At 40.9% G+C, this 144,179-nt stretch overlaps 2 protein-coding genes and 1 pseudogene across 9 annotated transcripts in view; 1 reads left to right on the forward strand and 2 right to left on the reverse strand.

Moving 5' to 3' along the window:
• Positions 1 to 56,547: 56,547 nt before the first annotated feature.
• On the reverse strand, positions 56,548 to 96,698 carry LOC123945779 (antigen WC1.1-like). 2 transcript variants are annotated; one of them, XM_046010652.1, is made up of 16 exons: positions 96,589 to 96,698; positions 81,881 to 82,201; positions 73,793 to 74,095; positions 73,380 to 73,697; positions 67,850 to 67,942; positions 67,455 to 67,769; positions 66,036 to 66,356; positions 61,060 to 61,101; positions 60,652 to 60,966; positions 60,382 to 60,414; positions 59,959 to 60,120; positions 59,719 to 59,856; positions 59,260 to 59,352; positions 58,868 to 58,951; positions 58,234 to 58,371; positions 56,548 to 56,863 (listed from the first exon to the last, which is right to left on the reverse strand). In XM_046010652.1, exons 1-16 carry the CDS (start codon positions 96,662 to 96,664, stop codon positions 56,718 to 56,720), a joined length of 2,898 nt encoding a protein of 965 aa, XP_045866608.1. In that variant the 5' UTR covers positions 96,665 to 96,698; the 3' UTR covers positions 56,548 to 56,717. The 2 variants fall into 2 exon arrangements, with proteins under 2 accessions (XP_045866608.1, XP_045866610.1); XM_046010654.1 differs by lacking the exon at positions 59,959 to 60,120 and having other exon boundaries at positions 56,553 to 56,863.
• Positions 83,479 to 84,358, forward strand: LOC123945905 (annotated as a pseudogene).
• A 37,413-nt stretch (positions 96,699 to 134,111) lies between the features above and the next one.
• The window catches only part of PEX5 (peroxisomal biogenesis factor 5), a 17,065-nt gene continuing 6,997 nt past the window's right edge, over positions 134,112 to 144,179 (reverse strand). For 3 of the 7 annotated variants that reach the window (XM_046012343.1, XM_046012344.1, XM_046012342.1), the window contains exons 6-16: positions 143,562 to 143,667; positions 142,944 to 143,034; positions 142,436 to 142,546; positions 142,108 to 142,200; positions 141,650 to 141,769; positions 137,535 to 137,678; positions 137,273 to 137,343; positions 136,667 to 136,879; positions 136,157 to 136,322; positions 135,736 to 135,893; positions 134,112 to 135,559 (exon numbers count right to left, since the gene is read on the reverse strand). In XM_046012343.1, the coding sequence (XP_045868299.1) occupies positions 135,358 to 135,559; positions 135,736 to 135,893; positions 136,157 to 136,322; positions 136,667 to 136,879; positions 137,273 to 137,343; positions 137,535 to 137,678; positions 141,650 to 141,769; positions 142,108 to 142,200; positions 142,436 to 142,546; positions 142,944 to 143,034; positions 143,562 to 143,667 (1,475 nt within the window). In that variant the 3' untranslated portion in view covers positions 134,112 to 135,357. The remainder of the gene's footprint in view (positions 135,560 to 135,735; positions 135,894 to 136,156; positions 136,323 to 136,666; positions 136,880 to 137,272; positions 137,344 to 137,534; positions 137,679 to 141,649; positions 141,770 to 142,107; positions 142,201 to 142,435; positions 142,547 to 142,943; positions 143,035 to 143,561; positions 143,668 to 144,179) is intronic. The other 4 variants (XM_046012345.1, XM_046012347.1, XM_046012346.1 and 1 more) reach the window with 4 other exon arrangements.

Below are 144,179 nucleotides of genomic sequence, written 5' to 3' on the forward strand. Positions count from 1 at the left end.
CCTTTCTCACTGTCTCTCTTTCTGTCAAATAAATAAATAAAATCTTTAAAAATAATAATATTCTAATTTTAAAAGCAGCAAGAGAATAGGAAGCAGTTATATACAAGGGAAACCCTATAAATCTATCAGCTGATTTTTCAGCACAAACTTTGTAGGACAGAGGAGAGTGGCATGATATATCCAAAGTGCTGAAAGGAAAAAAGTCTACAGCCCAAAGTACTCTATCCAGTAAAGGTATCATTCAGAATAGAAGGAGAGATCAAGAGTTTCCCAAACAAAAGCTAAAGAAATTCATCACCACTAATCTAGCCCTATGAGAAACGTTAAAAGGGACTCTTTAAGTGGAAAAGAAAGATCACAAGTAAGAAAAGCAGGAAGTGAAAAAGTAGTAAAATTAAGTATACCTATAAAAATCAGTCAAGGGATTCTCAAAATAAAATGATGTAAATTATGATGCCTTACACGTAAAACATGGTGGGTAGAGCAGTAAATAATGGGTTCAAACTTGGGGCGCCTGGGTGGCTCAGTTGGTTAAGCGACTGCCTTCAGCTCAGGTCATGATCCCAGAGTCCTGGGATCGAGTCCCACATCGGGCTCCCTGCTCCTTGGAGAGTCTGCTTCTCACTCTGCCTTTCTCCCCTCTCATGCTCTCTCTCTCAAATAAATAAATAAATAATCTTTAAAAAAAAAAAAAGAATGGGTTCAAACTTAAGTGGCCATCAATTTAATATCGACTGCTATATACATAAGATGTTATATGCAAACTGAGCAGTAACCACAAATCAAAAACCAGTAATAGATATGCAAAAATCAAAGAGAAAGGAATCCAAGTCTATCATTGAAGAAAACTAGCAAACCATGAGAGAAGAGAGCAAGAGAATGAAGAAACAGAGGACTACAAAAACAACCACAAAACAAGTAACAAATGACAATAAGAACATATCTATCAATAGTTAGTTGGAACATAAATGGGCTAAATGTTCCAATCAAAAGACATAGGGTGATGAAATGGATAAAAGAAAAAAAGACATATCTATATCCTGCCTACAAGAGACTCATTTCAGACCTAAAGACAAAGGCAGATTGAAAGTGAAAGAATGGAAAAGCATTTATCATGCAAGTGGAAGTGAAAAGAACGCTGGGGTGGCAATATGTATATTGGACAAAATAGACTTTAAAACAGACTGGAACATATAAATTTTAGGATTATTTGTTCCATTTCTTTGAAAAAAATGAATGGTATTTTGATAGGGATTGCATTAAATGTGTAGATTGCTTTAGGTAGCATAGACATTTTCACAATATTTATTCTTCCAATCCAGGAGCATGGAACATTTTTCCATTTCTTTGTGTCTTCCTCAATTTCTTTCATGAGTACTTTATAGTTTTCTGCATATAGATTCTTAGCCTGTTTGGTTAGGTTTATTCCTAGGTATCTTACAGTTTTGGCTGCAATTGTAAATGGGATTGACTCCTTAATTTCTCTTTCTCCTGTCTTCTTGTTGGTGTACAGAAATGCAACTGATTTCTGTGCATTGGTTTTATATCCTGACACTTTACTGAATTCCTGTACAAGTTCTAGCAGTTTTGGAGTGGAGTCTTTTGGGTTTTCCACATATACTATCATATCATCTGCGAAGAGTGATAGTTTGACTTCTTCTTTGCCAATTTGGATGCCTTTAATTTCTTTTTGCTGTCTGATTGCTGAGGCTAGGACTTCTAGTACTATGTTGAATACCAGTGGTGATAATGGACTTCCCTGCCGTGTTCCTGACCTTAACGGAAAAGCTTTCTGTTTTTCTCCATTGAGAATGATATTTGCGGTGGGTTTTTCATAGATGGCTTTGATAATATTGAGGTATGTGCCCTCTATCCCTACACTTTGAAGAGTTTTGATCAGGAAGGGATGCTGTACTTTGTCAAATGCTTTTTCAGCATCCATTGAGAGTATCATATGGTTCTTGTTCTTTCTTTTATTAATGTGTTCTATCACATTGATTGATTTGCGGATGTTGAACCAACCCTGCAGCCCTGGAATAAATCCCACTTGATCGTGGTGAATAATCCTTTTCATGTACTGTTGAATCCTATTGGCTAGTATTTTGGTGAGAATTTTTGCGTCTGTGTTCATCAAGGATATTGGTCTGTAGTTCTCTTTTTTGGTGGGATCCTTGTCTGGTTTTGGGATCAAGGTGATGCTGGCCTCAAAAATGAGTTTGGAAGTTTTCCTTCCATTTCTATTTTTTGGAACAGTTTCAGGAGAATAGGAATGAGTTCTTCTTTAAATGTTTGGTAGAATTCCCCTGGGAAGCCGTCTGGCCCTGGGCTTTTGTTTGTTTGGAGATTTTTGATGACTATTTCAATCTCCTTACTGGTTATGGGCCTGTTCAGGTTTTCTATTTCTTCCTGGTTCAGTTGTGGTAGTTTATATGTCTCTGGAATGCATCCATTTCTTCCAGATTGTGAAATTTGTTGGTGTAGAGTTGATCATAGTATGTTCTTATAATTGTCTGTATTTCTTTGGTGTTAGTTGTGATCTCTCCTCTTTCATTCATGATTTTATTTATTTGGGTCCTTTCTCTTTTCTTTTTGATGAGTCTGGCCAGGGGTTTATCAATCTTATTGATTCTTTCAAAGAACCAGCTCCTAGTTTCATTGATTTTTTTCTATTGTTTTTTTGGTAATCCTAAAATTTATATGGAACCAGAAAAGACCTCGAATAGCCAAAGGAATATTGAAAAAGAAAGCCAAAGTTGGTGGCATCACAATTCCGGACTTCAAGCTCTATTACAAAGCTGTCATCATCAAGACAGCATGGTACTGGCACAAAAACAGACACATAGATCAATGGAACAGAATAGAGAGCCCAGAAATAGAACCTCAACTCTATGGTCAACTAATCTTCGACAAAGCAGGAAAGAATGTCTAATGGAAAAAAGACAGCCTCTTCAATAAATGGTGCTGGGAAAATTGGACAGCCACATGCAGAAAAATGAAATTGGACCCCTTCCTTATGCCACACACGAAAATAGACTCCAAATGGATGAAGGACCTCAATGTGAGAAAGGAATCCATCAAAATCCTTGAGGAGAACACAGGCAGCAACCTCTTTGACCTCAGCCCCAGCAACATCTTCCTAGGAACATCGGCAAAGGCAAGGGTAACAAGGGCAAAAATGAACTATTGGGATTTCATCAAGATCAAAAGCTTTTGCACAGCAAAGGAAACAGTTAACAAAACCAAAAGACAACTGACAGAATGGGAGAAGATATTTGCAAACGACATATCAGATAAAGGGCTAGTGTCCAAAATCTATAAGGAACTTAGCAAACTCAACACCCAAAGAACAAACAATCCAATCAAGAAATGGGCAGAGGACATGAACAGACATTTCTGCAAAGAAGACATCCAGATGGCCAACAGACACATGAAAAAGTGCTCCACGTCACTCGGCATCAGGGAAATACAAATCAAAACCACAATGAGATATCACCTCACACCAGTCAGAATGGCTAAAATTAACAAGTCAGGAAATGACAGATGCTGGCGAGGATGCGGAGAAAGGGGAACCCTCCTCCACTGTTGGTGGGAATGCAAGCTGGTGCAACCACTCTGGAAAACAGCATGGAGGTTCCTCAAAATGTTAAAAATAGAACTACCCTATGACCCGGCAATTGCACTACTGGGTATTTACCCTAAAGATACAAACATAGTGATCCGAAGGGACACGTGTACCCAAATGTTTATAGCAGCAATGTCTACAATAGCCAAACTATGGAAAGAACCCAGATGTCCATCAACAGATGAATGGATAAAGGAGAGGTGGTATATATACACAATGGAATACTATGCAGCCATCAAAAGAAATGAAATCTTGCCATTTGCGACGATGTGGATGGAACTAGAGGGGATCATGCTTAGTGAAATAAGTCAATCGGAGAAAGACAACTATCATATGATCTCCCTGATATGAGGACATGGAGAAGCAACATGGGGGGGTAGGGGGATAGGAGAAGAATAAACGAAACAAGATGGGATTGGGAGGGAGACAAACCATAAATGACTCTTAATCTCACAAAACAAACTGGGGGTTGCTGGGGGGAGGTGGGGTTGGGAGAGGGGGAGGGGGTTATGGACATTGGGGAGGGTATGTGCTATGGTGAGTGCTGTGAAGTGTGTAAACCTGGTGATTCACAGACCTGTACCCCTGGGGATAAAAATACATTATATGTTTATAAAAAAAAAGAAAAAGAAAGGATGAATACCCAACTTTTGTAGCAACATGGATGGGACTGGAAGTTATTATGCTGAGTGAAATAAGTCAAGCAGAGAGAGTCAAGTATGGTTTCACTTATTTGTGGAGCATAACAAATGACATGGAGGATATTGGGAGATGGAGAGGAGAAGGAAGTTGAGGGAAATTGGAAGGGGAGGTGAACCATAAGAGACTATGGACTCTGAAAAACAACTTGAGGGTTTTGAAGGGGCAGGGGTGGGAGGTTGGAGGAACCAGGTGGTGGGTTAGGGAGGGCACGTATTGCATGGAACACTGGGTGTTGTGCAAAAACAATGAATACTGTTACGCTGAAAAAATAAAAAATAAAAAATAAATTAAAAAAAAATAGACTAGAACAAGAGACAAAAGGAACACTACATAATCATAAAAGGGTAATCCAACAGGAAGATATGACAACTGTAAATATTTATGCACTGGACATGGGAGCACTAAAATACATAAAGCAGCTAATAATAAGCATAAAGGAAGTAATTGATAATAATACATTAATAGAAGGAGATTTTAACACCCCACTTACATTAATGGGTAGATCATCCAAACAGAAAATCAGAAAGGAAATAATGGTTTTTAATAACACATCAGACCAAATGGATCTAACAGATATCTTCAGAAAAATTCATCCCCCAAACAGCAGAACACATATTCTTTTCAAGTGCATGTGAAACGTTCTCCAGAATAGATCACATATTAGGTCACAAACAAGTCTCAGAAAGGTTGAAGTAACACTATGCATCTTTTCTGACCACAATGCCATGAAACTAGAAATCAACCACAAGAAAAAAATCTGGAAAGAACACAAATGCATGGAGGTTAAAAGGCTACATGGTACTAAACAATGAGTGGATAAGCCAAAAAATCAGAGAGGAAATTTTAAAAATTTGTAGGGGAAAATTTGTAGCAATATGAGACTACCTCAAAAATCAAGAAAAATCTCAAATAAAAAATCTAACTTTATACCTAGAGGAGCTAGCAAAGGAACTAACCAAACCCCAAACCAGTAGAAGACAGAAAATAATAAAGATCAGATCAGAAAGAAATTAAATGGAAACTAAAAAAACAATAGAACAGATCAATGAAATCTGGTTCTTTGAAAAGATCAACAAAATCAATAAAACTTTGGCTAGATTCATCGTTAAAAAAAACACAGAGAGAGGACTCAATAAACAAAATCAGAACTGAAAGGGGAGAAATAACAACTGATGTCACAGAAATACAAAAGATTTTAAGAGAATATTATGAAAAATTATATGCCAACAAACTGCACAACTTAGAAGAAATGGATCAATTCCTGGAAGCATATAACCTTCCAAAACTAAATCAAGAAGAAATAGAAAATTTGAACAGACCAATTACCAAAAATGAAGTTGAATCAGTAATCAAAAAACTCCCAACAAATAGATAGCTTCACAGGCAAATTCTACCAAACATTAAGAGTAAATTCCTATCCTTTTAAAATTTTTTCCAAAAATAGAAGATAAGTGAAAATTTCCAAATTCATTCTTTCAGGCCAGTATTATCTTGACACTAAAGCCATCTAAAGAAACCACCAAAAAAAAGAGAACTACGGACTAATATCTCTGATGAACATAGATGCAAATATCCTCAACAAAATATTAGCAAACTGAATCCAACAATACATTTAAAAAACCATTTCCCATGATCAAGTGGGATTTATTTTCATGACAAGTGTGGTTCAATATTTGCAAATCAATCAACATAATACATCACATCAACAAAAGAAAGGATAAAAATCATGTGATCATCTCAATAGATACAGAAAAATTATGGGACAAAGTAAAACGTCCATTGATGATAAAAGCCCTCAACAAAGTAAGTTTAGAGGGAACATATATCAACATAATAAATAAACAATAAAAGTTGAAGTCAACTGGAGAAAAAGTCACATGAATTACTGGTTACTTATTCTTTGGGTAAATACCCATTAGAGGAATTACTGGATCATATGGTAGTTCTATTTTTAGGTTTTTTTTGGGGGGTTTTTTTTTTTTGGAATCTCCATATTGTTTTCCCCAGTGGCTGCACCAACTTGCATTCCCACCAACAGTGCAGGAGGGTTCCTTTTTCTCCACATCCTCGCCAACACTTGTTTCTTGTATTTTTGATTTTAGCCATTCTGAGAGGTGTGAGGTGATATCTCATTGTGGTTTCGACTTTCATTTCCCAGATGATGAGTGATGTTGAGCATCTGTTCAAGTGTCTGTTGGTCATCTGTATGTCTTCTTTGGAGAAATCTCTGCTCATTTCTTCTGCCCATTTTTAATTGGATTATCCATTTTGTGTGTCTTTTGAGTTGTATAAATTCTTTAAATATTTTGGACACTAATCCTTATCAAATATATCATTTTCAAATATATTCTCTCATCCAGTAGGTTGTCTTTTAGTTTTCTTGATTATTTCCTTTATTGTGCAGAAGTTTTTTATTTTGATGTAGTCTCAATAATCTGTTTTTGCTTTTGTTTCCCTTGCCTCAAGAGACATACCTGGAAAATGTTGTTTTGGTTGATGTAAGAGAAATTACTGCCTGTTTTCTTTTCTAGGATTTTTATGATTTCAGGTCTCACATTAAGTGGTCTTTAATCCAGTTTGAATTTATTTTTGTGTGTGGTGTAAGAAAGTGGTCCAGTTTCATTCTTTTGCACATAGCTTTCCAGTTTTCCTAACACTGTTTGTTGAAGACACTGCCTTTTCCCCATTGCATATTCTTGCCTCCTTTGTCAGACATTAATTGACTATACAATTGTACATAACTGTGGGCTTATTTCTTGGCTCTCTACTCTGTTTCATTGCTCTACAGGTCTATTTTTGTGCCAGAACCATACTGTTTGGATTACAATAGTTGACTTCAGCTTTCTCACCCTCTCTCTCTCCTTTCTCAATTGAACACAGTATATAAAGTACAGAAGTGTGTGAAAGTGTGTGTGTGTGTGTGTGTGTGTGTGTGTGTGTGTTCTCATCTTACCTGGTGTTCTTTAAGAATATTAGACCTGTGGTTTGGTGTGGTTTTTTTTTTTTAAGATTTTATTCATTTATTTAACAGAGAAGGAGAGACAGCAAGAGAGGGAGACCACAAGCAGGGGGAGTGAGAGAGGGAGAAGCAGGCCTCCCACTGAGCAAGGAGCCTGACACAGGGCCTGATCCCAGGACCCTGGGATCATGACCTAAGCCTAAGGCAGATGCTTGATGACTGATCCACCCAGGCATTAATCATTCATTCTTGACCATCATTTCTTCTGTCCCATTCCATTACCATTATACCACTGTTACATATCGTCCCACAGTTTTTGGATATCCTGTTTATCTTTATTCAGTCTTTGTTGTAGATTCTTCCCAAAATGTTCCCCAGTTAAGTCTTCAGGTGCCTTATGTAATCCCCTCCCCTTGTGGGTGGGCTGGACTTAAAGCCTTGCTTTAATGAATAAAATATGGCAAAAATGCTTTGATGTTATTTTGAAGATTAGGTTATAAATAACCATGATTCCATCTTTCTAGTATTCTCTTTCTCATTGAGAGTTCAGACTCTCTCTCTCTATGGAGAGGTCAATATGGCAAGGAACTAAATGCAGCCTCTGTCGGAGCAAGAAACAGTGTGCCTCAAATACAACATCCCATAACACACTGAATCCTGCTGACAACCTTATTCATTCCATGTTAGTCTGCTTGGGCTGTGTAACAAAATAGCATAGATTGAGTGCCTTATTTTCTCACATTTCGGGAGAATGAATTCCATGATCAAGGTGTAGGCAAATTCGGTGTATAGTGAGAGCTCTTCCTTCCTTGCAGATCGCTACCTGCTCCACAGTTCTCATACAGTCTTTCCTCTGTGTGCACCCAGAAGAGCTCTCTGGTGTCTCCTCCTTTTCATACAGGGACACCAACCTACTGGTTTGGGGCCCCATACTTATAAACTCATTTAACCCTATTTATCTCCCTAAAGCCCCTCCAAATGTAGTCACGCTGAGGGTTAGAGCTTCAACCTATTAATTTTGGGGGGACACAATTCAGTCCATAACAGTGACCATGGAAGCAGATCTTTCCTCAGTCAAATCTTTAATGAAACCACAGCCCCATTTGACAACTTATGAGAGACCTTGAAGCAGCTACTGCCAAAGGAGAAGGCTGTCACATTTGTTGTACCTGTTCACTGTAAAGGTGAGAAAGAGACTCAAACCTTTAGATAGGGAACTCTACCAAGCATCTCAGGGAGATAACTTTGGGAGACGGGAAATGGAGGAAACCCAAAACAGTAGCAGGTTTGTTGTGAAGGCAAGTATCAGTACATATGTATTGTCAAAGAATAGTAATAACCAGGTTTTCATTGTTCTATGTTTTTAGTTCTCACTTCTGTAAGATCAAAGTTCACTCACTTACCAGCAATAGTTTACTCTGGAGTGTGTCAGCATGAAAATGTCAAAGAAGGGAAAATGTTTCCAGCCACCCTGTATTTTGAAAATTTCAGGAAGTTGTGGCTGAGAAACAAGGTACCAGACCAAGTTTCAGTACCCTCCCTTGTATCCTCCATTCTCTCGATCATATGACCTTGGGCTGGATCATAAATTATATTTCTCCAATACTCAGGTCATGATCCCAGAATCCTAGCATCTAACCCTGCAGTGGGTTCCCTGCTCAGTGGGGAGTCTGCTTCTCCCTCTGCACCTCACCCTGCTCATGCTCTCTCTCCTTCACTCTCCCTCTCAAATAAATAAATAAAATCTTTAAAAAGAGAGTCAGCTGCTTAACTGATTAAACCACCCAGGCACCCCATTGTAGCATAATTTTTTTTAACCTTTGTTATGTGGTCTGCCATGTATCAAAGTTGACAAGGAAGGACAAAGCTTTTGAATTTAGCAATGGAAATTTATAAGGGCTAAGTTATTTAAAATCTTTATTTCCTTATGTCTCATTTTAATTTATGTTAGTTTCGCTTTTTAAAAAGATTTATTTATTTTATATTTAGAGAGAGAGAGAGACAGCATGAGTGGGAGGGGCAGAGGGAGAAAGAGAGAGACTCTCAAGCAGACTCTGTGCTGGGTGTGGAGCCTAATGCACGGCTCAATCCCAGGACTCCAAGATCATCACCTGAGCTGAAACCAAGAGTCATACGCTTAACCAACTGTGCCACCCAGGCACCCCTAGCTTTGTTTTTCTTAATCAGCCTACTCTATATAGAAGTATGGTATGAAAAACCCTAACAAGTTTGGTGGTCTTGTTGGTTTTTCCTTGGACCTGTCACTATAATCAGGGAGACATGAGCTTATAAGAAGATGTGAGCTCTGGGGCGCCTGGGTGGCTCAGTGGTTTAAGCCTCTGCCTTCGGCTCAGGTCATGATCCCAGGGTCCTGGGATCGAGTCCCGCATCGGGCTCTCTGCTTGGCGGGGAGTCTGCTTCCTCCTCTCTCTCTCTCTCTCTCTGCTTGCCTCTTTGCCTACTTGTGATCTCTCTCTGTCAAATAAATAAATAAAATCTTAAAAAAAAAAAAGATGTGAGCTCTAACTATTAACATATTGAACATGAGAGAGAAAAAGAAATTTTCCCCAAGAAGCAGAGTAGGATGTATAAGCCCATTAGAACATATAATAATCACTATGAGCTGAGACACAACTTCTGCTGGTTTCCACCAAATGTTTTAAATTACTTAAATCAATGTTTTCCAAACTCATTTGATGATTAAACTTTGTTTTCTTTCACATGATCACTAATATTAAAAATCCAATTTTCCAAGGACTCTATTTTAAACATGTTCATAGATTATAGACTATTTTCTTTTTTTTTTAAAGATTTTATTTATTTGAGAGAGAGAGTGAAAGAGAGAGAGTGTGAGGGGGGGAGGATCAGAGGGAGAAACAGACTCCCTGCTGAGCAGGGAGACTGATGCAGGACTGGATCCTTGGACTCCAGGATCATGACCTGTGCCGAAGGCAGTTGCTTAACTAACTGAGCCACCCAGGGGTCTCAATTATAGAATATTTTCAAATGTGTTTATCCATGCTCATGTTGACATCAGCAAAACTTTCATAGAAAATCTGGCTGTGGACCCCTGGGTGGCTCGGTTGGTTAAGTGTCTGCCTTTGGCTCAGGTCATGATCCCAGAGTCCTAGGATTGAGCTCTGAATCAGGCTTCTTGTTCAGCGGGGAGCCTGCTTCTCCCTGTCCCTCTGCACACCCCTCCAAGTTGTGCTCACACACATCACTCTTTCAAATAAACAAAATCTTAAAAAAGAAAGGAAGTAAGGAGAAGAAAGAAGAAAGGATCTTGTAATTTCTACCTGAACCTTTTACCATCGGCAGTTGCAATATGTATGCTAAAGTAAACAAACTTGGGGACATGGTTTCCCTTTTAAGTAAAATCCACATACATCTCTTCACGCAAAACATGAATCTTTTTGGAAGTTTAGGATGGCAGTTTATAGTTCCCCTTACTCTGTGAGAGCCTCCAGGCAGATTCTTTAACTGCCTTTGCCATCCCATATCCTAACGTGACAAGGAAGTAACAAGGGAAACACAACCTCAGCTTTTATAATGACTTCTTCTTTCAAGTACAAGTAACTTAATCTTACAATCTTCTTATTTCCGATGAACAGATCTCTTTTTACATCATTAGTACACCTCTGAGTCGTATATAAGAGGATCCAGGAATTTTGTCTTTATATATATATAGATATATATTTTTTCTTTTTAATTTTTAAAGACTTTGTGTATTTATTTGGGAGATAGAACGGGGGCGGAGGTGGTGGTACAGGGGATGGGGGAAGCATACTCCGCACTGAGCACAGAGCCTGATGAAGGGCCTGATCTCATGACCCTGAGGTCATGACCTGAGCCCAAATCAAGAGTTGGAGGCTTAACTGACCAAGCCAACCAGGTGCCCCAGGAGTTATTACTTAAGACTCAGGAACAGATGCAACTTCAGAACTCTTGGCATATTGTAAGGGTTTGCTTTTATTTACGCTGCCATTTGGAAGAGAGTGGATACGGTACGAGTACGTACATCAACAGACAGCTATAAATATGATGCAGTAAGGATAAAAATAGAGAAGAAATGAGAAATATAGAAAATATTGGAAACTTTCTGGTGCTTAGTGCAGCAGCAATATTGGAGGCAGAATTTGAATCCAAGAAAAGAGAAAATCACTAATAAAGTCAAGAAAAATAAATGATAGAAGCCATGTATTAGAAGTCATACAAGGATATGAAGTTGTAAAAAGGAAAATAAGGTTTGAATGAGAAACGCATATTTATTGTTACCAAATGCTAAGTGCTATAGTAAATGTGTTACATCATTTCAGTTTAATTCTCATAAGTAATTCTCATAAATAACTCATAAGATGTAGGTATTATCATTACCATTGTTAAATAGAAAATGAATGTTTATAAAGACTATCTAGTTGATGTAAGGTCATATAGTAAATTCCAAAATGTAATTTAAACCTAGAGCCAGCTAAGTCTGAACTCTTGATCTTTCTGCTATAAATTTTAGTAAGGAAAAATAAAAAGACATTCTAAGGCGGAAAACAAAGACCAAGTCTTTAATGGACTCTGAAGACTAAGAATGGACCAAGGAAAATGTGGCTAGGAAGTAGTTCAGAGCACATATGATATTAAAGATAACCCTTAAACTTACATGACATCGACATTTAGTGGAAAGAAGGAATGGCAAAGGATCACAGGGTTGGAGTGAGTTTTCTGTTGTATCTGAGACTTGAGCCTTAAACTGTGTAAGGCTTTTGAAAATGCAATGCTATTTCTGTTGGTGCTGTGTCTACACCACACCTCAGTGTGCTGTTGCTACAAGTCAAATTGTAAATATTACATTTTAATTTTATGACTATTTTGCTTATGCCTGAAGACCAGAATCAGCAGAATGTCTGACTTTTTAAAAAAGACATCTTGGGGTGCCTGGGTGGCTCAGTCAGTTGGGCATCTGCCTTCAGCTTGGATGGTGATGCCAGGGTCCTGGGTTCCAGCCCCACATCGGGCTCCCGATGGTGGGAAGCCTGCTTCTCCCTCTTCCTCTGCTCCTGCTTGTGTTCCCTCTCTCACTATGTCTCTGTCAATAAAATCTTTAAAAAAAAAAAAAAAGACATCTTTTTGGGAAAGACTTATTATAGCTCAAGAGCCACGGCCTTGATCTAGCAAAGTTGGACCTAATGAATTACGGTTCTTCACAATTCTTGTGTATTACTTAAAAGATTATTTTATTTAAACTTTACATACTACATGACATGCATTTAATTAGAAAATGAACAAAGAAGCTGAAAATGTTGAATTTGGTAGGATGGCATTAGGTCTAGGGAGGTTCGTGAGTTCTGATTACAATACTTTACAAATTGTCCCTTCTGTCCAGTCTTCATTACCATGCTATTTGCTCACCTCTCCTCAGTTCTTGCATGTTGGTATCAGCTTACTAAGTAGCCTCCTTCTCCAATGCTGTGCATTACCCTTATAAATTTACACCTATTCCTATAAATTTCCATGATTAATCCTACCATCTGGATTTATTTTATTTTTTTAAGATTTTATTTATTTATTTATGAGAGGGCAACAGTGAGTGAGAGGAGGCAGTGAGCAGCCAAGTGAGAGGGAGAAGCAGACTCCCTGTTGGGCAGGGAACCCTACACCATGCTCCATTCCAGAACCATGGGATCATGATCCAAGCCAAAGGCAGACGCTTAACTGACTGAGCCACCCGGTGCCCCTTCCATCTGCATTTAAAATAATCTTTCTAAAATGCTAATTTTATAAAGCAACCTGATTAAATTATTTGAAGTCTCCAAATGATATGCAGAATAAGGTCCTGACTCCTTTAGTTGTATGTTGTTTCTGCCCATTTCAACTTATTCTTTTCCAACACACTGATGCAAATTTTACTTGTTGCAGAAGTGAGAACAAACTGGAAAGGGAGAGAGAAGTGAGGAAGGTGACAGGTTCTGTAGATGAAATAGTGAGATGCTCCTTTGAAATACAATTGACATATCCTGTAAGTTCAAGGTATACAAATGCTGATTTGATACAATTTTTTTTATTTGAAATAAAGATAATTCAGTTTCTTTTCTACAATTTTTAAGCTTTTAATTTATTTTTCTTGGTTTATTTTTCTGGCCAGAATTTCCATTATACTGTTATATAGAAACAATGAAAACAAACATTTTTTTCCTGCTTGTGATTTTTTTAAAAAAGATTTTATTATTTGATAGAGAGAGAGAGCACAAGCAGGAGAGTGGCAGGCACAGGGAAAGGGAGAAGGATCCCTGCTGAGCAGGAAACCCTGATGTGGGGCTCGATCCCAAGACCCTGAGATCATGACCTGAGCCAAAGGCAGACACATAATGGACTGAACCACCCAGGCACTCCTTCTGTTTTATTTAAAGGGAATGCTTCCAACATTGCCTTTTTAGGATTATTATTGCTATGTGCTTTTGTCAAATATCATTTAGAAGGAGGGAGTTTATTTCTATTCTTAGTTTATGAAAAGTTTTTATCAAATTATTTTACTATATCATTGAAATGATTACATGGAATTTTTTAAAAAAACATTTATTTATTTGACAGAGAGAGACACAGCAAAAAAGGGAACACAAGCAGGGGGAGTGGGAGAGGGAGAAGCAGACTCCCCAATGTGCAGGGAGCCTGATGTGGGGCTTGATCCCAGGACCCTGGTATCATGACCTTAGTGGAAGGCAGCCAGTTAATGACTGAGCCACCCAGGCACCTCGATTATATGGATTTTTTGGCCCTGAACCTATTATGTGGTTCATGATAATTATAGACTTTTCTATTTCAAACCAAACTTAACCATGGGTTAACCTAATGTTTATTGACTTTTTAAATATTTTTGCTGAATTTAGTATGCTAAATTTTAATGTAGTTTTTCATTTTTGTTTTGAAAGAATAAAAACACAAATAAGTAAGGGAGAGACAACTCAAGACAGAAGGGTTTTTTTGTAGAGTTGATAGGGATTTCTACATAAAAGATCATGTCTTCTGCCCACAGAGATCATTTTAATTCCTCTTTCCCAAGTTGAATATCTTTTGTTTCTATCTTTTCCAAGTTGAATATTTATCTTGCTGTACTTTCAGTACTGTGTTGACCAGAAGTGAGGAGAATGAATACCGTGCCTTCTTCTGGATCTTAAAGGCAAAGCTTCCCCATTCCTCCCCACCCCAACAGATTATGATGTTAGCTGTGGATTTTTCATAAACAGCCTTTATGGTGCTGACAAAATGTCCTTTATACCTATCATGTTGCAAGTTCTTACCATGAATCATGTGGTTTGGAGTGGTGGGGTTCAGAGTCAATGGCCAAGAAAAAAATCTTGAGACGTCTTTGGTGCAAAGAAAGTGGTTTTATTAAAGCACAGGGACAGGACCCATGGGCAGAAAGAGCTGCCCTGGGGTTGTGAGGAGTGAGGAATTATATATTATATACACATATATATGTATAGAGAGGAGGTGATGATATTAGTGCTTCAGGAAATTGAGTCTTTAGGTTTCCGGAGATTGTTTTTGTCTTGTAAATCATTAAGACAGTTGCAAATTGATGGAGACTCCTGTCCTGCATGACTATGATCTCTATCAGTTAACTATTTGTTTTTGCCTTTCCTTTGTTCTCAACCACCAGGAGTGGCTGAGGAATGTCACATATATCCCACCTTGGGGGGATGGGGGTGCCGTGCTGTCAGCTTGCTTTCTTCTTCCTCATCACTTACTATCACCAAACTGTACATTTGAAGTCATGCAAGTTGGTGCAGCCACTTTGGAGAACAGTGTGGAGATTCCTCAAGAAATTAAAAAAGGGCTTCCCTATGACCCTGCAATTGCACTACTGGGTATTTACCCCAAAGATACAGATGTAGTGAAAAGAAGGGCCATCTGTACCCCAATGTTTATAGCAGCAATGGCCACGGTTGCCAAACTGTGGAAAGAACCAAGATGCCCTTCCATGGACGAATGGATAAGGCAGATGTGGTCCATATACACGATGGAGTATTATGCCTCCATCAGAAAGGATGAATACGCAACTTTTGTAGCAACATGGACGGGACTGGAAGAGATTATGCTGAGTGAAATAAGTCAAGCAGAGAGAGTCAAGTATCATATGGTCTCACTTATTTGTGGAGCATAACAAATAACATGGAGGACATGGGGAGATGGAGAGGAGAAGGGAGTTGAGGGAAATTAGAAGGGGAGATGAACCATGAGAGACTGGGGACTCTGAGAAACAAATTGAGGGTTTGGAGGGGGGGTGGGGGGTTGGGTGAGCCTGGTGGTGGGTATTGTGGAGAGCGTGTATTGCATGGAGCACTGGGTGTGGTGCATAAACAATGAATTCTGGAACACTGAAAAGAAATTTTAAATATATTAAATTAAAAAACAAAATAAAAATGGTAAAGATGTCAAAAGGAAGAAAAAGAGAAAGAAAGGAGGGAGGGAGAGAGGAAGAAAGGAAGGGAGGGAAAAAGAAAAACCCTTTAGGTCTCTATAAATAATAGATTGGGAAGGATTTCCAAAATCAAAGACAGACTATAATGGTTGTGGTGGTGAATTTTTTTTGTTTTTTTGTTTCTTTTCTTCCTACTTCTAACCCATCTTTCTGGCCAGATGAACAGGAAGGAAAATCAGGGAGCATGGGAGGCTCCTTTGGTTATTTTAATTTTTTGCTCTCCTGGCTCTTCCTCTAGGCCAGCTTCAAAGGCATATCTGTGACAGTGTTGCTAATTTCTAGTGTTTCCTTTTTTTTTTTTAATTTTTTAAAAAGATTTTTATTTATTTATTTGACAGACAGAGATCACAAGTAAGCAGAGAGGCAGACAGAGAGAGAGGGGGAAGCAGGCTCCCCACTGAGCAGAGAACCCGATGCGGGGCTCGATCCCAGGACCCTGAGATCATGACCTGAGCCGAAGGCAGAGGCTTTAACCCACTGAGCCACCCAGGCGCCCCTCTAGTGTTTCCTTTTTACTTTTTCTTAGAATTCCATTCTGCTTACATTATCCATATGCTCTTGTAGGTTGTCCACCTTTTCCATTTGAGCCATTAACATATTAATCATAGTTGTTTTATTTTATTTTTTTTTTTTAAAGATTTTATTTATTTATTTGACAGAGAGAAGATCACAAGTAGGCAGAGAGGCAGGCAGAGAGAGAGGAGGAAGCAGGCCCCCTGCGGAGCAGAGAGCCCGATGCGGGGCTCGATCCCAGGATCCCGAGATCATGACCTGAGCCGAAGGCAGCGGCTTAATCCACTGAGCCACCCAGGCGCCCCTGTTTTATTTTTTTTAAAGATTCATGTTATATACAAACAATGAGTCATGGAATACTACATCAAAAACTAATGATGTACTGTATGGTGACTAATGCAACACAGTAAAAAATAATAATAGGGGGAAAAGATTTATTTATTTATTTTTAGAGACACCAAGAGCTAGCATGAGTGGGGGGAGGGACAGAGGGAGAGAATCCTCAAGCAGACTCCCTGTTGACCTCAGGGGCAACCACAGGACCCTGAGATCATGACCCGAGCGGAAGTCAAGAGTTGGATGCTTACCCCCAAGTCACCCAAGCACCCCAATCATAGTTATTTTAAATTCCTGGTCTGATCATTGTAATCCCTCAGCCATAATTTGAGTCTCATTCTGATGCTTGCTCTGTCTTTTCAAACTGTATTTTTATCTTTCACTGTGCCTTGTGATCTTTTCTTGAAAGCCAGACATGATGTGCTTGGTAAAAGGAATTGAGGTAAAAAAGAATTTGGTTAAGTTTTATGTTTATCTGACTAGGGCTGAAACTGTGTTTAGTGTTAACTATGGACTATAGGTGTCAGAGGCTAAAATTTCTACTGGTGGTGGTGTCTTCCTTGTCTTGTGTCTTTGCGCTCCTTCATGACTTCATCAATGGTGTCTCAGATGTGCGACCTTTCTGTTGTAATCCCCTGTTACTATCTGGCAGCCCAGTGTTGCAGTGGTAATGTGGGGGCGGGGGAGGGGAAGCCTTCTGCATGTCTGTTATCTGGTCTCAACTGCCTAGTGATTCTGGGCCCCCCAGGCTGAGACATTCAGGTGTGCCCCTCAGGTATCCTTCCCCCCCTTAGGTGAGACAGGAAGGCCGGAAGGGGCTGAAGTTGAATCTTCCCCCGCCCACAGGTCTTTTAGGCTCTGGGAAAATTCCAGTCTGTTAGGTTCTGATTAAATAGTTTCCTTTAAGGGCAGATCTTGTTTTAAAAAGATGGTTTTTAATTAAAAAAAGAACAAAACAAAATAAAACCTGAATGCTCCTGTATGTTTCCAAATGGTTACTTTTTTTTTTTCCTGCTGGAATCACAAGGGGATTTTTCTCTCGTCTTCACTGTGAGAAGCTGTTATGGCTCCTAGAGGTAAAGATCGCGGAAGTGTGGGACCCTGCGTTCGTCCACACTGAGCCTCTGGCCATTTGTCAAGAGCAGCGTAGGCGTTCCTCCACCATGACTGGTTCCCACAGAGCTTTCTGCTTGTGGGCTTCTGTTCCAGTGTCTTGTACTCTGTCTCTACCTGCCAGTCTCTAATTTCTAATTTGGGGGAGGGGGGCACAGTTTGCCCTGTGACCTCAATGCTCTGGCAAATCCAGGAAATGGTGGTGGTTTTCAATTTGTTCAGCTTTTTTCTTGTTGTATGGCTAGGAATGATGAACTCCAAGCTTCTTACATAGCAGATGGGAAGGAAGAAGTTCAGACAGTCACTCTTAATAGATCCAGTCCTAGTCAATGTTATTAATTTTCAGGTACCTAAATTTCTCCATCCATGGACAATTCTCCATCACTCTTGATTCCGCTCTGAATGGGACTGTGATATTTATATAAATGTAGGTTACAGTCCTAGGTCTTCAAGACATTGGGAGTAAATCTGATCATCTAATTTTCACTGCACTTTTATGGATGATACTGGCTTAACAGTTTACCCTTTTAAATTTGATAATTCAGTGTTTTACTTCAAAACAGTATCTGAGCATGCCCTTCCGTTATGTGATAAGCATTCCTTGCTCTATTGTATTTTCCTAGCTGCTCAAAGACTGCACCTCACAGCTCCTCCCTCTGTAGGAAGGTATTTTCCTACTAGGTAATACAGATGGTTTGTCTTTCTTTTAGATGACACTCACACCCAGGATTGTGAAGATGCCGGCCACATAGCTCTGCTTGCTGGAAGTTCCCGCTTTCCCTTGGAAGCTGCCAGATGACTTGGGGCTTCCAAAGCCCACTAGGTAATTTGAGAAGCATTACTCAATCACTGAAACTCAACACACAGATCTCCTACTGTCACAGAGTTCAGCATCTGTTTTTTTCCCTATCTTTACGTTACCATGTATATTATGGGACTGGCTTCCTCAGTCTGTTAAACATTCAGTTTCCTTCTGGAAAAGAGTATGGGTGATGAGGAAGTTGTCTTTTTGTTTTTGGGGGTTTTTTTAGATTTTATTTTTTTATTTGACAGAGATAGACACAGCGAGAGAGGGAACACAAGCAGGGAGAGTGGGAGAGGGAGAAGCAGGCTTCCCATGAAGCAGGGAGCCCGATGCAGGGCTCAATCCCAGGACCCTGGGATCATGACCTTAGCCAAAGGCAGACGCTAAATAACTGAGCCATCCTGGTGCCCCGAGGAAGTTGTTCTTATAGAAAGCTTATAGAATTTATCAGGACTGAGCATTGGCTGAAGTTGTGGAGAGTGTATCAGTAAGGTAGAGGATAATTAGATCTCAGCTTTGAACACTGCTTATTAATAACTTCCATTCCTAGGATTTGTTTACTTTTATTACACAGAGTAGGATATTCACACTTCATTCTCTTAAGTATGACCCAGATTCAGTGCATTGAAATGATGAAGTTCTAGAACCTAGGTGAGGTTCAGTGGGGTGAGGTCCAGAGCCGATGACCAAGAAAGAATTCTTGAGACATCTTTGATGCAAAATGGTGGTTTATTAAAGCACGGGGACAGGACCCATGGGCAGGAAGAGCTACTGCCCCGTTATCCTGAGGAGTGGCTGATTATATACACAGGAATTGGGTAGGTGAGAACAAAGGGGGTGATGTTAGTCTCTAAGGAATTTTGGAAGCAAGGTCTCCAGGACCTTGAGGGGCTAACTATTGTTGGGAGAAAGGTTATTTATTACTAGTAGTAAAAATCTTCTTGTGAGACCCTTTAGATGTATATCAGTGGGCCATATGCTTGGGAATTATTCTCAACACTATCTTGGAGATCTAGAGATAAAGTTTCACATTTCTCCTATCAAGTGTCCTTGTTAGTGAGATTTGGGTTTAGAAGAAATTTAACTTTATTTTAGGGCTTGAGGAACTGAGTTATTTGCCTCTGGAGATTGTGCTATTGATAAGGTAACTTCTTTGTTTGTAGATCTCTAAGACATTTGTAAACCAAGGGGGACTCCTGTCTTGCAGGATTGTGATCTCTGCAAGTTAACTATTTGTTTTTCTTTTAGGGCAGTCAGGAGTGCCTGAGGAATGTCACAGGTATTACTGAGCGAGTGGAGAGGGGGTGCCAGCTTTTGCTTTGTCCTCAGTCAGCCTCCTGCTCCCTCATCAAAATTACCCTTTATTTTTTTAATCTCCATTGCCTAACACAAGATACATGCTCAATATTTGTTGAATGTAGGTGGCTTTTTCTGGAAGGAAAACATTAGCATAATAAACAAGCTCTAAAGATTTAGAAAAACAAGCACTCATTATACGATGATGTCATGTATTATATTTATAATCATATATATTTTATATATACACATATATATTCAAAGGGCGATTCTAAAACACCTACCAGTACTGAAATGAGAAAAAAAGTCTAAGTCAACCTGGAGTTCTGGCATGAAAAGAGCAGTGTTTTCTCTCAAGTTCCAAGATCATCACTTACTAGAATTCAGCTTGCTGATGATTTTTGTTTAAGTGTCAAGGAATCAGAAAGTTTAAGAAGATCTGATCACTCGTGGCCTATACCCAGGATAGAGTGGATGGTCCAGGCATGATGGAGAAAGGACTTGAACTTGTGGAAGGCACACACTAGAAAGCACAATGCTTTATAAATAGCATGCAGAAGACTTTCTAATTCCCAACATGGGTAAACTAGCAATATGGAAAATGCCTTTCCTATTTCATCCAGTCAATTTTGAAAGTGTTTATGGGAGTAAATAAATACCTGGGGGCAAGCATATATCACACCTCCTGATTTTTATTATAGGACATTCAGGCAGCGTCAGCACAATGGTTTTGGCTCAGGTCGTGATCCCGGGGTCTTGGAATTGAGCCCTGCATCAGGCTCCACAGTGAGCCTGGGATCTGCTTAGGTTTCTCTCTCCCTCTCCTTTTGCCCTTCCCCCACCCCTCCTAAAATAAATGAATAAATCTTTGAAAAAAAGAAGAAAAATTAACGGGGAAGTACATGAAGACCATTTAGATGGTAACTAGCTCAGACAGGATGTAGCAGTTACCATTGTAAGTCATCCAAAGACTTAACAGTATGTATGATTGCACCTCCTTCCTACTCATACACCATTCCTTAGTTATTGATGATATTAATTTCTCTATCTGGAAAAGGTCAGTGAAAAGCTGAAACTAAAATATATTCTTTCTTTTTTTTTTAAGATTTTATTTATTTATTTGACAGACAGAGATCACAAGTAGGCAGAGAGGCAGGCAGAGAGAGAGGGGAAGCAGGCTCCCTGCTGAACAGAGAACCTGATTCAGGGCTCGATCCCAGGACCCGAGATCATGACCTGAGCCAAAGGCAGAGTCTTAACCCATGTATTCTTTAAATGTGTGCCTTATGTTTCCATCCATATGATGTGGACAAAGGATTAAGTCGAGATTATTCTAAACCAATTTTAATAAACAGCAATTTGAATTAGAACAATTACCCTTTGCAAATAGATACAAGTATAACTGTTAACGCACTTAAAATTAAGTTTCTATGTTAGAAAACATTTTCCCTCAACAATTCTGTTTAGTTTAGCATGGTGCTTAGTCTATCAATGTGCTAAGGCTGCCATTAAAATATACTACAGACCCAGTGGTTTAAACAACAGGAATGTATTTTCTCACCATTTTGTAGGCTGGAAGTCCAAGATAAAGGCATCAGCACGTTTAGTTCATTTTGAAGCCTCTCGTAGGCTCGCAGATGACCACCAGCTCTCTGTGTCCTCACATGTTCACCCCTTGAACTGTGTGTGTTTATGCCCTAATCTTTCCTTCTTGTAAAGATATAGGTCATGTTGCATTAGGACTCACCCAAATGACCTCATTTTCCCCAATTACCTCTTTAAAGTCCCTACCTCCAAATACAGGCATATTCTGAGGTACTGGGGGTTAAGACTTCAACATATGAGTTTTGGGGGACACCATTCAGCCTATAACACTTGGCACGTTAGTTACTGTATGAAGCAAAGGAACATCTTTGCCCTGTCTAAACCTCAGTAAATCATAAATTCAGAATTATTAGAGCCCAAACTAAAGACTTTTTGAAGATTAATTTCCAGAAGGCCTTTCAAAAACAAAACCATACTCAGTTTTACCTTCCTCTTTCACTCTGATGTTATTTAACTGTTTCCTTGTCAAATAAGTTATTTTCACATTCTGAGACTCCAAATTCTAGATTAACTTTTGAGGCAAGAAGAAAATTGTTTAAGGTCTGAGCATAGAAGGTAACTTTAGGATACAACACAAGCTAAATGTGTCCAGTGTTCAGTACTTTGTGAGGTGTGTGTAGGTATGTGTTTGTGTGTTTATCTTCATATATACAGCAGCTTTATTTAAAATAAGAACTTACTGGAGCTCCTGGGTACCTCAGTAAGTTAAGTATCTGACTTCAGCTTAGGTCATGATCTCAGGGTCCTGGGATCAAGTACCTCATGGACCCTGTGGCTCAGCGGGGAGTCTGCTTCTCCCTCTTCCCTTGCCCCTCCCCCAGCTCTTTCTCTCTTATAAATAAATAAACAAAATCTTTTAGAATAGGAACTTACTGTTTCTTCTTTTATAATTTCACATCAACCTCCAAGTGACGTTGAAAGAGATTGTAACTTTTGTGGAAGGAGAAGTCAACTTACCTATAGAAACCTGGTCCAAACAATATTTACAGAGAAAAAAGAAAAAAAAAGAATAGCTAAATTTATAAAAACTGGTGATAATAAAAGCTAAGTTACATGTATCACTGTTATGGACTAAATATTTGTTACACTTCCCCCTGCCCCACTATATTAATATATTGAAATCTTAACTCCCAACGTGGTAGCATTAGGAAGGAGGGCCTTTGGCAAGGAATTAGTTCTCTTTTTTTTATTTTATTTATTTATTTGACAGAGAGGGAGAGATAGCAAGAGGGGGAACATAAGAAGGGCGAGTGGGAGAGGAAGAAGGAGAGGCAGGCTTCCCGCTGAGTAGGGAGCCCAGTGTGGGGCTCCATACGAGGATCCTGGGATCATGACCCGAGCCGAGGCAGGCACTTAATGACTGAGCCACCCAGGTGACCCGGAATTAGTGTTCTTATAAAAGAGACCACAGAGAGCTCTCTCACTCTTCACCACTTGAGGATGCAGTGAGAGATTAGCAGTCAACGACCTGAGATAAGGTCTTCACCAAAACCCGACCACACTGCCACCTTGATCTCAGACTTGCAGCCTCCAGAACTTGGGAAATAAATTTCTCTTTTTATAAGCCACCCAGTCTATGGTAGTCTGAGATAGTAACCTGAACTAAGACTTCTACTACAATAAACTGAACAATGAAAAACATTATTTGAGGCCAACTGATGGCTGTTCTTGTGGTTCAAGTGTGTTTAGTTCTATTGAGACTTGACTGTAGAAAGCACCATTTTCAAAACTGAGTATCAGAATCATCATTTTTATTTTTATCCCTATTGGGTTTATTCATGATGGCTTTGGTTAATTGCTCTTGCTTCTAGTTTAGCTTCTTTGGATTGTGAGCATATTGTTCTTCCCATAGGAACTGTAGTAAATTACAATCTCAAGAGTAAAATGATTTTGGAAAAAGCAATAGGCTTAATGGAACTCTAATAAGGGATGTAACAGAGAAAAGGAAGACTAAGATATGATAAGGGAAATTTTTCTTTTTTCTTTTTTTAAGTTTATTTATTTTTAGGAATCTATATATGCCCAATGTGGGGTTTGAACTCACAATCCCGAACTCGTGACCTGACATCAAGAGTCCTTTGCTCGTCCGACTGAGAGAGCCAGGTGCCCTGATAAGGGAAATTTTAAATCTTTAAGTCCCCAAACAGCTTTTGGGGATATTACAAATCAGGACTCTTTGGTCCATGAATCTGATCAGAAAGAATAATTAATCCAGTTGTAAGAAAATCTTGTTTTGAAAGCTTCTTATCAAGACAGAGCAAGATCCTAGTCCTGTAGGCTTGATGTAAATCCCAGGACCTAACCATGTATTATGTTTGCAGTAAATATTATGCAGAAATGTAATAGAGAGTTTAAATATTAAAATTTAACCCTGACCTATTAAGATATTTTTTGTTAATATTTTGTTCTTCACTAAAATGTTTCCCATATAAAATTGCTGAGATATCCTTATTTCTATTTACAGAAACTTCAGTTCTTTTATTAGAAAATGACTACATAAAAAATATGGAAAATATTAAAAGGACAATAATAAATACTAATAGTTTTACTATTCTGAGAAAACTACTGTTAATGTTTTAGAATGTTTTTTATCTGTGTCTGGAATATAAGTGAATAGTATATCATTCATCTATGTAAGATAAAGATTCTTCACTCTTAGCACATAATTTTTCTTTGGACGTCATTAATTCTAGCATAAATCATATGGTGTTCTTGTGCATGGTAAGTCATATTTCTCTTGCTGTTTTTGAGATGTTTCTCTTTCTTTTTTAGGAGTTTGATGGTGATATGTCAAGGTGAGGAGTTCTCTATGCAATTCCCTTTTTCTCCTTAACAGGAACCTTAGTGACACACCATACTCCATCCCCTTCTTCAAAGTAATATGATTTTTAGTATATGCATCAGTTATTTCTCAGCATTTCTTACAACTAGGTGTGATTATGTGACTGAGTCTCATCAATGGAATGTGGGCCACTTCCACGCATTGTCCTTGCTCTTTCCCCTTTCCCCTATCTGTCTGCAGACAGATAACTGACCATCCAATGAGTGGAGGAGTCATGGGGTGGGAAGAAGTCCCATTATCAGCAGCACCAAATAAGTCTGCTATGTGAGTGAAAAACAAATTAATTTTGTTTTTAGGCCTTATGAATTTTTTGTTCTCTTTGACGCAACAGTTTTGAGGTAAGCTGTTAAGTGAAAAAGGAGTATCTGAGGAAGAGGAGAGGTACAGGACATTTATAGAGGAAGATTATTCAGAGAAAGGAATAGTGAACACTGGTATGAATTGAGGTGGGGGAGAGAAATTGAGTAAAGGATTCCAGTGCCAGATAATGGTAAAAAAGCTACCTGTTAGGTACATTGAGTCTGATTGTGGTGGTCCTTGTCTATTATGTTAAAAACTGTGGTGTTTTAAACACTGGGTCAATGGTTCTTGTGATACACTAAACACCGTGAACAGAAGAATGTAAAGTTATAGTAAAGGCCAGGCAACTCTAACAAAGAGGCCAAAAATATGGTGATTAATGAACAAATAAGTTTATTCTCTCTAAGGAAAATATACAGCAGCAAGAGTTGACCTCTACTCTGCAAATTACCCCCAAGAATCCCTGCTAGAAAAGCTGTTCTCCTTACTCTAAACAGGGCTTCTGAGGTGACCTCAGTTGGTTCCATTTCCAACTCAAGAACAGAGAAAATATTTCCCTTTAGCCAATGACATGGATTTAGCATGGATCATTTGTTAGCATTCTATTGGTTAACACTTAGTCACATAGCTACTCCTTGCTGCAGGGGAAGTTAAGAAACATAGCCTCTTGCTGAAAAGCCATGTGCCCAGGAAGAAGAAAAGCACAGATTTGGGGAGTGAGCCAATAGTCTGTGTCTTATATGCTTCTTAAAATGTGCTTCTTCAAAATCACAGAGAATACACCAGGGAATCACTATTCTTTTTCAGTTTGGAAGTTGACCCAATGAATGCCACAGTATAAGGGCACTAATATAGTTGATGAAGAGCCTCCAGAGACCTTTATACAAAGAAAGGACATGTTGGAACATGACTGTTAGGCTATGTACAATGAAATGCGAAACACAGCATGAAAAAGGGACAGATTAGTTCCATAATCTGAACTGTGGGGCGGTTAGAATGGCACAGGCACACGATATAAGCCTCAGGACTATGACAGAGATATCATATCGCCTGTGGTGAGGAGAGGTGGACAGAGAGGAAGAGCAAAGCAGGACCTGGTAGACAGATGTATGTGGTAGGTGAGGATGAAGGAGACTTGTGCGCTTGTATGGAAGTCAGATAAAATTAGTCTAATTTGATAGTAGAAGAGTATTATCTGGGGAGCCAGAGAGCTTAGGAAAGAATGAGAGGAGATGCAGCAATTCCTCCCCCACACGTCCATCCATGAAAATTTATTCCACTGTAGGACAGGGGAGGAGAAGGGCACTTGTGCAAGAAAGTGATGTAATCTGGGTGGAATGCTTTAGAATATTTATGAGATTTGGCTGTGAAATCATTTTGGGTGGAGGGAGGAAGAGCTCAGCTCTGGTCCTGGATTTAGTGTCTGTCTATTCTTTTTTTTTTATATATAATTTTTAATTTTTTATTAACATGTAATGCATTATTAGTCCCAGGGGTACAGGTCTGTGAATCACCAGGTTTACACACTTCACAGCACTCATCATAGCACATACCTTCCTCAATGTCCATAACCCCAGTCTGTCTATTCTTATTAACAACGAACATTGTTTCTCCAATGAGAGTGAAACCACATGCTGCATTGAGAAAACAAATAACACAGGTAACTCACGTAGGACAACAGAAGTGTGCTTGGGATTTTGATTTCTTAAAAGAAATGAGATAAAAGAGGACAGATATTCAGTAAGGAATTCCTTATAACTTAGCACTTTTCTGAGAGTATCAAAGTATTTATTATCAATTTCATTTCAGAACAAACAGATAATGAGGGTCTGAGAAGTCTCTCCTGTCTGAGATGTGAGGTCACAGAGGATTCCTTACAGGTTCAGCCACGGTTACACTGATGTTACGGGGCAGATTTCCTGGGTTCGGTCTCCTACCACTTTCACAGTGAGTGAGTGATCTTGTCTCATCCCAGCTTCCTCCTCTCTCAGAGGTTCTCTCCCAGGATTCTGAAGAGGACAGCCTGAAACAGAAGGAACGCTCCTTGGCTAAGGCTTAATGCAGCAAAATGACAGAACCCTATTTAGGCAGACACAATTTCAAGAGACTCAGATTGCAGATATTTCAGGACATCAACAAATAATTCGCAGCATTTATATCAGGATGGAAATATGTGGCTCATAGACCATAGGATGGTAAATAAGAGATTATAGCCAGACAACAGCTATAAAACTCTCTCTCCATCTACGTAATCAGTAAGAACATGAGCGTGAAGATGCAAACATTTCAGTTTTCAAAGTATGAATAATTCACAAGAAATGGAAGGTAGGAAAACACAGCTCCAGATCCCTCATTCCTGTCCTGATTTACCAAAATTTCCATGTGGATAACCCCAACCTTGCTTATCCCCAGGTAGGAGTGATTACTTGACCCTCATAAACAAAAGTCATCAAAAACCATGCAACTCTTATTTTTTTTCCATACAGCGAGGAGGAAGAGAGTTTTCTAATCTGCAATTGGAAAGATTGGAGCTTATATTTTCTGTGGTTCCTCCTAGCTCTAATTTTCTATGTGTGAATAAGAAAATTTGTGATAATGTTCTTCTAAAATCTGATGTCTAACTATTGAAACTATATATCAAGAAAGTCTTAATCAAAATTATAAGGGTCGAACGTATCACAAATGTGCCAATATTTTAAAATCTACACTGGATACCCACACTTAATCATACCTAGAGTTAGCACAAAAAATCATGACAGTCCAAGGAACTAACATTTGAATTTAAGAATGTGTGCTTAAGTGAACAAAAATGTGGGCAAGGAGAGAGGCATAACCATCGAACCTAACCTTTACACACCTCTGTGAGGATAAAGGGGAATGACAGTAACACTTTGCAAAGGGCAAATCTGATGTTTAAGAGAAATAGGAGCCCACTCGGATTCTGAACCCCCAGATGGGATAGTTGTACTAACTTACACTTTCCATGACCACTTACAAGAGATCCTGGGTGATAAAACTTTGTCTGTTCATCCTGGCATGAGGGCAATACCCCCTCTCCCATTGCTGTAATAGGGAAAGTTCTAGACAAAGCCACTCCTTTGACTCTTTTGAAATTATCACTTGGGATATTATCGTTCTACTTTGGGCTCTCCAGGCAAGCAACGGTCTCCAGAACAGTAGCAAAGTGATGAAGTGGAACACAAATTGGAAACGTGGAGACATTTATACAAATGACTGAGAGCCAGTGACTTCATGTGAAATTTGGGGCCATTCACTTAACTTCTCCAACTACAATAATAAATTGTGTATTCTCATCTATACAATGGCAATGTTGAGATAGATATTGTGGTTGTTTACAATTAAAACCACCATATACTTTGGTTATGTTGGGGATGTGACAAATACAAATACACAGTCTACCATTCTTCCCTTGAGTTGATAAAAAAAAAAAAGTTCTCAAGTTTTATCATTTATCTAGGCAAAAATTTATCTCCTTCTTGTTTTACTTACCTTAAAGCAACACAATAGCCTTTTACATACCAGACATTTCAATTTTGTGTGAGGGAAACTTGGTCAGGGCATCATAGAACATATAACATTCATATGGAGGGTATGATATGGTGGATCCCGAGAACCCAAGAATCTGGTGTGTTCTCTCCCTGTGATGCCATGAAGAGTCATAGACCAGCACAAAGAAGAGAACTGACCCCACCAGGGGAGACAGGCCACCTCACATACACAGTCTATGGGAACTGTGGTCAACAGAAGATCAGAATGATTTTCAATTTTTCTCTAAAGGTCTCATCTCCACAGATGCCAGGATCCTTCTGTCTTTATTCCTATTTCAAAAATCAAATTTATAACCACTGTCCGGTTATAAATATTTTATTTCCTTTCACTAGCTAGCCCATAATATGGAAATTTCATCTCTGAGTCAATTAAAAGAGACCTTTAATAGAAAGAGAAACATCCACAGAAATAAACAAAAAGGCAAAGTGCTTCCACTCACAAGAATTAATGACAGCTCAGAACGAAAACTCAGCTTGGTAAATGTCCTCACAAGTAAGAAGTCTCTGAGAGGAAGGGGAGGTCATTTGCAGAACATGAGGGGACTGTCTCACTGAGACCATATTTGTACATGTCTAAACTATCTAGCATGTGGGCTTTGGAACTCTCCAGAGCTTCCAGCTTTTTGTGCAGAAAAACTTAGAGGTTAAAGGCAAAGAATACTCACCTGGCCTCCCTAGACTGTCCATTTTTATAATGTTGTCCTCTTTATTCTTACACACAGCATTACACAGGAACAATCTGAATCTGAACAAGACTAAGAAAAAATTCCCTGGATCAGAGACAAATACCTGGAAACTCTATCATAGATCCCCAGAGTCGATAAGGTTTTTCCTATTCTTAAACCTGGGCATTAACCTCAGCTCAGTCAGGGCCCCAAATACTTCCTCAGTCTCCATACGTGTACAAGGAATGGGCTTCCTAGCCAGTCCTGACCTCTGTCCACCAGGTATTTCCATCATACACGCAAGTACAATGTCTAAGAACTCTTAGCCCAAGGTCATGGAAAGACTTTAAAGCTCAGAGATGAGGAAGTGTTTACCCAGAACATGTAGTAAGGAACATATTTTCAAGCACCTCATATTTTAATGGATCCCCCCTCCTCTTCCAGGCCCCACGTAAGACTTACATTTCCTTATGGGTTCATCAACCTCGCTGAAGGGGAAAAATGAGAAAAAGATGATAGAAAGAATGGTCATGGTAAAGAGGATGTATAGCCAGAAAGCCACGTTGACGTGTAAGCTGCTGCCTGATTCAAACCCACCCATGAAGATGCAAATAAGGATATAGGATTCTCTGTCCCAGCCCTGTCCCCTCCTAAGTGACAGAGTGATGAAGTCACAATTTCAGAAACAATGGGAGTCATGAATGTCTCAGTGGGGATTGGCCAAGCCTTCCAAAAACCAAACACTGAGGAAAATCAGATAGCTTCACTCTGCCAAAGCCTCAGTGGCCCCTCTAAGACTCGTCTCTTTAAACACAGCGAGGAGGAGGGAGGACTCATACACAAACTTTCAGAACGGATGTGCTCCCGCATTGGAATCATGTCTGTAGATTAAAGGAGTAGCCTCAGACCCTTCAGCTTTAGGACCAGCTTTATCTAGAGAATAAGATATCTAAGTGGGAGGGGGAAGAAATATCAACTGTTCCTGAACAGAAAATCCATATCTTTCCCTAGAAGCTCCAGAATTCCCTGTCTCAGTGTACTTACTCCTGTCAGGACTGGGTGTCCCATCGACTGTAGGTTATCTCCCCAGTCACAGACATCAGAGGAGGGAACTGTTTATTTTCTGAGATAGTTATAATGTTTTCTTCCTAACTGAACAGAATATTGGGCAGAGGCGTTGCTCTGAATATCACCAGAATATGTTCTCTTGCTCCTTGGCAGCAGCTCTGGAAACGCTGAGGAGAGAGTCAAGGGATCGCACCAAGTGACCTGCTCCATGAACGCGGCCTTGCTCACAGATGGAATTTCTCTGAAGCATTACCTCCTCTAAGTTTTAACTTATTACACAGAAACAGTGTCCAGTGCTGGCTTGGACAAGAAATATGGGACCTTAATTACTGCCCTCTGGGGGCTTCTCACCCCGCTGAGGAACTAAAACCCCAGGCTGAAAAGGCAAGGATCATTATGGGTTGAGAAAATTGGGGAATTCTTCATAGAACATTAGAGAAGAAAAAGAGCTATTAAACAAATGGAACTAACAGGAGATGCTCTCCTGAGAGCCAGAGTGGCTCCCTGATCACAGGGGATGGAAACAGAAATAAGATGCCTGCGTGCTTCATTGGCTTTATTTTGAGAATACTCTCAGAAACCGAAGATTTCTTCACTTAGATTTTTAAAAGATATATTGAGATAAAAATCCATGTTTAGAAGCTGAAATAAAAAAAACTATTACTGATTGTACTTATTATAATAGCCAGTAGAAAAACTGTTATCTACTGTGTTTTGTTTTGTTTCATTTTAAACGCTTTCGACAAAAAGGCCACCACTGTTGACGGTGAGATGTCTTGGGCCTAAAGACAGTCAGTGACTCCAGCACCCCTCTCTCCTCCAAAAAGGCCTTTATCCTGATGCAGAATTCTTCAATGTTTTTATTCTTTTTCATATAAAGTCTATGTTCCCTCCCATAGACAAATTTTGGGGAAAAATCACCATTTATAATCATGAGTTAGATATTTAAAAAACAAATATTTGCCTTTCTATTTAAAAACAATGTTTGAGGGGCGCCTGGGTGCCTCTGTCGGTTGAGTGTCCAACTCTTGATTTTGGCTCAGGTCATGATCTCAGGGTTGTGAGACTGAGCCTGGCAGGGAGCTGGTTTAAGATTTTCTCTCTCTCCCTTTCCCTCTGCCCCTCCCCATCTCTCTCCTTCTCTAAAAATAAATAAATACAATGTTGCATAATGATCTAAGATACTAAGGGAGAAAAATGTGGGGTTTTTGACATTTAAATGTATATGAAGATTATGTAGAAAGACAGTAATAATAGTTCAATGGAACCTCTTTTTAATTTGATATTTAGGATTATTTTTTCAATGGAGTGGTAATTGAGGTGTGAACAACATTCTGGAAGCATCATTCCAGTCCATCCTTAGCAGAAGAGATTACTCCATATGGCTTTGGAAATGAACCATGATAAACTCTTTGTTTATACAAATACAAGGCAAGTAACAACCTTTGTTTAGGAAGAAAACTCTTGGGCCAGTTAAATCTCAATTTAAGTCCCAGAAGTTGAGCGATAATGGATATCTGTTAAGAAATACTTCAGGCCTATCGCCACATAGGGAGCATTTTGGAAGAGCAATAGTTTCCTGGCAAGCATATTAAGACAAGAACTTGGGTGCAGTGCACATGAAGGTATATAGGTTTAAATAACCAAGATTTGGGGAAAATAAATGGAAAGATATTGTAATCGTGGTGTGCTTCTAGAAAGGTGAGAAAGACAACAGTTTCGTTCCTTGGGACTAATATCAAAAGGGTGGGATGTCATCTTGGGCAATTGTTAAGCCCTCCTGACCCAGCAGCCTGAAGAATCCCTGTGGAGAACAGAAAAAGATCAGAGAGAGTACCGTCATGGAAGCACTACATTTTCTGCTGAAGATAAAGCAGAGAGCTTCTTTTGCCCTGAATAGGCAACCCAGCTGCATGACCAATTCCTTACCATTCCTGCCCTCTCATTATACTCTCCCTGAACGGCAGGAGCTGGAAGACTGAGTACTACATTTCCCACAAGAATGGACAGGTGGAATCTGGGCTAGGTTCCACCAGGCTAGGTTCTCCCATGTATGGGAGATTTCGTTTTGTAGGGCCTTTCCACTGGCCCTGAAAGTTGCTAGCCTTGGTTTTTGCAGCAGGGTGACCTTTAGCAGTGGTTTCCTGGGGTTTTTGAAACTTCATGTTGAAGATTTTGTAAGCACACAGTTTCCTGTAGTAAACCACTTCCTGCTTTGAATACCTAGAGGGCTTTCTGTTTGATGTCTAATTTTAGAGCCCTGGGTCTCCTTAAACTCATTTAATCCTGGGAAAGATTACATTTGGGGGAGCAGAGCAATAGGGCCTTGGAGTTTTATTCTCTTACTCTAAAGTAGTGAAACATGAAGAAGGAAACATCTGCAAGAAATTTGTTGGGCAGATAGAAAAAAAGAGAAAGTGAAAGAAATTACACTCAGTAGGAGATAATCTGAAATTTAGGAAATCAGAAATACGAAAGACATGCATAAGCCCAGAAATGAAGGCAAGAAAAATTATTTAAAACTTTTTTAAACAATCAGGATATTAAAAAAAGAATCAATATGTTAATAAATGATATATAAAAAGAGAATAAAATGGAAAATGGGAAAAAAGAATATGCCCCCAGAAACTGCAGGAGCATTTGTGAAGAAAAAAAGAACATACCAAGAGACTCCCCCCCCCGAAGAAACAGATGCAGACCCAAAAACCAAATTGAATCGCTGCTTAATAGATACCCATATGGTTTCATTGACATCAAAGTGAATTGGTACTTAACAGTTCTATATCAAAAGTTATCATAAGTATTAGACAATGAAGGAAATTTCCAGACAGTTTTAATTTCCTAACAAGTGTAGAAATCCCTCACATAACTGTTCTGACACTGCCAGACTTTTCTTTAGCATTTCCACTGATAGGAATTCCTTTCAATTAAAAACAACCTATCCAGTGTCTCCAACTTGGATATCACTCCCCTCCTTTTGCCTCCCCTCTCTTCTCCCTCCCTTCTCCCTACTCCTCCCTCCTTCTCTCTCCTTCCTCCACCTCCTCCTCCCTCCTCCTTCTCCTCTCTTTCTCTCCCTCTCCACAGTCCCTTATACCCCTCTCTAACTAGAGGGTTCCACATGGATGCTTTAATGACCCATTGTGACCAACATTATTAAAAGAGGAGAACAGGGGCGCCTGGGTGGCTCAGTGGGTTAAGGCCTCTGCCTTCGGCTCAGGTCATGATCCCAGAGTCCTGGGATCGAGCCCCACATCGGGCTCTCTGTTCAGTGCGGAGCCTGCTTCCTCCTTTCTCTGCCTGCCTCTCTGACTACTTGTGATCTCTGTCTGTCAAATAAATAAATAAAACCTTAAAAAAAAAAAAGGAGAACAGAGAGGAAGAGCAGATAAGTAGGTAAGAATGAGAGAATTATGTGGAGGAACTTAGACAAAAATAGTTTCACTTGATAATAAAGCAATTTGGGGCAGCCATGATGCTTTAGGTAGAAAGAGAAAATCTATACCAATTCCTTCCTATGCATTTATATTGTACTATAAGATATGAAAGGAGCATGGCACTTATATAAGAAAACAATCTGGACAGAACATGTTGACAGTGTTCAGATAAATTGAGAGGAAGGATTCAGCCATGGTCCTGGATTAAATGTTTCTTAGTCTAATAGGCACTATGAGCTTTTCTTCCCCTGGAAGAATGACTCTACCTGTTGCTTTAGAAGAATAACATAGCATAAGTCATTCACCTAGCATTTCACCTGGAAGTGGGAAATTTGTTTGGGATTTGGACTGACTATAAGCAACTGAATGTTAGAAGCTGTAAGTTCAACAAAAAATTCCTGGTAATGTAGGATTTTTCTGAGAGTCTCAAAATATTTATTATCTTTTTTTTCATATAAACATACATAATGAGGGTCTAAGAAGCCCTCTCATGTCTGGGATATGATGTCACAGGTGATTCCTTAGAGGCTCAGCCACTCTCAAACGGATGGTCCAGGGGTACAGATATCAACCTCAGAACTCCTGGGCTCTCTTGATACCCTCACAAGTAGCGAGGGATCTCTTCCCATCCCATCTTCCTTCCTTCCCAGAACTTCTCTCCTTGGTGACTCCAGAGGACAGCCTGGAACAAGAGGAAAATTATTTGATTATACCTGTGACCCAGCAGATTGTAACTGCCATTTTGGACAGCAGAACAATGAAAGAGATGCAGATTATGAAATTTTCTGTACATCACTAAAGACTCAAGAAAAATCCTAACAGGACAGGACTATATATATGCTTCTTGACTTACTGTCTGGGAAATACTTGTCACAAGAGATTATTGTTTCTTAAGTAAATAAGAAACGTTTTAAGCTCAAAAGATTTGTTCCTCAGTGACCAATCTTTTCTTGAGCTTTGGCCTGATTCTCAAAATATCTGTGCAGAAAGCTATATAATATAATCATATAATATATAATATTATATACATAATATATAAAATAATATATGTAATATAATATTATATAATAGTTGTATCATTATTTAATAATTGTTATAATAACTATATAATGGGATATGTTACATGAGCTATAAAAGTCAATCCTCACCAAATAGCCCACAACTTTCACCTTACATAGCAGAAAGAAAACAAAAGTTTAACATGAAACATTCATATTGAGGGAGTGATACGGTGGACACAAAGAACTCAATGATGTCTAAGTTGAAGGACCAAAAAACCAAGAATCTGGTGTATTATCTCTCTGTAATTTCACAAGGGAGTCCCAGAACAGCACAAAGGAGGGAAGAACTAACCTTGCCTGGAGAAGCAAGTACACAATTTGCAGGGCTTATAGTCACCTGGTGGTCAGAATGTTCCCCAGAACAATGGGCTTTCAGTCTCCTCAGACTGTTGGTAAGATTCTATCCCTACAAAGTCCTTCTGCAAATATCCCTATCACAAAAACAACTTTATAACAAGTGCCTGGAGAAGAGTCACCTAATTTTTTTCATGGGCATGAGAAAATGGTAGCTTTGCCCCTGAATCATTTGAGCGAGAACCCTGATAAGAGGAGAAACATCATAAGTATAGATGAGAAAAGAGAAACTTTTCCACCTAAGGAGGAATTTTCTACCTCCTTTTCAATCAAAGGAGACCTTAGATTATGAAGTTAGTGAGGGTTCAGAATGAAACTGCCACTTGAAAAATGTTCTCCCTGGAGAGAAGACAGAATTCTTGAGCTAAACAGAATGCGAGGGGGCTGCCTCACGGAGACTAGGTTGGAGAGTTCCCAGCCATCTAACATGTGATGGAAGTAACTAGAACCGCCCAGCTTATGGACATAATAAGCCCAGAGGTGAAAGGCAAACAACACTCACCTGGCCTTCCCAGATGGTCCATCTTTATCTCATTTTCTTTATTCTTACGCAGAGCATTATGCAGAGAATACCTGCATCTGAGCCAGACTGCGTCGAAGCGCGAAGCACGGTGAGTCAGAGTGCGTCATCTGGAAATTCCTCACATATCCCCAGATTCCCCCAGGCTTTCCCATATCCTTGTGTCTGGGCCTTACTTCAACTCAGGGAGGGCCCTAGCTACCACTCCACGCTCCACAGATGTATCACAAACAGGCTGTCCAGACCAGTCCTGACCTATGTCCTTTGGGTACTTCCATCATATATAAGATTATTATTTCTTTTTTTAAAGATTTTATTTATTTGACAGACAGAGATCACAGGTAGACAGAGAGGCAGGTAGAGAGAGGGGGAAGCAGGCTCCCCGCTGAGCAGAGAGCCCAACCCACGGCTCGATCCTAGGACCCTGAGATCATGACCTGAGCTGAAGGCAGAGGCTCAACGCACTGAGCCACCCAGGTGCCCCAAGATTATTATTTCTAAATCCTTTAGCCCTGGGTCATTAAGACCTTGAAGATCAGAGAAGAGCAGACATTGTTTCCTTGTTCCCCACTTTATAATGTATAACTTCTCCTCCCTCCATATACACACTCATACTTCTCATTCCCCTGTGCGCTAAGGCCCCCCATGGTACTTACATTTCTTTATATGTTGGTCTATCTCAAGTAAAAAGGGAGAGAACATGACAAAGAGAAAAAATACAAAAAGCATAGCAAACAGGGCATAGAGCCAAGGAACACCATTTGGGAGTAAACTGGCCCCTGGTTCAACCTCCGCCATTTGAGATCTGAGAGTGTACACGGAATTCCCTGCCCCAGCTCTCTCACCTCCCAGGTGATCAGGGTGATGAAGTCACAGCTTAGGGAACAATAGGAGGGTTGAGGATCTGGGTGGGGATTGGCCAAGCCTCATTCTATACATACTGTATAGAAACAAGGACTCTCGGGGAGTTTCACTTCTACTGCAGCTCTGCTGAACCAAAACTACTAGACTATCCAGCCAGACCAATAGGAAGGTAGATTGCTACACAGATACTCAGAATGTGTGGTTCACTACACAGAACCATATCCATTCACAAAATGAAGGGACTGCCTCCCTACAGTTCACAGCCCTAGAGTTAGTCTTTGTCAGCGGAATGATGTCCAGTCGAAAGACCACATTTTCCTAAGGAGAGATTTCAGATCCTTCCCCAGAAGCTCCGAAATCCCTGTCTGTGTGTGCGCGTCATGACAGGATTGTGTGTCACACAGATCACGGAAATCTCTCTCCAGCTGTGTCAACAGGGAGGGAAGAGTTTATCTTCTAAGATGGGGGTTGTGTTCTAAATTAAACAGAATATGGGGCAGCAGATTTCTCTGATTATCACTGTTCTTTCAGTATCTGCTAATTCCTAAGCTACCACACAAACCCATCAAACATGCTTCAAAGAACTTCCATCAATCAATTCTCCCCCATTCAAAAGAGCACCTAAGAGCAGAAGTTGTCTCCTGCTTCAAGCCACTCTCTCCAAAGATTCCCAGCCCCCTGCCCAGGTAACACCCCAACCCGGCCCAACTCCCCCTGCACACAAGGATCTCAGATCCTTGTCTGAACTTCCCTTCTCTATCTCTAACATGACCAGTGCACACCCAGTCACGAGATGCTGGTGTGTCTCCACAGTCTTTGCCAGCTCCCAAGACCTGTTCTGGACCATCTCCAGGAGCCTTCATGCCTAATCTCTACCTGCCATCTGTATGTACTTCCTCTTAAGGTCCACAAACTCCCTCTTGCTCACCCAGAACAACAAAGAGAAGTTATTGACACAATGACACTGCCTAAGAACAGAAAGAGTGGCCAGTGCTGGCTTGGACAAGGAATACGAGGCCTTAATACTAGGGGTGGCGGGCAGGGGGCTTCTCACCCAGCTGAGGAAATAAAACCTCAGGCCAAAAAGGCAAGTGTCATTAGGGGCTGGGGAAATTGGAACATTCTTTATAGCACATGAGAGAAGAAAAATAGCTATTAAACGAATGGAACTAACAGGAGATGACCTCCTGAGAGTCCAAATGACTTCCTGGTTTCAAGGAACATCAACAGGGAATGAAAAATGCCCGTGGGTCTTTATTGGCTTTGTTTCTGGTTGGGTCTCAGAAACTAAAATCCTTCAACCAAGCTTTATTAGAACTTATCAGGGTAAAAATGAATGTCTAGAAACAGAAACCAAAAACAGTGTTGGTCCCATTTTACTGTTAACCACATTAATATCTACACGATTATGTTATTTTGTTTGTGTTGACGCTCTCACACAGAAATCCTCATGAGCCTTCGGATAGCCTTTCTCGTCAGAGACGTTTCAGTGATCTGTAAGGACAGGCTTTGCTGGTTCTCATTCAAGGGGCTAGGTGAATTTAATAAGGGCTTCTATGTGCATTATAACATTTTTGTAGGCCATTGGAAGGAACAAAGACACAGCGAAATGATCACACCAGTGGCATAACAAAATGTTCCCCCCTTGCCCTGAGGAGAGGGAGGTTGGCAGCTTTAGAAACATGACTTGGTTGTACAAACCATATGTGTTGGCTGGAGAAGGTAGCACTGCCAGGTATGAGGGGTTGAACTGGGATGGAATAGGCCAGACCAGGGCCCCAGCTACTCCCCTCTTCCAGTGGTGTTTGTTCCATTCCAAGTAGAGTGTATTTTCTTTTAAAGATTTTATTTGTTTATTTATTTGTCAGAGAGAGAGGGAGAGCAGAAGCAGGCAGAGTGGCAGGCAGAGGCAGAAAGAGAAGCAGGCTCCCTGCTGAGCAAGCAGCCTGATTCAGGCCTCCATCCCAGGACCCTGGGATCATGACCCAAGCCAAAGGCAGCGGCTTAACTGACTGAACCACCCAGGCGTCCCCAAGTATAATGCATTTTAACATATCCCGCTTGCAGCAGGATAATGGGATCCCAGCAGACTGAGTAGTTCCCATTCACCCCGGGGGTACAAAATAACTCACCCACCCTGGTGGGACATCCCAAGTGCAAATTCCAGTAGATAAGTCCTTTTCCAGGTGTGTTGGAGCTCGGTGTTCCCAGCAGCATAGCACATCGATCCCCGGTGAGGCAGGGCAGCTGCTGTCTCTCGTGAATTCCATACCTTCACAATATTTAAGTGCCCCAGCCTGGGTCCCTAGTCTGGCATATGGGACAATAAGCCCTACAGGTTGGTCATTTAAATGTACTAAAGCCTGGGACAGTACTTTAGTCCACCCAGCCAATGTGGTTTCACCTGTTAACAATTTGGTGCCTTAATATGACCTTTTCCTTCGTAGTATATCTGCTGCTTGTGGGTTATAGGGAATACGAAACCTCCATTCAATTCCTAACTGTTGAAGTGTGACTCCCAACCTCTATCTCTTCCATGAGGGTATCCATGCATGGTACCCAGTTTTTCTAACCCCCTGACGATGACATCTTGGGGTGCCTGGCAGCAGGGAAAGTTCCGGTTAGAGCAGACACAGTGTCTGCACAAACCAAAGTTGTTAAGAACCTTCACTCAGTGGGAGGAGGCCGATAGAATCAATTTACCAGTCCTTCACCGGCTGGGAACTCTTCTCCTTTTGTAAAATCTTACTGGGAAAGATATTTGGTGTGATTTCAATCATCTTAAATTTACCAACACTTATTTGTGATGTGTAAACTACTCTGAAAAGTGTTGCATGTATTATTGAGAAGAATGCATCTATGTTGCCATTGGATGAAATGTTCTGCATATATTTTTAGGCCCATTTTGTCTAAAGTACAGTTCAAATCCATTGTTTCTTTATTGAATCTTTTTGTCTGGGTAATTTATCCATTATTCGAATCCCTACTATGATTGTACTGTTGTCCCTTTGGATCTGTGTGTGATTAAATATTTAGGTGCTCTGATGTCAAGCACATATATATTTCTAATTGTTATTGCCTCTTGATGAATTGACCCCTTCTCATTTATGGTGATCTTCTCTGTTTCCTATTACAGTTTTTGCTAGTAGTCTATTTTGTCTGGTATAAGTGTAGCTACCCTGCTTTCTTTTGGTTTCCATGTGCATGGAATACCTTTTTCCATCCCTTCACATTCAGAGAAATTTCACCAGCTTGCATTCCCACCAACAGTGTAGGAGGGTTCCCCTTTCTCCACATCCTTGCCAGCATCTGTCATTTTCTGACTTGTTAATTTTAGCCATTCTGACTGGTGTGAGGTGGTATCTCACTGTGGTTTTGATTTGTATTTCCCTGATGCTGAGTGATGTGGAGCACTTTTCATGTGTCTGTTGGCGATCTGGATGTCTTCCTTGCAGAAATATCTGTTCATGTCCTCTGCCCATTTGATTGGATTATTTGTTCTTTGGTGTTGACTTTGGTAAGTTCTTTATAGATTTTTGGATACTAGCCCTTTATCTGATATATCATTTGGAAATATCTTCTCCCATTCTGTCGGTTGTCTTTTGGTTTTGTTAACTGTTTCCTTTGCTGTGCAAAAGCTTTTGATCTTGATCAAGTCCCAATAGTTCATTTTTGCCCTTGCTTCCCTTGCCTTTGGCGATGTTCCTAGGAAGAAGTTGCTGCTGCTGAGGTCAAAGAGGTTGCTGCCTGTGTTCTCCTCAAGGATTTTGATGGATTCCTGTCTCACATTGAGGTCCTTCATCCATTTTGAGTCTATTTTCATGTGTGGTATAAGGAAATGGTCCAGTTTCATTCTTCTGCATGTGGCTGTCCAATTTTCCCAACACCATTTGTTGAAGAGACTGTCTTTTTTCCATTGGACATTCTTTTCTGCTTTGTCAAATATTAGTTGACCATAGAGTTGAGGTTCTATTTCTGGGCTCTCTATTCCATTCCATTGATCTATGTGTCTGTTTTTGTGCCAGTACCATACTGTCTTGATGATTGGGCCTTGTTTTTTAATCCATCCAGCCACTCTGCTGGGCTGAGTCTACTACTGAAACTTTTTATTGAATTCTTCAGCACAGTCATTGTGTTCTATAACTTTACTATTTCTGTTCATTTTTAGTGGTTTCTATTTTTTTTTCTTAGACTTTTGTTCATGCATTGTTTTTCTAATTTAGTTTACCTGTTTATCTGTGTTTTCTTGCGATTCATGAATTTCTTTAAGAAACTTTCTCTGAATTCTTTTAACTAGCTGGGATTTAAATAAAAACTTGGAAAAAATATTAATTAATTAATTCTCTGAATTAATTCATTCTCTGTATTAACTGTAATACAGTTTATAGATCCCTGTATCTTTAGCTCTGGTCGTTGGAGCTTTATTTATTCCTTATAAGGCAGCAGTTCCTCTTGTGAGAATTCCTAAAAAATTAGTTTTCATCAACTTTGGGTTATGCTTGTTGATATGAATATCCTCATAATAATAAGTGCTTTGGTAGGTAGAGGTACTCTTTATTGTTTTCCCGTTATCTCTCATATTAGCTCTATTTATAATAGTCAAACACTAAAAATAATTCAGTGTCCAAAATGCAGTAGAATAAATAAATAGTGATATAGTCTTGCATTGGAATATTAGGTAGCATATTTTTTTAATTTTATTTATTTATTTGACAGACAAGAGATCATAAGTAGGCAGAGAGGCAGCCAGAGAGAGAGGAAGAAAGAGGAAGGGGCTCAATCCCAGAACCCTGGGATCATGACCTGCGCCAAAGACAGAGGCTTTAACTCACTGAGCCACCCAGGTGCCCCAGACAGCAATTTTTTTTTAAAGTAGGCTCCTACCCAGCATGGACCCCAACATGGGGCTTGAACTCATGACCCTGAACTCAATACCTGAGCTAAGATCAAGAGTCAGATGCTTAACCAACTAAGCCACCCATGTGTCCCTGGAATATTAGGTAGCAGTTTCAAAGAAATACTGCTCCATGTAACAATAAATAAAAGGGAAATAAGCATCCAATTGATTTTAGGAATTGGCAGCCCCTGTTTGTTTTATCATTTGGACAGTAATAGGATCCATGGTATATAAAACATATTGTCCCACTGAAGAAGAAATCTTTTGGGAAGATAATACAAATATTTGTCATTTTTGAGCCAAACTACACAAAATATTGTTAATTAATAAATCAAGTTGGGGCACCTGGGTGACTGAGTCACTTAAGCATCTGACTGGATTTCTGCTCAGGTCATGATCTCATGGTTGTGAGATCAAGTTCTGTGCCCAGTGTGGAGCCTGCTTAAGAGTCTCTCTCACCTACCCCTTGCTGCCCCTCCCCCACCGCCACTCTCATACGTTCTCTGTCTCTTAAAAAAAGGAAAAAAAAATGAGGTCAAATTTGGCAATTATTTACATCTTTTGCCAGGCTATCTTCCCTCCTCACTGCCCCCCTTAACACTAAATTTCAGCAAATGCTGATTACATAAGCTTTTGATAATAATGTTTTAGAGGAGGAAGAAGCCGCAAAATGTCCTCATTTGGTGAAATGGGACAGAGAGTGCGGGAATTCATAGTGCCTGACTGGAGAAGATTTAATGAACACATGCCTCTCTGGATGAGACTAGTTGAAAAGCAAAGAGGGAGAGTCTGAGAAACGGGGCCCCTGTAATGTTTCTGGGCAGAAAACAGCCAGATCCTCACTGAGGCTCAAAGTACTCATCCGGGGAGTAATGCTTGACTTAGAGAGACATTATCTGTAAATGTTACACACTCCACACACTCCCTGTCTGCACACCTGTCACAGGCACGGCTTGTACTCACATCATACTCTCTATACCACTGTCCTGATTATTACAGCTTCACATTCCTTCTTGTTTTTTTTATTCCCGTGTTGTATTAAGAGCATTCACACAATAAAGGTAGAGGCAGAGTGTGGCTCCAGACCCTTTGCCACTAGAATGTCTCTGGTCCCCAGGTCCTCTCCCACTTAGGTGTCTGGAGTAATCTTTTCATTCGCCACCTCAGGGTTTGCTGGCCAAAGGACAAGAGACAAGAGGCATAGGGAAGAAAGGAAGAAAACAAAGATGGAGAATTCAACAAAAGGACACTTTGAGGAAGTAGTAGCTGGAAGGATGATAGCCCAAACACATTCGAAATCATTAGAAATACTAGGGACAGTATGCAGAGCTAATGATTCAAATCACTTCATCTCTTAGTTTCCAAAGGCATAGAAAACTTGGGCATGTTATATGTACATGGTCTATCTTTCCCCAGCAGATGTGTGAGCTCTAATGATTTTTCTCAGGAACCTTGGGATATGGGAAAGTCTGACCCTACTCTGTATATCACATGTGATCCTATTGACTTTAACATGGCAGGTCAGAAATAAAGGACTTCCTTCTTTTCCCTTGATGGATGGGCACACATTCATATGGAATTTGGGGATAAAAGTCAGCACTTTTTCCTTGTAAGTGTTTATCATTTGACTTTCCAGTACTCCTAGCTTGACTGCAAGGGGTTATTTCATTTCTTCAAAACAAGTAATTCAGAGATAGTGGTATAAAGAGTATACCACCAACAACAAATATTTTCCAAGATGTCATGCACCTGTTCTCACATCCCCAAGCTATTGAAAAAGATCAGAAATTACATATTTCTTGGTGAATATTGGGAATGCCAGGAGCTGGATTAGGGTCAGGTATTGTGATGGTTGATTAGGTGTTGGGCCAGTCCGATTGCCTCAGCATGTTACAGCCATGGTGAATGTGGATAGTCTTCTCAATTCGTATCCTAGAAGATACCCCACCTGTGGGGTAACTAGAACCAATTTATGTTTTCAAAGATCACTGTACTTGAGGACACAAGAAATAATATCTGTTTTAATTAAATGTGTATGTGCTATACCCAGTCAACCATGAAAATGTATATTGTGTTTGGAAGCAAGTTGAAGTTTAAGTGTCTTCACAGTCAAGGTCTCAAAATTAACGTAAAAATATTCAGCTTCTGAGTGACTTTTGTACTTCACTATTCCAATTATGCTTCTGAGAAGTTTTTAGATTTATTTATTTTTACTAAGAAATTTCTGAAACACCCACACGAAATCAAATTCCAGAGTCCATGGGGGAGGGACTGAAATTATGTAAGAAAAGATGATGTAATTAGGATGGAACATTTCTGGAATATTCACATGTTTTTACTATGATGTCATCTTGAGGAACAATACCTCAGATCTGGAGCTGGATTCAGCACTTCCCTTAGTCTGATCCTAGATCAGTCACTTGGGATTTCACTCAGGAAAAAATGTATTTGGATTAAAGCAGCTAGGGTATGAATTCTATAAAAGCAGTTTGTCTTAAGTCTCTAGATATTCACAAAGATTTCTTGATAACACGGAACTGGTCTGAAAGGGCAATTTATGTGGAAACGGAACACAAGTTGTCACTATCATATCTGGATAGAGATAGTGATATTTTCTGGACCTCTAGTCTGGGCCAAAATGTAACAGGAGTTTCAATACAGGCATATTTGTTCTTCAAATGTCATCGCAGTGGCTCTAAGCTCAGCATTTTCACATTGAAGCTCATCTTCATTCAGGAGTTTCTCCTTTCCCAGAGAGTCACCCAATGAAGATTTTGAAAACCAACCTGCAAGAGCAAATTTAGGGCCTGGTCATAATTATTTTAACGTAGAGACTAAACAGAGTCCCCTAGAGGGCATCAGAATGATGGGCAAGAAGAAAACAGCATCCCTGGGGACCCAGATTGAGGCAATTTCTGCACAATATAAAACACATCAGGGAAATCATCAGATACAGACTGATTTCAGATCAGTGTCTAGGAAATATCTGTAATGGAGACTAAAGAACTCTGTCAGTAGAGTCTGTCAGAAGACTCTTCTGTCTGAAGAGTCAGTCAGTATAAACTCAGTCGATATTCACCACAGAGACAGGAAACCGAAGAAAGGAATGGTAAGTATCCTACATTTCCCAATTCGATTGGGCTGAATCACAGGAATTTGGTGACAGCAAGGTACAACTCTATTACCACCTACCCCCGGAGTTCACTTAGGCACCAGATCCTGATTTCCCAAATGTCCATAAGGATAATCCCAATCTTTTCTGAAAGTCCTCAGATGGGTATAGCTGTTTCAGCTTCTACTGTTTTTCTCCTCCCAAGAAACCCCACCACCTTCACGTGGGCTATGGTAAAAGAGGATCCCATTGGGACTACCAACTCTGAAATTGTGTGGATCCAGCTTCATGGGCATGTAACTTCATGCTCAGGAAAGCCCTATGTTTGGCCTGCTCTCACCATATTCAAAGTCTTAATAATTTTTGAACAAGTAATCCCACATTTTCATTTCCCATTGGGCCTGAAAATTATGAAACCAGTCCTGCCATGGGTCTTGAGGAAATATGGAGTAATTCCTGCCCTTCATCCAAAACCTGCCTCCATGAAAACACATAACTTTTTAGAGTAATCTTATTAGTAACCATAGACTATCAAAAGAGAGTCTCACATCAATGTTTTGACCTTTTAAAGACAATTTCACTTTGTCACATTTCGAATTACCCCCAAAAATATTTTGGCCATCTATATGGTTGTTGTGATTGGGAAAATAGGATCACAGCATCAAAAAATACATGCGTGGTTGGAACTGCAGGAAAGTCTCTTTCATGGAATCCTATCTATTCCTATCCTCCGTAAAGATGCCAATTACTTAAAAAGCTAATTCTGGCTCTAAATAAGAAATCTTCTTTTTCTTGTCTATAAAGACTACTTTTTTACTTGTCTGTGAGGGACTATTCTTTGGGTTATGTAATTTGTGGGGCCGGGTGCAAAACAAATACCGATCCTCTTGTTCAAACACTATCAAGAAGTTCAAGATGGCAACAGGAGGGCAACAAACCAAGTGTGAGGTCCTTTTTAGTGCAGGGAGCTGGGCAATTTCCCATAAAGGTGACCCTGAGCAGGTCCATCTCATCCATTCCACATAAATAAGTCTCAGGAAGAATTTCAGGCACAGAAAACCTTTCGTTTTTGTGATTGTATTCTAGACCACCTGTCTCTTATCCTCTAATAGCAGGCTAGGGCTTCTGGTGGAGCATGTAGGTGGAGTGGAACTACCCCCAGGAATCAGGATAGAGTCATTCTGGATCTAAGAGTGATTTATGTATGACTTTGAGATATTCACATCATTATCTACTTTCAGTTACTTTATTTATATAGCAGTATTTGACTATACAGTTCCTATGATCCTTTCAAGTACCAATAATCCAGAATCTATAATTAAAGGCATTCTGGATAATTAGTAGATCTACCATCTTAAAAATTTGGCAGCATTATTCCCATAAAACACCAAAATGTTCACCAAATCCCAATATATTTCATTAAAATGATATTTCTCAGTTGTCTCCCACCCTGAGGTATTACAATGTTTTGTTGAACCAGATATCTTGGTTTGGGAAATATAGTCACATTACCGATACATGAACATATGCCTGAAACTATTACAGCAGCTATGTACACATAGCTCTCTAAGATCATGAGGCAGTTACTGAGGTGTTGAGGAAAAAGCACTTTAAACCAGCTGGAGAAATAGTCATTCAATTCTTCAGAGAATGTTCCCCAGGAAACCAGACTTCCCCTCTCAGAGGACTGAGGTTACATTCTCCCAATGCTCTATTCCCTCTTCATTATCTCTTCCAAACGGACCTTCCTACCCACACCCCAATCCCAAGACCAGATTGGCCTCCCTTGCCTGCAGTATGTCACAAACTAACTTTGTCTTCACACTCTTGGGCACATGGTGGCAGCTTGGTCACAGGATTATCTGCCAGGTAAGAAACTTCCCAAGAATAGACATGAAAAGGTAAATTTGCACCTGGGAAAACTAAGTACGGGCCCAGAACCAAACCTCAGGCTTGAAATAATTTCTTTCCTGAGAGAAGACTTAGTATCCACTGAGGACCAGAGATTTTTGATAGCCTTAGAGCATGGAGAAAGGTATGGTTCTGAGGAGAGATACAGGAATGCCATGTGTAGATGCTGCACCCAAAGATCCTGTGAATCCCCCCAGATGGTGGTTTATGGTCATAACATGTTAGAGAGGGCAGGGACATCTGCCTAAATCCAGCTGTTTCTCCTCCTTAGTTTCATGGTCATTGATGTCCACACGTGCAGCCTCACATAGATAATATTCACAAGCAGGCAAGATTGATACAAAGGTTTGAGTCAGAAACTCATATAAAACCATCTTTGAAGTCTCTGAGTCTGCTCTCAGCTCATCAGAGCCCCTTCCCTTTTCATGCTTTATGGGCACATCCTAGTCCAATCATAACTTGTGTCCCTATCCCTGGTGCTGAACTCATTGCTGTCATATATGATACCGTATTTCCTTGGCCCTCCTAGTCCAAGGCCATTGAAGCTTAGAGTCCAGAGCAGTACAGCTATCATTTTCCAGAAAAATGTAATAAGGACAAGAGGCAGCTTCAGTATCTCACATCACAATGGGCCCCTTCTTCTCCACTGCCCACAAGCTCTTCTCAACCCTATCTCCTTTTCAAAGCTTACCTCGGCACTTCATTTTCTTTCTGCATTGCTGAATCACCAGGAAAATGAGAAAAAGGAAGATGCAGGGTCCAAAGATGAAACTGAGGATACCTGTCACAAAGAAGATTCCAGGGCCAGGATCTGAGCCTGAATTGGACTCTGAAAAAAACATATCCTCGGGATGGGAAAAGACATGGGGAAATCCTGTCCCTACTGTCACCGGTTGAGTTTTCAAGAGGGTGAAGTCATAGCTGAGGCACAATGGGAGATTGTGAGAGCCTGGCAGGTACTGGCCCAGACTTTGTCCTTCAGGAAGCTCAACCCCATCCAATACTCGCCTGTGAAGTTACAGGAGAGAATGCTAAGGAATCTCAGGAAGCTTCACACATTACCACAGACTCATAGGCTCAGAAGCACTATATCTAACCCCTTTTCCAGGGATAGAGCTCACCCACATCAGACCAGGGAGGAGAAAGCTCAGAGCACTCTTGCATAGGATGAGAATATTCCCAAAGCAAATAAGACCCACATGCATGGCAAGTGGTTTGTTTTCCTAAATATTCTGTCCTAAGTCAACCCAAGGAAGGGAAAATTTTCCCAAAAAGAGACTCCTGATCCTTTTCTGAAGGGACAAATTTCCTCAGGGCACATCTAATCTTCTCAAAAATGTGTGCACCAAAGAGAATATTAGAATAGCTCTGTCTCATGGGACAAAAAGAAGGGAACACTCTACCTATGTGAACGAGGCAGATTCCCTTATTGTCTGGACAGTAAAGAAAGAGCTTAAGGTTGTCCAGTTATCACCAGGAAGACCACCTCACTCCTTCACTCTGTTCCTGGGATGCCCTAGGATTCCCTTCTTCCAAACATACCTAGAGAAATCCATCAATTTAGGCACAGAGCCTCACCTGGTATAAGAACCCTTAAGTCCCCCTGAGGCACTTTCTGAAAGAACATTTTTAATCCCCACCATGTTTCCTAAGGCTGCCATGACAAATTGCCACAAACTGGGTAACAACAGAAACTTATTCTCTCCCAGTTCTGGAGACTAGGAGTCCAAAATGAAGATGTCAGCAGGGCTATGCTCTCTCAGGAGGTATTAGGAGAGGATCCTGCCTTGCCTAGTATCTTGTGTTTTTTGGCAATTTTTGACATTTTTTGGCTTGTAAATTCATCACTCCAATCCCAGCCTCCTTTGTCACATGGCATTTTCCTCATGTGCCTCTGATCTTTACACAGTGCCACTTTTCTTATAAGGGCACCAGTCATTGGATTACAGACCACTCTAATCCAACATGACCTCATCTTAACTCGATTACATCTACAAAGATGCTATTTCTAAATGGGGTCACCTTCAGAAATTTTGGCATGAATTTTGGGAGAATACTATTCAATCCACTATAGAGCTCATCCCCAAAATTGTCAAAACCAATTTTCTTTACAGAGTTTCAGTCTACAGCCCAGACATCTTCACTCATCAGACAACCTACTCCAGGATTCTCTTTGCCCTTATGTTTTGTCTTACAGTGATGGCAAGCCTTGCACTGCACCTCAGCCTGCCAGACATTTCCATTCCCCAGACCAAACACAGCCTCCCCAAATAACCAGAGCAGGTATATGAACACCATGGTAGAAAGTACAGAGAAGAGAAACCACATCTTCAAGAATCCACTGATTTGCATGAACACATCCTAGATGGCATCGTGAATTGTATAATAAAACCAAACTGTCCAATCCTTTTTGGATTCCCAACAGAATCAAAACCATGGGCCTGTGATCTGCAGCAACCCACATCTCAGGGTATCAATATACTTTAGAGCTTACAGAAATGCACACATTAGTAAACCCTGAGCCAAGTCTTCCAGTGCTTCACACCTGGTACCAAAATAAGAACCAAGAACTAATACTTCAAATAGTCACTATGTTACAAGTTGTGTACCCCCAGAAAACAGGCTTGGGATGAAGATTTGAGAATAGGAAATTTATTGAGGAATACTATCTTGAGAGTTCGAGGGAGGCAGAACTATAATGTAGTCACGCAGGAGCTCAGTTGATATCACAGGGAGATGCCCTTCATGGTCATCCCAAGTAGAGACAAAGGGACCCATGCACTGAAGAGCCTCTGGATAAGGACTGTCACCAAGGAGGGGACAGCTACCAACAACTACAGCAACTAGGAAATGAGGGCCTTAGTCAGAAAGGGGGCCGCACTACAGCTACCTTTGAACCTCTCCAGTTCATTTGCTTTAAGCATTAAGTATGCATTTAACATTAAGTTATGAGAGCTTATTCTTGTTGGACTCTTGTATGCTTCCTTTCCTGGAGTAATTTACAAGAGGAAGATTAGTTAGGATAAGCCACAGACCCCCACCACTACAACTGGGTCTTGAGTCCACAACTATAAATTATCATCTCCTTTCTCTACCACATTCTAGATTTTCTTCATCCTTTGTTAGCACCTCTGCTGGTCTAGGTAGCTTAGCTGGCGGGGTGATCTCGACCCTCATCCTGAGGGATCTAAAACCCTGGCCACCATATACTTCTCAGACTGTGTCTGCTGCACTGGTATATTTGTTATCAAAATGAGGCAAGAGAATACCAAGATATCCAAATATAGATGCCAAGTATATTCTTGTCTCCACCTGCTGTGCAGCAGTTCTCCTCTCCCTGATGACTAGGATCATTTACCCCAGTAATAAGGCTATTTTTTTCTTACTTATTGGTAATTTGTCCTGAATATCCTGATGTGATTGGAAAGCAGTCATAGCTTCAAGTTTAATGCAATGCTTATTGTGACCCCTGGTGAAATCATTTTTCCTTCTAGGAACCAGAGCTTCTAAATCCACAAAGCCAAGACTTGGAAGATAGAATTCCCAAATACCTTAAGGGGGGACCACTGGGAGTGAAAGTAAGAATTGCCACTCCTGATTCCACTAATTCTGGGATCCATGTATTCTTACCTATTGGTTATATCATGGACAACCATATAATGGTAACTGATTTTGAGAATATGTATTGTAGTGTGGATGGTGGGCCCATTCTTGGAGGATATCAACTTCAAGCTGGCTTCAGCTATACCTTCAATAGGTATTTCCATTGCTCTGTCAGTGGATAGGTGATAGGGCCTTTGGATCCCACAGTCACATAACCCCTGCCAAGTCTCTTTTGCCATAAAATGAAGGCCTTTGATCGGAAGCATAGTGGTGCAAGATCTGACATTAATGAGTTAAACACTTTATAGGACTCCAAATAGTGGTGCTGGCTGAAATCCTGCAGGATTTCTTGATACCCTAAATAGAAAAGGACATTACTAGGAAAGAACTATATAGGTCAATATGCCTGATGAATATCGCAAAATTCTCAACAAAATATTGGCAAACAAAACTCAGCAGCACATTGAAAGGATCATTCACCATGAACAAGGGAGATTTATCCTTGGGATGCAAGGGTGGTCAACACCCTCAATTCAGCCAATATGAAGCATCACATTAACTGAATGAGAGAAATGAATCATGATCATCTCAATAGATGCAGAAAGGGCATTTGACAAAATTTAACACCCATTCATAATAAAAATCTTTAACAAATGAGGCACAGAAAGAACATAGCTCAACATAATAAAAACCATATATGACAAGCCCACAGCTAATATCATACTCAATGATGAATCTCTAAGATCAGGAACAAGACATGGGTGCCCACTCTCAACACTCCAGTTCAACATAATATTGGAAGTCCTGGCTAGAGCAGTCCAAGCAAGGAAAGGATATAAAAGATATCCAAATCTGAAAGGAAAAAATTAAATTATCTCTTTTTGCAGATGACATGAGTTTTATAAAGAAAATTCTAAAGACTCAATTGAAAAATAGTTACATCTAATCAATGAGTTCAGCAAAGTTGTAATATCCAAAATTAACATGCAAAAACTCATAATCCCTATACACTAACAGTAAGTTTCTTAAAAAAATAAAGAAATGGGTTCTATTTATTTTCTGTTTCTATTCTATTCTATTTTTCTCTTCTCTACTCTGAAAACTATAGGACATTAATAAAAGAAATGAAGAAAACACAAACAAGTGAAAAGATCTGTGATCATGGATTGAAGAATTAATGTTAAAATATTCATTCTACTCAAATCTTTCTTTTTTTTCCTTTTTTTTAATCTTTTCTTTTTTTTTATAAACATATAATGTATTTTTATCCCCAGGGGTACAGGTCTGTGAATTGCCAGGTTTATACACTTCACAGCACTCACCATAGCACATACCCTCCTCAATGTCCATAACCTCACCCCCCTCTCCCAAACCCCCTCCCCCCAGCAACCCTCAGTTTGTTTTGTGAGATTAAGAGTCATTTATGGTTTGTCTCCCTCCCAATCCCATCTTGTTTCATTTATTCTTCTCCTACCCCCTTAACCCCCCATGTTGCATCTCCACTTCCTCATATCAGGGAGATCATATGATAGTTGTCTTTCTCCAATTGACTTATTTCACTAAGCATGATACCCTCTAGTTCCATCCATGTCATCACAAATGGCAAGATTTCATTTCTTTTGATGGCTGCATAGTATTCCATTGTGTATATATATCACATCTTCTTTATCCATTCATCTGTTGATGGACATCTAGGTTCTTTCCATAGTTTGGCTATTGTAGACATTTCAAAGCTGTCTTTCAATTAAACACAATCCTTATCAAAATCCCAATGGCATATTCATAGAAATAGAAAAAAAAATCCTAAGTTTCACATGAATCTTATGTAAAACCATAAAAGACCCCAATAGACAAAACAATTATGAGAAAGAACAAAGCACATTACAGTTCCTTATTTCAAACTATGTTACAATGCTATAGTAATTTAAACAGTATGGTACTATTATAAAAACAGACACAAGGAGCACCTAGGTGATTCAGTAAGTTAAGCATCTGCCTTCAGCTCAGGTCATGATTCCAGGGTCCTGCTCAGCATGGAGTCTGCTTTTCCTTCTCCTTCTGCTGCCCCCCACCTTGTGCGCTCTCTCTCTCTCTCTCTCTCTCTCTGGCTCAAGTTCTCTCTATCTCTCTCTCTCAAATAAATAAAGAAAATCTTTGAAAAAAAATAGACACACAGACCAATGGAACAGAATATAGAGCCCAGAAATATATTTCTACATATATAGGCAACTAATATTTGACAAGAGATCTAAGAACACTCAATGGGAAAAGGATTATCTCTTCCACAGTGGTGCTGGGAATACTAGATACATGCAGAAAAGTGAATTTGGACCTCTGTCTTACATCAATCAAAAATTAACTCAAAATAAATTAAAACTTTTGACTCAAGGCTGATAAAGTGAAACTCCTAGGGAAAATGGGAAAGAAAAATGGGAAGAAGTTCCTTGACATTGATCTTGGCAATGAACAATTTTTTTAAAAAATATGATGTCAAAAGCAAAAATAGACAAGTGAAACTACATGGTAAGAAGGCATTATGCTAAGTGAGATAAGTCAGAGAGAAAGACAAATATTGTATGATATCACTTTATGTGGATTTAAAAAAAAAGGAAATTCCTATAAGCAGAGAATACAGTGGTGCCTACCAGAGGCTGTGAGTTGGGAGAATTGGGAATATGTAATTTAAAGGTATAAACTTTCAACCAGTAGGTAAATCCTGGAGAACTCGTGCACAGCATAGTGGTTATAGATAATAATACTGTGTTATAAACTTCAAAATTGCTAAGGATTAGATCTTAATTGTTTCCACCTAAAAAAGAAATGAAAATTATGTGATGTGATAGAGATGTCACGTACTGTTAAGATAGTGATCCTAATGCAATATATTAATGTATCAAATCAACACATTGCATGCCTTAAATGTACACAATATTATATGTCAATTATATCTCAAAAAATAACTTAGAAAAATGAAAGCATGGTGAGTTCTTGTTTTGTTGATAGCAAGGGTGGTAATAAACAAGTTGTATAAAACCGACTTCATTTCCAAACACCGTAATGACAGCCATCTTTTCTTGGGCCATATGTGGTAGAACTGACCCCAAAACAATGCGTCTGATTGTCAATTTCACCAGCTGAGCTGAACCAGCCATTGAGCCAGACCCCTGGGATGGAGAAAAGAAAGAAATATATATCTTTGATAGAGCTTTTCTGAGCAGCTTTGGAGACAAAATGACACCTAATATTGGGAAACCTTGTATCTCATATAAGGAGATATTTAAGATTCAGCATGCAATTGGTGCTTGTATTTCAGAAAGCTTTCTTTTTATGTAGTCTCTGATGGAAGAGAAGATAATAAACAGGGTTTCTCTTGGTTTCCAGAAAATAGTGATACCAGGATGGGACTTTATAATTCCCTTCCTGATGTAGAAGCCCCACTGAGGAACAGGAGGGCAGGAGAGTCCCTTATATGGTTTGAAGAAGCTGAGGCTGTTACCTGAAGACATGAAGATCTGAACAACCAGAAATGGAGTCTGCTTTCTCCGAGGACTTGATTTTCTTCTCTTCAGTGCCCTCACTGAGTTCACAAAGCTCAAGGTAAGGATAGCCTCACTTCTTAATATCAGCAGAGATATTGGATTAGCTCAAAGACTCTGGGGAGATGATCCCTGGGGTTGTAAATACAATGCCTTTTTATTGACCATTTGTTTCTGACCAAATGTGATCTTTAGTGACGATGAATGTTGCTTTTTCTTCTGTGAGGAGGGACTCTGTTTTTCAAGTTCAGCAGTGAGATGTTGCAGACATATAAAGTTTGTTTTCTAAATCAGCCTCAATCACCTAAAACCTCAGATCATTTCCAAGGGCTTCTCATACTGGATTATGGCTGAAAGACTACATCAGGCTGGACCTCTGATCTGTCCTTTCTATACTCTATGTTACCATTTAGACTATGGGCATGTGCATGAGAGAGGGAGTTGGGGGGTAGAGTGGAGGAATCAGGTGGAATGGAGTCTTAAGAGTATGTGAAGGCTAACTGTGGTAAGCAGGAATATGTCTGCCTGGTGAAAGTCAATTTTCTTAAATACAAGTCCATAGAACTCACATTCTCTATGCCAGATTGCTGGATTTGGTGATGGAGGTGGTAGTGGTGATGATGATATGTGTGTATGTGTATATGTACAACAGATATGGAAGCCTTTCTGTCTATAAAGAAAGTCCTTCCAATAGGAACTATAACGAAACTCCTAGATAACCCTGTATTTGTAATATAAGCCTGATTTTTACTTTCTTTTTCTTCCCCACAAACCTATAGTTCAGATGTTTTTCCGATTTACTGTGATCTTTCCCCTGCACTGGATTCTTTCCAGAACTCTTCTCTTCCTGCCTGTGATGTTTTCCCTTCTTACCTCTTGGACTGATCATCCCCCAACCTCATTGCACACCACCAGAGAAAGTGATGCCGAATGCAGGTGTTCTTAGATGGACTGATACTAGCATAGAAGGCAGAAGAGGGATCTAGCCTTGGAGACTTCAGGATGTGCCTCTTTGGTCAATTTTCCCCTGCCCTAGTGAGGTATACAAGCTTATTTTGTGACATCCTAATGGATCAGCTATTTAGGAAGAACCCTGTGCTTATTAATGTACTTTGGCAAATTTTCTCCCTTGTAGTTTCCTCAGATCTTAGAAGAAATCTTGTCTCTGTTGGGCTCCTGACTCAGTAAGCTCCTGAAAGGAGAACAATCTAGTCACGTGGCTGGCGAGCCAGGCCCAGGTGTGGACCTTGATTCCTGATCTCTCTGACCTACAGTTCCTCCTGTTTCAAAGCCCTCCAACCATGAGCCTCTGTCTCTCTTGAATGGGCAATTCTATGCCTCCAACAAGAGCAAGAGATTCCGCTCTTCATTTCCTGGTTATATTTCTTGGAACTTCCAGTTGCTTGAGTTTGGGCCATAGGCTTACAACAGTTGTCCTTTTTTAGACTCTGCAGGCCCTTAAGGGTAGAAGTAGAATCAAAATCAAATATAAAATTGATGCTCTGATTCCAGGTTGGTCTCTCCAGCTCTGACAACAATGAATAAATTTCTCATTAGGCTAAGAAGAAATCACATTTCATCAACCAAGTATTTTTTTTCCCAGAGAGAACTTTTTTAGAATCATGTTTTTAAAGAGTATGTTCACATATTAAAGCATTCAGTTCACTTGAGTTTTCCCCATCTACTTGTGGAATTTCAACCTCATTATCATGGTGTCAAAGAGTATCAACTATTTCCCAAGCCCTGCCGTACATTATAGAGTCCCTATAGTACAAGTCAGGATCTGCCAGCTCCCTTTAGATTCTTTCTGAACATACATCCCTGCTTTAATACAGAGCACATCTCAGTCTCTACACACATGTATGTGCATGCATACACACACACACACACACATACATAATTGGATTGTAAAATTCCTGTATGACATTTTATGTTCACTTTCAAAATTAACAATATATTTTAAAATCCTTTCTGTCCTATTAGAACATCTATGTTATTTGTATGGTTGCCAGTACTTCCCTGTATTATTGAGTCATAACTTATTTATCTAATTCCATGTGTTGTATATTTATGTTTTCAATTACAATGCTATGAAAAGGTTTTATGAACCTAATACATTTGTTCTACATTGACCTAATAGAGAAGTCATTATTATTTTCTCAACATGACCATTCTGAAGGTCTTTGATATAAATTGCCTAATAGAGCATCAAAATACTTCAATCATGACAAGTCCCTCCACTCACATCTATAAAACCCAATAGTTCCTGATTTATCTATCTATATTCCTTCTGGATATCCTCTGCCTGGGTCTCTTCTTTGCCTTCTTGTTCCACTTGGATACAGGTCTGTGGGTCAGTGCCAATTTGTCCTTTATCAACTTGCAGTAAAGAAATATATCAGTTGACATAATTCACTTAGAAGGCTTTATAATTGGACAGACAGAAAATGACAACGTCCTGAAGAAATAAGAAGTGATGGAGAGGAAAGACAGAATTTAAAAGGAGATGATAACTCACTAAATATAAGAGAAGACTGAGAAGGAATCTGTATGGGCTTGAGTAATAAACAGGAAAAATAACCTAGGGAATAAGAGATGAAATAGAAAGAGATAGTTATGGAGAATTGGATTTAAAAAAATTTTTTTTGAGAAAGTGAGCAAGCACATGAGCATGGTGGCCGGGGTGGGAGAGGGAGAGGAGAGAGAGAATCCTAAGAAGAATCCACACCAAGCTCAGCGCTAAACCCAAGACAGGGCTGGATCTCATAACTGTGGGATCATGACCCGAGCTAAAACCAAGAGTCAGATGCTTAACCAACTGAGCCATCCAGGTGCCCTGAATTGGACTTTTAATTGATCCATGAAAATTTCACTCTCTCCCCTACCCAATCTCCCATCCTCAACTTTTAAATTCCTACGCACATCTGGTGCCTAAGAATCGCTTAAAAACAGATGATACCATAAGAGACTATGGACTCTGAAAAACAACCTGAGGGTTTTGAAGGGTCAGGGGTGGGAGGTTGGGGGAACAGGTGGTGGGTAATAGGGAGGGCACGTTTTGCATGGAGCACTGGGTGTTGTGCAAAAAGAATGAATACTGTTACGCTGAAAAAATAAATAAAATGAAAAAAAATTAAATATAAAAAAAAAAAAACAGATGATACCACATCTCAAGGAAGAGCATACATGAATGTTCAGGATTGGTTTTTTCCCCATGAGTTCATCTTGGTAAGAATGAGGGTATGAATATGGACCAAGTTTAGAGTCCTTTGTCTAAGAAAGAGAGACTGGAACATTCATGAACCCAGGCAAACTAAGGCCTTGAGTAGCCCAAAGGGGAGGTAAGAAAACAGGTTACTATACTCACCTTGTATTTCTTTGGAGGGAAACTGAATTGAGATAAAAGTTGCTAAGTAATCAACAAAGCAAAAAGTAATTTATTCCGAATATTTCGTTTTAAGTAATTTCATATAATACGATTATAAGTCAGCACTATTCTACTGAAATACAGGCAATTAGAATATCTGAGGCCTTATCTCATTTTCAATTCAACATCATGAGAAAACCATAGTGGATGTTTGAGGGGCGTTTAGTTCAACGTCATCATATCCAGGGTCCCCCTCTTCCCCCTGAAGCAACCAGGGACTAGCTTCTTCTTTCCCAGGACCAGCTATCCCTCTGGAGAACTGTAGAGAAGAGCCTGAAACATTAAAGAGAAGCTTGATTAGAATTGGGACAAAGAGACAGGACAGTGCCCATGGTGGAAGCAAGTCAAGTCATGATGACAAAGCAGCAGGTAATGTTCAAGAAAGCTCAGACAATGTAATATAGTTACAGCAAAGGTATATCAAGGTTATCCTATCGGGATCCAGTCCGTGTGGGTCTCCAGAACACTATTATCACAGGAGATCTATGGCCAACATAGGTGCTCTATAAAGACATGTTTCTCAGCGAAGAATGGCAAAAGAGTGGTAAGAATCATAAGAAGGGACATGTAGGTGTGCCTGGGTGGCTCAGTGGGTTAAAGCCTCTGCCTTCAGCTCAACCAGGAGTCCTGGGATCGAGCCCCACATCCGGCTCTCTGCTCAGCAGGGAGCCTGCTTCCCTTCCTCTCTCTCTGCCTGCCTCTCTGCCTACTTGTGATCTCTCTCTGTCTGTGTCAAATAAATAATAAATAAAATCTTAAAAAAAAAGAAGGGACATGCAAATTTCTCTTTTCACAATTGACAGGTCCAAATTCAGAAACAGAAGGGTACAGGAGACCTGGAAAAATCTCAGGTCCTCACTGACAATCCCACTCTGCTCTTCATGGCCTTGACTTGTGTCCCTAAATGCCCCCCAAAACAATCACAGCATCCTTCCATAGTTGCCACATCCCCAGGGTCACATTGGCCCTCAGAGGGAGAAATACTCTTCTCTGGAGAATGGGTGTCTTCATTTGACCACTGAAATGTCTGGAACAGATTGGCCCTAAACTGCCTACAAATTGAGACTCTACAATCCACCACCATGTCTTTCATTTTCAAGGCTATCATATATGATAGACTTTGTACAAATTAGTGCTAACATGATTGCAGTGCCTCTCAGATGATCAAATCCCTCATAAACTCCAATATTACAATATTTCTTAAGTCTCTGAATGCCTTTCAGAGATGGTACAGCGCAAAAGTGTTATAAGAACAGTCGTTCTATTTTTGGACTTGGAAAACTAACCGATGTCTTAAGGCAAGCACCTCAGAGATGAAGTTATGCAGACACAGATACGAAGAATATAGAGTGATTCTCTCCCCCTCCCCACCGCCCCCAAGGAATGTGACAGCACAAAAGAAAGGAAGAAGGCCCCTATTCTTTCTTGTCTCACAGAGAAGCCATGACTGATGAATGTTCAATCCAAAGACAGCCCTTAGAGTTTCATGTGGGGCAGATGGAGGTTTTCAAAGGAAGATGGTCAAAGGATATGAGATCATCTGAATTTTGAATCTATAAGAAGGACCAGCAATGAGGAGCTCAAATTAACCCTTTCCAGGACAGAAACAAAAGATTAACAAGAGATCAACTAACCCCACTCACCTGTTGGAGAGGCCCTCACCACATTCTCCTCCCCTGGGGGCACTTCCCCCTCCTTCATCCAGGAGGCAAAAGGAGCCTCAGGCACTGGGACCTCTTCAGCATTATCATAGTCCTCACTAGGGGCATCAGTCTTCTGAGCTGGGGGTTTAGATGGAACCACAGTAAATGGGTTGTCCTGGATAATATCTAAAATCCCTTCTGCTGCAGAGAATCTGATAGCTACTAACCAGAGGCACTATTCACTCTGTGTTTTAAAAGGTCTTTTCCAAGGTCATGTATTTCATTTTGATGAGTCCATAAACCAGAAAAACAATCCAAACCTCTCAATATTTCCTGATTAAAACTACATATTTCAGAGAAACCCTTGCACCAGCGTGCCTTAGTAAAATATTTGGTCAGTTACACTTTCCAGATGCTATTTTTCAAAACAGTGTGTATGTTGCAACTGAATGAGGATGGTTCTGGACACAGACAGCCCAGCCTCACCATGAGGCACATCAGAGCAAGCAGAGAAGAAGGAGAGAAGAGATCCCACTAATCCCGGTCAAAGGAAGATTGTCCCTCTTGAATCTCATCTCTATGAAAGGAAGCCCCCTGCCCCCAATACCCAGCCGAGACAGTTCACCCCTACTACCTGGAGTAGGTTGAAAGTAACTGTTGTCCTCACCATCCCCAGTGTAATATGGCAGTTTAGTCACGGAGTTATCTGACAGGGCCTCTAATGTGGAGAAAAACACAAAACGAAAAAAATCACAAAGCAGACAACGCACACTCTCTCACACCCGTGGGACCTGTGGTAAGGCTAAGAAGAAATGCTGAAGCACTTGTGGCTCCTGTGGTATAAAGAGAAGGCTCAGAGCTCACAGGAGCTCAGCGGAAACCCATCCGTTGCATTTGGAGGGGCTGCTTCTGCGAGCATGAGGGAGTATGGGGTCTGCAGAGAAGCCTTGGCTCACAGACAGTGGGGCTGGGGGAGGGGCTGACACCGAGAGGGCCCAGGAGGGCAAGGAAGGGATGGATACACACCAGTGCTGCCCAGCAGATCTTCCTTCGTTGCCACAAGATAGTCAATCTCCTCGTACACAGCCTCGTTGGGAACATCTTCGAAGCTGGGTAAGGCTAAGCAAACCACCAGCAAGTGAGAAATGTCCCCGAGTTCATCCCTGAACCAACAAGCAAATCATTCTCCCCAGCGGTCAACAGGGAAAAAGCCTCAGGGCTGCCAGGACTCTGGTAGAGTCTCCTCACACCCAGGGTGCCATGTCTGCACCTCTCTCCCTTGTCTGACCCTGCACCCACAGCTCAGCCCCTATTCTTTCTTGTCTCACAGAGAAGCCATGACTGATGAGTGTTCAATCTGAAGGCAGCCCTTAGAGTTTCATGTGGGGCAGATGGAGGTTTTCAAACACAGTTCCCCCCCTCCCACCTGGCCCTGTCTCCGGCCTCCACACACTTTCCACGTTACCCTGTACCCCTGTAGCCCACCTCTGTGCTTTGCTCTCCATCTGTACATCTGAATCGCCAGGATGACGAGGACCAGGAAGAGAAGGGCCCCCAGGATGAAGCAGAGCATCTCAGACAGGGAGAAGGTGCCACGGACAAGATTTGGGCCTCGTCTGATCCCTAAGGAGAATAAAGCCAATAGGATTTGGAGAAGGGCAAGGGCATTTCCTTTTAGCATTTCCAGCCTGGGCAAGTCCCAGCCTCAGACATAACAGGACTTACAGTGCCCCTGGTGGACACTCCCCCAGGCTTTATTCTGAGATAAACTGAATTCCACTCCACTAAGGTCCAACGGAGTACTGGGCCAACATACACAACGGTAGCCCCCTTTCTTCAGGCCTCTCCAGACCAGAGCATCAAGCAACTCCTGGGATAGGCATCTTGCTGCAGGGGAGTGATACTCATGGGCAAGTGGGGAAACCTTAGATTCTGAAGCGCAGGAACCAGCCTCCCTTGGCCCAAGGGCAGTGGAAATTTGAAGGGAGTGAAGGGAAGTTCCCCAAGGGAAATGCCCTAAGACCTCCCCACCAGCAGATGGCTCTTTGGGGTCTTTCTTTTCCTGAGTTGGCTAATTCGGGCAGATTCCACAGAACAGGTCCCCCAAATCTGAATATTCTCCCCTGCCTCCAGATTGTGGCACTGTACCTCCTGTAGGAGACTGCAAGCTTGTTCTTCCACCTAGAGAGAAAAACAGGAGTTTGCGGTCTGGGATTGGATCAGAGTGCAGGGCGGCCCATTTTCCCCACCTGAGCCCTGAAATCACTCCTCAATTACCACAACCTCAATGTCGAGACCTCCCCTTCTCCCAGATCCAGGGCTGACAGCATCTAGATGCTTTCTGAATGCAAACTTCCCATTTTACCTGAGCCCACCCCATTGGCCCACCCTTGCTCCAGCTCAGCCAGAGCCACTCACCAGAGCACCGCACCCCAGCGTCCTCCTCGTGCTTGCAGTTGTTCTGGCCCCAGGGGTCCGCAGCACAATCCCACAGGGAGGGCTCCCTGCCCCTGCATTTCACCTCATCCAGCCAGATGCTCCCATTTCCCGGCCCAAATGCGGCCTTCTGCAGTGCCTCGAGGGCAGAGCCACAGCCCAGCTGCTGACACACCACCTCGGCCTCTGCCAGGCTCCAGGAGTCATCACACACCGTGCCCCAGGAGCCCTCGTGCCAAACCTCCACTCGCCCTGAGCACTCTGTGTCTCCTCCTCTCAGTCGGAGCTTCTCTTTGTCTGAAAAGGCAGCAGCACCTTCTGTTACTGCCCCTGGTGGGAAGGAAGGAGCCCTTGGGAGCCAACAGGGGAAAGGGGAGGGGCTTTATGTACCTGTGCAGGGGGCAGCAGTTGGACAGCTCCTGGGTCTCACTCCTGCAGAAGCAGACAAGGGGGCAGTGCTAGATCCGGGACAGCTGGGGGTGCTCTTCCCCAAACAAGATTATCTGAAGTGCTTGGCTTCAGCCCAAAGGACAAGTGAAAATAACAGCCTTCCTAATTAGTCTAATGGGCTGAATTACTGAGACATTCGCTAAAAATCATAGTCATTATGCATACACACACATATGCATACACACACACACACACACACACAACTCCATGAGAGGAAACACTTTGCATGTCTTATTCATCTCTATGTTTCTGCTATATATACTTGGTATATTGTATGCATTCAACAAGTGTGCATTGAGAACTTTTTCTAAATACTATGTATAGGGGCTTGATAAATATTTATTGAATGAATGGGTGAATAAAATCCAGTAAAACATAATTCCTTTAAATTCTTGCTAATAAGTAAGTTAATAAAGGGAATACAAATTGATATTAATGGTTTGTGGTAATAATAGTGGATATTTTTTTTAAATCCTGAATCACAGACATAATTTGCATTCACTATTCCATTTATATTTTTAATGGAAAATTATATAACAGATTATAAACTTTTCTTATCTATTTTTCAGTATGACATGCGCACAAGCAAAGATTACTATGTTAAGAGGATACTTTTTATAAAGAACTGGAATAAAGAGGATTCAGAGAAAAACAGTTAGGTAGACAAATGGCTAAGGAGTGAGACAGAAATGTTTACATGATACTCAAATATACTGACAAAAAACTACATGGAGAGAGGACACAGATAACAAACATGAGATTAAAAAAGACAAAAATGGAAACCAAAGGAAGACCAGAAATTCAAAAAATTACAAGAAGACAGAAGTATACATGGTACTTGTCATAAAATACCAGAATTGGCATATTCTTTCCATATGATCCTATCCAACTTCCTACCCTGTGAACATCTCAGAAAATGATGGCAGGACCTCTTTGGGTGCTCGCTCACTTTCAGCACTGGAGTCTTCACTATCACTCAACTCATCATGTTTGATTGTAGAAAATTATCATCAATATAAGGTCTTAGAGTTTAATATCCCTTCAGCTTTTAGGGACACAGAAACAAGAAAAGGAGGTAAGGAAAGAGAAGCAAGGAAGGGAGTGAGCTCTGCCTTTGAAACATCTATCACCATGCTCTCCCTTGGCTGTGGACTTCAGGTAACTCCTAGCTTATCCCCCAAGATATACCTGAGCTGGCAGGGAAGGGGGAGGGGGAAAGAAGGAACTGGAAAAGAATGTTAAGGGAAAGGAAAACACTATGAAAATGCAAAAAAAAGTAAGGAAGAGAGGGAGGGAGGGAGGAAGAGGAAGAGGCCATCCCATCGTGACTCCAGTGTTCTTTTACCTCACAGTATTGTTCATTCCCTGAGGGACCATCACAAGGTGAGATACCTTTATGCTACTTGTACTTAGAATGAACTCAGATCTGCCTCTTTGTAAGCCCCATCCATCAGCCTGGTGTCCTGCCCCCTGCATCAGCTAGTTCATGGTGATTCTTCTCCTTCTATGGTAAAGTCCTTCAAAGGTCAACAGTCAAGTTACATCTATTCTGGCATTTCTGCTAATTAGCCTAGTTACAGACTTCCTATGACATGGTTTCCAGTTGTTTTCCACGAGAGACACATAACCCAGACAATGCAATGTGCCAGTGTCACTTCTAAAAGTAGATCACCCTATTACACATGACAAATCAATCCACTTGGTAATTATTTAATTAAAATAAATTAAATTAATAAATTAAATAATAAATAAAATAATATAAAAATAATAAATAAATTAAATAATAATAAAAATTAAAATAATAAATAAATAATAAAATTTAAAATAATAAATTAATTAATTAAATGATATAATAAATAAATAAAAGTGTTGTATACTTTTCTAACCATCACCTTATTGATACTTTTACTTCTGGTTTCTACCCTGCCTCAAAAATGTTCTCATTAAACAGTCAATAGCACACAATGCCCTAAATCTGTTGGGTGTTTTTCAACTCAAGTGTTCTTGAAACCTCAGTAGAATTTAATATATAAAAACATCCCCCTTTCCATGAAAGGAACCCGAGTTCCAAACACAGTATTGTTTGGGTTCTTGTTTCTCTGTCTGCTCTGCATCAGACTCCATGTCTGTTCATAGACTGTACTATCTTTAAAAAGTTAGTGTTCCCTGGAGTCTGTTTAAGGAGCATTTATATTCCCAGTGATCTCAACTTCTATCTAACAATCGGGGAGATGGAGCGACTGCCAAGAGAAAAAAATGAAAAAGAATGAGAAGTGAACCTGCTGAACACTGCTGAAAATTCATAAATACTGGAGAGAGAAAAGTCTGCTACATTTCATTACCTTACCAATTCAGAGGAATGGTGGACCCTAACGCTTAACTGGATGAGTTTAGAATAGTAGAAGAGGGGAAATCGTGAGGACTCTGAGTGGTTACTGACCATACTCTCAGAAACTTGGCTGTGGAAGAGGGAGTAGAGAGAAGGACAGTAACAAGGAAGTCAAGGAAAACTGCTCAGGTCTTTTTCAAAATGTGAGTCACACAAACCCATATATTTACATTGATGAGAATAAACCAGGAGATGGGGGAAGTCGATGGCACTAGAAGAGGGAATAAAAGTGAAGACTTTGACAAGTGCAGTTAGGATCCACAGTCTGAGCAGAAGAGCTGGCCTAATATGAGGCCTGAGGCCACTGATGCAGGAGGCCAAGCAAGTACAGAGTGGGCACAGAGACCAAAAGTAAGTAGATTTGGTGAAAGGCAGAGGAGGAGTTTGCAGCCAACTGTTCTAATTTCTCAGTGAGGTAAGAGGCAAGATCATGATTTGAGACTAGATGGTGGGGATCAGGTGTTGACAATGTGAGGAAAGCAGAAAATATGTAAAATACAATTTTAAATTTAGGGCAAGCACACATATTAAAGAAGTACAGTGTCCTCAGAGACACTATGGAATCCCCAGTAGAGACTGGGTCCATGAATTCAAAAGTAGAGTAGCCACTTGACTATGTGTTCTTTCCCCACCTTTGCCTTAGTCCACTGCAGACAAAGAATACTCAGGTAGTTGACTTTAACCAGGTCTGGAGTTTGTCAGGTGAGGCTGACAAAGAAGAGGCAAGGGAATTATATAAATTAAATGAGAAGGATTATAATGTTGGATCATATTATCTAATCTGACTAAGAAAAAAATGTGTAGTTAGATGGAGAGTAGAAAAGTAAGAAAAACTGATAGGGGAAAAGTTTGGGCATCTCCATGAGCACAAGAAATTATTTGAAATGGAGCATTCTTAGTTAGGAGCCATAAGGATAGGAAACACTGGTCAGAGAATGGAAAAAAGAAATCAAGATTTCAAGCCATACTGTTGCTGGATATCAGTGGTATATGCATAGGCAGAGATAGGAAGAAGTCAATGAGCTGAGAGGTCAGGATGCTGTCTCAGTTGTGTTTAAGGATATTGAAGGAAGTACCAATGGTTCCAGGAGTAAGACAGAGACGAGGAACATGGTGAGTCTGTTGTTGCAGTCTTCAGTGGACAAGGGGAAGTGACCAGAAAGTTAGGATGATGACAGCAACAAGCAGAAGTACTAGGTGGTATTTGTTGCCTCATGGTGTGAATTTCAAGTAGCTGGATGTTAAGAAGAGACACAGAGGAGGAAGCATTGAAAATGGCAACTGAGAGTAAGAAGTATATCTATTCCAAGTCTCAGAGAAAAGTGTGTTGAGAGGGGGGAAAAAAGAGCCTACAGGTGAGGGGGAAATCAGTGTTTTCAGGGAAAAAGCAGGTTTTGATCCAAACACTAAAGTGAAGGGAACTTGGAGGACATAAGAGAATTTGAAAATGATGGAATCCAACTTCCAGCAGGCTCTGTAGAACATTTTGGAAGAGTGAGATGAGGGGGACATATTAAGCACTTGGTAGTTAATGAATGGCTCAAAGGATACAGGATCAGCCCTGAAAACTGAGATCCTAAGGGCTTCTTAGAAGACAGAAATTCAAGCAGAAAGTCATGGGGTCATGAGGCTACTGACTTCTCAGCAGTTCTCCATGATGAGGCAATCAAGAAGATAAACGAATTCCTCTTTAATAGGAATGTCTTCCTGGGCTCTGCCTCAGAGAGTTCTCTGGCTCTGTTCATCATTCCAGGGGAACCCTGCTCCCCTCCCTCTCACCCTTTTCTGCTCTGGCCATGATGGGATTTTTCTCGTGCCTCAAAGACGCCATGGTTCCTCTTACTTCAGTATGTACACTGACCCAAGCGATCTCTCCACTTTCTTCCTCTGAGAAACTCTTACTCACCCTTCTGCTTTCCATCTAAGTATGATTTCCTCTTTTACACCAATTCCACAATTCCACCGCACTTTCTAACTCTTCATGAAATTTCTGCCTAATGAGAGTTTTCAACACTGGACTGTAAGCTCCATGATGGCAGAGACTACATTTTCTGCTCTTCTCCATTCTCCCACCTGCAGCATAAACTTGTGCATACAAGGCACTCAGTTACTATCTACCAAAAGGCTGACTGGAGGGCTAGTCCGATTGGTGTGGATACATTCCAGAGTAAAGTTACCATTAGCTTAAGAGACAAAACAATCAGGGTTGATTCCTTACTTGGCCCCTTATTTACTTTAACGTGTTGGGATATCACTTAACTATTCCTAACTAATTGGCAATTGCTTAGAAAGTTTATCAGGGTATTGCTTGTTTTCAATGCAATCCTTCTGATATTTTTCATGTAAACTGCTATTGACACCAGCTTCCTTATTTTTTCCTGCGAAACGAGATTGGAACGTGTAAGTTAAATAATCATCCAAACTTCATGTTGTACTCTTACCTTAAACTTACCCTTCGATTTGAAGATAAATTCTCACTAACAACATCCTACAGGACTAGGACAGACACATGGAAACAGTAAATTACCTGCACAGGAGATATAAGCTTCCTCTCGTGACGAACATGAGTTCCGTTTCCAGGGGTCAGAAGGACATTGCCAGAGAGAGGAATCGGTTTTCCGACACTGGATTTGATCCACCCACCGAAGTCTAGAACCTTCCCTGGGAACTATGGAATCGCTGACCGTCCCATTGTCTCCACAGCCAAGATGTCTACAGATGATGGACAAGGTGATGGCAGACACTGCCATGGAGTTGTGGCAGACACTGCCCCAGGTCCCATTGTAGAAAACTTCCAGCCATCCAGCACACTCCTGGTCCTCGCTCACCATCCTGAGCTTCAGGAATTCTAAATTGGAAGGCGAGAGAGGGGGAAAGAGTCCATAGTAAGCATTCCATTCAGCGCCCTTGATTTTTTTTCTCCATGCCAAAGACTATTAACACTCATCCCTGACTCTGCTGAGGAAGGACCCACTAGGTGGCAAGACTGAAACTGACCTCCCTTTTACCTGATTTTGTGTGTTTGTGTCTGGGTTTCTATTTCCCCCACAGCGATGTAGTAGAATATGAACAGAGAATAGCCACCTGGGCACTCTACCCCAAGGGAAAGCTGAATCCTGCTTCCTGACAAAACTTCTGACAGAGTATGTGAAAGGGAGTGTGGAAAGTGGGGTGATAAGCAGAATAATGGCCCCCAAAAGGTGTTGTGTAAATATGTTACTGTACATGGCAAAAGAGACTTTTCAGACATGATTGAGATAAGGACCTTAGGATGGTGAGATTAACCTGGAGTAGTGTGGGTTGACCAGCTAAGCCCAAATCCAATCACCTCTTTAGATCCACTATCCTTAAAAATGGGAAATCTTTCCCAACTTCAGTCAGAGGGAAACATGAGTGAGGAAGAATGGTCAGAGGAAGGCAACGCTTTCAGCCTGAAGAGAAAGAAAGGGATCTACCCCCCAGCCAGTGAATGCACATGGCCTTAGGAAACTAGAGAAGACACGGAAAAGGAATCTCCCCCAGAGCCTCCAGAAAGAACGCAGCCCTTTTGACACCTTGATTTTAGTCCAGTGAGACCTTTGTTGGACTTCTAACATACAATACTATACATTAATAATTTGTGTTGTTTCTACCGCTCATTATATGGTAATGCATTTCGACAGCAATAGGATCTCAAGATTTTACCACCAAAGTGAGCTGAAGATCGAGCCCTGCTTTCAAATGGAAACTGTAGGAAATGGCTCTGTCAGGAGCTCTTGCTGTGAAGGAAGGACCTGAACCTCAGATGCCACAGGAGGAAAAGAAAGCACCTAATCTTTAAAAAGACAGGCAATGTGGAAGGAAGTTTTCTCCTCTGGCCCCTTCAGCAACACCCTTCAGGGCTCAGACTCCCATCCTCCAGAGCCCACACCTCCTCTCCCAGCCTACAGACAGCGCGCAGGCAGACCTGAGCAGATGACCCCTGCATCCTCCTTGTGTCTGCAGTCGTGCTGTCCCCAGCCCCGGGAAGGACACTTCCAAATGTGGGACTCCTTTCCTGTGCACTCCAGGTCATCCAGCCAGATAGGGTCCGATCCCTCCCCGAAGTGAGCAGAGACCGTGGCATTGAGGGCTTCTCCACAGCCCAGCTGTCTGCACACCACGTGGGCATCACTCAGGTCCCAGCTGTCATCACAGATGGTGCCCCAGGAGCCCTGGTGAAGGATCTCCACTCTGCCGGCACAGGGACCGCCTCCGTCCACCAGGCGGAGCTGTCTGCGATCTGAGGAGAGAATCAAGCCACTGAAGCATTTCACAAGAAAGAAGGGCTTTCTTGCCCCGCCCCCCCACCCCACCCCTCACCTGAGCAGGTGGCTGCACTCTCCTGTGAGGCTGCAGAGCCCGCGGGTTCAGACACAGAGTCGTTGCACTGGGGCAACACCTGGGTCTGGTTTCCTGCAGAAACAGCATGGTCAGAGGGTTAGGAGGGTTGAGGAACAGGAAACTGAACGAAACTCAAGAGTAACCTAGTGCTGGGGTCTGAGATGAAAGCTGAAACATAACAGCAAGTTTACTAGAATTGTAGATTTCATCTCTTTATGGAAAGTTCTGCTTCTGACAATGCCAAATTTTTGTTATGCAGCGTTAAGAACCAGAAAACTTATACATGCCATAATACTGAGCATTTACTGAAGACAAATGAAATGTTTGTCTTCAAAAGGACTTGAATAGGCATGTTCATAGTATCTTTATCCGTAATAGCCCCAAACTGTGACTCCACCTAAAACATGTGACATTCTTGAAACAAAGTAACGGGCAGAAGCTGGATGGGCTGGGTCGATGCTGTCAATGAGGACTTAAAGGAGGTAAAGAAAATGTGACTGGAGGCTGGAGGGGAAATGAGCGGTGATCTGTGTTATGTAAAATAACATATAGTTGCGTTAGGTGACTAGATTGGGAAGAAATTTATTATGCAATAGTAACCAGAAAATACCTTCCATCAGTCTCAGTAACTGAGAGCAACCAGCAAAATCAGTCAGTAAATATTTATTTACCTCAAACCCACAGAATACACATTATTCCCAGGGCATACAGCTCATTTAGCAAGGCTGAGCACATTTTATACTCCCCCCCCACCACACACACACAAAATGACATTTAAAAAATCATTAAATTTGAAATAAGTAAATAAATTTAATTTTTAAAAAATCGTTAAATTTGTTTTTTGGAAACAATTTTGAAAAATCATTAAAATGTGTTTTTTGAAAAAATATATATATATATATTTTGACCAAAATAGGATTAAGCTGGAAACACAGGATTTATACTGTGCATCAAAGTAAGGAAGATTGGTGTTCAGTGATTGACTTTGCTAATACTTTCAATTTCTACTTTGAAAACAGCCAAATCCCAATTTGCATTCAGGCAGGATGGTATGTAACACCAATTTACCATGCTTCCACAATATTTAATTCTCCTGATTATGGCCACAACTCAAATTGAAAGGAGAGTCTACATAATAATTGGCCTGTATTCTTTAAAAAGTTGATGTCAGAAATGCAAAGCGAGATTCAGGAAATATCCCTGATTAGAGAACACTAAAAGGAAGACAACTGAATGCTGCATATTTCCTCAACTCTTTTTTTGTTGTTAAGTACCTATTAGGGACAGTTGGGAAATTCTGAATCAGACTTATGAACTAGAAAATAGAATTACAACAATGGTAATCGGTCAGAAGATGAATGGATAAAGAAGATGTGCCATATATAATGTAATATTATTCAGCCATGAGAAAGAAGGAAACCCTGCCACTTGGGACAACAGAGATGGATAGTGCAGGCATTACACTAAAGAGGATAAGCCAAAAAGAGAAAGACAGGTACTACATGATGTCATTTTTATGTAGAATCCAAAAAAAAAAAAAAAAATCCAAATCAGTATGTTGCTAATAAGCAAAATAAGTCAGTTGGAGAAAGACAAATACCAAAAGATTTCACTCATATGTAGAATTTAAGAAACAAAACAGATGAACAAAAGGGAAGAAGAAAAAAGAGAGAGAGAGAAGCAAACCGTAAGACTCTAAACTACAGAGAATAAACAGGGTTGATGGAGGGAGGTGGGCGGGGAGAAGAGCTAAATACATGATGGGCATTAAGGAGGGCACCTGTGATGAGCACTGGGTGTTGTTGTAAGTGATGAATCACTAAATTCTATGAACTAGAATTTAAATAAAAATTTGAAAGAGAAACAAAATCAAAATCATAGAAATGTGGAGTAGCATAACTGTTGCCAGAGGCTGGGGGATGAGGAAGTAGGGAGAGTTGTGTAAAAATGTACAGACTTCCAATTATAAAAAAAATCAGTTCTGAGGGTCTCATGCATAACGTAGTGACCATAGTTGACAACACCGTGTTGTATAATTGAAATTTGCTGTAAGAGCCTAACTTAAATGTTCTCACACACACAAAGAAAGGTAAATTTGTGAGGCCATGACTGTGTTAATTAACTAGAATGGGGGGAATCCTGTCACAAAGTATATGTATATCCAGTCACCTCATGGTATACTTGGACGGTCTTACAATTTTGTCAGTTATACCTCAATCAAGCTGAAATTTAAAAAAATTTTTGCTAAGAATTTTGATTGAGATTGGAGTTAATTTACAAATGAACTTTGAGGTAGCTGACTATATTTAATATTTTCAATTCATTTATATGGTGTATCTCTTCATTTTTAAACATCTTTAATCTCTCTTGGAGATCTTTTATGTTTTTAACCAGATTTTTCCCTGGTGGTTTATGTTTTTTATCTTATCATGACTAGTACATCTTTTTATTTTATCATCTTTTTATTGATACTATTTGCTAATATTAATTTTAAAAATTTTGTATATATTTTGTACATGATTTTGTATCCAGCAATGTTAGAATTAGACTGTAACTTCTAATAATCTAACTACAGATTCGTTTGAGTTTTATGCATTTGTGCATTTTTTGCAACTATGTTGTAAATTTTATTTCTTCCATTTTAGTTCTCATACTTTTAAATATTTTTGCCCCCCAGTAAACTGTTGGATAAAAATGGTAATAGATATTAATATCATCTCCCTCATCCCAGGGAAAAATGTTTCAATATTTCACCATTAGTGTGATATTTGCTCTGGATTTTTGTTATATGGTCTTTAACAGACTGAAGAAAATTCCTTCTATTTTCAATGTGCTAAGAGATGTTATATGTATCATTCTTGAATCTTTCCAAACGCCTTTCCACATCTGATGAAAAGATTATGTGATTCTTTTCTTGTTTAGTTTTGTTAATTGGTACATCTTATACTAACTGCATTTCTGGGACAAACTCTATCTGGTTGTGGTGTATTAACTTTTTTGCATCTCCAGATTTAATTTGCTTACATTTACTCATGAATTCTGAATCCATAAAGAAAAAGTGATATGTAATTCACCTTTCTTCTAATACCCCAGTCAGATTTTTATATTTATGGGTCCTTTCTGATATTTACATGATTTTTGCAACTTTTCTGTAAGTTTGTGTTTGTTTAAAAATAAAAAGTTTAATGCAAAAGAAAAAAAGAATTAACACCTAGTCTTCCAAAAAATTAAAAAAGAGAAAGAGAATAATTCCTGCCTCACTTATAAGAGTTGGAAAAAATGTGTCTGTAAGAGGTGGTAAGCTCAGGAGTCTCCTATGTCACCGTCTTGGACAAGATCATCTTTTTGGTGAAAAATAAAAGCTAATTATAAAATTTATATGGAAAAAGTCAAGAATGATCAACACTGATCAACAAGGATCTTGAGAAGAAAAACAATGAAGTTAAAGGTATAATTTTACCACATATCAAGACATACTACATGGACATTGGGGAGGGTATGTGCTATGGTGAGTGCTATGAAGTGTGTAAGCCTGACGATTCACAGATCCCTGGGGCTAATAATACATTATATGTTAATTAAAAAAATTTTTAAAGACATACTACAAAGTTATAATAATTACTGAACTGGGGCATTAATGCCAGAAGAGACAATGATACAATAGAAGAGACTGGAGTCCAGAAGATGACCCAGATATACTCATTATGACCAAGGTGGCACTATAGTGGGGAAAATGTCTTTTTAAGGAAGGATTCTGAATGGCTAAAATTAACAAGTCAGGGAATGACAGATGCTGGCAAGGATGTGGAGAAAGGGGAACCCTCCTACACTGTTGGTGGGAATGCAAGCTGGTGCAACGACTCTGGAAAACAACATGGAGTTTCCTCAAAAAGTTGAAAATAGAGCTACCCTATGACCCAGCAATTGTGCTACTGGGTATTTACCCTAAAGATACAAATATAGTGATCCGAAGGGGCACATGTACCTGAATGTTTATAGCAGCAATTCCACAATAGCCAAACTCTGGAAAGAACCTGGATGTCCATCAACAGATGAATAGATAAAGGAGATGAGGTTATATATATATATATATATATATATATATATATAAAATACTACACAGTCATCAAGAGAAATTAAATCTTGCCATTTGCCACGATGTGAATGGAACTAGAGGGTATTATGCTGAGTGAAATAAGTCACACAGAAAGACAACTCCCTAATATGAGGAGTTTGAGAGGCAACATGGGGGATTTGGGGGGTAGGAAAGGAATAAATGGAACAAAATGGGATTGGGAGGGAGACAAACCATAAGAGACTCTTAATCTCACAAAACATACTGAGGTTGCCGGGGGGAGGGGGGGAGGGAAAGGGTGGTGGGGTTATGGACATTGGGGAGGGTATGTGCTATGGTGAGTGCTATGAAGTGTGTAAACCTGGCGATTCACAGACCTGTACCGCTGGGGCTAATAATACATTATATGTTAATAAAAAATAAAAAATTATAAATTAGAAAAAGGAAGGATTCTGAGTCTATTGGATATTCATGTAAAAATATGAAATTTGATCCCTATCACATATGAAAACCAATTCCAGGACTATATAACAAAATGTGAAATAAAGAAACTAAACCATAGAGGAATATCTTCAGGATCTTAGGGCAGACAAAGTTCTCTTCAAAGGACATAAGAAGCAGTATGTGGGGGGGGAAAAAAGTTGACAAATGGAACCTTGTTAAATTCAAGAACTTGGCTTATCAACGAACACCATTAAGAGAGTAAAAATGAAAAGACAAGAGTTAAACACCCAAAATAAATACATACATATTTATACCACAAGTCATTGTCACAGTTATCTGCAGCATCACTATTTGTAATCACTGAGAAGTGGAAATAAATAAAAACTTCACTGTCGGTTGATGGATCAATACCTGGTCACATGGTCATTCAATGGGATATGTCACAATAATAAAAATGAGTGAAACACAGCTATAAACAACTACATGCATAAATCGCACACACAGTAAGGAATCAAAAAAGTTAGATGCAAAATTAAACATACTATATGATTTTATATAAAGTTCAAAATAGAAAAAAACTATTCTATAGCATAGAAGTGAGGAGACTGGTTTTCTTCAGACAGAAGGGTGGGCATAGGGACCGGTAGGGTATGAATGTGGCCTCCGGGGTGCGGCTAATGATCTCTTTGTTGATCTGGGTTGAGGTTACACAGTATTCATGTTGTTATGATTCATTGAAGTACATGCTTACTACTTACAGACTTTCTCTGCAAATAATACTCAGATATATTCAAATAATAGTGTTAATTTTAAAAGAGATCCCTCTTAACATTCCTTGCCTTGAACTGAAAGGCAAATGAACAACAAAAAGAACCATGTTTTATCATGGATTATCTCATTTTTAAAATAATTTTTCCACAATCTCTGCTCTTAAGGACATTTCACTCAAGAAGCATCCTGATTACCAGTTAACCCTTTCCTCTCTCTTACCTGAGCAGATCACTGAGGCTGTGTTTCCACGGGTACAACTAGGAATGCCCAGGGCAGTCACAGGGCAATTCCACAAAAAAGACTCAGCCCCTGAGCAGTGAAATCGAGCTTCCCAAATTTTATCACTTCCTTCCACAGGGTATGCTCCTTTTGGAGTAGAGATGGCAACTCCACAGCCAAGCTGTTGACAAACAACATTGGCATTGGCCATATTCCAGTGTGAGGCACAGAGCGTTTTCCACTGTCCAGAAATATGCATCTCCACTTGCCCTTCACACTGAGAGATGCCATTTTTCATGAGCCGGACTTCTGTGTACACTGATGGGAGAAGACAATATTTCAGACAAATCTCATGTCTTTTTTTTACCCCAGGAGAGTACGTGGCAAGGTTGAAGTCCCGCTCTGCATCTCACCTGAACAGAAAACTTGAACAGCCCCACGGTGGCATGCATCTCCTGGACAGGACTCACTGTGGCAAAACCAGAGATCAGGTTCATGCCCCTTACACTGGAACTCTTTAGGCCAGACTCTATCTGATTCTCTGATAGGCATATCCCCCAGGAAAGACACAGCTTTGCCACACCTCAGCTGTGCACAGATGACCTGGGCAGTGAGTAGCGTGAAGTTCCCATCAGACAGTGGAACCCAGTCTTTTCCAGAATGCACTTCTACCCTCCCTAAGCAGGGTCCATCCCCTCCAGCTAGACGCACAAATCCTACAAGAAAAAAGAAAACCAAACCAAGTAAGTGTTCATGATTCTGGTTTAGCAATTAGAAGTGGCATTTCATGCGTAATAGTATATAACCATTAGATGTCATAGTTAAAATTTTCCTTTTCCCAGGCATTGGGAAGGAGGAGAGGACTTGACAGTGGTTATCATAATGACACCTCCCTGAGTCAGTTTCTGAAGACAGATGATTTGGAGTGGCTGAATACTAGGAAAATATATTTTGGGGTTGGTTAGAGAAACGAATTCTTCATCTGAGCCCAGGAAAACTGCACGATATGTAGGCATTCAAACCTGACTACAGAGGTATAAAGAACAGAACCAACAGAGGGACATGGGCTATGAGGGGGTAGAGATCTCTCAGCCAGACAAAGTTAGAAAGTCATCCTGAGACTTGTGGAGCTCAAATTCTGGTCAACTTTCTTTCCTAGGAGCCAACCCTCAAATGACTGAGGATAAGAAAAACCATGAGATCTGTATCCATGAGTGCACGACAGCCTGCAGACAGACTGATGCCTTGATATTAGAAATATAGGCATTATAACTAATCCATAGTTGTGATTCCAAATCTTGTCTGATAATTTTTTATGCCAAAATATTCCATGAACAACTTAGGTGACCTAAGTGGGAAAGAACATGAGTCTGGATGTTAAGAAAGCTCAGAGAGTCAGGAGGGGAAGGGCGTGGTTCCAGCCATCTCTCTTGAAACCCTAGGATATAAGAATAGCCACCTTCCAATCCATGAACACAAGATAACTTTTCCATTTATTTGTATATTCTTTCATTTTCTTCATAAATTTTTTAATCTTTTTAAAAAGATTTTATTATTTATTTCACAGACAGAGATCACAAGTAGGCAGAGAGGCAGGCAGAGAGAGAGGAGGAAGCAGGCTCCCCACTGAGCAGAGAGCCCGGTGTGGGGCTCAATCCCAGGACCCTGGGATCATGACCCGAGCCGAAGGCAGAGGCTTTAACCCACTGAGCTACCCAGGTGCCCAAATTTTTTTTTAATTTTTAAAAGAGTGAGCATTTAGGGGTGCCTGGGTGCCTCAGTCATTAAGCATCTGCCTTCTCCTCAGGTCATGATCCCAGAGTCCTGGTATCAAGCCCGCATTGGGCTCTCTGCCCAGCGAGAAGCCTGCTTCTCCCTCTCCCACTGTTCCTGCTTGTGTTCTCTCTCGCTGTGTCTCTTTCTGTCAAATAAATAAATAAAATCTTAAAAAAAATAAATCTGCATATTAAAAATATGCAGAAATTAGACAGATGACTGAATTAGCTGACAAAGTCTTTAAATAATTCATTAAATGTACTTAATGAAACATAAAGCAGCTTTTTAAAAACTAGAAAAAACAAATGGAGCTTCTAAAACTAAAAAATATAATAGCTGGAATGAAAAAAATTAACTTAAAAGATTAGACATTGTAGAATTAAAAAATTATGAAATTAAACACAGAACAGTAGAGGCTTTCTTTCTTTTTTTTTTTTTAAAGATTTTTCATTTATTTATTTGACAGAGAGAGAGATCACAAGTAGGCAGAGAGGCAGGCACAGAGAGAGAGAGAGAGGGAAGCAGGCTCCCTGCCAAGCAGAGAGCCCGATGCGGGACTCGATCCCAGGACCCTGAGATCATGACCTGAGCCGAAGGCAGCGGCTTAACCCACTGAGCCACCCAGGCGCCCCCGAGGCTTTCTTTCTGAAGCCCAGAGAGAAAAGGCAGAAAAATCACCTATGAAAATGCATCTCAAAACTGAATGAAAATAAAAACATTTTCCTACAAATAAAAAATGATAGAATTCGAGGCCACCAGAACTGCATTACACAAAAATGTTAAAGTTCAAGCTAAAGGAAAACAGTAACAGATGAAAACATGAATCTATGTTTTCAAAGCTATGAAGACCCCTGTAAATGATTAATCTGTGGGTAAATATAAAAAAAACTTTGTCTCATTTTTAAAATAATAGAATATTTAAAGCAAATACAACAGCAATGTGTTATAAGATTTATGATATATTTATAAGTAAAACGTATGACAACAATAGCAGAAATGATAAGAGAGAACGGAAGCATACTGTGTAAGGTCTTATATGCTGTGATATAACATCATCTGAAGGCAAAATGTGATTACAGAGTAATAATTTCAACATTATGGTAAACTCTAAGCAAAGCAATATATCTAATAAACCAATAGAGTAAATAAAATAGAATACTAAAAATATTCAAAGATTAAAATAGGAATAAAGAATACATAAGACAACTGCAAGTCAGTAGACTTAAAACCAAGCATATCAACAATTAAATTAAATTGAAATAATTTAAATACTTCAAATAAAAACAAGATAACCCTACGGGACAGAAATAAGACACCACTTCAATTATATCTCAATAAAACTAGGGAAAAAAGAGTAAGACACACCGTATGTTGTCCACAAAAGCACATACATTAAATATAAACACAGAAATGGGGGTGTCTGGGTGGCTCAGTCAGTGAAGCATCTGACTCTTGATTTCAGCTCAGGTCATGATCTTAGGGCCATGAGATCAAGCCCCGTATCCAGCTCCATGCTAAGGGTAGAGCATGATTGAGATTCTCCTTCTCCCTCTTCCTCTGTCCCTCCCCCTCCCTCTCTCTCTAAAATAAAATTAAAATTTTTAAAAATTAACACAGAAACCTATTAAAAGCGTCAGAAAAGATAAACCGTGCAAGTACTAATCTAAGAAAGCTGTCGTTATCTATGTTAATATCAGACAAACTAAGACTATAAGACAAGGAATATGTTCAAAAATAAAGAAATATTTCATGATGATAAAATACAAAAGAAATCATTTAATACCAAAATTAGTGGGACACCACTAAAGCAGTGCTTAAAAGAAAATCTAGAGTCTTGACACTTCCTTGATACATACATTAGAATACAAAAGAAAAATTAAATATAAATAATCTAAGATTCCAACTCAAGAATCTACAAAAATAACAGCAAATCATAACCAAATGCAAACTAAGAAACAAATCAGTGAGGTAGAAAACAAATACAATAAAGAAAATCAGCAGAGTACATTGGTGATTCTTTTTAAAAGAATAGTAAAATTGATCATCTTCTAGTAGACCTGATCAAGAAAAAAATGAGGAAATAAACAAATTAACAATATCAGGGATGAAAAGGGGGTTATCATTATGGATCTTATCAATATGTAAAAGATAATAAGATATGAACAAATTTTGTCCTAATTTGAAAATTTTATTTATAATAGGATGAGTCCTTGAAAACTAATTACTTGAAAAACACAATTTATCAAAAACTATACAAAAATAAATGGAAAATATAAGTATTCCTATATTTGTTAAAGAAGCAGAACTCATATTGAGGCACGTGGGTGGCTCAGTTAGTTAAACATCTTCAGCTCAGAGGTCAGGTCATAGTCCATGGGTCCTAGAATCAAGCACCTTGTTGGGGGTCCCTGATGAGCAAGGAGCAGGCTTCTTCCTCTCCCTCTGCCCTCCACCCCCCCCCACCCCACTCCTGCTCACTCTCGCTCTCTCTCATTCTCTCTCCCTCAAATAAATAAATAAAATCTTTTTTTTTTTAAAAAGAAAGAAAGAAATAGAGCTCATATTGTAAAAACTTCCCACAAATAGAACTGCAAGCTTCAAATACCTGCGGAGGTCAAAAACAACTCCTGCCCTTCAACGGACGAATGGATAAGGAAGATGTGGTCCATATACACGATGGAGTATTATGCCTCCATCAGAAAGGATGAATACCCAACTTTTGTAGCAACATGGACGGGACTGGAAGAGATTATGCTGAGCGAAATAAGTCAAGCAGAGAGAGTCAAGTATCATATGGTCTCACTTATTTGTGGAGCATAACAAAAAACATGGAGGACATGGGGAGATGGAGAGGAGAAGGGAGTTAAGAGAAATTGGAAGGGGAGATGAACCATGAGAGACTATGGACTCTGAAAAACAACCTGAGGGTTTTGAAGGGGTGGGGGGTGGGAGGTTGGGGAACCAGGTGGAGGGTAATAAGGAGGGCACATATTGCATGGAGCACTGGGTGTGGTGCAAAAACAATGAATACTGTTAAGCTGAAAAGATATTTTTAAAAAGTGAAAAAAAATAAAAAAGATAGAGAGGGAGGCAAACCATAATAAACTCTGAGCTATCGCAAACAAACTGAGGGTTGCTGGAGTGGAGGTGGTTGGGAGGATTGGGTAACTGGGTAATGGGCATTAAGGATGGCACTTGATGTATTGAGCATTGGGTGCTATATGAAACTGATGAATCTAAATTCTACCCCTGAAACTAATAAAACAGTATATGTTAACTAAATTGCATTTAAATAAAGAATTAAAATAAAAAAATAAAAAATAAAATAAATAAAAACTCCTGCACTCCCACAGAGGAAGACAGGGAAAGAAGAAATGAGAACAAAAAGTCTAAAACAGGGCGCCTGAGTGGCTCAGTGGGTTAAGCCGCTGCCTTCGGCTCAGGTCATGATCTCAGGGTCCTGGGATCGAGTCCCGCATCAGGCTCTCTGCTCAGTGGCGAGCCTGCTTCCCTCTCTCTCTCTCTCTGCCTGCCTCTCTGTCTACTTGTGATCTCTCTCTGTCAAATAAATAAATAAAATCTTTAAAAAAAAAAGTCTAAAACAGTAGCTGTAGTGAATGTATGAATTAACATGGATCTCCAGTCCCCAACCTCCCCTCTTGAAGTTAATTGCGTCTTCCTACCCTTGCCATTTTGTACCTCAGTGCTGTAGCCCCTCCCAAGTTGTGAAGCCCCTCCCCAATCTTTTTCCCAGAACCCTCTGAAATCCCCTCTTTATTTCAAACAAGCTCCTCTGTACTCTTCACAGATCATTCTTTCCACCTCTGGATTTTTGCTAAACACAGTATTTCTAACAGTCTACTAGAGGCTGAAATTTCTCTTTCAAACCCCTTTCCTAAAATTGAGAGAAAGGAATTCCAAGAACCAATTTAAAATTCTGCAGAAGGGCACCTGGGTGGCTCAGTGGGTTAAAGCCTCTGTCTTCGGCTCAGGTCATGATCTCAGGGTCCTGGGATCGAGCCCCTCATCGGGCTCTCTGCTCAGCAGAGAGCCTGCTTCCTCCTCTCTCTCTGCCTGCCTCTCTGTCTACTTGTGATCTCTGTCTGTCAAATAAATAAATAAAATCTTTAAAAATAAATAAATAAAATAAAATTTTGCAGAAGGTGTGGTTTCCTATTCTTACCAATGCTACATCACCACCACTTTGACTTCCCTTTACATCATTCAAACATGTTCTGGAAAATATAGAAACAGACTGGAGAGTAGAAACCGATGACAAAGAGATCAGTCAAAGAAAACTGAAACAGTTCATTAAAATATGAGAATTTAAGTTAAAGCAATGGTAATGGTAATCAGGGAGTAAAAAACAAAACCAAAGTTTAGATGCCATACCACTCTCAAACTCTTTTTATCTTTACATGTACCTTAACTGGAATTAATATCAAAAGCATCAATTCTTAAGATAATAATAGAAGTGCCAGCATCACATACTCCATTTTTACTCAGATACTGGTTTATCAAAATAAGGCAGGTCCCCTGTAGTGTTTCCATGACTTTATATTTTTCACAGTTAATAACTATGACTGTAATCATGACAATAGGAACATTACTTGAAATGTCAGAAAACAAGTTTTCTTTAAAAAAACAAAAAAGTCCTAACTGAAGGTAGTAAACTCAAATGCCCCTTGAAAATAATTATTTTTTTAAATAATAATAAAGAGGATGGGAGGAAACTTTTGAGATGATAGATAGCTTTATGGCACAGATCATGCTATTTTCAAAGATGTATACTTACCTCCAAACTCATCAAGTTGTATACATTAAATACATACAGTTTTCTGGATGTCAACCACACCTCAATAGAGTAGCTCTCAAAAAAGAAAATAGTTGTGTTTTTAGGGACCTGAATTAGTATCATCAAAGATCTACTGAAGTTACAATTTGAAAAGATCATTTTTCCAGTGATTTACCTCATGCAGATCACAAAAATACTGACTGGTTGTAAGATCATGCTCTTAGGTTGCCATAGACCTAGTCAAATATTCTCAAGTCTCCAACTGTCCCACCACTCCATCAGATGGGATGGCCCTTTTTTAAGACCCAAATACCTACCTTAGGGAATTCATTGTGATATCTGATAATACCTTCCCAAGTCAAACTGGTTTTTTTTTTTTAAGGATTTTATTTGACAAAGAGAGAGAGAGAGCATAAGCAGGGGCAGGGGCAGAGGAAGAGGGAGAAGCAGGGTTCCCACTGAGCAGGGAACCCAACACAGGGCTTGATCCTAGGATCAAGATCCTAGGATCATGATCCATGGGATCATGACCTGAGCTGAAGGCAGATGCTTAACTTACTGAGCCACCCGAGGTGCCCCAAATCAAACTGTTCTGATGGCATTTGTGATGGACTTTTCATCAATCATTGTGATAACTACTGAGAACATCTCTGACAAATACAGACACCACCCACTCACACTTTAGTTTTATTGTTGTCTTTACTGCCTCCACTTCGGCACATGCCAAATACACTTAGATGGCATCGAGCACTTCTTATGTGCCACCTCAGGTTCTCTTGGCCTTATTGCCCTTACTGTCCTTTATCCAGCTATTGTATTCCTCGGCTCAGATCTTGATCCCAGAGTCCTGGGATTGAGCCTCAGGTCAGGTTCCCTGCTCAGCAGGGAATCTGCTTCCCCCTCTCCCTCTGCCCCTCCCAACTGCTCAAAATCACTCTCTCTTTCTCTCTAATAAATAGAATCTTTCAAAAATAAATAAAATACACTCTTAATCTCACAAAACAAACAGGGTTGCTGGGGGGTGGGGAGGTAGAGATAGGGTGGTTATGGACATTGGGGAGGGTATGTGCTATGGTGAGTGCTGTGAAATGTGAAATGTGTAAGCCTGATGATTCACAGACCTGTACCCCTGGGGCAAATAATACATTACCTGAAAATAAAAATAATTTTAAAAAATTAAAAGTAAATTAAATAATTAAAACAAATTTTTTCATCTTTTCCTGCTGCCTCAATGTCTTCACAAACAGGCTGTTGAGCACACCATCCAGGTGACCAGGTGTACCAATGAGTTAAGGATGACATCTGCCACCAGTCCCCTTCTTTCCCTCTCCTGAGTATGAGCTAGTAACATTCAAATGTATCAATGAAATTCCCTTATGCCCTTTGCTTGTATACTCTCCCTTGACCCCAATATGGTAATTTACCCACAGGTCTTTACTCTCTTCTTTGGATCTTTAACAGCTTGGTTGAGCCAGCTCCCTTGGCTCTTCTTCCATGTGGCCCCCTGGCAACAGGAAGTGAGTCCATCTCTCTAGGAATATAATAAACTTTGTTTTCCTGAATCTCTCCCCTGTCCCCTCTTGTGGTTGCACCTGACTGACCATCTCATGAAAGGAAAAAAAAGCTGTCATGATGAAACTTACTTCATACAGGAACAACCCAGCAGTTGTACCTGTATGAAACACTTGACCCCACCTTCCTACCTCTTATGACACACCACAGAGATCTGAAGGGCCCAGTGATCCAGAGGTTTAGATCCTTCACTGTCCAGGACCAAGCAAGTCCTTAGGCTGCCTTGAGCACCTAAAACTCTAGGAGTCATTGTGTGACTGGGGTCTTCACCCAAGGATGTGATCCTGTTAGTTATTCTGAGAATGAAACCAAGGCTATTCCTACTGGGTATCTCCTTGACAGATCAGACAGACCTTACCTGAGCACACTACTCCAGCATCCCAATGATGGGAGTAGCCTTGATCATGGTAGTCTTGAAGAGGATCATGAGAACAGTCATTGAGGGTTGGTTTTGTCCCATCACAAACAGTATCTACAAGCCAAATGGGCCCAATCCCTTGTCCAAAATAAGCCTCTCTGGGAGCATCAACAGCATATCCACATTCCAGCTGTTTGCACACCACATCTGCAGCCTGCAGGTACCACCTGTAATCATGTACCGTGCCCCATTTTCCTTTGTATTTCACTTCCACTCTCCCCTCACAGCGGTGATTCCCATTCACTAGCCTCAGCTCCGTAACTGTAAGAGAGACAGACACAGAACACAGGACACAGGAAAGATTTTAGGATCTTAGCGGTATGTTGGTAAGTCTTAAAAAATGAGGTCTCTGGGGGAGAAAGAAAAAAAAAATCCTCTCATGTATAGCAACTGTTGATTTCTGTGGTATAAATATTCCCGCTGTGGTCAATTTTAAGCTACTGCTGTGGCATCGCTAAACATGGAGTTGGGAAAAGACGCACACAATTATTTCTCACAAGCAGGTAGACTCAGCTCCATGCATACCATTAAGGACAGGCCTTTAGATGACTCTAGATGCTGCCTCCCCAGCAGGTATGCATAAGGCTAGTAGGGGCCGAAATTCCCCCACCTCAGTTACAGTTCATGGCCCATGAAGTCAGTGGAAGAATATTCCCGTTCCTTCTCTGTCCCACAGGAACTACTCTTATCTAGCTTTGGAAGAGAGGACTTTGGTAAACAGCCTCAAAAATGTCCTGATTATTCCTGCTTCCCAATATTCACACTCATGAACTCCTCCTTGCACATGAATGTGGCCTAAACCTAGTAACATTCGTCTAACAATGGAATTTGGTAAAAGTGATGCAATGTCAATTTAAAAATCAGGTTTCGGGGCACCTGGGTGGCTCAGTGGGTTAGGCCTCTGCCTTCGGCTCAGGTCATGATCTCAGGGTCCTGGGATCCAGCCCCACATCAGGCTCTCCGCTCAGTGGGGAGCCTGCTTCCCCCTCTCTCTCTGTCTGTTGCTCTGCCTGCTTGTGGTCTCTCTCTGTCAAATGAATAAATAAAATATTTTTTTAAAAAAATCAGGTTTCAACCAGATGAAACCAGAGAGGGAGACAAACTGTAAGAGAGTCTTAATCTCAGGAAACAAACTGAGGGTTGCTGGAGGGGAGGGGAGGGGAGTTGGAGGGATGGGGCGGCTGGGTGATAGACATAGGGGAGGGTAAGTGCTGTGGTGAGGGTTGTGACTTGTGTAAGACTGATGAATCACAGACCTGTACCCCTGAAACAAATAATACATTATATGTTAATTTTTTTAATGGGAAAAAAAAATCAGGTTTCAAGACAACTCTGATTTTTCTTGTTGATCAGTCTTGCTTTCTCGTTTGCTTGCTCCAGTGAAGCCAGCTGCCATTTTGTGAGCTGCATGTGGAGAAATCCACCTGATAAGAACCTGAGGAAGGCCTCTAGTCAAGAGCCAGCAAGGGACTGAGGTTCTCAGATAGTCCAAAAGGGACTGAATGCTGCCAATACAATAACCAAGTAAATAAGCTTGGATGGTCCCATCTTGCAAGGTGGCAGGTGAAAAAGCTAAGAAGCCAGATACTAAGGAAAAGAAACCTGAAGCCAAGGAGGCTAATGCCAGTGGCATGGCTAAGAAGGGTAACCTGAAGGCTAAAAAGCCAAAGAAGGGGAAGCCCCACTGCAGCCGAAACCCTGTCCTTGTCAGAGAAATTGGCAGATACTCCCAGTCGGTTATGTATTCCAGAAAGGCCATGTACAAGAAGAAGTATTCGGCAGCTAAATCCAGGGTTGAAAAGAAAAGGAGAAGGTTGTTGCTACTGTCACAAAACCAGGGGGTGGTGACAAGAACGGTGGTAGCCAGGTTGCTAAACTTGGCAAAATGCTGAGGTATTATCCTACTGAAGATGTGCCTCGAAAGCTGTTGAGCCATGCATGGCAAAAAAACCTTTCAGCGCGTGAGAAAACTGCAAGTTAACACCACCCCTGGGACCACTTTGATCATCTTCACTGGGCTCCACAGAGGCAAGAGGGTAGTTTCCTGAAGCAACTGAACAGTAGTTTGCTACTTGTGACTGGACCTCTGTCCCTCAATCCAGTTCCTCTGTGCAGAACACACCAGAAATTCGTCATTGGTACTTCTAATAAAATTTATATCAGCAGTGTGAAAATCCCCAAACATCTCACTGATGCTTACTTCAAGGAGAAGAAGCTGCATAAGCCCAGACACCAGGAGGGTGAGATCTTTGATACCAAGAAAGAGAAATACAGGATTACAGAGCACGGCAAGGTTGATCAGAAAGCTACAGACTCACAATTCTGTCAAAAATCAAGGCTGTTCTTCAGCTTCGGGGCTACCTCCACTCTGTGTTTTCTCTCACAAATGGAGGATACCCTCACAAACTGGTGTTCTAAATTTCTTACAAAGAACCTAATTAAATAACTGGTATATTAAAAAAAAATAAGCTTGGATGGTATTCAATCCCATTTGAACCTTAAGATAATTGCAACCTTGTGAGAGATCAGGAATCAGAGGACCCAGATAAACCACGCCCAGATTCCTGGCCCACAGAAACCTGAGATACTAGATAGTTGTTGTTTTAAGCAGCTGAGTTTGGAAGTAATTTGTTGTACAGCAATATATTACTGACTTAGGGGTTCCCTCCAGAGTCAGAAAACAGCAAGTTGGACAAGCTAGAGATATACGTCTAAGTGGCTTAATCACTTCATCCAAATAAGACTACTTCCTAAGTGGCCAGTTATGTGACCTTGGTCCTACCTGGAATTGGGACCGAAACCACCTCTTTCTTGTCATATCAGTTTCTTATTCAGTAGAACACGTTCCTTCTCTCTCGTCCAGAACAGAGAAGTGGGAAGAAGGTAAAGGGTACAGTGTAAGAAGGGAGCCATCCTGTCAAGCTCCCTCAGTTTTTTTTAAGTCTAACATTGAGGTAAGAGTAAAAGATTCAAATGGGATCCTAAAAGTGTATAAGAAACTTCTATTATTGGGGCACCTGGGTGGCTCAGTGGGTTAAGCCTCTGCCTTTGGCTTGGGTCATGGTCTCAGGGTCCTGGGACTGAGCCCCGTGTCAGGCTCTCTGCCCAGCAGAAAGTCTGCTTCCCCCTCTCTCTCTCTGCCTACTTGTGATCTCTCTGTCAAATAAATAAATAAAATCTTTAAAAAAATAAACTACTATTATTAATAGTAAAATCATCAAAATAATAATAATAATAATAATAATAATATCATCAAAGGACACATGGGTGGTTCCATCAGCTGCGTGTCCAACTCTTGATTTCAGCTCAGGTCATGATCTCAGGGTAGTGAAATCAAGCCCTACATCAGGCTCTGTGCTGGGTGTGGAGCCTGCTTAAGAATCTCTCCCTCTGCCCCTCCCCTTCTTCAAATAAATAAAATCTTTTAAAATAATAGTAATAAAATAATGGATGGGTGAAGCAGGTCCTGTGCTAAATGCTGTAAACACAGAAAATAATTAGACAATGTTCTTGGCTTCAAGTGGTTTGTATCTAGTTGGTGACATAAGCAAGCAGATGATTTCATTATTCTGAAAAGTTCCAAGAGACTTTCTTAGTAGTAGTAAGCTTGGTCATTTGAATTTATCTCTCTGCTGAAAATAAATAAAATAAAAAGTGGAATAAAACATAGTAAAAATGATCATTAAATATTAAAGACCTGTTAAGATCGGAAGGAAAAATCAAGTCAAGTCTGAAGGGAAAATGGGAATTCATTGAGACACAAGAGCATGGAATGTGCTTTTGCCTGACAGCATTGGCCTATTCAAGAAAATGCATTTTTTTATGGCCTTTGGTGGTGAGGAGGCCCACATCAAATTCCAAACCCATGCCCAGATGAGATATCTAATAGAAGCCAGTCCCCACAATAAGCTGGGATATCAGTTGAAGTAGACATGCCTTGTATAAAATCACATTTAAAATCTGAATCTTGGGGCACCTGGGTGGCTCAGTGGGTTAAAGCCTCTGCCTTCGGCTCAGGTCATGATCTCAGGGTCCTGGGATCGAGTCCCGCATCAGGCTCTCTGCTCATCGGGGAGCCTGCTTCCTCCTCTCTCTCTCTGCCTGCTTCTCTGCCTGCTTCTCTACCTCTCTCTGTCAAATAAATAAATAAAATCTTTAAAAAATAAAAAATAAAATAAATAAATAAATAAAATCTAGAAGAGGTTACTGCTCCTACAAATGCACAGACACCTGTGCAGAGCTACAGGAATCAAGGAGAATCAAGGTGAAATGATTCCACTAAAGGAATACAGTAAACCTCCACCACATGGTCCCAAAGAAATGGAGACACAGAAATTACTCAACAAAAGAGTCAAAATAAATGTTCTAAAGATGCTCAGAGAACTACAAGAAAACATAAGTAAACAATAGAGTAATATTAGGAAACTAATACACAAACAAAATGAGAATATCAACAAAGAAAATAGAAAACATAAAAAAGAACCAAATGGAAATTTTGGAGCTGAAGAATACAATGACTGAAATGAAGAATTCAATAAAGACCTTCAACAGCAGTCTTAACAAAACAGAAGAAAGAATCAGTGAGTTAAAAGACAAATCATTTGAAATTATCCAGTCAGATGAGCAAATGAAAAAGAGTAAAAAGGAATGAAGAAAGCCTATCAGATTTATAGGACACCATCAAAAGAATCACCAGAACCACAGAAGAAGAATGGAGAAAGAATTGTGTAGAGAGCTTATTTAGAGAAATAATGCCTAAGAAGTTCCTAAACTGGGCAAGAAATTTAGACATCCAAGTTCATAAAGCTAACAGGTCATCGCACAATTTCAATCCAAAATCGTCTTATCCGAGCCAAACTATAATAAAACTGCCTAAAATCAAACATAAAGAGAGAATTTTAAAATTATCAAGAGAAAAAAATTTCAATACAAGGAAATCCACATAAGACAATCAGTAGATTTCTTAGCAGAGTTCTTGCAAGCCAGGAGAGAATAATATGATATGTTCAAAGTGCTAAAAATAAATTTCCAATCAAGAATGCTTTACCCAGCATGTTGTCCTTCAAAAATGATGGAAAGATAAAGACTTTTGTTAACAAATAGAAGCTAAGAAAATTCATCCCCCCTAGAACTGTGTTACAAAAAACACTGAAATGAAAAACCTTTAGTTAGTAACATGAAAACATATAAAAATATGTAACACACTGGTAAAGTACATAGTCAGATTCCAAATACTCAAACACTATAATATGGTGATGTATTAACTACTTAACTCCAGCATAAAGGTTAAAGGATACAAGTATTAAAAGTAACTATAGCTAAAGGATGCCTGGGTGGCTCAGTCAGTTAAATGTCTGACTCCTGATTTGGGTTCGGGTCAAAATCTCAGGGTTGTGATGTCAAGCCCAACATCAGGCTCCGGGCTGGGTGTGGAGCCTGCTTAAAATTCTCTCTCCCTCTCCCTCAGCCCCTTCCCCACTCATGATCACCCTCTCTCTCTCTCTCTTAAAAAACAAAACCAAAAAACTTTAGCTAAAACAATTTGTTAATGGATATACAATATAAAATGATGTAAGTTGTAACATCAAAAACATAAAAGAGGAAGTGTAAAAGGGTAGAGTTTCTATATGAGATTAAAGTTAAATTATTACCAGTGTAAAGCAAACTGGTTTTGTTTTGTTAATATTTTATTTATTTATTTGACAGAGATCACAAGTAGGCAGAGAGATAGGGAGAGAGAGAGTGTGGGAAGCAGGCTCCCTGCCGAGCAGATTCGGGGCTCGATCCCAGGACCCCAGGATCCTGACCTGAGCTGAAGGCAGAGGCTTAACCCACGGAGCCACGCAGGCGCCCCTAAAGTAAACTGTTTTATATTAAGGTGTTTTATGTAAGCTCATGGTACCACAGAGAGAGAACAGAACCTACAGTAGATTCACAAAAGATAAAGAGTCGAATCATACCACTATGAAAAATCATCAGTTTACAAAGGAAGGCAGCAAGAGGAAGAAAGGATTAAGAGAACTATACAACAGCCAGAAAACAATAAGCTGGCATTAGTTAAGCCCAACAGATTAATAATTTCTCTAAATGTAAATGGACTGCACTCTCCAATCAAAAGACTTAGAGTAGCTGAAAGGATAAAAACAAAAAGACCAGATATATGCTGCCTACAAGGTACTCACCTCAGCTTTAAGTACCAACACAGAATGAAAAGTGAAAGGATTAAAAAAGATAGTCCATGGAAATGGAAACCAAAAGAAAGTAGGGATAGCCATACTTGTAAAAGACAAAATAAACTTCAGTCAAAAGCTGTAAAAGAGGGGCGCCTGGGTGGCTCAGTGGGTTAAAGCCTCTGCCTTCGACTCAGGTCATGATCCCAGAGTCCTGGGATCGAGCCCCACATTGGGCTCTCTGCTCCGCGGGGAGCCTGCTTCCTCCTCTCTCTCTGCCTGCCTCTCTGCCTAGTTGTGATTTCTCTCTGTCAAATAAATTAAAAAAAAAAAAGCTGTAAAAGAGACATATAAGGCAGTTATATAATGATAAAGTGGTCAATTCGCCCAGAGGATATAACAATTGTAAATATATGCTTCCAACACTGGACACTAAATATATTAAGCAAACACGAACGGATCCAGAGGGAGAACTAGAAAACAATCAAATAATAAGTAGAGTTCTTCAATATACCATTCCAACAGTGGGTGGACCATCCGTGCAGAAAATCAATGAGGAAACATTGGGCTTGAACCATACTTTAAAACAAATGTAGCTAAGAGACATGAACAGAAAATTCCATCCAACGGAAGCAGAACACATTCTTACCAAGCACACAAGGAAAATTCTCCAGAATAAATCATATGATAGGCAACAAAACAGCTCAACAAATTTAAGACTAAAACCGTAACAACTATCTCTTCCAATCACAATGGTACGAAACTAAAAATCAATAAAAGGAAGAAAGCTGGAAATTTTGCAATAAAGTAGACATTAAACAACACACTTAAACAACCAGTAAGTCAAAGAAAAACTTAAAAAGGAATTCAAAAAAAAATCTTGAAACAAGTAAAAATGGAAAGACAACATATTAAAACCGATGGAATACAAGAACAGTTCTAAGAGAGAAGTTTATAGCAAGAAATGCTTACATTACAAAAAAAAATGAAGATCTGAAATTGAAAACCTAACCTTATACCTCAAATAACTAAGAAACCAAGCCAAAGTTAGCATCAGAAGAAGGAAATAACAAAGATCAGAGCAGAAAAAATGGAATAAAGACCAGATAACCAATAGAAAAGAGTAACAAAATTAAGAGCCGGTATTTTGAAAAGATAAACAAAACTGACAAAACTTTTAAAGAAAAATTAATATTAATCCTTCTTAAACTCTTCCATAAAATTGAAGAGGAAAGGGTGACTCAGTCAGTTGAGCGTCTGACTCTCAGTTTCAGATCAGGTCATGATCTCACATTTGAGGGATTAAGCCCTGAATCATGCTCCATGCTCAATGTGTAATCGGCTTCAGATTCTTTCTCCTTCTCCCTTCCCCTCTCCCCTTCTTCACTCTCCTCTCTCTCTCTCTCAAAAAAAAAAAAAAATAAAAAAAAATAAAATCTTTTTTAAAAATTGAAGGCAAAGAACACTCCCAAAATCATTTTACATCATCAGCATAAACACGACACTGAAGCTACATAAGGACACTACAAAAAAGAAATCTATAGGCCAATGTCCCCAGTGAACGTAGATATAAAAATTCTCAACAAAATATTAACAAACTGGGGGTGCCTGGGTGGCTCAGTGGGTTAAAGCCTCTGCCTTCGGCTCAGGTCATGATCTCAGGGTCCCGGGATCCAGCCCCACGTCGGGCTCTCTGCTCAGCAGGGAACCTGCTTCCTCCTCTCTCTCTCTCTCTCTCTCTGCCTGCTTCTCTGCCTACTTGTGATCTCTGTCTGTCAAATAAATAAATAAAATATTTTTAAAAAATATTAACAAACTGAACTGAGAGTACCTTATAAAGATTATATACCACGACAAAGAAGCATTTATCACTGAGATGCAAGAATTGTTCAATGCATCAAATCAACAAATATAACACCTCACATATATAGATGAAAACTAAAAATCATATGGTCATCTCAATAGATTAGAAAAGATGGCAAAATTCAACATGCTTAAATGATCAAATCTCTCCAAAAATTGGGTATAAACATACCTCAGCATAATATAAGCCATATGTAAGAAGCCCACTTAGTACCATTTTCAATGGTGAAAAGTTGAAAGTTTTTCCTCTAAGATCAGTAACAAGTAAGGATGTCCACTCTCACCACTTTAATTCCACGTAGTACAGTAAGCCCCAACTAGGGCAATCAGACAGGAAAAAGAAGTAAAGGACAGTAAAAGACTTGATCCAAGGCACAAAGGAAGAAGTAATATTGTCTCCATTTTTAGATGTCTTTACATAAAGAAAATCCTAAAGACTCAACCAAAAAGCCTATCTAATCAGTGAGTTCAATAAAGTTGCCAGATATAAAACCAAAATACAGAAATCAGTTGTGTGTCTATACACAAAAAATGAAATATCTGAAAAATAAATTTTAAAAACCCACCTCATTTACAATAGCATCAAAAGAATAAAATTCTTAGGAATAAACTTAACCAAGGAGGGAAAGTTCTGGACACTGAAAACTATAAGACTTTGATTTTATAAAATTGAAGAAGACCCAAATAAATGGAAAGATATAACTTGTTCATGTTTGGAAGAATTAATATTTTTAAAATATCCATGCTATCCACAGTCATCTATCGATTCAATGCAATTTCTATCAATTCCAATCACATTTTTCACAGAAAGAGAAAAAAATTTTAAAATTTGTATGGAACCACAAAAGACACTAAGCAGCCAAAGCAATCTTGAGAAAAATAAACAAAGCTGAAGGTATCACTTTCAAACTATACTACAAAGCTAAAGTATAATACTGGCATGAAAATAGACACATGGACCTTGGAAAAGAATCAAAACCCCAGGGGAAGAAAATGCAATATGGCCAACTTATATTTGACAAGAAAGCCAAAAATGCTCGAAGGGGAAATGACAGTCTTTTCAATAAACAATGTTAGGAAAACTGAATGTTTACATGCATAGAATGAAATTGGGCCACTACCTCACACCACTCACAAAAATTAACTCAAAGGGGATTAAAGGCTTAAATGTAATAACTGAAACTACAAAACTCCGGGAAGAAAATATAGGGGAAATCTTGATATTTACTTAACAATGATTTTATGGATATGACACCAAAAGCACAAGCAGAAAACATAAAAAGAAACAAGTAAGAATATGTTCAACTAAAAATCTCCTGTAGAGCAAAAGTAATGACCACCAAAATGGAAAAAGAACATATGAAATGGGAGGAACTATTTGCAAGCCATCTATCTGATAAGGGGATCAAAAATAGAGGGGTGCCTGGGTGGCTCAGTCGTTAAGCGTCTGCCTTCAGCTCGGGTCATGGTCTCAGGGTCCTGGAATCAAGTCCCACATCGGGCTCCCTACTCAGTGGGAAGCCTGCTTCTCCCTCCCCCACTCCCCTTGCTTGTGTTCCCTCTCTCGCTGTCTCTCTTTCTGTCAAATAAATAAATAAAATCTTTTTAAAAAAATTGAAGGGCACCTGGGTGGCTCAGTGGGTTAAGCCTCTGCCTTCAGCCCAGGTCATGATCTCAGGGTCCTGGGATCGAGTCCTGCAATGGGCTCTCTGCTCAGCAGGAGCCTGCTTCCTCCTCTCTCTCCCTTTCTCTGCCTGCCTCTCTGCCTACTTGTGCTCTCTCTCTGTCAAATAAATAAATAAAATCTTTTTTTTAAAAAATCCAAAATATATAAGGAACTCATACAAATCAATAGCAAAAAAAAGAGAGAGAGAGAGAAACGAAAGAAAGAAAAAAAAATAATTTAATGTAATTAAACCACAAGAGACTCTTAACTATAGAGAACAAACTGAAGGTTGCTGGAGGGAGGTGGGTGAGGGATGAGGGACATTAAGGAGGACACTTGTGATGAGTGCTGGCTGTTGTACATAAGTGATGAGTCAATAAGTTCTACTCCTGAAACCAGTATTACACTATATGATAGCTAACTAGAATTTAACTTGGAAAAAATTTTTTTAATTTTATTTATTTATTTGAGAGAGAGAGTAAGAGAGTACAAGCAGGGAGAATAGCAGAGGCAGAGGGAGAGAGAGAAGCAGGCTCCCCACTGTGCAGGGACCCCCCCATCCAGGACCCCCAGATCACAGCCTGAGCCAAAAGCAGATGCTTAATATCTGAGCCACCCAGGCATCCCGAAAATAAATTTTTTTTTAAGATTTTATTTATTTATTTGACAGACAGAGATCACAAGTAGGCGGAGAGGCAGGCAGAGAGAGAGGGGAGGAAGCTGGTTCCCCATGGAGCAGAGAACCCAATGTGGGGCTCGATCCCAGGACCCTGGGATCATGACTTGAGCCAAAGGCAGAGACTTTAACCCACTGAGCCACCCAGGCGTCCCCCCCAAAATTTTTTTAATTCAAAAATTGGCAAAGAACTTGAATAGACTTTTTTCCGAAGAAGACATACAAATGGTCAACAAGTACATTAAAAGATGTTCAACATCGCTAAACATCAGGGAAATGCAAATAAAACCACAATGAGAAAACCACAGAATGGTTATTATCAAAAAGGCAGGAGATAACAAATGTTGGCGAGAATGTAGAGAAAAGGGAACCTTTGTGCATTGTTGGTAGGAATGTAAATGGAAAACAGAGTTTATTATAAATTCTTGTTTTGGTGCCCAGCCTCCCTGGACTCAGCTTCCGGGGCCAGGGAATGCCTCTTTCATCCCTGCTAGGGCCTCTGCACCTAATGAACTGCAAAGGGAATATATCAACTTCATATCCCTCCGGCCCACCTTAAACTCAATAAAAAATTGTGGAATTAAAGTCTAAATAGATCCAAAAATGATATAATGTAAGGGCCATGATGTGGTTTAGCATATTGTTGTGTGTGTTTTTTTTTTAGATTTTATTTATTTATTTGTCAGAGAGAGAGCACAAGCAGGCAGAGTGGCAGGCAGAGGCAGAGAAAGAAGCAGCCTCCCTGCTGGACAAGGAGCTTGATGCGGGACTCGATCCCAGGATCATGTCCTGGGAACATGACCTGACCCCAAGGCAGTGGCTTAACCGACTGAGCCACCCAATCGTTCCTAGCATGTTTTTTAAGTGGCATTCAAATCAGTGACAAAAGACAAAAACAGAATTCAGGAAATACTATTGGAAAAAATAAAATAATGTTAGGTATCACTTCATATCCTTCAGTAAACTAATTTATGCAGTTAACCAATATTGACATATTTTTTTCAGATTTTTTAAAGATTATTTATTGAGAGAGAGCAGGCAAGCAGGGAGAGAGGCAGAGAGAGAGGAAGAGAGGGAATCTCAAGTAGATGTTATGCTGAGCACAGAGCTTGACTTGGGACTCAGTCCCAGGACCCCAAGATCATGCCTGATCCAAAATCAAGAGTCAGATGCTCGACTGACTGAGCTACGCAAATGCTCGCTAGCATTGACATATATTTAAATATATTCACAAAATTATTAGAATAAAGATGAAATAATTTAAAGTTGAAACAAGAAGAGCTTTTGTAACAAGGCTCTGAAAGTGGGTGGAGGAATTTTCGTAGATTTGACAATTAACATTAAACCTTTACTTGCATCTCAAAACATAGGAACAATAAAATGAAAACAAACTGGGGAAAATATTTGCAGCCTGTAAAGGGAAAAATTCAATAGGGACAATGATTGTGGACCCTGGTTGCCTGGGTTCAAGTCCTGCCTCTAATCTACTTACACCTGTCTCACCTTAGACAAGTGATTGAACTTTGTTTTCCTTGAGTTTTCTGATCTATTTTTTGAGATAAAAACATCGCTTGCCTTGTAGGGTTGTTGGGCACTCACAGGAGTTCACAGAAGTGAATGCAGTGTCCGATTATCTGCCGATAATCATAGTGACAATCGTCGTGGTAGAAATAGTATAAAAAGCTCCAATATAAATCATGACAAAATGACAAACATCCCAAGTTTAAAAGCACAGACGTAATTAGCAAGTAATTCACAAATGAAGGATTAAATTAGCTAATATATACCAGTTTTTGCTTATGAAACTGGCCCAGTTTTTTTTTTTTTTTTAAAGATTTATTTATTTGACAGATAGAGATTACAAGTAGGCAGAGAGGCAGGCAGAGAGAGAGAGAGGAGGAAGCAGGCTCCCAGCCAAGCAGAGAGCCCGATGCGGGGCTCGATCCCAGGACCCTGGGATCATGACCTGAGCCGAAGGCAGAGGCTTTAACCCGCTGAGCCACCCAGGCGCCCCTGGCCCAGTTTTTTTAAAACTCGATAAAAAGCCAAAGTTGGTGAGGAGCTATGGAAACTAACACTCTCATACAACGTTGGTAGGCATAAAAATTTAGTGCGAACATTTCTGGCAGACAATGGCTCTTCATGTATCAAAAGCTCTGAAAGAATTCACAACCTATAAAACAGCAATTCTGCTTTCAGAATGTCATTAAGAAAAACAATCATGAGGTGATTTATGCTTAAATGCAAGGAAATTCAGAACAGCATGTTTCATAAAAGCCAAAACACTGAAAACAACTAAATGACCAAAGCAGCTGATTAGGTGAGTATATTGCATTTTGGTCATATAATGAAATAAATAATGAAGCAAATAAAATTTTCCATAATACTCCTGAAATAGTCCATATTTTCATCATACTACCATAAAATATTTTTAGTGTGTAAAACAAGAATAACAAGCTGTCCAAAGAATATTGTTAATTTGTTTAAAAAGAGTTTACAGACTAAATACTGAGTTATCCAATCTTTGAGAGTCTATGTTTCTATGTATAATGGCATAAACTGTGTTTCAAAGGATAATCTTTTGCCAACGCCCATCATGGGTTTCACAGTGGAGACTCCTGTGTTGTGTGTCCAACCCAGAAATCATCAAATGCGGGCGCCTGGGTGGCTCAGTTGGTTGGGTGACTGCCTCTGGCTCAGGTCATGATCCTGGAGCCCTGGGATCGAGTCCCACATCGGGCTCCCTGCTCAGCAGGGAGTCTGCTCCTCCTGCTGACCTCTCTCCTCTCATGCTTTCTCTCATTCTCTCTCAAATAAATAAATAAAATCTTTAAAAAAAAAAAAAAAAGAAATCATCAAATGCTCCAAAAGGCCAGGACTATTGTTTTACAAAGAGCAGGGCCAATGTTGTATGAAAGAGAATAAATTTTTAGTAGGCTACACTGAATGGTGTTGGTTCTGGGAAAATAAAAAGAATGCTTGCTTTGGTGAAATGTTCTTGCAACTTAATTTACTACTGAGGAAATTTCCTATAGTTTTCCTGGTCAGAAGAGAGGGCCTTATATGAGAACACTTGTTGTATCTCGTTCTCATGGACCCAAACCCTCACCTGCACCTCAGAGTCATCAAGAGAAGAATCTTCACTAGCATCTGGCCAACACTCATGCAGCAGAAACTTGGAAGGATGGGGTTTCCCAAGGAGAGTCAGGGAGGGACAGAGACTGAGCTCTAGAAGGAAGACAATCAGCACTGAGAGCAGTCAAAGCTGTAAACAGTCTCAGCCTGGACCCGCACCCAAATCTGAAAGAACTGCCTCCTCCGGATTGAAGCCTAGGTTTTTTGCAGCCCTATCTCTGACGCCCGCAGTCCTCGGAGTCCAAGGCTCGGTAGAAACCAGCTTGCAGAGAGGGATAGAAGAACGCAAGAGAGAGAAAATGTACCCTCCAGAATTCAGAAAGGATCAGGCCAGGATCCCAGTAAGCCAGGAAATGATTCACAAGGACAGGGGCAGGGACTCAGGAGGCTTAATATAACTAAGCTGTGCATCAGTTAATATCTGTTAACAAGAGGCCTCCTGACATGGCTGCAGGTTCCTCTGCTCTACAACAGACACTTGGTAGGAACAAGCGAGGCCAGGAGGCAATGCCTCTCCCAGAATCCAGTGCGGGGCAAACACCAGAGTCAAGCAGAGAGAAGACGGGGGGACTGAAGGAGAGGTGCTAAAGAGGAGAGCAGGTGTGAGATTATCTATGATCTGGTTACATATGGGACATGGCACTGCCAACGGTGTGGGCTTCACAGAGCAACCGACTCAGCCGCTTCTCAGCAGCCCTGTTCCTCCCGCACAGACAGCCCTCATACCCCCTCATACGCACACACAAGCACATAGCCTACAGTTACATAAACATATCAAACATGGAAATCCTGATGAGGTAGTCCTCTGCAAAGTGGACAAATACAGTGTGCAAGGACCCCAGGGACATAGCTGAGGTCAATCGTTGGTCCTTCCCACACACAGGGACCAACCAAACACTCCCTGAAAACAAGGGAGAATTGACTCGGACTGTCACTGACTCATCTCAGTCTGGGTTCATTATAATTTCTTACCAAACCTCCCACCATGATCAGTTGACACCCCCTAGGAGAAGAACCGGTATTCACAGTCAGTGTGGTTCCTTTTTGGTTAAAAACACATGGTTTCCACTGAGGCTTCAGCTCCCTGACTCCAGAAAACTTTCCCTTCACCCCTTACTGTTGATCCCGGAGAACTCACTTTGAGCAGCCACCATGGTACTGAGGAGGACACAGAGTCCCTGAAGAGAGAGATTCAAAGCCATCCTGACTCCCATGTCCTCAAAGTCACAGTCCCAGCTGCAAAATAACCCTGCGAGAAGGTACCAGGACACCAACAAAAGTCTACAGTAATGGGAGGGGGTAATATAAACACATCCTCTGACATCCTCCCTACTGAGAGCCAATAGAGACACACTTTGCCATTTAAGATGTGATCGGAGACCTCATCTGCCACTTTCTGAAGCTCAAACACCAATTAGATTCTGAATCTCCAAAATCTCCTTATATGAACACCATGGCCTTTTAACATCATGTTTCCTTAGGTCTCTGAGAACCAGGCCTGCGTCATGGGGGCTGAAGTAGAAAAGTTACATCAAAAAGCATGAGTGGCTTTCTCTCCCCTAAGCGTCCTGGCTGCTGGTGGTAGACTGAAATCTTGGAGGGTCAGGGTGCCGCGATCAGTTACCATTTGGCCCAGCAGAGGAAGTTTTTGGTGCAATCGAGCATTGTTCTTCCCTGTGTCTTAACTTATGGCTAGAACAGGGAACCACAAGGAGGTTTGAAATACAAGAATAATTATCAGATAAGCCAGCAGAAAATGAGGATCGGCAGCACAGAAATTCACAGGTGAATGTGGAGGGCTGAGGTGGGAGTTATGTGGACATGAGATTATTGGTCTTTCTTCGTTCTGCTCGGAACGATCCGGACACCGAAGACCTAGAGCAAGAGGGGCTCATAACAAAAAGGGGTTTTGACAGAATCTAACTTTTCCTCTTTAGGGATATTTCTGAGTCTTTAAAACCACTCTGTCCTGCCTACACCTGTCACCCGGGGCTAAGTTCTATATGGGATGAGGATGAGCTCTAACCCACAGGGTATTTACAGACCCGATCTTCTAGAGAGCCGGGCTGGTGCTCAGGGCTCACAGCCCACGGCCTCTCTGTCCCCCACAACCCTTTCTTCATTCCAAACCAATCCCTGGGCATCCCTCGCTTCCCCATCCACTCCAGCTAAACGACTGACCCACTTGCACCATTTTTCTTCCTGCATTCCCCACCCTCCACCACCACTCTTTTGGAATCTCTCTAAATTCCTACTTTGGTGTAATGTGAAGTTGAACCCTGAATCCATCTTATCCTTGCTATCCCTAATACACATATTCACTCTCTTCATTTTTAATGGTTTTTCTCTTAGTCACACCAGAAAAAGAAACAAGGGGAAACAGAACCAAGAAGCACTCAGAAGGTATGAGTGCTCACGGAGGTAAAATTAGTGAGTTACTAGGCATCGCGCATAACACACCATCAGCTGACATTTACTAACATCCTCTCTACACCATTACATAAAAACACTGTGCCACAGGGTCAGAATAAAACAATGAACAGGACAGACACTATCCCTGAGCTCAAGGGGTTCATGGTCTAGCTGGTGGTCAAATATGTTAAACAGACTAAGTGCATATGAAATTGTTTCACAAAGATGTGAAAAATCAATAATGAAAAATTTTGTGAATAATAAGAGGTTACAACATGGAGGCTGTGGGGAAGTCAGCTCTCACCAGGGGAAGTTTCTCTTTGGAAGGGATATTTCAGCCGGTACAAATGAAGGAGGTGGAGCATGCCAGAAAACTCAAGTCCCTCAACTCAAGCTTCATGGCCTCTCTCTCGACTCTGCCATTGCTGGTAACCACATCCCAGAATGTTTATATACTAAAATTCTCTTCTTCTAGTTCTTGGTCTTATTTTTACCACCTGTCCTTCACCTCGACCTCTCTCTTCCCTTGAATCTCTTGTTCTACTTGAGATAGAATGCACTAAGAGCTGGAGAAAGAACTAAAGATTAGATCACCAAGAGGCATATGTGAGTTGACTGGGGCTTAAAGATGTAGAGCCAGGCCTCAGGAGGCTCAGAATTTGCAAGAAGTAATCTGATATTATTGAATTTGTGGGGAATGGTGAACCAGAACAAGAAGGACAGCAACGCTACCATTTTCCTCAAATGTGTAAAATGCCACATAGAGCGATGCTACTTAATGGGCCCTACTATGTTCATGTTTTATTGTGAAACATGACTTCCCATAGAGCGATGCTTTGGTGCAGTCATGGGAATGGAGATTTAACCTCTAACCAGTAGGAGCCTAAAGTTTGGGAGAAAACACATGAAACTCTCAAGTTGAGTCAGAAACTACTACAGAGGACAAAGATAGTTGTAAAATCTATACAGTAAGCCTAGAATAAAAAAAAATAGATAACCAGTGGGATAGTGTGATGGAATAAGAATGGCAAACTACTCTCTACAACTTGCAGAGTCACAGCAGAATGAACTCAGTCAAGCTGATCCACTGATATTACTTATTGTCAACAGGTACCACTATTAAGAGAAGTTATGTTTCATCTACCTGGCAGGCATCAAAACAAAAGAAAAGGAAGCGTCCTATCAACAAGGGTTCAAATTCACTGCTTCTCTTCCCTTCGGCATTATTTGATGCTATTTCAAAATTACACAGAATCTTTGCACCCTAGCCAACAGGTTGACAACTCCACTCTCTTGCTCCAGCTCACACTCCATTGATTATTTTATCCTCCCTGTCACCCACAGAGTATGAGTGGCATCCCAATACTGGACCCAGTCTGTTGAAAGGGTCCTCTAAACACCAGACCCAAGGTTCATCAGCTCAGTACCCCCCTACATAATAAGTAGCTCTGAGCCTCAGGTCCATTGCTGATTCTCTCATGTGGCAGTATCTTGTGGTGAACTCAGGGGTCAGCCTACATCCTCTGAGATTAAACAATTACTTCCTGTAACACCGGTTCTAGCTGGATCCTTCCTCAACACTCCACTGCTCCCCACAGCTGCCTCTCAGTATTTACTCACCAGTGTTAACCACTATTAATCCAGAAGCTGTTGAGGCCACTGAGCCAGGCCTGCAGGGGCTCATGGTCAAGCCTGGATCAAAGGCAGAAAGACCCATGGGTAGTCAGACAGTAGGCCTAGCCTTCCTCTCCTGCTGGCCCACAGAGTTAGGGTGGGCCCTAACACCTTCACTTCCATCGAGCATAGAAAGTCCCAATTACTCACTTCCATGGTCAACCATTTTTCCTTGGCAGCTATTTTCTCTACATTCAGTCTGGAGAGGAATATAGTAAAGCCACACATCAGGTTTAGTGGTAAATGTGAAAATTCTCAGGACTTTGTAAATATACCTGTTCAGGGTCAGTTCACATCTAGATGGGATAGAGATGGTCCACACAGCCCTCAGAACATTCTGCTCCTTACCTACCTCAGTGGAGTAGATGGCACTGGCTTAGGCCCATTTCTTCATTCTTGAGATCTAGAACAGGAGCAGAGAGACAGGCTTTAAGCTGAGAGGAAATGACTCTGGTCTTGGGGGAAAAAAAGGACGAATAAGCACTGTGATGCTAACACTTGTAGTGAAGAGAGAAGATAATGTATTAAATCATTGATTATTTCTCTCAGTAAAATAAAAGACAAAAATACTGGAAGGAACGGAGTGTTTTGTAAAAGATTTAGAGAGAGAAGCAAGTTTGCAATTACACCTGATGAGAACTGCATTATTATTCAAGTTACATTATTTCATTTATCTGTTAGAACACTGAGCTTCCAGAGTTAGGAACCTAAAAATCCTGTTGACAAAACAAATACAAAATTTATTTAAAAGGCATGAAGCAGTTCATTGAACCATTGAAAAGGAAGAGCCTCTGGGTATGGAAGCCGGGACCAGCCACGGCCAGGAGTCTCTGCACTGACCTCTCAGCTGTCCTGTTCTTGCTGGTTCCATTCTTTGCTACTGTAGACCACCTCTAACCCACTCTCACCCCCAAGAAGCAAAGCTGTCTCTCCTTCTAGCTGTGGTTTGACAAACCCAGAAGAGGACACTGGATGGCCTGGCTTAAGTCCTATGCCCATCCCTGGACCAGGAGCTGTGCTCAGAAGGATAAGCTACTCTCTTCTGGCTCAGCTTGCATCAAGTGCTCAGGGTTTGGAGGGTATTTCCAATAGTTAAGAAGAGTAAGAAAAGACAAAGGAATAGATAGGGGCATGCTGTGCACAGTAAATGCCAAAGTTCCTCTTTTGGGTTCTTGGCCTCGATTCTAGCAGAGGGTTGTGGAGGGGAGGGCTTCTCACATAATACCAAACAATTATCCAACACTAGCAGGGTGTCTAAGAATTCAACTTAATTCTGACACAATCTACCGAGATTGCGTATCAGATTCCAAAGCTTAAGGGTTCAATCCTACAAGACCATCCCCACTACCCCTCTTCCCCCTACACACACATGGTCCCAAGTCCAGGTTGTTACCTGTGCTCCTGACAGAACAGCTACAGATGAAGGTTTACAGGACCTCCACACTGGGTCCCTTTAATTTGCTAGAGCAGCTCACAGAACTTAGAGAAACATTTTGCTTCTTAGATCACCAGTTTATTACAAAAAGGTACAACTCAGGAACAGCCAGATGGAAGAGATGCATGGGGCAAGGGACGGGAGAAGGGGTGCAGAGTCTCCATGGTCTTCTCCAGATAGACCCCTCTCCCTGCATCTCCATGTGTTCACCAGCCCAGAAGCTCTTTGAAACCAGTTCTTTTGGGTTTGTAAAGCTAATATAGGGACAACTAACTAAAATGGAGTTGGAAGGTTCAGCAGGGGGTGCTTTCATGAGAGTCCATGAGATAGGTGAATACCCCACCAAGACAGAGTCCATGCCATCCCCTACTAGACCACCTCTGAGTTCTCAGAACCAGGAATTAATTCCCTGCCCAAATGGAGCCCAGCCTGCTCCTAGACTTGCATCGACCTCTTCCAAACACATCTTCCTAAGAGTGGACAAAGAGTAAGCAACCCTGGCCCCGAGAAAGCCCGGTGTTTGCTGTGGAAGTAAGGGTGCAATTTAGACCATGGCTCCTCAAGTAGGTCCTTCCACACACACAGGCTGTATCAGCATCACCTGGGAGGTGGTTAGACTGAAAATTCTCAGACCACACTGGGACCTACTAAATTAGAATCTGGCTGTCACAAACTTTCCAGGTTATTCTTATGCACATCAAGATTTGAGAAGCCCCAGGTTATGTGGAGCAAGGACATATAGGCTGGACTGAACATACTGCCCTGGACTGAGGAAAAATATCTGGCTTCAGCACTGAGGCACCAAAGGTGTCCAAATCCTCTTTCAAAAACTCCTCCTTTCTTGACACTATGATCTCTTTCCTATCCATAATCTCCTTAATGGGGCCAAGTGCCATGGAACCATACCTAATATATTACCTTTGCAAATCTGCATTTAGCTGTGTGGCTTCAGAATTTCCTATTTTACATTTTGATGTCTCGGTGGCGATTTCAGCTTTAACATCCTACTCCAGAAACATAAGAGAGCTGTCAAAAACAAACAGTTGGCTATGCCTTTGCAGGGGTTATTGAAGTCAGAGGATCCCCTTACTCGCCAATATTATGGTCTGGTCTCCTGAAAGCCATCTGACATTGTCTTGTTGGAATGGAAGTGTCATCCATCTTTGTTGGAAAGATGGGTTTTTCAGTTTGTAGAGCTTGAGGCCATTAAAACTTCCAACTAAATATCTAGCTTCCTCTGTTCATTAACTAGGTTTTCAATCATCTCATGCCAACCCCTCCCCCACCCACACCCAGAGGTTAAAGGCAGAGATGTTGTTTGGTCATATTCAGGTAACACCCAGTTAATCTGACAGTTACATTTCCCAGTGTAAATGAATAAAAATGGTACTCTGACTTAAATTTTAAATTGTTTTCTGAGAAGTCAGAGTCAGTAGACAAGTCTTCTTGAAAATAAAAACACATTAACAGCTCTCTTAATGATAATAATTTATCACTAATCATCAGCGAGGAAAAGAAAGAAAAGAATGAGGACAAAGAGGAGGGTAGAAAAGAAAATTCCACATAGGGGCGCCTGGGTGTCTCAGTGGGTTAGAGCCTCTGCCTTCGGCTCAGGTCATGATCCCAGGGTCCTGGGATTGAGCCCTGCATCGGGCTCTCTGCTCCTTGGTAAGCCTGCTTCCCCCTCTCTCTGCTTGCCTCTCTGCCTACCTGTGATCTCTGTCGGTCAAATAAATAAATAAAATCTAAAATAAATAAATAATTTATTTTAAAAAAAGAAAGTTCCACATATTCATTTCATCTAATTAACGTTATCATAAAAATCTTTTCACATAAATTTGTCCACATTTCAGATTACTTACATTTAATAATGCCCAGAAAAGGTATTATTTTATATTTGCAGAAGAACAATTTATTATTAGTTAAATGACAAAAATATTGTTTCTTAAGACACAAAAAGATGGAAGACCGTTCCATGCTCTTGGATTGGAAGAATAAACATTGTTAAAATGTCTATACTGCCTAGAGCAATCTATACTTTTAATGCCATTCCAATCAAAATTCCACCGGTATTTTTCAAAGATCTGGAGCAAATAATCCTAAAATTTGTATGGAATCAGAAGAGACCCCGATTTGCTAAGGAAATCTTGAAAAACGAAAACAAAACTGGCCGCATCACGTTACCCGATTTCAAGCTTTACAACAAAGCTGTGATCACCAAGACAGTGTGGTACTGGCATAAAAACAGACACATTGACCAGTAGAACAGAGTGGAGAGCCCAGATATGGACCCTCAACTCTATGGTCAAATAATCTTTGACAAAACAGGAAAAAATATACAGTGGAAAAAAGACAGTCTCTTCAATAAATGGTGCTGGGAAAACTGGACAGCTATATGTAGAAGAATGAAACTCGACCATTCTCTTACACCGTACACAAAGGTAAACTCGAAATGGATGAAAGACCTCAACGTGAGACAGGAATCCATCAGAATCTTAGAGGAGAACCTAGGCAGTAACCTCTTCGATATCAGCCACAGCAACTTCTTTCAAGATATGTCTCCAAAGGCAAAGGAAACAAAAGCGAAAATGAACTTTTGGGACTTCATCAAGATCAAAAGCTTCTGCACAGCAAAGGAAACAGTCAACAAAACAAAAAGGCAACCAGGGAATGGGAGAAGATATTTGCAAATGACAGTACAGACAAAAGGTTGATATCCAGGATCTATAAAGAACTCCTCAAACTCAACACACACAAAACAGATAATCATATCAAAAAATGGGCAGAAGATATAAACAGACACTTCTCCAATGAAGACATACAAATGGCTATCAGACACATGAAAAAATGTTCATCATCACTAGCCATCAGGGAGATTCAAATTAAAACCTCATTGAGATACCACCTGACACTAGTTAGAATGGCCAAAATTAGCAAGACAGGAAACAATGTGTGTTGGAGAGGATGTGGAGAAAGGGGCACCCTCTTACACTGTTGGTGGGAATGCAAGTTGGTGCAGCCACTTTGGAGAACAGTGTGGAGATTCCTCGAGAAATTAAAAATAGAGCTTCCCTATAACCCTGCAATTGCACTGCTGGGTATTTACCCCAAAGATACAGATGTAGTGAAAAGAAGAGCCATCTGTACCCCAGTGTTTATTGCAGCAATGGCCATGGTCACCAAACTGTAGAAAGAACCAAGATGCCCTTCAATAGATGAATGGTTAAGGAAGATGTGGTACGTATACACGATGGAGTATTATGCCTCCATCAGAAAGGATGAATACCCAACTTTTGTAGCAACATGGACGGGACTGGAAGAGATTATGCTGAGTGAAATAAGTCAAGCAGAGAGAGTCAAGTATCATATGGTCTCACTTATTTGTGGAGCATAACAAATAACATGGAGGACATGGGGAGATGGAGAGGAGAGGGAGTTGAGGGAAACTGTAAGGGGAGATGAACCGTGACAGACTATGGACTCTGAAAACAACCAGAGGGTTTTGAAGGGGTGGGAGGTGGGAGGTTGAGGAACCAGATGGTGGGTAATAGGGAGGGCACGTATTGCATGGAGCACTGGGTGTGGTGCAAAAACAATGAATACTGTTATGCTGAAAATAAATACAAACAAATAAATAAATAAATAAATATTGTTTCTTATCACATTGTCATTGAAGTACCTGGAAATCCTTCCATTCTCCTCTAAATCACCCAAACTTTCTTGAAGGGGGAGAAAGAAAAAAATAAATTTATCTCCTTCATCCCACTCCACGTCTAAGTCACTATGTCTTCTAAGAGTGGCTGGAATGGGGAGTATTTCAGGCACAGGAGATGTGTTGACAACTTCCCTCCAACCCCCAAGTTTCACTACCCACCCTCCCTTCACCTAGACATGGAATCTTTACATAGCCTTCATTGGGTTCTGGAATTCTGAATTGCAAATACTTAAATGATTAATTTTTACAAAGAAATGTTCAAGTCAATCTGTAATCCACTCCATGTATCAGTGTACTTGTCCAATGTGTGAAAACATCAGCTTCTGCGCTGGCGCCCAGGTTCCTGGTTGCAAGTGTGCCAGTAACAGGATCGCCACAAGATGGCAGAGCTGGGAATGACAGGTATTGCAAGCAGACTGAGCCAAGTCAAATGTCATCACTTGTTTCTCAACAAGGTTACAATATCTGTTTCATGTTCAAATGTCCTAGAATGGTCTATTGACTAAGATCTCAAAGCTCCATTGTTTGCCCTCTGAAAGATATTAATGAAGATAGAAACATAGACACTAAACAGATGGACTAGATATATGGTATGATTGATGATGTGGTGATGGTGATAGATAAATAATACATAGATAGATAGATACATACATACATAGACAGAAGATAGACAGCCAGATGGATACAATATCTAGACATAAGAGGCTTTTTAATTATGCTACCCTTTTCTTTATTGCATTTCATTTTATGTGAACTATCCTTTTCAGCTAGTCACCAAATGACCTTCAGGTGAGAAAGAGGCTGTTATAACAACGGATAGAGAATGAAGGAGTCAACGTTCAACTCTAGCCCACCAAAATAAGATGTTTAGGTCCCAAAAAGAAAATATTTTTGAAAGACTATGGTTCTCTAAACTTCAGATGTTTCCCCTTTGTATATTAAGAGTTTGGTTTGATTCCTATCAGAACACAGTTGTATTATAAACCACAGCTAAGGAAGACATAAAATATAATTTAAGGGAACCACCCCAGACAGAAAGGGAAGAGAGAAAGTCTTTTGCTAGAGGGTGGCTGCAAAGGGTAAGGGTCAAGGGAGAAGCATGTGAAACAGAAAAGAGAAGGGGGCAAATGCTGCCTGAAAGCACCAGTGAGCCCCCACTTCACCTCCTTAGACCTAAGGCCAAGAGGAAAGGTGGGGGCAAAAATGAATGTCCAGATGAGTTGAGGGGAAAGCCAAAAGCAGATGGGGCTTGCACCCTATTTAGCCATTGCTGCCTTACTCTGGTTCCCATGGATCAGAGATGTTCTCACATGTTCCCCCAGTGTGGATATAGTAAGACGGACAGTAAGGAAATGCAAGATATAGCCTCCTATTTCAAAATTCAACGTTGGTAACACCACTACCACCCCATTCTTCATGCCCCCTCGAGCTCAGAGTTCCCATAATGCACCCTTGCAGTACACACAAACCCACCCTGTGACCCCCGCACCCTGGCCCTCAGCATTTAAGCACACAGATATGGAAGGAAGCATTTTGTGACCTCCTCATCCCCAGAGTACCCACCTCCCCCCACAACCTCAGAGACAGCCTCATGCCCCACCCCATCCTATGCAGGAAGTTCTCAGGGGAACAAACCCTGTGAGTCAGTTCACAGCCTTGTCACATTCTCCGCTAGAAGGACCCATCTCATCCAGGTCAGTAAATATAGGTTCTCTGTCCCTACCAAGCCCATTCTTTGTCCTTAAGACTTAGGTAAATTAAAGGGAGAAAAAACAATTGAACACATGTACATCTCCCCTAAATATTCTAGTAGCTACTTCTTAATTTCCCAAGCATCACACACTTGTCATCTGTTTCTCCCACTCCTAAGTCCCATGGCTATACATAAGCCCTGTCTTCTCCTATGTCTGTCATCTTATCATTGTAATGAAAATAACTGATTATAAATCTGAGAAACGGGATTTGATCTCAGGTGCCACAGTTAGGATGAGGATCTGGTCACTCAGAGTCGATGCTATCCTCCATCTGGAGCCCAGATTTACCATTCCCTTCCCAGTTTGAGTCTCTACATCCTCATCAGAAACCCTTCACCTGGACTCCTAGAACACAGGGTTTGCTGGAGTCCAACCATCCCTTCCCACAAGATGACAAAGGCATGCATTTAGTGTAACCAGTTTCAATTTTTAGTATATGTGCTGCCGAAGCGAGCACTGTAACCAGTTTCATACTTTTTACTTTCCTCAGCACTGAAATCTCAGAGAGAAGGCACTGTTGTGGGCTCCAGACCCTGTTCAAAGGAATGATGGGCTGGAAAGGAGGAGCTCAACTCAGGGCTGCATGCTGTCTCCACGTACTGCCCTGTACTACAGAGCTAGGGTATAGGGTCAACATAAGCCTTCTTGCCCTCCAATAAAGATAAGACCTTCTTTGACACATGAGGAAATATCAGTGTACAATCTCTTCAAAGATGAAAGGGAGGAAAATTTGAGAGGCTATTCTATTAATATATTTCATATAATACCGTTAAATGGTATGAGCAAGGGGTCAAACAACACAATGAATACAGTCAATTCCAAATTCCAGAAACCAATGCAGCCCCATTGCCACAGCAGTGATGAGACAGCCAGTTTCAAAAACATACAGATGCTGCAGGTTTCTCTGTGTACCCCGAGACACAGAAGACAAACCTCAACATCGACAGGTGAAGACCATGAAGCCTCTTACTCTAGCCTTAATCAGATAGGGCTAAGTTGACAGGATGTTACATATTTATCGTTTGACACATTTCCAATTAAAACCACATACAACTGTAACAGTAAGAAAATTTTGTTATAAAAATTTTAATTCAGCGTCTTTTATATTGGATACAAAATATAGAAGTAAAGAGCAGAAAGAATTTTGGGTTTTCACTTAGGATATCTGTTTGATTGGACTTATGGGTTGTAAAACAATGTAGTATGTTACAACAATACTGCAACATCATGTTATGATTTCCAATTGGCCTGTGCGAAAGGGGCGTAAGAGGTTAAGTAATCTCTTTTCTGGAAAGTTAATAATTAAACATTCTTGCATGAGGGAGAGTTGTCAAGCGCTATCAGAAACAGATACAAAATATTCCCACTATGATATAAAATATTCCTTACAAGAAAAATAAAATAAGTCCTTCTGAATTAAAAAAAAAGATCTATAAAACATTAAGAAGAAATTATTAATTGAGTAGTTTGACCCAAGCATTGGAGATCCAACTCACTCATCTGTATTCCTTATGTGAATGGTTTCAGGGTTAGGTAAGACTCCTTTAGCAAAGCCCATTTCAAGGGACCAGAGGCATAAGTGGGCTCCAGGGCAGCCCAGGCTTATGCAGCCTGTTGCAGTATGGTTAGCAACATCTAGCAAAGAGCTCAGCTCTCAATAGGTCTCATTCGTTTCTCCACAAATCCAATGAATGATGCCCAGAAACCAGACCAGATCAACCCTATTAAATTGAAGACAAGCAGACACTAAGTGGAGAACAAGGACTCTTTCTCCACTGCCATTAAAATAAGTCCCCTGGTTTTGGAGGGGGAAACAGAGAAAATTCTTCCTGAAAAAAAGAAAACCAACTCCAACCGAGAGTCTCCATCTGGAATTGACCAAGTGTTTATTGCACTGAATCTGAGCAAACTTAAAGAATACATTTTCAGTGGGAGAGCATGAGTTAACTTTTTTTTTTTAAGATTTTATTTATTTATTTTTCAGAGAGAGAGAGAGAGCACAGGCAGACAGAGTGGCAGAGGGAGAAGCCGGCTCCCTGTGGAGCAAGGAGCCCGATGTGGGACTTGATCCCAGGACGCTGGGATCATGACCTGAGCCGAAGGCAGCCGCTTGAGAACAGGAGAACAGTTATTAATTCTTCTTTAAGTGTTTGGTACAATTTCCCTGGGAAGCTGTCTCGCCCTGGGCTCTTGTTTGTTGGGAGATTTTTGGTTACTGCTTCAATCTCCTTACTGGTTATGGGTCTGTTCAGGTTTTCTGTTTCTTACTGGTTCAGTTGATAGTTTATACATCTCAAGGAATGCATCCATTTCTTCCAAATTCGCTGGCATATAGTTGCTCATAATATGTTTCTATAACTGTTTGTATTCTTTGGTATTGGTTATGATCTCGCCTCTTTCATTCATAATTTTATTCATTCGGGTCCTTTCTCTTTACTTTTTAATAAGTATGGCCAGGGATTTATCAAACTTATTAATCCTTTCCAAGAACCAGCTCCTAGTTTCATTGATCTGTTCTACTGCCCTTTTGGTTTCTACTTCATTGATTTTTGCTCTGATTTTTTTTTTAAGATTTTATTTATTTATTTGACAGATAGAGATCACAAGCAGGGAGAGAGGCAGGCAGAGAGAGTGGGAGGAGGAAGCAGGCTCCCTGCCAAGCAGGGACCCCGATGCGGGGCTCGATCCCAGAACCCTGGGATCATGACCTGTTTGCTCTGATTTTTATCGTTTCTCTTCTTCTTCTTCTTCTGTGTTAGGCTTCTTTGCTGTTCTTTCTCTAGGTCCTTTAGGTGTAGGGTTAGGATGTATACTTGAGACCTTTCTTGTTTCTTGAGAAAGGTTTGTGTTGCTATATACTTTCCTCTCAGGACTGCCTTTGCTGCATCCCAAAGATTTTGGACAGTTGTGTTTTCATTTTCATTTGTTTCCACGAATTTTTTAAATTCTTCTTTAATTTTCTGGTTGGCTGATTCATTCTTTAGTAGGATGCTCTTTAGCATCCATGTATTTGAGTTCTTTCCAACTTTCCTCTAGTGATTGAGTTCTAGTTTCAAAGCATTGTGGCCTGAAAATATGCAGGGAATGATCATAATATTTTGGTACTAGTTGAGACCTGATTTGTGACCCAGGATGTGATCTATTCTGAAGAATGTTCCATGTGCATTAGAGAAGAATGTGTATTCTTGTTGCTTTGGGGAGGAATGTTCTGAATATATCTGTGATGTCCATCTGATCCAGTGTGTCATTTAAAGCCCTTATTTCCTTGTTGATCTTTTACTTAGATGATTGGTCTATTTCAGTGAGGGAGGTGTAAAAGTCTTCTATTATTGTATGATTGTCAATGTATTTCTTTGATTTTGTTATTAATTGGTTTATATAATTGGCTCCTCCCGTGTTAGGGGCATAGATATTTAAAATTGCTAGATCTTCTTGTCAGACAGGCCCTTTAAGTATGATATAGTGTCCTTCTTCATCTCTTATTATAGTCTTTAGCTTAAAATCTAATTTGCATAATATAAAGATTGCCACACCAGCTTTCTTTTGATGTCCATTAGCATGGTAAACTGTTTTCCACCCCTTCACTTTAAATCTGGAGGGGTCTTTGGGTCTAAAATGAGTTTCTTATAGACAGCATGTTGATGGGTCTTGTTTTTTTTTAATCCATTCTGATACCCATGTCTCTTGACTAGGGCACTTAGCCCATTTACATTCAGGATAACTATTGAAAGATATGAATTTAGTGCCATTGTATTGCCTGTTACTGTATATTGTCTCTGTTCCTTTTGGTCTGTTACTTTTAGGCTCTCTCTTTGCTTAGCGGACCCCTTTCAATATTTCCTGTAGAGCTGGTTTGGTGTTTACAAATTCTTTTAGTTTTTGTTTGTCCTGGAAGCTTTTTTCTCTCCTTCTATTTTCAATGATAGCCTAGCTGGATATAGTATTCTCGGCTGCATGTTTTTCTCATTTAGTGCTCTGAATATATCGTGCCAGTCCTTTCTGGCCTGCCAGGTCTTTGTGGATAGATCTGCTGGCAATCTAATATTTCTACCATTGTATATTACAGACCTCTTGTCCTGAGCTGCTTTCAGGATTTTATCTTTGTCACTAAGGCCTGTAAGTTTTACTATCAGATGACAGGGTGTGGACATATTTTTATTGATTTTGAGGGGGGTTCTCTGTGCCTCCTAGATTTTGATGCTTGTTCCCTTTGCCATATTAGGAAAATTCTCTACTATAATTTGCTCCAATATACCTTCTGCTCCTCTCTCTTTCTTCTTCTTCTGGGATCCCAATTATTCTAATATTGTTTCATCTTATGGTAACACTTATCTTTCAAATTCTCCCTTCATGGTCCAATAGTTGCTTGTTTCTCTTTTGCTAAGCTTCTTTATTCTCTGTCATTTGGTCTTCTACATCACTAATTCTCTCTTCTGCCTCACTTATCATCGCAGAAAGAGACTCCATTTTTTATTGCATCTCATTAAAAGCTTTTTACATTTCAACTTGGTTAGATTTTGGTTCTTTTATTTCTCCAGAAAGGGATTTTATTTCTCCAGAAAGGGATTCTATGCTTTTTTCAAGCCCAGCTAGCATCTTTATACTCATAATTCTGAACTCCAGTTTCTGACATCTTATTAATGTCTGTATTGATTACATCCCTAGAAGCTGATACTACCTCTTGTTCTTTTTAGAGGTGAGTTTTTCTGCCTTGTCATATTGTCCAGAGAAGAATAGATGAATGAGAGAACAGAACACTAAAAGGGTAACAATGACCCCATAAAAATATACACTAACCAAATCAGAGGAGACCTGAAACCGGGGTTGGTGGAGAGGAGGAGAAGAATGAAAAAAAAAAAGTATGATTAGGCTGGTTACTAAAACAGAGCCACATATTTTATTTGAGTGTATTTTGGTCTGTTAGGAGAAACTGCCTCCCAAAATTTTAAAGAAAGAAAAAAAATTACACACGCACACACACACACACACACACACACACACAAATAAGGGTAAACATGATGAAGGGATGAAGTATGACTGTAAAAATGAAAATTTAAAAAGATTTTTAAAAAGGAATTGATAAAGGTGCCTGGGTGGCTCTGTGGGTTAAGCCTCTACCTTCGGCTCAGGTCATATCTCAGGGTCCTGGGATCAAGTCCCGCATCAGGCTCTCTGCTTGGCAGGGAGCCTGCTTCCTCCTCTCTCTCTGCCTGCCTCTCTGCCTGCTTGTGATCTCTTTCTGTCAAATAAATAAATAAAATCTTTTTTAAAAAAAAGATAAAAAGGAATTGATAAGAAGTTGGTTGAAAAAAAGGGAAAAAAAGAGAGAGAGTGTGATCAGGCTGGAGACTAAAATAAAGCCATATGCTAGGCTTAATGTACACTTCAGTCTATTAGAAGAAACTGTATCCCAAAATTTTAAAGAAAAAAAAAACTTATATGTATACAAAAAATAAAGTAAAATACAATAAAGGGTTAGAATATGACTATAAAAATGAAAATTAAAAAAGATTTTTAAAAAGATATTGATAAGATAAATAGGTTAAAACAGAAAAGAGGAAATATTCAAAAAAATAGAAAAAAAATAATGAAAATTTTAAAAATTTAACTTTGAAAAACTAAAGAATCATGGGGGAAAAGCCACGGATTCCATGTGCTGTATTCCCCTAGTGCTGGAGTTCCACGATTCTTATTGATCAGGGAACTTGGTCTTGGCTGGATGTTCTTGCTGATCTTCTGAGGGAGGGACCTATTACAGTGATTATTAAGTGTCTTTGCCTGAGGCAGAACTGCACTGCTGTTGCCAGGGGCTGGGCTAAGTAATCTGCTCGGGTTCACTCTCAGGAGCTTTTGTTCCCTGAACACTTTCCGTACCTCTTTGGAGGATGGGAATGAAGATGGCAGCCTCCCAATATCCGCTCTGGAGGAGTCAAGAGCTCAGAGCCCCACTCCTCAGTGCACCTTAAAGAAAAACAGTCAATCCCTCCTGTCTTCCTGGTCTCTGGCTGCACTCTGAGCTCACCTGGCCTGTGACTGAGCCTTTGTGTCTCTGGCACACCATCCCTTTTGGAGTCTCCAAACCCAGCAGATTCCTGCCATGCTCTCCCACATGGCTTCTCCTGGAGAATGAAGGTGAGTCTCCCCAGATCTTCCATTTATGGGGTCCCTGCTTGAAGAGCAGTGGCCCAACTGTGCCTTGTATTCCAGTTTAAGGAAACCCCAAGCTGAGAGCCCACTGCTCAGCTCCATCTCTACAGCCAGCTTCCCCGCTCTGATACCTGGGAGCTCTGCCACACGCAGACACCCCTGGCCTTTCTGTGACCCTGTGGGTCCTGAGACCACATTGTCCCCACAAGGACTCCACCCCCCACCCCCGTTTAGCCCTGGAATGCTGTCCCTCAGTGGAGCAGACTTCTAAAAGTTCTGATTTTGTGTTCTTCTGCTCTACCACTTGCTGGGAGCCAACCCCCCACCCCACCGTGGTCTCTCTTCCCGTATGTTGCCTCAGATTCACTTCCCTGCGCAACCTACCTTCCAGAAAGTGGTACTTTTTCTGTTCCTAGAGTTGTTGCTATTCTTCTCTTTGATCTCCTTTTGAGTTTTTACGTGTTCATATTGGTTTAATGACTATCTAGCTGAACTCCTGGGACCTGATGATACTTAAGTCTCCTACTCCTCTACCATCTTGCTCCTCCTCTCACATTTAAGTCTTTCCTGAATTTATAAATGCTCCAAGCTATCATCTCTATGAAGCACTTTCTGATCCTTCCAGCTAGAAATCACTGCTGTGTCTAATTAATCTGTACAAATGTGTTTACTGTCTCCAAATTGGAAACTTCTTGAGAGCAGGGACTGTGTCTTATTCTTCAATGTCTCTTTAAGACCAAGTAAAGGTGCATAGTAAAAGCTTAATAAATATTGGGTAAAGAAATGGAGGGGTGCCTGCATACTCAGTCAGTTAAGTGTTTGCCTTTGGCTCAGGTCATGATCCCAGGCTCCAGAGATCAAGCCCCACATCCATCTCCCTGCTCAGAAGGAAGTCTGCTTCTCCCTCTCCCTTTGCTACTCACCCTGCTTGTGCTCTCTCTCAAATAAATAAATAATAAAATCTTTAAAAAAAAGAAAGAAAGAAAGAAAAAAGAATTGGATACATGAACAAAGATGAAGAAAACCTGCAGTTCATAACTATTGGGGTTCATGGAAGCTAGGAAACAGGGAAGACACAAATCTGACTAATCACATTCAGCACAGGCTAAAGTGGAGGTGAGACGCCAAAGATCCCATCAATTAGAGGATTCAGATATAAAATGTCTTCAACACCCACTCTGGGGAAGTTCAAATGTGTTCAATTTCTATACAAAGTTATACCTCACAAGCTTCTCCAAGAAAAACCTGACAGCAGTGCTATCAAAAGTTTGAAGGGTATGGCATAGACAAGAAATAACCATCAAATATTCCCTGTTCTAGGCACTGATGACTAGTTCTGGCCAATGAAATGCTTGTAGGTATCACGTGTGTCCCTTCCCAGTGGAGGCAGTGAGAAGCCCATGTATGACTCTCTAGTCTCTCAATTTCTTACCCTAGAAGCTGCATGTTCCATATGGGACATTAACAAGATGGCAGAGCCTTCAGTCAGCCTGGGTCCCTGAGTTCCTAAGGAGCATAGAGCCCTCCACTGACGGCAGCAGATTTTAGCATGGTGATAAACAAGTCTGTGTGTGTGTGTGTGTGTGTGTGTGTGTGTGTGTGAGAGAGAGAGAGAGAGAGAGAGAGAACTACTGAGACTTTTGTGTTAATTTGTTCCAGCAGCATAATGTAGTCTATTCTGATTGACGTCAAGGAGAAAGAAGACCTGGAAAGAAGATGGAGTCTGCAATGTGAAGAAGGTGCTTCTTCATAGTTTCCTGCATCCAGGTTTCTTCTTCTATATTCATTCCAAGCTGCTCTCTCAGATCTCAGTGTGCTTCCTCTGTTGGACTCTGTTGGTTCCCAGTTACTGTTTCTGACTTACTGACAACTAGATGGAAAACCCCCTTTTAAGAGCAACTGGAGGGGCGCCTGGGTGGCTCAGTGGGTTAAGCCTCTGCCTTCAGCTCGGGTCATGATCCCAGGGTCCTGGGATCGAGCCCCGCATCAGGCTCTCTGCTCAGTGGGAAGCCCGTTTCCCCCTCTCTCTCTGCCTGCCTCTCTGCCTACTTGTGATCTCTGTCTGTCAAATAAATACATAAACTTTAAAAAAAAAAAAAAGAGCAACTGGACTTGGCTGCACCTCCTTTCTCCTTTTACCCCAGTCTGCTAATAGCCACACCCCCATTTCTCTGCTTTCATCTCTCAACATCTTGATCTTTGTCCTTAACCACCTCTCTTTTCTGCCAGGTTACTCAATTTATCAACTTTGACTTTATTTTTAGCCTTCCACATTCCCATATTAATGAAAAGACATCGTGTGCTTTAAACCTCTTCCATTGCTTCTTGGTTTCCTGAGCAAACCTGATTCCTGGATTTAGGGCTCCATGCTCAGGCTTTAATTACTTTCATGGCCTTTGGGTAAGAAATAACTTCCCCAAACTGATTTTTTTTTCCTCATCCTAAAAATGGCACACTCAAACCATATGCCCTTGTGAACACAGCGTTGGGGCCCCTCCCAGGGCCTTGGAAGGGCTCGTACAGTACAAGGCCAGGAAGTTAGGCTTTATTAGCATCATGATTAATCGTCCTCTGCTCAGAGCTTAGGTAATTAGCCAGTCCAGAGCAATTTGAGTTCTCATGGGTAGTGATTCTTGAGCCACTTAAACCCAAGGTTACTGCTAAGATAGTTTGCTCTCCAACCAGAAGGCATTTCAAAATCAAATAAAAGAAGAGCAGAATCTGGGCATCTGAACCATCTATGGTTGGCACTCAGACCTCAAAGCTGGGTGCTCCCACAGGAGTGCTGCATTGCACATGGAGTTTTGATGCAGCTTAAAGTCCTGCCTGCAGACCTGCTTGAAAACTGAAAATATAGCAAAATTTCTTCCTCCTTTCAACGTCTAAAAAGTCTGTAAACGGGGCACCTGGGTGGCTCAGTGGGTTAAACCTCCACCTTCGGCTCAGGGCATGATCTCAGGGTCCTGGGATGGAGCCCACATCGGGCTCTCTGCTCAGTGGGAGCCTGCTTCCCTTCCTCTCTCTCTACCTGCCTCTCTGTCTATTAGTGCTCTCTCTGTCTCTCTCTGTTAAATGAATAAATATATTTAAATTTTTTAAAAAGTCTGTAAACAGGCTCTCTTTTCTTTTTCTTTCCCACCTGGGCATGTTAACTAAGGCCCCTGCAGGCTGCAGACATCTGCTGAGGTCCTATAGGGCCAAAGGTTGGAGTAAAGCCTATATTTCCTACTTTACCTCCCAGGTACTGCTACCAGAGTGCCTGAAATTTTTAACTCATTTATTTATGTGCCACTTAATCTCCTAAACTAGATGTGGAGGGGAGGTGCTCTGTATTTCTAATGTCTATAACTTACTAGATGCTCAACTAATGTTTATTGAATGAGTAACACCATATTGGACACTTAAGAGAAATGATCTTGTGTAAAAAGAGCTCTTTTTGAGAATATTACTTAGGTAATTGACATTTTAGCTTTAAGGCATATGATTTCAGCAATTAATAAATGCCAAATTTAAGAACAGAAGCAGCTTAACATTCACGAATGTATCATTAGCAGAAAATGCTGCCAATCTCTCTGTCTGCAAAGATACCCAGGACAAACCACAACATCCTAGCAGGTGGTAATTTATTACAGCTTAATCAGATACAACGGAAGAGACAGATAAAATGTATTTATCATTTGGCTGCTTTTCAAGTAAAACCACACAGGAATACAACAGGAAGAAAAAAATATTACTAAAAAAGTTCTGCAATACTCTTTATATGATATAGAGATGAGGTAGAGAGAGAATCCTTTTGCTTATGCAAATAGCTTAATTAGTCTTTCACGTCTTCAAAGGAGAGTCTTCTTGAGCTGATCTTGAAGTATACTGTAAAGAACAAAACAACTAAATTGTTCTGCATGATAAAGTAAACTACCAATAGGAGTAACAACAGACAGAGAAGAGGAGCCAGAAGGTCAGACTGCAGGAGTAAGAGATGTGTGTGCCTCACAGATTTCTATGAGGATCTTCCCAGGAGACTCAGTGGCTCAACAAGTCTGATCCTCCCTGACCTGAAACTTACAGCTGCTCTCCTGAAGTAGAAAGAAACTAGTCATTCAAAAATGAAATGGAATTGTCATCTGCAAACCTGTTACTACATAATACCCCATCAGCTCCAGTAACGTGAGAGGAAGTCACCTGAACAGTAAGAAGGGGAAAAAAGGGAATCAAAAGAAAGTATGGAAGAAAACCAAGAAATAGGGACTTATCTGTACCCATGTAAGACTCTGTAGAGAAAGGGGCAACAGTATAGAAAAGTTAATAGAAAAGTTAATAGATGATCTCTTCCATCCTCTGGATGTCATATGCTCATGAAGTTTGGGTTCTTTTTTTTTTTTTTAAAGATTTTCTTTATTTATTTGACAGAGATCACAAGTAGGCAGAGAGGCTGGCAGAGAGAGAGGAGGAAGCAGGCCCCCTGCTGAGCAGAGAGCCCGATGTGGGACCCCATCCCAGGACCCTGGGATCATGACCTAAGCCAGAGAAAGAGGCCTTAACCAACTGAGCCACCCAGGCGCCCCAAAGGGTTTGGGTTCTTTTTGAAAATGAAGGGTTGCATGACTTTCCAATTGTTAGAAGGCATGGTGGCTTGTAAGGGCCTATTTAGCCAGAGCGACTCCATCTTGGTTAAATAGCCATTGTGTTGTTTGTGCAGTAAATTTAAATTAACTCCCCCCCCCCAAGAAACTTACTTAGAAGCAAGTCCAGGAAACCAGTAAAATGTAGTCGGCTAGTTCCTGATAACAGAGCCCAGAATACAAGGACACGTCAGGCCAGATGGAGATATCTAATCAGTATGAAGTACTGTTTGTAACAGTGAGAAGGCCTTGCCCAAACCAAAATGGCTCCATCTTGGGAAGGACGACCATCTTATTATTCACACTGAATATGTTAACTGACTAAGCCTTCCCAGAAAGTACTATTTGTAACAGTTCCTGGTATGGGGTAATCTTGAATAACAAGTCACCAGACTGGATGAAACTAGCCAATCAGCAAAAGACACACGAACATGGTGGGTTAAAATAACAAGATATGGGTTGCAGTTTTACGCAATAAAAGGTAGCCTGTGCACTGGGAGTAGTCGTTCTCTTTAGAGGCGGCCCTGATCTGTTAGTCGATTCTTGAGCCTGTAAGCTGGGGGTGGTCACTCTCTTCGGAGGCAGCCCTGGCTGATCAGTCTGACTTCTAATGCTTGGCATAGAATAAAGCTTTGCATAACTTTCACTTTGTCTCTATCTCATTCCTTTGATAACGGACCCCAACAGGCTTTTCCACGTTGGCTTTTCCAAGATGGGTAAACACTGTTATAGCAACAGGAAACCCGTTTACCCAGTCAAAACTCTCAAAAGAAAATACCAAAGGGTACACCTTTTTGCCACCCAAACTGTTAGCAAAATGGTACTTGGTGGGGAGGGAGGAGTGTCAACGAGATTTCGTACAAACAATTATGGTACTACAAATAAATTCTCAGAGAAAAAGGAATTGCTTGGGTGAAGAAATGATCAAGATATTGGAAAACAGAAAAGAGTAATTTCTAAAATTCAGCTAGAAATCCAGAACCATTTATTATACGAATTTACTGGAATGATTCCTGCAGAATTTTCCCCACTCAAAATAGTAGAAGAGAAGCCCATAAAAATGCTCACAACAAACAACATATATTTTTTAAAGAAAGTTATATTCCTCAAAGGAGAAAGATCCCTGAATGATATGGTTAAGATCCTTTGGCGCCCCCTGCTGTTGGTCCAGGGTTGGCAATACCAAATGGTTTGGATTCCTTATATTAGCTGTTTTTTCTTCTTACTGGAACATCTGCATATGATGTTTTCTTCTTCTGTTGGGTCATTTATTCAAACAAAGAGATTGAGAGTATTTGGTTCTTTTTTAGACAAACAAACAAAAGTGCCTTGAACTAGCTGTTTAAAGTGAGAAGAAGCAAAGGGCAGAGAATGAGGACTCCAGGGTGAGTTCACCTCCCTTTGAATCTTGGGTATGACTTGTGCTTTCTGCTAACATGATCCAGACAACTTAGGGTTACTTGACCGGAGAACCTACAGAATGTAAGAGAATTTCCAATATGTAAGAGCGGTAGTAGGAGTTTTTGCTGCATAGTACTGGTTGCCAGATACTGTTAGTGGAAATTTTTCCCGTTAGCACGGGAACTTTTTTAACTGGTAAAGCCTATGTAGTCCAACTCAAAGGAAAAGTGATTTAAACTCTGCCCTCTTGGGAGCACCCAGGTGGCTCAGCTGGTTAAGCATCTGAGTCTTGGTTTCCTTCAGGTCATGGTTTCAAGGTCATGAGATCACATCCTGCAACAGCCTCCATGCTCAGTGGGGAGCCTGCTGGAGAGTCTTTCTCCCTTTCTATCTCTGCCGCTCCTCCCCCTTCTCTAATAAATAAATAAACCTTTAAACTCTGTCCTCTTGGAAATGTTAGCAATTATTTGAAAAATTTATCGATTTAGATAGATATTAACCTACCTGGAGACAAATGGGTTCTTTCTTTATGACATTTGAGACTAAGCCACTGAGCAGGAATCAGAGGATAAGAATTCCCAGGCTACGAGAAAACTTCTGCTAGAGTCGAGATTAGAGGAGAACAGAAAGATAGGGCCCCAATGGCAGCCCTTCATCAAGACAAGGGACCAACTGCTGTAGAGGATGGAATAAATGTATGGTTTGCTGGAAATCCTAGAACAAGCTGTTTTATGTGTTGGGTCTTTTTAAAGATTTTATTTATTTGACAGACAGAGATCACAGGTAGGCAGAGAGGCAGGCAGAGAGAGACAGGGAAGCAGGTTCCCTGCTGAGCAGAGAGCCTGATGCGGGGCTCAATCCCAGCACCCTGGGATCATGACCTGAGCTGAAGGCAGAGGCCTTAACCCACTGAGCCACGCAGGCACCCCTGTTTTATGTGTTTTATTCTGAGATCGGGCTTGGCGTTTTCCCCCTGATTCAATTATTTCTTTTCTTTTCCTTTCTTTGAAATATAAGATTATCATGAATATCTAGAGTGGCCAGACAACAAGTAAAGGTTTGCTTTCCCATATGAGTGCCCAAGAAAACTAAGAGATGGTGAGTAAAGAACTCAAGATGATTTCAGGATCCCAAGGAAACCCCAGCCTTTTGATTCAGAAGTAGCATCTGCTATATATTTTTACAGAAAAGAAATAAGTAAATTGAATAAAACCAGCAAGAAGAAACTTTGGAGATTCTAGGTCTAAACTCCTTCAAATGTATTATTAAAAACTGAAAGATATTTTATTGAAAACCTTCTTGTTGGGATCCTAAGATCTTAAAACCCAAAAATAGAAGTTATGAGGGCAAAATAAATTTGAGAATTAAATTTTAATACAAGCTCCCTTGGATTAAAGAAACTGGTGTGTGAATTTCAGATGTACAAGATTTCTTTTTTTTTTTTAAGATTTTATGTATTTATTTGATGGAGAGAGAGATCACAAGTAGGCAGAGAGGAAGGTAGAGAGAGAGGAGGAAGCAGGTTCCCTGCTGAGCAGAGAGCCCGATGTGGGTCTCGATCCCAGGACCCTGGGATCATGACCTGAGCCGAAAGCAGAGGCTTTAACCCACTGAGCCGGCCAGGTGCCCCACAAGGTTTCTATATATATTTCTTAAAGTTTTCCCACAGTACAAAATAAAACAGCAGATGTAGCATTATAGCTTAGGTAAGAGTTTGGATTTTTCTTTCTAAAAGGCTAGATTAAATGAAACCTACTAAATTATATACACTTGCTTTAGAGACATAGTTGCTACCTTTGCCATTATTTAACAGCATGTAAATGTATATATATGTGCAAATGGGTATTTAAATAATTTTATGTAATTAATATTTAAATTTAATAATTGAGGTAATTAGTATCTTTATAAAAGGGTTTTCTTAATCTTAGTCATTAGTGCAAATTATGTAGACTGCAAAGTTACCTTACATCCACAATCTGAGTAAAATTTTAGGCTGCCACATTTCTCTGATAAATTCAGATTATTGACAGTAATTATATTGTTCATTGAAGCTAGCTTCTCTATAGTTCTTAAAATCCCAAAATGATTTTAGAACTTTGGAATAATACAATATGGTAATAATTCATTGAGTCTATATTTATGTGAAGATTTCTAAAGTCATTGAATTCTATACCTATTCATGTCTTTTAAATGTAACAGTCACAATTTTTTAAAAGATCTCTTAGCAAATGAGGAAGCTTCTGTAAACTGATACATTTTTTACCAAAAAAAATTACAGCCAATCATGCTTACTTGTGAAAAATAGGAAGCATTGAATGTACAAGCAAGAACAAACGCTTTTTTTTTTCAATGACACTTTTCCTCACTGGACGTTTTGTCTTTTTCTGTTTTTGAAATGAGCTCTCAATGACAAAATATCAAACCACACTTAAAAAATGTCAGCCACTGGCACGCTATGGAGAAGCTCACAAGTAAGGACAGATCACAGCAGCAGGCAGCAGAAGGCGGGAGGTGATCCAAGCAGTGTTTACAAATATTGACCGAAGCTGAAACTATCCAACAAGTTGTGCCCTAATGTTAGCACAGGTTAGACTCGTCACTACCTTGGTGGGCGGCCTCAGCGCTTTTGTTTTCAGATTCTACACATCAATACGATTTCTTCCAGTTAAGAATTCTTGGCTTGCGCCAATCACAGGTGGGCAGAGGGCCCTAGACTAGTCTATTAATTTTTCAAAATGCTGTCCTAGACCTGGTAGATGTACTGAGGGACCCCAGGAGCTCAACTTCGGCAAGAGCATATAATTTGGGTTTCCTGGCTGGATACGTAAGTAGCTCAGCCAAAAACCAAACACCATTAGTGAGCTTCAGGCATTGGTCCGGCATGTCCTGCCCTTCCACATTCCTCTTGGCAATAGTATAAGCACTGTTGTTTTGCAATTTGCTGGAAACAGTGCCATTATTTAAATGACATTTCTTCATCTGAAACTGAAGTTCATTTTCATCGGGAATATCCTTCCATGTGGCAAGGAAGACCCGGCGATCCATTTTGCCATCTTCTACAAAAAGCACATTGAGGGACGCCTGGGTGGCTCAGTTGGTTAAGCAGCTGCCTTCGGCTCAGGTCATGATCCCAGGGTCCTGGGATCAAGTCCCACATCGGGCTCCTTGCTCAGCGGGGAGCCTGCTTCTCCCTCTGACTCTGCCTGTCACTCTGTCTGCCTGTGATCCCTCTCTCCCTCTCTCTCTCTGACACATAAAAAATAAAATCTTTAAAAAAAAAAAAAAAGCCCATTGAATGGGATGAGGCAGCCTAAGCAGAAGACCTCGGTATTGTTTTCACAGCCAGCTGCAGGTTATTCAGAAGTTCCATCTTCATGACTGGGCTCAAGGTGTTGAGAGGCAGGGAGACATCAGTGCTGTGGCTTGGCATCAGCCGTGGATGGACAGTCGGGGGAGAGCTGAGCATGACACCAAAGCTATTCTTGTTGAACTCGACTACAGAGCCTGTCCTGTGCTGCAGAGCTTTGTGGGTGAACTTTGTTTTGTTTTGCGAAGTCCATTTAGTTTGTTTTGTGAAGTTCATTTCCATCAACATGTGCCCTTGGCAGTCAGTAAATGTTCCGGAAATCTCCAAGCCTTTAGCTTTCACTGCAGGCAGCCAGACAGCCTTAGGAGCCACATATCCACCAGGCGCCGTGCCTATTCCTAGGGAGAGTTCAAACAGGTCATTCGGACCCCTGCTGACTACAGCAGGAACAGGTGATCCTTCACCTGATGCGGGGATGAAGGACTGTCCCACCAGACTGTCTAGTTCTCCTCCCAAGACTTTTTTTAAGATTTTTTTTTTTAATTTTATATGTTTATTTGAGTGAGAGAGAGGGTGCATAAGCAGTAGAGGAGGGGCGGCGGAGCAGGGCAAAGGGAGAAGGAGAAGCAGACTCCCTGATGAGCAGGGAGCCAGGGGGACTCAGGTCTCAGTCCCAGGACCCTGGGATCATGACCTGAGCTGAAGGCAGACACTTAACTAACTGAACCACCCAGGCACCTCTTTAAGATTTTATTTTTAAGTAATTGCTAACCCAATGTGGGGCTTGAACTAACAACCCCAAAATTAAGAGTCACATGGTCTACTGACTGAGCCAGCCAGGTGCCCCAAGAACAAACTCTTATTTAAAGTTCTACTGCAGGGGCGCCTGGGTGGCTCAGTGAGTTAAGTCTCTGCCTTCAGCTCAGGTCATGGTCTCAGGGTCCTGGGATCGAGCCCCGCATTGGGCTCTCTGCTCGGTGGGGAGCCTGCTTCCCCCTCTCTCTCTGCCTGCCTCCCTGCCTACCTGTGATCTCTCTCTCTCTGTCAAATAAATAAATAATCTTTAAAAATAAAATAAATAAAAAATAAAGTTCTACTGGAGGTTCCAGGTAGTACAGTATGATAAGAAAATAATTAAAAGGATTGAAAAGGAAGAAATAAAAAGGTCATTGATTTTACATGATTGTCTATGATCTAACAGAATGTAATGTCAGATTACTTAAACTTACTGAATTCACAAGAGAATTTGGCAACTAGATATAAGTTAATTATACAAAAAAAATTGGGGTGCCTAGGTGGCTCAGTCATTGAACGTCTGCCTTTGGCTCCAGTTGTGATTCCAGGGTCCTGGGATGGAGCCCCACATCGAGCCCCACATCAGGCTCCTTGCTCAGCAGGAGGCCTGCTTCTCTCTCTCCCATTCCCCCTGTTTGTGTTCCCTCTCTCGCTTTCTCTCTGTCAAGTAAATAAAATCTTTTAAAAAATCAACTGCATTTTCATACACCAGAAATAAACAACTTTAACACATAATTTAATAAAGACAATAATAACAATAACCATAATAATCGCAAGTACCTAGAAACAAGTCTAACAATTCTAAAACATTACATTAAAACAATAACAAAGATCAAAAAAATTAAAAATTAAAAAAATTAAAAAAAAAAAACATTAACAGGGACAGCTGGGTGGCTCAGAGGGTTAAGCCTCTGCCTTCAGCTCTGGTCATGGTCTCAGGGTCCTGGGCTCAAGCCCTGCATCCAGCTCTCTGCTCAGCGGGGAGCCTGCTGCTCCCTCCCTCTCTGCCTGCTTCTTTGCCTACTTGTGATCTTTTTCTCTGTGTCAAATTAGTAAATAAATAAAATCCTTTAAAAAAATAACAAAGATCTAAGTAAAACTGAAAGTTTTAGTTCTGTAAGTTTCACAAAAAAATCATTGTAAAGATGTCGGATTTCCTAATATTGATCTACAACTTACATGAAATCCTGATTAAAATCTCACTAGGCGGGGCGCCTGGGTGGCTCAGTGGATTAAGCCGCTGCCTTCGGCTCAGGTCATGATTTCAGGGTCCTGGGATCGAGCCCCGCGTCGGGCTCTCTGCTCCGCAGGGAGCCTGCTTCCTCCTCTCTCTGCCTGCCTCTCTGCCTACTTGTGATCTGTCTCTCTGTCAAATAAATAAAATGAAATCTTTAAAAAAAAAATCTCACTAGGCTTTTGTGGAACTTTATAAACTCTTCATATATACATTATATAATAGATATACATATAACATACATGATATATAAATAAATATATAATAAATATCTACTATATATATATAAGCAAAGTCTCAAGAATTTGTGTTTGAAAACCTAAAATGAATAAACTGAGAGAAGAGACTTTCTCTGAAAGAAACAAAGACTATGACAAAGTTAGATGATGAAGGCAAGCAGTCTTGGCATAGGGATAAATAAAAAATAAATGAAACCAAATAGAAAGGCAGATATAGATCCGCATGTATATGGCTCTGAAGAGATGACTAGAGGAAGCATTGTAAATCACTAGAAAAAAGAAGTTCTTCAATGTATGGTTCTAAAGTGCTGGGGTAATTAATTATCCAAATAGGAAAAAATTAATTAGGTCTTTACCTCACACAGTATGCAAAAAAATCAATTTGAGATGGGTTAAAGTTTCAAATGTGAAAATCAAAGCATTAGCATTTTCAGAATAATATATAGGGTATTTCTAAATCTTGTTATTTACACACAGAAAACTCTAATCGTTTTTCTAAAAGAGTGAGAAAATCAATGACATTAAAGTTAAGAACTTCTGTTAATCAAAATATACTAGAATGTGAGTGAAAAGACAAGCCACAGACCATGAGAAGTTTTTTGTAATACATATGAATTAGTCTCCAAAATATATAAAGATCTTCCTTAAAATCAGAAATAAAAAGATAACCCCATGGGAAAATGTGCAATAAACATAAATTGTGCAATTCACAGAATGGGAAATACGAATGGCCAATAAACATGGATGCATACTCGATCTCTCTATTAGTCAGAGAAATACAAATTAAAATCACAATGCAAGACCACTTTGAAATCACTGTAATGTAAAAATTAATGTCTAGCAATACCAAGTTAGAGAACAAGGTATCCAACAATCCAAGGTATGGGAATGATATAGATCAACAGGAATTCTTATACACACTGAGAGGTGTATATATGAAATGGAAATTGGCACACTCGCTCTTGAAACAATTCAGCATAACCTTATAAATTAAACATTCACAATTCTACTCCTTGACATATACCCAAAATCAGGGGCATATGTGCACGAGGAGACAGCTACAAGAATACTTAAGCAATGATTTGTTCATTATAGCCAGAAGTAGAAACAACTGGTGTTAATCAACAAAAGAATGAAATAATTTGTGGTATATTTGTAAACTGCAGCTGTATATTGAAATATGAATGAGTCTGATATACCATGTTAAATGAATAAAAGCAGAACCCAGTAAACTACAACAGAATGATACCATTTTTAGAAAACTCGAAAATAAATGCACTATTGTTTAGGGAAGCATGTGTGATAAGAAGTATTTTTGTAAAAGGGATAGTAGTTACTTCTGAAGAAAAGTCAAGGAGAGAAAACAGAGGAGAAGCACAGTTTCAACGTTACTGATAACATTCTGACAAGATCGGGCGCGTTCAGGGTGGTATGGCCATAGACCATTACTGATAACATTCTGGTTGCGATCCTTGAAGGGAATGAATTTCATTACTGTGCTTTGTAAATTACATGTTAAATGTGTTCTTTGTATCAAATGTTATATAATAAATTATTTTAAACAATGAACAAGAAAGGTTCAGTTACAACTTAGTAACTGATGGGATGTGGGAGTGAGGAGGAGTTGGGAACTAAGATTTCCAGTCTGGGGAACTGAACGGAGGTGAAAGTTTTCATAATAATAATTTGTGTTAGTCAGGAAAAGCTAACTGTTGGAAAAAAAAAATCCCATTAGACCATTTATGAGAAGGACTTGGGTCAGGACTTTCATTCACTTCCCAGTATACCAACTGAGGTCATAATAGCACTTAAATCCCCTGAAAATCTGGGTATTCTCCTTTCCCTTGTATACAATTACTCTGGTATATGGCCATCGGTCCCTTTAGAGAAGACTTGGAGAATATTTATTGAACATACTTGTGGTGGCATTGCAAGTTTCCTTTTTAAAGGGAACTATCCTCTCTTTCAATTGATAACTGACACAGATCTGGAACCTGGGTAAAGGATCATGATTTTCCACTGTAGAGGATGACAGGAGTCCTCTGCAACACTTTCATTGGCTACCCACCTCTTATTCTTGGGAACACCATATGCTATTAACTTTCACCATAGTTTCCTAGGGGTTAGAGTCCCCTGATTCCCACCCAACCTTACCATCTGTATGGTAATTATGCCCACCTTCCTCTCTCATGCTTAAGTGCTTCCCTACTGCTTCTGCCGTTCTAGAATCCTATCGTTCTACTGACTCACGGGAACTGAGTCTCATATGGGACTCGGTATAGCTTTCCAATCAAGTCTCGAGCCCAGGGACATTTTCTGTTATTCATTTATTTTATTGAATTTATTCTTCTTTTGGAAATTGTCTAAGTTCTGTATATTAGATTTCCTTGATCTGACCTAATCCTGTCTTTCCCTCATTTTTATTCCTATGGGGTTTTTAAATTTTTTTTATTTTTATTTCTATGTTTCTATAGGTAGCTATGATTTTTGTATTTGGTATTTTATAAATATATTTATATTATATTTATATTATATTTATATTTATAATATAAATATGTTTATATTATATAAAATATTTTATATTTTTGTATTTAGTATTTTAATATTTTGTATTTATTTTCAGTGGTGATCATCTTCTCTTTTGTTTCCCTATTGCATTTTTACTTAGAAAATCACGTCTAATGGTCCTAGGAAGTCCTTTTGTGCTCTATTGGCATTTTCTTAAGAATTCCCGTGTGTGTGTGTGTGTGTGTGTGTGTGTGTGTGTGTGTGTGTTGTTTGCTGAGATTCTCTTCTGATTCTCTTATCATTCGTTCGGCCATGGGCTGTGGTTGAGTTCTACCCCAATACTTTCCTCGTCCCCACCCTGTGTAATGAAAGCAGTACTGTCACAAGTGCAGCACCCCAGGCACCAGAAAGCAGTTCATCCACATCTGGTGACCTTTGCCATGCCACTGCTGGTCAAGGCAATCACTGCTCAGTCATAGTGCGGTTCCCTGCCAGAGCCACTGTCGCAGTGGGGCTGCTCTCCACTGACACAAAGCTTACTCGAAGCTCTGTTGCCAAGCTGCAGCTTGCAACAAGCTCTTTTGCACACCACACAACTGCGGACATGGAGCCCTGGCACTGAAGGGCCTCTGTGCAGGACATAGACCCCACCCCTGCACAGGTCCCTCTCCAAAATCTGTGTTCTCCCTTCCCTAACAAAATGAGCTGGACAAGGTCTCTGGCTCCCTCACTCCATGGTTTTGTTCTGAAAGACGGCATACCCTTAAGAACCTCTCCTTAAGGGGTGTCTGGGTGTCTCAGTCGGCTGAGTGTCCAACTCTTGATTTCAGTTCAGGTCATGATCTCAGTCAGGGTTGTGAGATCAAACTCCGCATTGGGCTCTTCACTGGGCTCTGTGCTGGGCATGGAGCCTGCTTGGGATTCTCTTTCTCTTTCTCTTTCTCCCTCTGCCCTTCCCACCCCCACTATCAATGAATGACTGACTGACTGAATGAATGAATAGAAAGTACATTTGTTTCAGTGATGATGGGTTGCCAACAAATGAAAAGAAGACACACACACACAAACATGAAGCTATCGCAGCAATCCAAGAGACAATATGCCCTAAACAAAAGTAACAGCAACAATAAAAAGACCAGAGGACCCTTGGGAGCTAGATTGAGGAGGGAGACCCTGTGGGACTCGGTGACTGAAGAAGTATCACAGGACTAAAAGGAGCCATCTAGATCCAGTCATTGTTTTCTCCTGTGATGTTGCCAAGAGTATACAACATGAGGAGCAATTTTTAGAAGGGAATTCCTGTTCTGAATGTGTTGAGTTTAAGGTAGCTGGGGGACATCCAAATGGAGGAGACAGAATGTAAGTGTGCAACATATGTAAGGCCCATATGTAAGGCCCAGGGTGAGATCTACAGTAAATTATAATCAACATTTAAATGGTAGGAACAGGGACGCCTGGGTGGCTCAGTTGGTTAAGCAGCTGCCTTCGGCTCGGGTCATGATCCCAGCGTCCTGGGATTGAGTCCCACATCGGGCTCCCTGCTCGGCGGGGAGCCTGCTTCTCCCTCTGACTCTGCCTGCCACTCTGCCTGCCTGTGATCCCTCTCTCTCTGACAAATAAAATAAAATAAAAAAAAAATCTTTAAATGGTAGGAACAGCCACAGGGTAGATGGAGCCAACAAGGAATACTGTAATGCAAGGAAAGCAGGTAAAGAGAATTTAAGGAACAGAGAGACACAGAGACACAAGGAGGAGACTAAAAATAAGAGAAAAAAGGAAGAGAAACACGGGAGAGGATTTAAAAGAAAGTCATCATCAATGCAAGAGTACAGCCATATAGATTGCACACTGCACAACCCTAGCTAGCATCATTCACATGGACCACGTTAATGGTGCCCCTGAGATATGCAGTGTACCATCTGCCCAACCAGGTATGGAAGAGCTGCTTAGGATCAAATGTCAGAGTTAGGTCAAGCAAGATCAGAAATGTCCATTGGCTTTGACAATGAATGGAAGTCATTTGTAACCTGAGCAAAGCAGTTTCAGTGGTGTAATGAGGGCAGCAAAGAGTACAGACAGAGAACAACTAACTCCCTGAAGAAGCTTGGCTGTGAGGAAGAAGGAAGACAATAGTGGGGATGGATTGGTGCTAAGAAAGGATTATTTTGCTTGGTTGACCTATCAGTGGATCAGTTAGATTTTTATTTGGTTAAGGATGGGAAATAATTGAGCATTCATTACTTAATGAAGAGAAAGGGCCAGTAGGGAGGGAGGAATTAAAGATAAAGTCTAGATGAGCAATTCTGCCAAGACTGAAACTTGAAAGCCTGAATAAGGGATTATCCTTGAAGAGGAAGATGGTAGTTGTTCCCCTGAAATGGCAGCAGGGAAGGAGGAATGACCCAATGGACGGAAGTGGAGATAAACTTGTAGGGGGCAGATGAGAACATTTATACAGTGTTTTCCTGATGACCTTGCAGGATCTCTGCTGAGAGAAAAAAGGGAGTTGCCAAGTAGAAAGCTGCCCAGGAAGGCTTCTGAGTACAGAGAGGGAATTTAACAGATCCTACGCAGAAAAAATAACCTAAAACTCAGTTCAAGGTTTTAAAGAAAGTATGTAGGAGAACATGGCTGGCTCAGTCAGTAGAGCGTGCAACTCTTGATTTGGGGGTTGTGAGTTGAGTGCCACATTGGGTATAGAGATCACTTAGAAATAAAAAAGTCTAAAAAGAAAAGTGTCTAAAGATACAATCATTAGGAAGAGAGACTGTAGTCAAGAAAGCAGAGAGTACACCTCATCCAAGAAGATACACAGGTGGCAAATAAGCCTACAAAAAGGTGTTACACATCATCTGTCATTGGGGAAATGCCAGTGAAAATGATGACATACCACCACACACCTATTACAACAGCCAAAATTCAAGACACTGACAACACCAAATGCAGTGAGGGTGTGGAGCCACAGGAACTCTCACTCACTGCTGGTGGGAATGACAAATGGTACAGTCACTCTGGAAGCCAGTCTGGAAGTTCCTTACAAAAAGGAGCCTGGGGGGTTTAGTGGGCTCAGGTCATGATCCCAGGGTCCTGGGATGGAGCCCCACATCAGGTTTCCTATTCATCAGGGAGCCTGCTTCTCCTCCCTCTCCCTCTGTCCCTCCCCCTTCCCAGGGTCCTGGGATGGAGCCCCACATCAGGTTTCCTATTCATCAGGGAGCCTGCTTCTCCTCCCTCTCCCTCTGTCCCTCCCCCTGTTTGTGCTCACTGGCTCTCTCTGTGTCTTTCCATCAAATAAATAAATAAAATCTCTGAAAAAAGAGGGGTGCCTGGGTATCTCAGTCATTAAGTGTCTACCTTCTGCTCAGGTCATGATCCCAGAGTCCTGGGATTGAGCCCCACATCAGGCTTCCTGTTCGGCAGGAAGCCTACTTCTCCCTCTCCTGCTCCCCCTGCTAATGTTCCCTCTCTCACTCTCTCTCTGTCAAATAAATAAATAAAATCTTTAAAAAGAAGGAAGGACATGGACAGGACTGGAAGTGATTATGCTGAGTGAAATAAGTCAAGCAGAGAGAGTCAAGTATCATATGGTTTCACTTATTTGTGGAGCATAACAAATGACATGAAGGACATTGGGAGATGGAGAGGAGAAGGAAGTTGAGGGAAATTGGAAGGGGAGGCAAACCATAAGAGACTATGGACTCTGAAAAACAACCTGAGGGTTTTGAAGGGGCGGGGGTGGGAGGTTGTGGGAACCAGGTAGTGGGTAATAGGGAGGGCATGTATTGCATGGAGCACTGGGTGTTGTGCAAAAACAATGAATACTGTTACGCTGAAAAAAAAATAATTAATTAATTAAAATCCAAAAAAAAAAAAAAGGAAGGAAGGAAAGAAACATATTCTTATCATTCAATTCAGCAATCATGCTACTTGGTTTTTACCCAAAGGATGTGAAAACTTTTGTCTAAACAAATGTTTATAGCAGCTTTATTTGTAATTGCCAAAACCTGGGAAAAACCAAGATGCCCTTCAGTAGTGAATGGATAAACAAACTGAGATACATCCATACAATGGAATATTATTCAGTGCTTATTTAAAAAAAAAAAAAAAGATCTATCAAGCCATGAAAAGACATGCAGGAACATTAAATACCTATTGCTAAGTGAAATAAGCACATCTGAAAAGACTGCATATGGTATTATTCCAACTCTATGACATTCTGTAAAAGGTAAAATCATGGAGACCACTAAAGGGTCAGACTTGGGGGTGGGGAAGACACAGATGAGCAGAGCACAGAGGATTTTGAGGGCAGCAAAAATACTCTGTGTGATACAACAATGATGGATATAGTCATTATGTGTTTATCTAAACCTATGCAATGCATAACACCAAGAGTAAACCCTAAAGTAAACTATGGACTTTGGATGATTACGATGTATCAATAGAGGTTCATACTTGGTTAAAAAAAAAAAAGTCCCACTCTGGTGGGTGACGTTGTTAATGGGACGGCCATGCCTGTGGGGGAGCAGAGGGCACGAGGGAAATCTCTGCACCTTTCTGTCAATTCTGTTGTAAACCTAAAACCGCTCTAAATTTTTTTTTAATTTAAAGTAAAAATTAGAAGTAATATTTTAAATTAAAAAAAGAAAATAAAGAGGAGCCTCAAGGAGGCCCTCAGGGCCTTGTGCAAGCTCCAGTTAGAAAAGAGGGTATCTGGCATGCTTCCCTACCTCCTTCGCACCCCCCTTGGTTACAGGATAGTGGAGTCAGCCCATCAGCGACAAGGTGCTGAGACCATTAACCCAAATTCCCACACTTGCCAAGAAGGCCTTTGTCCTTCAACTCCCATCAGTTTACCTACAGAGGGAGAATGCCCTGGTCTTACTGAAATGAACACACAGATCATCTGCTGGTTACACTTCTTTCTGGAAAAAGAAAAACTTGGATTAAAAGTTAAATTGTTTCTTTAAAGTTACAGACCTCCAAGTCATTTTTTGTTTTTGTGTTTTAACAAGGTCACCCTTAACAGATTTGTATCCTACAGAACAAACAGCTGCTTCAGCCATTCTGCCTGCCTAGTAATCAGTGCTTCTTGGTAGCCAACCACCACCCCCTCCTCTTATTTACATTCTCCCAAACCTGCCCAGCCCCAGGGCTTTAAATGCGGTCTCTATAAACAGGACTCTCAAATGTAAGCATCTAGCCTTGACTTCTCCCCGAGACTTACATATCCACTTTATCTACTTGACATCTATTTTTGGAGAGATCTCAACCTTCAACCTAATGTTTGCCTTCCCAAACCTGCTCCGCCCACCATTTCCCCTTCTCGGTTAAAGGCATCACCATTCTTGCAATTGCTCACGCCAAAAATCTAGGAGTCATCCTTCATCTCTTACCCTAGCCCTCTACATCCACCCAATCCAGCGGCAAATCCTATAGTTGTACCTACAAAATATATGCTGAATTTGTGCAACTTCCTCCATCTGTGTGCTATCCATCCATTCCTCCCCTGCCCTCCGTCTCCACCCTAGACTAAGCCACCAACATCTCTCAGTGGGCTGACTGCCTAACTGGTCCTCCTGCTTCAGCTTCAACCCACCCCAGCCTCTTACATCCATTCCTCACCCTGTGGCCAGAATGGTCTTTTAACACGTAATCACATCACATCACATTTCTGTTTAAACTCTCCAGTGATTTCCTGGAACTTGGAATAAAATTCAGACTCTTCACCATAATCATGGCTCCTGACCACTCCTCTCTACCCTCTGTCCTGCCACTGCTCCTCTCCTCTACAGTGCAGGCTCCTTCCTGCTAGTGTGCACAGAGAGCCCTTTTACCTTCAGATCCCAGCCTTCATATTTGCCCCCTGGGACCTGGGCCCTCCCACTCAGCTCACCTCATGAGAAAGGCCTTTCCTGACCACAGTGTTGCCTGCAAGCCATCCCCTTTACTCTCTAGCGCAATGTGCCATTGTGATTTCTTCATAGTATGTAAAACAGGCATTTTCTTTTTAACTTATATATTCTCTCAGTCAACTCATATGTAAGCCGTGAGAACAGGGCCCTTGGGAATAGTATCCCTGGTACCCGAACAGCACCTGGCACGTGATAGGGGCTCAATTACCACCAGATGGATCTGACTTGGATTCAAGAGCTGCCTAGCCCTGGCCATGCAAGAAAAGCATCCTCCTGGACACCTTCATGCCACCAAAGGCAGGCAAAGTAGGTAAACCTGGAGACATCAATGAAACCAGGCGTTAGCTCGACTCTCATGCCAGGAGTTTCTTCTTTTATCTACACATTGTAGAAATTGCTGCATCAGTTTGTTGCTTTGCCTGCCTGCCATTCAGAGCCCAGGACACAGCTGTCTCAAGATCACCCAGGTAGCAGCAACAGATGCCCCTCCCTTCCCCCAAAGGTGTATTGTTGGGTTTTTCTATGGAACTATTACCCATGCACTAAGAAAAATTGAAAGTTACAGAGAAGTATGACAAAGCAGGAGAAAAATCACTCATAATCACACTTGTAGCATAATGGAATATTTCCTAGCCTCTTTTCAATGCATGCTTTTCTTGAGATAACCTATAGTTTGCTAACCTTTTTCTTGTATTGTGTTTTATGTTAGCATTTATTGTAATTGGAAATAAGTAAATATTTCACTATCTGGATAATTTACTGAACCAATTATCTTTTAGACATTTTATTAGACTTTTTTTATTCAATTCTAACATGGCCATGGACGTGTATTTCCAAATATAAGTATTCTTTGTTTTAAAATTTTTCCCCAGGATAGGGACACCCAGTGGCTCAGTGGGCTAAGCATCTGACTCTTGATTTTGGCTCAGGTCATGATCTCAGGATTGTGAGATCGAGCCCCACATCAGGCTCCATGCTGAGCGTGGAGTCTGCTTGATTCTCTCTCCCTCTGCCCCTCCCTCTTGCTTGCATTCTCTCTCTCTCTTAAAAAAAAAAAAAAAAAAATTCCCCAGGATCAATACCCATCTTTATATGGCTCTTGATACAGTTTCTAATAAAACCAGGGAGAGCCCAATGAAAACCTTTAGAAAGCATAAGCATTGGCAAAACTACCATAATCCTCCCATGTAATTCAGAATGAAAACAATACCAATTATATCACACCCCATATTTCTCTTTATAGTATTATTGCAAGCATGAAAAATGCACGATTGTTAACCAGTGGTCTCTCTTGCTAAACTTTAAGTTCCATGAACACAGGGACCTCATCCGTGTTATTCACAGTAAGAGGCATATATTAGGTGCTCAATATTATTGGACAGATGGATGAGTGATCAATACACCAAGGAGAATTTGAGAGACAAAGAAAGAAGAGGAAAACTGTTAAATATCTGTCCTTCAAACACCAACCCACCTCCCACACCCCAACTTCACACCTGGCAGCGGAACTCACACCCAGATCAGCTCCATTTATTCTTCGTACAAATTTTATTCACACAGTTTTATTTTTAAATCATTTACACATATTCATACAAAGAAAAATAAATTTCAGGATGGAACCTTGGGACCATGGTAGTTTAAAAAAAAAATCTCTCTGATCATTAGCTACTGAAGACAAGGCAAGAGGCTTAGCAGTCATTTCTGGGGGTTAGTGTATCTCCCCATGCAGGAGACAGTTGAGAAGAGTCCGAGCTGCTCCCTCAGTCTTCACCTTGTGGAGGTAATATGGGGGGAGGGGTTTTTCAATGCTTTCCCTAGAAACTTTCAAGAAGTACAACAAAAGGCTTATGGTAACACTGAACTGCCTCTTTGCTAGGAATTTGGCAAGACTGTCATTTCTGAACCAACTTTCTAGAAGAGTTAGCTCAATTCCTACTCGCAGGCCTTTCTGAGAGGAGAGCTGGCTGCACTCACCACACTCCCAGGCCACCTGCTCTTCCTCTCACCAGCACCCTTGATCTGACCCCATCTGGTCCCTCCTAGGCTCATTCCACAAATACGCCATCCTCCTATCCTACATACAAACACTCTCTGTACAACTGACCCCAGCAACTCCTACGGACCCCTCAATAATGATGCCAGCAGCACCGCATGCAGCATTGTACCCAGAGAATCTGAACTACAGCCAGGAGAGGTCTAGGAGCAAGAGAACTATGAGCAGCCCTATCAAACTCAGCTCTGCTGAGCAAAAGCAACATTTCAACCCAACAGGCCAACTCCTAACATCCTGTCCCAGGTGGAGTCACCTCAGAGGTGGATGGTAGAAGAATCTACCGCACACAACTGACCAAGAAAGCTGTACTACTGTCAGTTCCCAGTAAGTGGGGGAAAGGACAGACATTACAAATGTGGTAGACCCTATCAGAAATGGCAGCTGATGACAACAGTTATCCTAGATCTTCGGGTCCTACCCAAAAAGCAGCACCAAGAAAGGGCATGATGAGCAGAGAGATCTGGAGCTCAATGTACATCCCTTGAATTACCAAGGGACTCAGAGATAACACAGCTCATTTCCTACAGTGATGTAGGAAGAACATGGACTACCCCCCACCCACTACGTTGAGGCAGCTCCTGAGGGGCCACACCGCTTGTGGTCATCAGCCCACCCCCTTAGTAGGCCCATTTGGGGAGAGGGAGTCACGTCCAGAGCAGGGACCCCTCCAAGCAGACACTCACAGGGCAGCCCATCCCACTGTCACTGGGGCAGGCCAAACATAGCTAGGAGGGTGGGCAGATCCCGGGCATCGGCTGCCCCATAGGCATCGCTCTGGCCTAACATGGATAATGCCAAACGCAGAGTGCTCCAGATATTCTCCGACATGGCGCCCCCTTCACCCCGAGGGCCCCGGCTTTTCCTCTGCATGTTCAGGGCCTCCAAAAAGTGTTCCACAGCCTCCCTGTGGGGAAAAAGAAGGAGAGCTGGTGAGCAGAACATTACTGGAAGGAGGCAGATCAGCGGGCATGGGGAGAAAGCTGGGGCTGGTTAGTCAAACAGAGGATCGGAGAATGAGGAGCTAGGGCCAAAGGCAGGGAGAAAGAGTTCATTCACGAATTACTCCATAGATGCTCTCACCGGTGAGCTCCGAGGTTGATGCAGCTGATGCCCAAGTTATAGCGGGAACGTATATAGCCAGGCTGTAGCTCGAGGGCCCGACGGTATGCAGCTACCGCTTCCTCACTCTGGTTTCCGTTGGCCAAGGTGGCCCCTAGCTTATTCCACAGCAAATAGTCCTGGAATAGAGATGGGGAAGGAGTAGCGACAACAGTCAGGCTCAGATCCAACTCTGCCCATCCTCCCCGGGTCACCATTCTGTTTAGCTAATACATGTTACTCTCCCTTCCTTTCTTCTCAACTGTTCCCAGCCTTCTCTGCCCAATTCTCCTAAGGTAATCAGTATATGGAATGGAAGCTCCTGTGACTTTGAAGGTCCCAACAAACGATCCTTCAATAACATGCAATCATGTGCTATTTCCATTCCTCCCCTGAGGCTCACATTGGGACGAACGCTGAGGGCAGCTGTGAAGCAGTCCACCGCCTTGTCATACTCCCCACTCAGGTTGAAAAGGACTCCTAAGCCACACTGCACATCCGGGTCAATGGATGTAGGATCCAGGCGCACGGCAGCCAAGAAGAGCTCTTTCACTTCAAGAAAGAGGGAGCTAGATAAATAGGAAAGAAAAAGAAAAAAAAAATGCAAAAATAGGTGGATGGATGTGTCTATATTCTTACCCTTCCAAAATAATTCCTTAATTCGTCACTCATATCCCCAAGATTCATCAATCTATCAGTCATCCTCCTACTCTCAAATTTCATTTTAGAAACAGGTTTTTCTGTTTCATCCCAGCACTGCACCATAGAATGCAGACCTCCTTCAAGTGCATCCCAGGCTTCCTATCCCACTCTGAGGTCCTTGAGTATCAATCCAGCCAGGCTTCCAAAATCAAGGTCCTCCTTCTACTGGGGCTCAGGGTACCATCTGTCATCCCAGGAATCCTTCACTCACTCGGACAACAGAGACCCGAGGTTGCGCTTGCTGAGGCCCTGTCCTGAGCCCCCAGCCCCTTCTTCGCCACGCACGACCAGATGGGCATAGGCCGGCGTGTAGCGCAGCCAGTCTCGCAGGGTTTCACAGGCCTGTCGCTGCAGGGACTCGTTGGTGAAGCTCACGGCCAGCGCCATCAGTGCTGTCCGGTTATCGGGCTTTAGCTCCAGACACCTGTTCAGACAGAGTGGGCAGAGCTGGTATCCGCAATGATGCTGGAATGTAGTCATAGAATGCAGAGTCACAATGGCCTCACCTGCCAACTCCCTCAGATTAAAGACACAGAGGACTCCTCTACAGGGGTGTTATTGAAAAAAATTACAGATACAAGAAGGAGAAGGTTTTAGCAGCAAAGGAACCAGTGAGGGTCCTACATACAAAATTAAAGTTGATGAAGGAATGGAACAAGATATCTCCAATTTACTCCAAACCTTAAGAGTCCCACCACAAGAAAACACTCTTGCTAGTGACCAAAAAGGAGACAAGGATCTGGGTCTGGAATCCTATCATTCCAAAGGCTATTCACAGAGCCCAGGAACCACCTCACCCCACCGTTCATGTACTCACTTCCGCAGTGCACTGATGGCTAAGAGTTCCTGTTCATTCTCTGCCTGGGTAGTACCCAGATACTGCCAAGCCTAGAGAGAAGGTGTCAGATTCCATCACTGCATTCCCCTTTCCAACCTCTCTTCCTCTGGCTCCCCCCACTCACCTTCTCACTCCAATCACCCCATCCCAGGCCATCACCCGGGCCCTAATCCATCTGCACTACTCTGTGGGTTTTCCCTCAAAACTCTCTCATATGAAGTCAGAGTAACGCGTCACTCACTTCCATGTGCTTAGGATCCTGCTGCACGGCTGCCTCAAAAAGTAGCACAGCGTTTGGCAAGTCCCCCTCCTGAAGTCGCCGGAGCCCCTCCTCAAAAGGCTGGGGGTGGTCACGCAGGGGGTTCTCCTCCTCAAACTGGTACCCCTAGAGGGAAAGGAAGCAAGTGAAAACCTAAGAAAGAGCCATCACAGTCAAAGCACCGGGATGGTAGATGACAACCAGGACAGAGGTAGAGAAGTTAAAGGCCTCCAAAATTAAATACGGGCAAATTTTCCGTATTAGAAAGGAGATCATCTACGACCGCAGTAAATCCATTCAGTATCATGCTCATGCTGCTATCTCCTGAAAAGCTAATAGTCTACAAACTCTGACCCATGCTGGGAATAAGCCAATTTAAGGAAGTCCTTATAGGCCTGTATTTCCACATCCTTGATTCTCACCACTGGACAGAACACACTTCTTACAGGATCTGCTTAAGATAAGCAGATCTTATGAGATAAGCTCTCCTTAGCTACTCAAAGGGCACTTCCTATTTTCCTGCAACAGTATGAAAATGAATAATGGAAATGCAATTTGAAATGAGAGGCTGTACCACTCAGATGACACTCTTACCCAGTTCACGGAATCACTGTGTGCATGACTGGATAACATGTGTTCAAACACTCTGAAAATTTTAGTTGTTCACTAATTTCACTCTTAGAAGCTACTAATATTAATCTCTATCTAGTAAATGAAAGCTAGATCCCAAAATCCTGATGGCAGAAAATGCTTCAGAAACACAACATTTTCTCACTGAGGATTTCTCATTTGAGGAAAGAATTATGATGCTATGTGCAAAGCTCTGTCTACTGGTTTCATGTTAGGCAAAGAGTAGTAATAATAGGATAAAATGGGAGTCATTAGTAAGCCCCATGACTTGGGACAAGCAGATAAAATGTTCTTTTTGGGGGAGTAAATGGTTACAAACACCAACAACACACCAGAATGAAAGAAGATGCAAACTACCAGGCAGAGGCCTTCTAAATGCAGCTAAGGACACGTAAGAATGAAACCATACATAATACAGACAAGAGCGAGGCCCCTTTTCACTATTACCGTGGAACTGCTAAAAAAACTGGCAACACTTAAACCTTATCAGCCAAGTTCTAAACCATGATAAGCGATCAGATGTGAATTATTTGTGATGAACCGAAATTACATAATTACGAAGGAAGTCTAAAAAAAACAAGACATATTATAGGAGATGGATTAAAAATAAACATATTAAAAGTCTATTCATGTTGAGAATAGGTAATGTGCCTGGGATATCTCTGTACAATATGAAAACTTAGAAGGTAGAAAATGACCCTAGACCAGGAATCAGCAAGTCTTTTCTGTAAAATGCCACATAATAAGTAAATAAATATTTTGTCGCAACTACTCAACTCCACCTCTGGAGAGAGAAAGGAGCCACAGATAGGTAAGCAAGTAAGTATGACAGTGTTCCAATAAAACCTTATTTATAGACAGCAAAACTTGAATTTTGTATAATTTGCACATGTCACAAAATAGTACTTTTCAATTTTTTTCAACATTTAAAGCCACTATCAGCTCACAGGCCAGCAAAAATAGGTGACAGGCCAGACTTACTGCAGGCCCTAGTTTGCTAACCCCTACTCCAAACTACCAGTTTACCACATTCAACCTCAATTCCTATCTATCATCCATCCACGCCTTAAGCCACCCTGTAGGAAACAGAGATCACCGTCATCTATAATACAATTTCATAATGAAATTAATTCCTGCCTCTCAGAGCTATTGAGAGCATCAAATAAGAATATTCATCCAAGTCATATTATCAAAAAGCATAAAATAGGGTGGCTCTATTGGGTTAAGCCTCTGCCTTCGGCTCAGGTCATGATCTCAGGGCCCTGGGATGGAGCCCCACAGCCAGCTCTCTGCTTGGCAGGGAGTCTGCTTCCCCCTCTCTCTCTGCCTGCCTCTCTGCCTACTTGTGATCTCTTTCTGTGTGTCAAATAAATAAATAAAATCTTCAAAAAAAAAAAGGCATAAAATACTATTCATAAAATAGGTATTATCCTGAAAAGACAATGTAACACATCAAGGCCATCCACAGGGTTGCCATCAAGATTGCAACCACAGGGTTCCCTAAGTGCTCCCTCATCTGTGCTGTCTAGCCTCCTTGCCATTTTATCAACTGCTGATCAGAGAGGAATTGTTCACAATTAGAAAACGTGCACAACAGGAACAAGAATATGCTGGAGAAAGCTTCAACAGCCCGCCAAAGAACACAGCATGAGCTTATGATCACTGCTACAACCTAAAATGTCTAACCTGAGCTAGTCATTAGGTCTGATCCATTGTCTGGTCTACTCTGAAATCTCAAAGGACCACACAGCTTCTGCTCTTCTACTAAGCATCTGTCCCATCGCAGAAACTTCTCTTTATGCTAAAAGAATACACTATCTGCTTGAGGTACACATGTTAAGTTGTCTTGAAAATTTAAGGACCATCCAGAAAAAATTTTTCAGAGACCCATGAATTTATAGAATAATCAGGGTCAGAGTCACATTTCAAAGCAAAAAAAGCACTACTGACATATAATTCAGTAATAGTTAGAATAAAGCCAGATAAAATCTGAATTGTTCATTATTAGTAACAAAGTAGAGCACATTTCTGTGGAACATTAATGCAAATATTTCTAGTCCTACATCTGCAATATCTCAAGGTATCAATGATATCAAATAGGGTTCAAAAATCTAAAAACATAAGTTCTGAATTAAAAACTTTATTAAAAAAAATTATATTCCACCTATCAAGTCATTAACATGAGAGTAAAAAATGCTATTCATACAAAATCAATGCTATATCTGTATTTATCAAAGCACAGAAATTCTCACCTAAAATTTATAATTTGCCATTTGTAAGCTAAGAGGATCTTTGCAACTTACCAAATTGCTATACAAATTAATAAATGTATTATCTCCAGGTATTACCAGGTATTATACCATGTATTACCTTGAGTTCTTCCTCCTCAGAATTCTATAGAACTCATTATGGCAAAACACAAAGCAGGATCCAAGAAGTAAGCTGTTTTCTACTAAAAGGATAGCTCGTAAAAAATCAGACTGCAATAGTAAACAAAATCCTATTTTTCCCAGTACTAAGTTTTCCTTGGCTTTCAAATGCTAACCTTTTTAAAGTTATCTTGAACTTCACTCTTCTTTATCTTTGCACACACAGCTCCCTGATATCAAAATCTACCTCCAGCATCCAGCTTCACATCTCAGGCCCTGGTTTTAGCGCCAGAATCCTTTCCCAACCAGATCTGAGCTGGGAAGAGGCATTGCTACTAACCTACTCAGTTCCTGTTTTGCTTCTTTCAAAACCCAATAATTCTCTCCCTTCCCTCTCATGCTTCAACTTAGCAGTTCAATTATTAACCACATCCCTAAATACCCTACAACCTCAAAGTACATTTTTTTCTACAGTAATACCTCTTAAATAGCATACGCTTCTAAGTCTAAGTCTATACTATGTACAAAACTAGATTATCTTTGAGCAATGACTGGCTGGGAAATTTTCCTAACATTTTATTTAATATAATTCTTTGCAAACACCCTAAATTGGCACACATGGTCAGTACTTAGACAAAGAGATCCATTTTTTATAATAATTTTTTATTTTAAAATAAATTTTTAAAATAAATTTGTGAGTTAAAAAAGTAAATAGATACTAAGATACTAAGATGGTAGACATAGTCTACCAATTATCACTCTCTACCAAAGGAATTACACCGATCCCCCAATCAACCTCCAAAGCAGAGCTCCTTCATCTGTGTTCTGAATGCATCACATGCAAATCTCTGTCACAGGTATTACATCACCATCTTATCATGATTTGACAAGGACAGTCTATTATTATTAACTGGTATGTTCTAAGGATAAAGCATACCTTCAATTTCTAAAGAGGAGTGGGACAAGGGAATGATTCAGATTTCCTTTCACAGAAAGGGGCCCAAGGAAGTAATTACTTGCAAGGAAGTACCCTTCATTCAGGATGAGAGGAGAAACAACATAACAAGGAAACCCAGCGATCTGAGAACGGATTCCTACCTTATCGTAGGAAGCAGACGTGAGGTCATCATAGTCAGAAAGCCAGGGGTGAGCCTCAGCGTCCCGTTTCGCCATCTCCTCCAACTCTGCCTGCAACTTGTCCCAGAAATCGACATCAGACTGTAAGGAAGGGAAGGCAGGTAGAAAAAGGAGATCCATCATGACCACCCCACTCCACCCTCAGCACCTCCAGGATGGCTTCCCTATGGCAGTAAATCCTAAATGTCAAAGCGTCCAAAAGCCTCTGGATCCTACCCCCAGATTCCGATCCTGCAGTGGAAGGTGATGGCCTGGGACTGACATTTTTGACAGTCACCCACCCTAGCCCCAGCAGTTCTGACACGGAGCGTCCAGGAACACTACAGCATACAACATTAATCATCGGTGATGCTCACACACCAATTGTCCAATGGAGTGTGTTCCCTTGAGGCGTCTGCTCCTGTGCTACCTGCTCTCACCTCTATAGCTGACTTGGCTCGTTCAAACTCCATATCAAGGGCAGATGTGTTTACTGGTCTTGTGAACTGGTCAACCCAGGCCTCTGATGTACCCTGTGACAAAGAAGGATGGTCATACCACCACCAACTTTCTACCCACTGAACACCAGCAACCTGGACACTTCTGAGGACATTCTCAGACTCTCTTTCCCACCCGCTCAGGACCTGGATGCTACCAAGATACGTTGGCAATAAAATCGCTTCCCCGTCTGGGACCCCTGAACACTGAACCCGAGGCCTGGGGCACCAGCCGGCTCTGAAGTGGGACTGGGAAGTGACAATGTCCTACCTGCTGCTGTATAAACTCTGCTGCCCACTGTTCTGCCTGAGCTCGGCCCGACCCTGCACCGGACTCCAGGGACACCTGCCCCTCGCCAATCTGCCGCACGAATTTCAGGAACTGGGGCACAGAGACACACAGAGGCCACTTGGGAGAGGACTTCCAGGAGTGCACTCTCAACCATGCCCAAGAGACGCCTGCACTTCCCCCTCCCCCTGACCATCCCTAGCTGCAGACAAGAATTGCTAAAGACCCTGAAAAACGTCGAGAGCAAAAAGAAAGGGATTTCTGGCCTTAAAGATTTGAGAAGATACAGAAAAGCAAAAGGGTTAGTATGCAAGGAAATAAGGGACAGGATGTTGGAAGGAAGAAGAAGGATCCTAAGTCTCTGTTCTCCAGATAGAAGGAATGGACTTCAGATCTTATTTCCTTCTCTTTAAACTGGGGTAAGAGAAGCTAGACTCTTGACTTCCAAGACCAGCTCTGCTAGGCAAAGCAGCAGTGGGATGTGGCTCACCTCAGAGTTAGCCAATTTCGGGTCATCCACCTTGGCCACAAAGTCACTGGCTGTGTGCTGCAGGTCCTCCTCAGGATGATATTCATCATACCTAGAACAAGTAAGGACAAACCAGTTCCACGCACTAGTCTGACACCACCTTCCCCACACTACTGCCTACTCCCAGCCCATGGCAATCACAGTTCCTGCGTCCCGGGGCGGGGATGGGGGGTGGGGAGGGTGGTTCCACTCTCTCATTAAGGACCTACAAATTCCAAGTTACATTTAAAAAGAACATCTGGGCAGAAGTGACAAAGCACTAGCTACATTCTTTTATCCTTCCCTTTCCCAAATACCCATTTATAGAGAGAAGGAATACAGCAGTAGCCTCTAAAGTAAAGAGGGAACAGGGTGCATAAGTTAAAGTTATGAACTTCTGGTTAAGACATTTAGGATTCTTGACTCAACTGGATGTGAGACAAACTTCCAGAGTAATAATACAAGTGGGAACCTTAACACAGAAAATGAGGGGACTGCAAGTTGGTTTGAGAATGTGGATGGAGGAGGTGAGGGAGGCTGGGAAAACCATCTAGTACTCCTTTCACAGGGATCCATCCAGAAAGAAGTAGCTGGACTCACCAGCGATCTGTGGCAGCTGTTCCCTCAGGCTCTCCCAGCCACAGCTTCTCCTCTGACTGTTCCAGATACTCCTCAGCCCAGCGGGCAGGGGAAACAGACAAAGGATCTGCAAGGAACAGATGTGGAGAAATCACACAGGGCTCAGGGAGGGATCAGGGAAAGGGAGAGTACGACACGTTCTCAACTGACCCTCTTACCCAAGCCAAAGCAGATGAGATCCTACTGAATACCTCAGAGACTCCTGGTCAAAGGAAAACACTACTGAATTCTCAATACACAACCTACTTCCAAGGGGCCTGGGGTGGAAGTTTATGGAGCTGGAAACAAGAGAACAAATGAGGAGACTCAGGAAAGGAGGACAGACCAAACCTTTTTGCTTGAAGTGTCAGAGACTTCAATAAGAAATAGCGGGTGCTGAGGGCCTCCACCTTCCTCAAAAGTACTGCGGCCAGCTGGTAAGGAGCTACGGGAGAACAGAAGAGCCCCTACTCCTTAACCAAAGCTCTGGTGCGTTCCAACAGACAGAGTTCACCCTCTCCCAAGAAAACAAGCCTCATGTTTCATCTTAATACAACTGCCTAGAGACTCTGAGAAGCAGAATGCAGGGCTAGAATTTAA

This window comes from Meles meles, chromosome 7, assembly GCF_922984935.1.
Source record: "Meles meles chromosome 7, mMelMel3.1 paternal haplotype, whole genome shotgun sequence".
NCBI classification, from domain to species: Eukaryota; Metazoa; Chordata; class Mammalia; order Carnivora; family Mustelidae; genus Meles; species Meles meles.

Excerpts from the sequence above, each read along its gene's own strand:
- LOC123945779 (XM_046010652.1), bottom strand. The coding sequence starts at position 96,664 with ATGGGAGTCAGGATGGCTTTGAATCTCTCTCTTCAGGGACTCTGTGTC. Across the intron at positions 60,415-60,651 it reads CGCTGGGGTGCGGTGCTCTG|GTGGAAGAACAAGCTTGCAG; the intron begins GTGAGTGGCTCT and ends TTTTCTCTCTAG. Across the intron at positions 58,952-59,259 it reads AGATCTGCTGGGCAGCACTG|AGGCCCTGTCAGATAACTCC; the intron begins GTGTGTATCCAT and ends TCTCCACATTAG.